The sequence below is a fragment of the Oryza glaberrima genome, chromosome 8 (genome assembly GCF_000147395.1).
Source record: "Oryza glaberrima chromosome 8, OglaRS2, whole genome shotgun sequence".
NCBI lineage: Eukaryota > Viridiplantae > Streptophyta > Magnoliopsida > Poales > Poaceae > Oryza > Oryza glaberrima.
The window spans coordinates 5,527,231-5,671,409 of record NC_068333.1 but is presented as its reverse complement, the minus strand read 5'-3'; the positions used below and the strand labels follow the sequence as shown (position 1 = coordinate 5,671,409).

At 41.5% G+C, this 144,179-nt stretch overlaps 7 protein-coding genes and 2 long non-coding RNA genes across 11 annotated transcripts; 3 read left to right on the top strand and 6 right to left on the bottom strand.

The window, feature by feature from the left end:
* Positions 1 to 386: 386 nt before the first annotated feature.
* On the bottom strand, positions 387 to 2,198 carry LOC127782592 (uncharacterized). The gene is made up of 3 exons (XR_008019209.1): positions 2,110 to 2,198; positions 1,763 to 2,041; positions 387 to 688 (listed from the first exon to the last, which is right to left on the bottom strand). It is a non-coding gene; the product is annotated as an uncharacterized LOC127782592 (long non-coding RNA).
* Positions 2,199 to 82,574: 80,376 nt separating this feature from the next.
* On the top strand, positions 82,575 to 83,772 carry LOC127783211 (uncharacterized). Its single transcript, XM_052310445.1, has 3 exons — positions 82,575 to 82,682; positions 82,989 to 83,109; positions 83,253 to 83,772. Exons 2-3 carry the CDS (start codon positions 82,998 to 83,000, stop codon positions 83,669 to 83,671), a joined length of 531 nt encoding a protein of 176 aa, XP_052166405.1. The 5' UTR covers positions 82,575 to 82,682; positions 82,989 to 82,997; the 3' UTR covers positions 83,672 to 83,772.
* A 5,529-nt stretch (positions 83,773 to 89,301) lies between these two features.
* On the bottom strand, positions 89,302 to 94,092 carry LOC127781265 (GTP-binding protein ERG). The gene is made up of 9 exons (XM_052308200.1): positions 93,507 to 94,092; positions 92,044 to 92,133; positions 91,355 to 91,500; positions 91,073 to 91,231; positions 90,925 to 90,991; positions 90,704 to 90,811; positions 90,473 to 90,612; positions 90,168 to 90,286; positions 89,302 to 89,982 (listed from the first exon to the last, which is right to left on the bottom strand). Exons 1-8 carry the CDS (start codon positions 94,008 to 94,010, stop codon positions 90,187 to 90,189), a joined length of 1,314 nt encoding a protein of 437 aa, XP_052164160.1. The 5' UTR covers positions 94,011 to 94,092; the 3' UTR covers positions 89,302 to 89,982; positions 90,168 to 90,186.
* A 4,540-nt stretch (positions 94,093 to 98,632) lies between these two features.
* On the bottom strand, positions 98,633 to 101,217 carry LOC127782764 (zinc transporter 4). The gene is made up of 3 exons (XM_052310035.1): positions 100,454 to 101,217; positions 99,778 to 99,927; positions 98,633 to 98,938 (listed from the first exon to the last, which is right to left on the bottom strand). The coding sequence occupies exons 1-3, from the start codon at positions 101,192 to 101,194 to the stop codon at positions 98,633 to 98,635; spliced, it is 1,197 nt and encodes a 398-aa protein (XP_052165995.1). The 5' UTR covers positions 101,195 to 101,217.
* An 8,257-nt stretch (positions 101,218 to 109,474) lies between these two features.
* On the bottom strand, positions 109,475 to 113,301 carry LOC127782677 (uncharacterized). 3 transcript variants are annotated; one of them, XR_008019220.1, is made up of 4 exons: positions 112,824 to 113,301; positions 112,670 to 112,709; positions 112,424 to 112,576; positions 109,475 to 109,854 (listed from the first exon to the last, which is right to left on the bottom strand). It is a non-coding gene; the product is annotated as an uncharacterized LOC127782677 (long non-coding RNA). The 3 variants fall into 3 exon arrangements; XR_008019218.1 differs by lacking the exon at positions 109,475 to 109,854 and adding an exon at positions 110,570 to 112,016; XR_008019219.1 differs by lacking the exon at positions 109,475 to 109,854 and adding an exon at positions 110,570 to 112,016 and having other exon boundaries at positions 112,424 to 112,552.
* Positions 113,302 to 121,903: 8,602 nt separating this feature from the next.
* LOC127781952 (40S ribosomal protein S11-like) lies at positions 121,904 to 124,954 on the top strand. The gene is made up of 6 exons (XM_052309022.1): positions 121,904 to 122,003; positions 122,872 to 122,912; positions 122,995 to 123,095; positions 123,684 to 123,828; positions 123,915 to 124,004; positions 124,624 to 124,954. Exons 1-6 carry the CDS (start codon positions 121,992 to 121,994, stop codon positions 124,712 to 124,714), a joined length of 480 nt encoding a protein of 159 aa, XP_052164982.1. The 5' UTR covers positions 121,904 to 121,991; the 3' UTR covers positions 124,715 to 124,954.
* A 225-nt stretch (positions 124,955 to 125,179) lies between these two features.
* On the top strand, positions 125,180 to 127,387 carry LOC127781951 (probable pectinesterase 8). Its single transcript, XM_052309021.1, has 5 exons — positions 125,180 to 125,705; positions 125,810 to 125,981; positions 126,072 to 126,278; positions 126,361 to 126,620; positions 126,710 to 127,387. The coding sequence occupies exons 1-5, from the start codon at positions 125,332 to 125,334 to the stop codon at positions 126,879 to 126,881; spliced, it is 1,185 nt and encodes a 394-aa protein (XP_052164981.1). The 5' UTR covers positions 125,180 to 125,331; the 3' UTR covers positions 126,882 to 127,387.
* Positions 127,007 to 131,589, bottom strand: LOC127781950 (UDP-N-acetylglucosamine diphosphorylase 1-like). The gene is made up of 15 exons (XM_052309020.1): positions 131,313 to 131,589; positions 130,746 to 130,800; positions 130,506 to 130,657; positions 130,365 to 130,404; positions 129,903 to 129,992; positions 129,712 to 129,815; positions 129,517 to 129,591; positions 129,295 to 129,334; positions 129,123 to 129,205; positions 128,936 to 129,013; positions 128,689 to 128,832; positions 128,540 to 128,607; positions 127,753 to 127,867; positions 127,497 to 127,653; positions 127,007 to 127,387 (listed from the first exon to the last, which is right to left on the bottom strand). The coding sequence occupies exons 1-15, from the start codon at positions 131,481 to 131,483 to the stop codon at positions 127,290 to 127,292; spliced, it is 1,470 nt and encodes a 489-aa protein (XP_052164980.1). The 5' UTR covers positions 131,484 to 131,589; the 3' UTR covers positions 127,007 to 127,289.
* A 3,106-nt stretch (positions 131,590 to 134,695) lies between these two features.
* LOC127781912 (uncharacterized) lies at positions 134,696 to 142,479 on the bottom strand. Its single transcript, XM_052308981.1, has 8 exons — positions 142,136 to 142,479; positions 140,246 to 140,954; positions 140,052 to 140,150; positions 139,873 to 139,968; positions 139,642 to 139,740; positions 139,463 to 139,561; positions 137,836 to 137,982; positions 134,696 to 137,317 (listed from the first exon to the last, which is right to left on the bottom strand). The coding sequence occupies exons 2-8, from the start codon at positions 140,879 to 140,881 to the stop codon at positions 135,161 to 135,163; spliced, it is 3,333 nt and encodes a 1,110-aa protein (XP_052164941.1). The 5' UTR covers positions 140,882 to 140,954; positions 142,136 to 142,479; the 3' UTR covers positions 134,696 to 135,160.
* Between the last annotated feature and the right edge of the window lie 1,700 nt (positions 142,480 to 144,179).

Here is a 144,179-nt window from a genome sequence, read left to right as displayed (position 1 = left end):
CACGGCTATGTGCTACTATATCCATAAAAAGGTGTTACTGAGATCTGTAGTAACACAAAATTTATGTGTTCTTATTGCCCATGTTACAGGCGTATAGTCTAGTAGCACATAATTAGTGTTCCAGCATATGAAAATAGGTGTTACAACCATTTCGCTAGTAGCACATGACTAGTGTTACAACATAAAAAAAAGATGTTACAATCATTTCGTTGTAACACATATTACAGCCTCATATTGCACGGTGCAACACCTTGGCATAGGCCCTGTAACATATATTTTAGCCTAGTAACACAGTTTCTCTGTTTTTAACTACACTTTTTTTATTACCAATAACGGTCTAATTACCAATTTATTCTTGAATTGGATGCCTTTTGCATTTCCCATAATATAGAAAAACATATATTTATAACAATCACTTGTCTCAAATAACACAGATCAGCACGCATGAAACAAAATAAGTGTTATTTACATCAAGCCATATAACAAGTCTTAATAGTAAGTACCGTTTCTACATACAATATTAAAATGTGCATCTATTTCTCTATTCTTTGTAAAATTATTTGCCGTAGATCCATTGATGAGATAAACATCTGAATAATCATCATTTTTGCTCTAAGTTGAACTTGGTCATCTACTGCATGCGTATACACTTGCATTGTATAGTACAAGTCTTGAATGTGTGCAGTACCTGCAGTTCATCAAGATGAAGATATCTCTATTAGCCCATAAAATTCACATGAATTTTATATATGAATCATTCTCTTAAGAAAAAAATGTATATATGGAGCATTGGAGCATCAAACAAGGACCTCGCTACACATTGAGTTATGGAAGTATTGACATACACTCCTGTTGTGTTGGCTCAAAAGTTAAATCTCAAATAGGCTCCATTCTTTTATTTCTTATTCTAGCCAAAACAAGGGTAAGTCTAGAAAATATGTCTCCATTATTGCCCCAGGGAGAACAGCTAAAGAAAACTGCAATTTTACTGCTATGACAAGCCTCTTTTCCCCCTAGGAATAAGACCTTAAAGCCATGATGTCGTACAATTGAGAAAGAACATAAAAGGCAACATTTTCAAATAGGAGACAATTTAACTACAGCGCAACAAGCTAGTAAAATGCTGGATGAAAAAAATTGAATCAAACTTTCCCATGATCAACATATGAATAGCACTAAGCATTTGGCATTCATGTTGTATATGTAGATCAGATCAGCATTTGAATTGACTTTTTATTTACCTGAACCTCTAAACTAGTCGTGAAGCTGTTACAAATAAAGATCATTAAGTTTTAACTATATTTGTTCCCATTCCTCTACAGTTAGAAGAAAAATAGAATGATGAGTTAGAAATAATTGGAAAAGCCACAAGTACTAGTACTACCATAACAGATATCAGTCTAGTAAAGCAAACAACATTGTTATGATCCAGCATAAGGCAAGCTGGCAGCATTCAACCCAACTTATCAAATCACTTCAAATACTCTAAATAATAGTGCATATCATACCTAGTAGCTGTTGCTTACATATGTTAGCTCATAGAAATGTACAGATAATAATTTATTGGACAGAAACCGGATCAGAGTTACTATTCTCAGAAATTTCACTATGCACATTTACCCTACCACTTAAACATTTCTTCAGTCACTAGGCAGAGCTACCAGAGTAACTGAACTTATTCAAATAGGATGGAATAAATATACCTATGTAATCGGAAAGTCAATGAAAGATGGATATAGGAATCGGAAAGACAGTCACAGACCGGCATGTTAGGGACTTGGCGCCTTCCTCCTCAATGCCCGCCGCAAGCAGCATCCCCGCCGCCGCAACTGCCACAGCCGTCGAGTTTGCCCGCTGCCTCCACGGCTCCGCGCTGCAAGCCGACGAGGAAGGCCACGGCCGCCCTCCGTCTCGCCACCACTCGTGGATGTGGCGATGTGATGTACTGATATGCCCTCCACTGCCTCAGCCGCTACTCTCTGCATCGCCATTTTTCACCTTGAGCCACAGAGCACGCCCAGGAAGATAGCCGAACTGCAGACTGCAGCAGAGAAAGGAAAAAGGATGAGGAGAGAAGAAGATGAGTGCTTCCTCTTGCCTGCTTCTCACCAGTTCAGACTGCAGCAGCGTGGATCTGGTGGGAGCAGCCGAGCAGGAGACGAGGAGTCTCACGAGGGGGGAAAAGTTCAGAGGAGAATTTTGAGATCTGATCTGGAAGACTAGAAGACGAGTTAGTTATAGGTCCTCTAATTGAGGTTTTGAGGGAGTTGGAGGGAAATTTTCGCGGTCACTACAAATATTTACGCGCCCAAAATTATTTGGGCACAACTTTGTGCTCCAACAAAAATTACGTGTTTATGTTTACTGTAATAAGCAAACACACATTAAAAATTACAATGGTTTCAAGGTATAACCTCAATCAATAATTTTATAGAGTATTGATTATAAATAGAAGCTTATCAAATTTACTCTGAAATTTAATTTATTTTTTACGAAATCTCTACTATTATAAAAGTTGAACATGTTTTTGCCGGTATTTTGGTACGTCATCCATGTATGAGTCAGTTTTTATATTCGTTTACTTTTGAAAATACATATCCGTATTTACTTCTAACCGCAGCTCATGATTTTCTAAAAAAATATATATATACAAGCGAACTCCTGTAGCTCATTGTTGTTAAGTTCATCGCACTTAACGCAACAACTTTGACTTTGCCTTATCCCACCAATGCATGCCCACATAATGATTGCAACTGCCCAATGGCAAATCCACGTGAAAAACTAGATGTCACAACCCACCGATCATTCGTCGAGTAGCTACTTGCTAGTCAAACCCTCTCTCCACATAGAATTCCATATGATCAGAAGGAAGTTGGCTTAGAGGAAGAGGAGTTCCATGAAAGAGGAAAGTTTAGCGGGCAAAAATGGGTCAACGTCCCATCAACACCTTCCTCTACCCTTGTGCCTAGGTGCTAACACCAAACAAACCACTACTCCCTCCGTCCTTAAAAAAAGGCAAACCCTGGGTTTCCGTGTCCAACGTTTGACTGTCCGTCTTATATGAAATTTTTTTATAATTAGTATTTTTATTATTGTTAAATAATAAAACATGATTAATACTTAATGCGTGACTTGTCTTTTTAATTTTTTCAAATAAGACACACGGTCAAACGTTGGACACGTAAACCCATGGTTTGTCTTTTTTTTTGGGACGGAGGGAGTAAGTGGGCAGGTCAGGCCCACTCCGCGTACACCTTTGGATGCCACGCTTTTGAGCGCTCAATTGCCTCGTCGCAACTATCGCCCACCATCACTACCTTGGGGTTATCGCTAGATGTAACGACGTGGCCCCATCCATCGGTCATATCAAGTAGCATTGCCACTAGCGATAAGAGGCATCGCCTAGATGACACTAAACCTGAGGAACTCATTGAGAGAGTTAAGTTTAGCTCTTGTGGTGCATCAAGGGTGGATGCGATGTCGGCAACCGGTGGCGGTGAAGGAGGATGATGAGCAGCGATGGGGGCAGCGAGAGAAGAGCTAAACTACCGGACGTGCGGACGGGTTTAGGGCGCGCACTGTCGGCGTCCCATTCCCCCCCCCCCCCCCCCTAGCACATGCCGCCATCCTCCCTCGGCGACGATGACGTCTTCTTGTCCCCGCTGCTCGCCACGGCCACCTACGAGTCGGTGAGCACCTGAAAGTTGAAAGTTGTCAAATCTTGACTTGAATTTTTTTAAATTTGAACTGAAAGTTTTGAAATCCAAGTTTAAAGTTCCAAATCTGGATTTGAAAGTTTTCAAATCTAAGTTGAAAACTTTTAATATCTAAGTTGAAAGTTTTTCAAATTTAGAGTTAAAAAGTTTTCAAATCTAGGTTAAAAAGTTTCTAAATCTTGATAAAATCTGATTTGAAAGTCTGTTTCAGTCAGCTTAAAAAAAAAGGAGAAAAACACTTGCATAAAGAATTTTTATCCCTAAAGAAAAATGAAAAAAAAGAAACACACATGGTTTTTATTTTTTATTTTTTGTCGTGATACTTGTTCCTTTATAGTCCACCCTGTGCCCGCGACTTATTCTGAAAAACCAAATGTCCCTTCTGTATCGGTGGCGCCAAATCCACCTCCTGGCGGCAATTTACCCGCGCCAATTTTCATTGACGCGCGAAATCTTGGCACCGCGCCGAATGCCGAATCCCTCTCGTGGCGCGCCCAATCTCTCATCAAATATCTCCTAGTGCCAATGATCTCCCCCACCCCTTCACCTCCCCTGAATCCACGCAAGTAATAGGCAGAGGATTGAGGAACCAGTACAGAACTCCAGGGCCAAGCCAGCGCCCGCCGCCTAGGAGAGCGTCGAGCCGGGTGGCCGGCAGGAGGGCGGGGCGCCTGCAGCAGCACGGCCGTGAGGCATGGAGCCCCCGGCAGCCGGCGGGAGCGGCGCTGCTCCAGGGCGGCCGACTGGACAACGGGGCACGGTGGCTGCGGCCGCGAGGCATAGAGCAGGCTGCTCCGCGGCAGCCGATCCGACAGGAGTCTGGACAACGGCTTGGTGAGTGAATCAGTGAATGAAATCAATGAAATCCTATTTTCCAACCCATACGTAGTGTCACCATAAGCCTTAATGTTTGATCCCCTTCCTGTTGCAGGGCGAAGCCAGCCATGGAGCGACCTGGCTGGATTTCTCGGCAGAGCTGGAGACCTGGGGGGCAGCGGTAAGCAGGCAGGATGTTAGGACTACCTCGATGGCCAATGGTGGGAAGCACAGCAGGCGGTAGTAAGCGGTGATTTTTTGTTTCCTTCTGTGTCGATCTGTTGCACATAAATCAAATTTCACACTTTTCTGGTTGCTTAAACTTACTGTATGAATCTGCAACTATTAATGTTATGAAAATTTATTTATTATTTGTTTGAAACATTCCTTAAATGTTGATTTTGTAGGTTAAGACTTTATCTCACCGATACGAAATTCTTGAATTTTTACCTGACCAATGTCTCTTGAACTGAATGTTATGATGGACTATAGACTATAAATATTTTCTGACATGTTGGACATATCCAATATATGCATAATACTGTACTAAGTACTGAATATGCCCAAAGTATATAAAATTGAATGGTTACATGGACATAACGACTGGCAGTATTTACTAAGCACAGACATATCGAGGTCTGAATGAGCATATTTATCTAGTGTCCATGTTTCACCTTCGTAATTGGGATCTTTTTAATATTCACTTTGTTCTAAAGTATGTCAATGTGAGGACATATATTTCCTTGCATACATGTATCCTTACTGATGATTAATTTATGACTTCATCAGCAGGGAAAATATATGGTTGCTAGTTTTCTAAGCAGTCACTGTTGTGCTTGTTCTTAAGTATGCTGTTACAGTAGTCTACAGAACTATTTGGTGATGATTCCACTCCTTATGCGCATACTATACATGTAAACTTTTGATGGTCATGCCTTGTCTTAAAAGGTAGATATTTGTCATGGAAGCACTTGTTTCATCTTTTCTACGGCATTGGTGTGTTTGTTCTGTTTGCAGATTTTTTTAGTAATGAAAACCACTGTGGATGTTGTTAGTTTAATTTTAAACACTAATCTTGAGATCACCCTTCTCTCTGAAGATGTTGATTTTGTTTGCAGGCATCAGAAGTGAGCCTAAATTTATGTTTCTGTCTGGAGGCATGTTCTTGATAAGAACAAACACATTGATGGTTTTTGTGTTTTTCATACTATTTTTCAATCTATTGCTATATAGTATATGAATCCATATTTTCTAGCATTACAGATATCCATATTTTCTCAAAAGCTCTGTTATGTTTCCTAAAAATTGTTTTTTATTGCGATATCTATATCCATGTCAACTGAACAATAACTAGGTTTTCATTCAGGACTAAATATATATACTAGTTTGTTGCATACTATTTTGTAGCTAGATATAATAGCTGCACTGGCATTGTTGAAATAATATCTGTTAAAATAATTAGTTTTTTATTTCAGTATTGGGTATATATTTGGGGCAAGGCACCTTGCAAGTGCATCATTGCTCGTTCATGTAAATTGTTGTTTTAGATTTGTAAAAAAATAGTACTTTTTAGTGAGTCACAAAAGAATTTATTTGTATTATTATCCAACATTCGGTATTATATTCTAAAACATATATTTTAATGCATTGTTGGTTCACTTTAACTTTTTAGTACAAATTTAAGTGCGCAGAAGATCCAATTCAACATAATCAATGGTTGAAATAACATTCTAAAATTTGAATTATTATTCAGTGTAACATTATGGAGTTGCAAGGATTCAAGGATCTCTGTCATGAAGTTATTTTGCAATATTTGTCAAGTGTCATGCTCAGCTTTGTATCTGTTGTGAAGTCACATAATTTCTTTTCACTTGTCCAAAGCAGTTAATGGCTTAAAAATTGTAATAGTTAGTTGTGTTGCAGATTGCCTATTTTTGTGTTACATGCATGTGTTACAGCATCAAGCTCTGTCCACGCCTACTAATGATGTGTTACACGCATGTCTGCAACACATGGAGTGGTGTTACTAGTCATTTCTCTGGAACACATGTTCTTGTGTTGCAGGCTTATGATACAATAGCTCGGTTCTGTAGTAGTTATATCTCTTCTAAAACTATGGAATATGTTTCAGAACAATAATCTAGAACGGTGTAGCCAATTTGAGGAATGTGATCCTAGTTTGACTCCCTAGATTTTGCTCCTTTTTATTTCTTTCGATCCACAACAAATAGTGCGATAGCAGATGGCTCGATGTGACGACTGGATATTAATTTCATCCCAAAATGACACCACCCTAGATGATAAGAAATGCATGCACAATCAGAATATAAGTATAAGTGAATATAAACAACCAAGTGAACATATATAAATAACGGCTAGTAAGTCTAGCAAATAGAGAGTTAGTTCACCTAAGGATTATACTAAAAGCATTTCAGTAGGTCCATGCTAACCGTATTGGAAAATAGAGCATATACGACCATATATAATTGTGGCAAATAGAGTTTTATGAATTTAATTAGGTAATAATAGTAACACTTTATTTAACCAAAAGTGCAAGCGGCTACCCGAGGCTAAAATTAGAACTGACATCTTTTTGTGAAACTTTTGTCCTAAATGCAATGTTGTATGTATAGACATTCATCTCTATTAGTATATAAACCTTTCACTAATGCAGTTTAATGTTCACTTGTGTCACAAGATTTTCTAAACTTGAAAAGAAAAAGGAACTTGAAGAAAGCAAGGATTATACCATGGAAGTGACAGAACAAACCATGTGATTATATCCAATACCGACTCAATAGAAGCCCAGATATACTTAGAAGAGTACACAGTTACGTGTCGAAATATGCTTCTGACTCTTTGAAATCTCGAAAAAAAAAAACATAACTTGTATGCCTGCAGTACGCAAAGACATGAGTAACACTGCTGGAGAAACCATCTGTACTCCTGATTGGTAACCCACTTTAGTCCCGGGTTTTTAACCGGGAGCAGTAATCCATGACTATAAATGATGTCTCGGTTGATAACACCAATCGGGACTAAAATGGGTAGACCACGTGGTGGGTTAGCCATCTTTAGTCCCAGATGGTGTTACCAACCGGGGCTAAAGATATATTTTTTTCTTGATACTGCCTGCTGCATGCATGCAAACTCTCTATATTTCATGCATATATTCATATATGTCCCACTACATATATATATATATGCATATTATTTATATATTATGTATAGATATATATGTATTTATACATATATGTATGCATGCAACAGATCCTCTCTCTCTCTCTCTCTCTCTCTCTCTATATATATATATATATATATATATATATATATAACTCCCAAACACCCCCACCCTGCTGTGCTTCACCTATGATAATAATTTTTTTACTTCCAACCCATCAATCATCGATCCGCAATTGACGGCAGTAATTTGTTTTAGTGTGTATCCCGTGCACCTTTTTATATTTCACACTGCTATCCAATTCCTCATTTTCCTCTCCTTGCTCCCGAATTTTCTGGATCTGACAGCACAACCAGAGAGCGGCAACGGCGGTAGAGAGCCATCCTCCGATGACAGCTGACCTTGCAACGACGAGCTTGACAGGGGACAGTGCTTCAGGAGACCTCGTCTCCACCATCTGCTTCGACTGCACCTGCGGATTTGCAGGGCACTGAATCAGACGACCACCCTCTCCGACGAAGGTGTGACGCGGGCATGGTGGCGATCCCAGACGGGCAGACGGTGACCCAGCGTGTGGACAGGTCCGGCCATCGTCGCCCCATATCAGCGATCCCGTCGGCACGGTGGCGAGGAGGCGCGCCAACAACCTCCAACCAGCTGTAGGGCGATGGATGGATCTGGAGAGGTCTCGTCGCCGGAAGACGTCCACCACGCCGGTGCCGATGGATGGCTTCCAAGCCACGGACCGACGAACGTGCGGCTTTGATGGCAACGGGTTTTGTTCGCCAGCGTCTTCTAACCATCATTCTCAGAAGGTTGGTAGCTCACGCAAGTAAGGCAGACCAGACCAGATGCGATCTGCAAAGTTTGGTTGGAACACGTCTTCTCTGATGCATTTGTGTTCTTTGCTCTTCAGAGAAAATTGTTCTTTGTTTTTGTGGGGCTAGATTTGATCTATTTTATTTCATGTATTTCGAGCTCTCAATTCGTTATATAAGCCAGCATCCTGATGATATTTGGTTTGATAGGCTAGTAGGTTCTGCGCTTCTGTAAACAGCGTTCAATTGAGCAGTTGTCATCCTGTTTCATCCTGTAATTTTTTATACATCTCTTGTTGTGATCCTTTTAATTTGATTTCAAAATTGAGAACATAAACCATAGTGGCACATTATTTTCTCGATAGACATCCGATGTTTCTTACTACATATGCTCAGCAGCTCAGGTGTCACACAACCATCGCCGCCTGGATCCTGGTGGTTTGCCGCGGTTCGCGCACAAATTTAGCCGCCACTTGGACGACTGGGGCTCGTCGGCCGCGGGAAATTATATGGTGGAAACATACAATATATAGATTGAAACTTGAAAACTATCATTAGATCGAAAAATAAACGTCTAAGATTTATCCATATTATCACGAGTAAAAATTTTACTCACAGATTCACTCATGAGTAAAATTTTTACTCATGGTGACGTGGACGAATCTCGAACGTCCATTTTTCGATCCAACGATAGTTTCTAAGTTTCTATTACATACGTGGTTTGCGCTATATATTTTCCCGTCAACCGCTAGTATCAACATCTGTGCCTCCACTTGTCCGGCCGTGTCCTCACGGGACATTATAGGGTGAAAACTATATATGTTGTAAAAACCTAAAAATTACCGTTGAATAAAAAATGGACATATGAGATTTGTCCACATCATCACGACTAAAAATTTTACTCGTAGATTTACTCGTGAGTAAAGTAAAATTTTTATTTATGGTGATGTGGACGAATATCAAACGTCTATTTTTTTATATAATAATAGTTTTCAGATTTGCACTGCATATTTTCAATTGTCCTCACCGCTAGCGAACAAACCGGCATAGATAGATGCCAACGACCTACTAAATCTTGCCTTACTTTTTTTTTTTTGCTGATTGTAAAATTTTGTAACTACCATGTAAAAAGTAATTTTTTTACTCAGATTGATTTAATACAACAATACAAATGGTAAAAAAATTATTCATGCAGTAATTATTCATGCAACTACAAAATTTTTACATGAGAAAAATTTACTACTTTTTACTCCGATACTTTCAGTAATTTTTTTACTCAGATTGATTTTTTTTCGGTGGAAGGACCAGACATGGATAGCATGAATCGATGCCATAGATGCAGTCGGGAAGAGCGGAGATGGATTGCAATTGATGAGAACGGAAAAAGCGGGAGAGTAATTTTTTCACTCGGGAACCAGGGGACCAGACGGGTGCATACGTGGGGAGGGGAGATGAAAACGAGAAAAACGGAGGCAAGGAGGGCGACGCGCCCTGTTACTCGCGTTAGGAAAGCTAGATGGCGCGTAGGATTCTGTGTGTGGCTTCACGTAGTGGAACCGCGTGTGTCTATATATATATAAACCCATATGGAACTTTATGATGCCCGGGCTCCAATGTATAAAACACATAAATTCTCTCAAATTTTTAAAAGTTTTCAAATTGTGAGTATATAACTAGGTATATGATTTTGATTCATACTAATACCTAAAAGCAAAATAACTAAAACTCAACTTTATTTCACAATTCATTATTACATACCTAACGAATTATATGTTTGGATGTTATATACCTAGAACCAAAATATAACAAAAAAAAAGTACAAACTCAGTTCAAACTTGTTTGAACTTGTTAGTAAAGAAGTTAATGTTCATACCTAAACATTTTAAAAAAATTCATACTCATTCAAATTGGGTATATACTCAATTTGAATCTTGGAACCCATACTCCATGTAGCACCAGTTACTTTACCTATATATATATATATAGTATGAGTGTCCTATATATATATATATATACATATATATACGTACATACGGTGGCGCTACACAGCGCCACCCACAGGCGCTGCGTGCCACGAAACAAAATGGCGCCAGACACAAACAAGGAGAGGTCAGCCCACCACCGACAAAATCCCACCAACGAGGCATCCAACCCACGCGCGGAGTTAAAATTTAACTTAGATACAGTTGGTGGTGGTGGTGGTGCGGTTATATCGTTGAGGAGTTAATATTATGCGATGATTCAGTTAGTCTGAGTTAAAGTTTAACTTAGATACAATTGGGTGGTGGGGTAAAACCAGCGGAGTTAAATTTTAACTTAGATACAGTTAGGTGGCGGGTGCGATGATGTCGTTGAGGAGTTAATATTATACATGGTTTCAGTTGATAGGAGTTAAAGTTTATCTTACGTATAATTGGGTGGTGGGATGCAATGACATGGTTTTGGAGTTAAAAAAATTACTTGTTGTTGTTCAATTCTGGATGATATGTGATTGAGTCTGGTCGCTGCTGAGTTAAAAATTAACTCGCGATACAAAACTGCAGGACATCGTAATAGAGTTAATTCAGTTTGTATGAGTTAAATTTTAACTTGTGTACAACAAGATTTTAACTCAGCATATACATCCTCACAATCTATAAGCGTAAGTAAAATTTTTGTCGGCACTTGCTCCGAACATCAACGGCGGAGCATCATGGAGGTGTTCGCCGCTACTCCTCCATGTCCTTCGGTGTTTGAACTCGCTGCCGCGGAGGTCGCCGCCGTGTGCGTGGGGCGCGGAGCGGCGGCCCGATCCGCTACCGCCTCGGCTGTCGCCCGCAGTCGCCCATCACGGGATCCGCCGTCAAGCCGCCTGCATCCACGCCTGACACGCACCACCACAGCCGTATCCGTGTACGTGGGGTGCGGAGCGGCGGCCGGATGCGCCGCCCCCTCGCCTCGCCATGCCATGTTAGATCCGCCGATGCCGCGCCTTCCCGTGCAGGATTATCCCCGTATCCGTCATCGCGCCGGATACGCCCTACCATGGCCGGATCAACGCGCGTGGGGCACAGATCGGCGGCCGGGTGCACCGCATCGTCGCCTCCTACACGCCGTCGACCGTCGCCGCCACGCCTGCAGCCGTGCCGTATTGGATCCGCCGACGTCGCGCCCGCCGCCGCTCGGCGGTGGAGGTGGCGCTCGACGTCGCGCCGCCAGCCGTGCCGTGCCGGATCCGCCCAATGCCGCCACCGCCCGCCGCCACGCCCGCTCGCCGCTCTCATCTCCAAAAAAATAGGATCTGGATATGTGGTTGGTTACGGGGTGGATGTACAACACGGGTATATATATATATATACTAAAAGTTGAGTAACATCAAGTTAAAATTTAACTTGGATTATGGGCGTGGGGAAGGGGCGCAGATGTGGGGTGACGTGAGTTAAATTTTAACTCAAATACGTGGTGGTGGGTGGGGGGAAGGTGGGACAGGGTGGTGGTGCGGCTGTGTCAGGCACCATCTAATATATATATATATATATATATATATATGTGTGTGTGTGTGTGTGTGTATGTGTGGATGCGCTAAACCATATCTAGAGTGTGTAATAACTAAAACGCTCCTCACACATTACCCCCTCCCCCACGCCCCCAACCCCCACACCACGTTGTTCTTTTTTTCCCCAACCGTCCGTACTCCCTCCCCTCTCTCCTTTTTTTCGCTTTTTCTTCTTTTTTCCAACCGCTTGTATTCCTTTCGCTCCCTCCTTTTTTTTGTTTTTTTTTCTCATGCGCATCTGCTATTTTCCTTCCATCGCGGTACCATCGGTAAAAAAATTACAAACAGATTAATTCTGCACCCAACCAACCTTCATTTAGTAAATAAATTATTGGCTTTTAGTCACGTTAGATCATTTGTTAGTAAATCACTTACTCGCGAATATATCATTAGATTCATTACTATTAGTAGATTAGTTCCTTATTATTACTATTGATATAAGTAGATTAGTTCCTTATTATTAGTAATGATTTTACTATCTATTTAAATAAACCCTCCTACAGTCACCGTTAATAATATCTTTGTCTTTTTAGTTATTTTCAGTAGCTCAGTGCCTTATTTGTGGTAGTAGTATTTTTACTGCCAAGTGTTTCTTATTTTTAATGCTATGTATCGATGTATTAGTATTTTTTTTTACTAACACTTATTAGCACATAGTAAATGTTTTACTTGATGACAATATATGAGAAGAGGTTTTTTTTTTCAAATTATCCTGTACAACATGAATACAATATTACGGCATATGGGAAATAGACATACACATATTCATTTTGATAAAAAAAATCAAAAAAATTGTAACCAATGACTACTCCATCCGACGCAATATATAGCAATTTAGAATAAGATTAGACTAATCTTATAACGGAGAAGGTTGCTACATATTAAGATGAAGGTAAAGGGAGTACATCCCAACTCGCCAAATACCACCACCAGCGCCGGTGCCGAAGACTCGTATCGATGCCAAGACTAATATGGTGACACATATCAGGGCTGACGTTGGGGATCAATGCCTACATGAATACAGTGAGTAGGACTGACACCAACGTTACAAACCCACGTCGAGCCGATGTACAGATTCCCTTGTCTTCCAAGCCAACAGATATCCATCGCTGACGGCCAGCTAGATGTACAGGAGCCTACATAAAGAACGAACTAATTGCTTTCCTACAGACCAAGGAAGGAAAAAGTTAGTCCAATAGAATTCAAATGTCATGCATCTGTGCTGTTCAGAGGAAACTACTTGAAGTGCTATGTTCAACCAAAAAAATTCAGAACATTAAGGCAGTTGTTTAGTTCCTTTAAACTTTCAAAAATTCCGTTACATCAAATGTTTAAACACATACATGGATCATTAAATGTGGACGAAAAACCAATTGCACAGTTTGCATATAAATTGCGATACGAATCTTTTGAGCCTAATTACTCCATGATTTGACAATGTGATGCTACAGTAAATATTTACTAATGATGGATTAATTAGGCTTAATAAATTTATCTCACAATTTACAGGGTGAATATACAATTTATTTTGTTATTAGTCTACGTTTAATACTTTAAATGTGTATCCGTATACTTAAAAAAAATTTGGCACACGAACTAAACACGGCCTAAGTATTCTTGAACAGAAAATTCCTATTTTAAAAAGTAGACAGCTTTATTAGTTAATCAAAGCATTGACTGGCTAGCCATGTCAAGAACACAAAAACGAGAAATTGTAAATGCTTGTCTGAAATTTGTTTCATCTGTAGAATTTAGTAGGCAACAAAAAAAATATCACTCAACAGGACACATGACACATGAATGTATAATGTACTTCTATATGGTTGCTAACCAACACATGGATTCCAAGACAACAAAAAGAAGTACTGCAAAAAAATAAGAATGCAGTTGACTGAAACATGTAGAATTGGTAATTGGGATGCTTCAGGCTACGGATGATGTGCTTCCTGGTCTCGTTCTTGTCCTAGCTGAAATTCAGATGGGAGCAGGAAAAGGGTGCTAATTAATTCATCAGAAAAACGACACACCAGCAACAGGCCTGCTCACGACTGATTCACGGTTTCGTCAGCTACAAAAACAGAAAAGCATGAAAAAGGAAAGAAAAAACTAGCTGAGAAAGAGGAGCAGATCGGCGTGGCAAAGCATGATTAGCAAATTAATTTGGCGATGGAAGCATGATTAAGCATAGCAAATTAATTAGTTCTCTACCTTGCATGATTAGCAAGAACCCCTTCGATGCCTTTGCCGCATCCCCTGCTCTCTCGCCGGTCAACGACGTGCATGAGGGAGCACAGAACCATCCGGCGGCAGCTCCAGTGGAGAAGCAGAAGCGACGAAGAGGGCTCCTACGCCTAGATCCGGCAGTGGCTAGCGCGCCCACCACCAGCGACACCAGAACGCGAGTAACAACGCTCTCACGTCGGCTGTCGCTCCTTGGTCACCGCCGCCTTCGACGATTGGGATCCAGTCGCCACCATCGCCGGTCTTCGAGTCTTCGTTCCGTTCGCCGTTCGCCGTCCGCCCCCAGTCATCGGGACCACACCACTGTCACCTGCGAAAATGGATTCAGGACGTCAACTCATCTGTCAAGGTCGCCACCACCGCTCCCTGACACCGCCGACGACGTCGCCGTGTGCCGCTAGTCCGCCTCTCACACACCACCTCCTGCCTCTCCAGATCCCGAAAAAAAGGGTTAGTGGTTGGGTAGTTGCTCACGGTGTGGGGATCGTTATGTATATTAGATCAGTGTGTTGTTCAGTAAATGAATTACTCGAAGGAGGGAAGTTGACAGTAGGTGCGGTGGGGTAGGGGGGGGGGGGTACGTGCTGCATGGGTGGGGTGGGGGAGGGGGGGGGGGGTAGGGTGTGAGGGGGAGCGTTTTAGTTATTACACACAGGCGCTACGTGCCACGGGGACTGTGGAGTTAAAAAATAACATGCGGAAAACGTGGCGAAATGTGAAGCCGAATGTGAAGTTAAATTTTAACTAATACTATGTTGGGTGATGTGCTGTGGTGATTTTGTTGTTGAGTTAAAATTTTACCTATGTTCTGGCTGTATGAATGAGTCGTCATTAACTTAAATTACGGGTTGGTGGTTACACTGGTGGAGAAACCCTTTGTAGTCCCGGTTTGTAACCCCCTTTAGTCCCGGTTTTCAAACCGGGAGTACCAATCCGGGACTAAAGATCGCTATCTTTAGTCCCGAGTGAAATAACCGGACTGAGCCATCTTTAGTCCCGGTTGGTAAGCTGACCTTTTCTTTTTTTGCATGGCCCTGTTGCTGCATGGTTCATATATATATATATATATATATATATATATATATATATATATTATATGTATATATGGTTCATTACATATGTACATGCATAATATATATGTATTTATACATATATATGTTATGCAAATGCATATGTATATAGATATATATATGACCAAAATATATTTACATTATAGAAAATGTGTACACATGCATATAGAAACATATGTAGTCATGTATTAATTACAATCCATTATATGTCCTAGCTAGCTACGATTTCGACGTAGTAGTAGTCGCTGCTAGCTCAGAAGCTAAGGACCGGTGAATTGTGTTTCCGTCGTAGTAGAATTCACCCTTGGGATCAAGGATTTCTTCGTTGATGAATCCCATGAGTTGTTCTTGAACCGCCGCGATAAATTCCTTTTGTGTGGTCAGGTTATCCCTCATGCGAATAAACTATATGAATGTATGAAATTGATTAGTAATTAAACAAGAAATCGTTACGTAATGAAAATTTGAATTTATTTGTATGTACATCGAGCTCTCTTGTGGTGATGATTTGGTCTGCAAAGCAGTGGCAATACTCACACACGTAGTAGCCGCACAAGTTAGTTCCCTGCTTTTGCTTTGCGCACTACAAATAAATGACAAATTAACGGCGTGAGATCTAATTAATATACACTTGTATGTATTAATTTGAATCGGAGAAATATAAATGTAGATCATGTGTACTCACAGGAAATTTGAACCTCCGCCTAAGTCTTTCTCTCCAGTTGCCGCGGACCAAATGACGGAACCGATACCAAGCCCTACATGGAGTTTAAAGATATGATTCGTAGTAGAAATAATTAACATAACAAGAATTTCTTAATTAACAGAGGAACTTATGCCAGTACCTGTCTATAAGTTCGAAAACCTTGTCAAACGTAGACTCTTTTTTATCCATTGAGTCATATACGTTGACGGTGCAGGCCGACAGGTCGAAGAGTAAAAGCACCCAGTGGAATCTGCAATGTGCGTGGGATGCATTACATATGAAACACTTAGCAAGTTCGTACGAGAATGAAATTTGGTATGTAGGAAGACAGTAAAATTAAACTAACTCTGTGTTGTACGGCAACAGTATGAACGTCTTGTAATGCTGCGCCTTCAGGAGATGGACGAGATTGTCCTCTGTTTCCTGCGGATATTGGTCGAGCATTGCGACGTTTACTCTCCGAGGGTCGATGAATCTAGTATCGAAAACCCTCCGCTATCGGGCCCTTTGAATCTCCATTCTACAACGATAAAATGGAGTATTTTATTTTATATAGTCTACTTATATACAAGGACCTAATTAATTAAAGGAGACGTAGTAATTAAGAATTATAATTGAACGATATACTTACAAAATCCAGCAACTCATAATAGAGATGTCGAGGGCGTCCAGCTGGTATACTTCGTAGATTCCCTTGAAATTGATCCAGAGAATATCATCTCCTTGCAAGAAGTCCGGGTCCCTGATCCTCGCTCCGATCATCTCTCTACCGGTGGCGCTCATCTCCATGTACAGCTGATGGAACTTGTACATTTGTGTGGGTAGGGACTGCACCAGCTCGGGCTTGACAAGCGGTTTACGGAGTTCGTACATGTATTTCAATTCCGCCTTTTCTATTGGTTCAACTCCTAGCAATTGATCCGTAGTTAGACCGGTGTCAATAATAAATTCTTCTATTGTCATGTCTTCCCCGGTCACCAACGGCTCAATCTCCTGGTTTGGTTGCTCTCCAAGCTGAGGGACTGGTTTGGACTTTCCGGAAGATGCTTTCTTCAGCATTCGCTCATAGTCCGATAGCTTGATGGCCTCCTTGACAGGTGCAGACATACCCCTGAAGAAGTTCCTGACACTGGGGTCTATAGGAATCTTCTTTTCTGGACTTCGAGGCTTGAATTGTCTCTTGACTTCTGATGCAACGTAAGCGTCAAGCTCCTCTTACGTGCAATCGTACCCCGGGTCCTTGTTCTTGGCGGCGTCAACTTTCACCTTCTTCGTTGCCCTTGTGTGGGCAGGCGGTGGAGCTGGGGGGCCCTTGACTTTGAAGGTGCCGGAAGAGGAGCTTGCGGAGGAGTAGGTGTAGGAGCCCGAGGAGGAGTCGGTGCAGGATCCTGAGGAGGAGTCGGTGCTGGAGCCTGAGGTGGAGACGGTGCTGGCGGAGCATGAGGAGGAGACGGTGCAGGATCCTGAGGAGGAGATGGCGGAGCCGGAGAAGATGGTGCCCGAGGCGCCGCTTGTCGCCCAGGGAGGATGATGTACCGCCTGCGCCATAGAATAATGGCATGGCTTGTGTCTCGTAGATGCGTCTCACCGTCTCCTTCAGGGTAATCCAGCTCGAGGTCCTCGTACGCGCCTTTGACCAACTCAACTTTGACCTTCGAGTATCCTGCTGGAATCAGCCTGTAGTGGTAAGTACCTGAAGGGTCCGTTGGGATGGCCATGCCCGACGCCACCTTCATGTTGTGAGAGATTATTTATTAGTAATCAACATATATAAGCAGCAACTAGCGGAATGGCTAAATCTAAAATATATAAACTACGAGCTTACCTTTATTGATAAGTTCTTGAAAAGAATATGCAGCTCACATGGTGTCCGCTGAGTGATGTCATTAACGGGACAGGTCGATTCGTCCTGTGTTTGCATGGCGTCCATGCTCTGTGATCCTACCTGCCTCGTTGAGGCGCAGCTGCTACGGTTTCCTGACGGGCTCACCATTGCAGGAGGAATGGTCGGCTGGGGATCATGGGACCGATGTGCGGCCATGCGTTCATCAACCTTCCTTGCCACCTCCTCTTGCATGTTGAGTTCATAGCTCGATACCCGGAACTCTAGATCTGCAATCTTCGCCTCGGTATCTCTCTTGCTCCTCATCCGACTCCTGTACGTGTGAATGTCCTCCTTGAAACCAATGTTCCAAGGAATCACCCCTTTCCCTCGTGTTCGTCCTGGATGCTCTGGAGTCTGCAGGGCGAGTGTCAGCTCGTCCCTATCTCTGTCCGGTCGGAACGTGCCCTGAGAGGAGGCTTCCACTGCATCTGTTAGTCGTCGCGCAGCCTCTCGTATCTGATCGCCGAAGACCAGTGAGCCATCAGCTGGGTTGAGCGTTCCACCGTGAGCATAGTACCAGAACTTCGATCGTTCCGGCCAATTGGCGGTTGCCGGTTCGATACCCCTCCCAATCAAGCTAGCCTCCATCTCCTCCCACTTCGGCATCGCGACGCTATAGCCTCCTGACCCCAAGTGGTGATGGTACTTCTTCTTGGCGGCATTTTCTTTGTTTCTTTCCATCATCGCCTGCCCTTGTTCACCTGTCTTATATGCAACGAACTCGTCCCAGTGATCCCTTAGCTTTGGGAATGTGTCGAAGTTCGGTGTCTGCCCCTTCAGGATATACTTCTGGTATAGATCTCCCTTGAAGCTCTGAAACTGTTCTGCCATTTTCTTCAGAGTCCACCTTTTCACTTTGTCCTCTGTACCTGCAGGAAGGGTGAATGTCTCGAGCATTGTGGTCCACAGCATCTCTTTCTCCGAATCTGGGACAAAGCTCTCATGATCTCCACGTGCCCTTGTTCTTCGCCAGTACACCGTACTGACAGGCACGTTATCCCGCACAACCCAACCGCTGTGACGTACATAGTTCTTGGTGGCTTCAGCCGGGGCACTAGGACGTCCATCTTCTTCCACTTCCATTATGATGTGCCGACCCTCAAGCTTCTTCGCTGCACCTCGTTGCCCGCGTGCCCTCTTGTGTCCAACGGAGGGTTGACTACCACTAGCCTCCTCCTCCTGGTTCCCCTCCACATCCCTTTCCACGTGCCCCTGCTGGTTCCCCTCCGCATCCCTCTCCACGTTCCCTTCCTCGTTCAAGTACTGGTTTGGATCCTCGTTCCCCTCTTCTTCATTCCAGTACTGGCTGCTTCCCTCCGCGATTGTATCGTACAATATCTGTTCCTCATCGCGGTCAGCCATCTGTTGATACAAGAAACATCTACTAAGTCACGAGACATTTATGTTTTAACAATCTAAGTCATGTATGCTAAGTGTAAATGTCGTACATTAGAACCCTACACAACCTTACATGCTAAGTCTAATTACAAATCGTGATATAAGCTAAGTCTAGGTGACGTATATTATACAACCCTAGCTAGTAAATAATTATATACTAAGTCTAATTACAAATAAAATAATTTTATATTAAAACTCAAATAATATTACATGCTAAGACTAAAATAGTCATGTATATGCTAAGTGTTTCGTGTGTATATGCTAAGTCTAATTAAGACTACAATAGTCAATTGCTACTTGTCGCACCAATTCCGTAGTCAATAATTACATACTAAGTCTAATTACAAATAAAGTAATCTTATATTAAAACTCAAATAATATTACATGCTAAGACTGAAAGAGTCATGTATGCTAAGTGTAACTGTCGTATATGCTAAGTCTAATTAAGACTAAAATTGTTAATTGCTAGGAGTCGCACCAATTCCGTAGTCAATAATTATATAGTAAGTCTAATTACAAATAAAATAATCTTATATTAAAACTCAAATAATATTACATGCTAAGACTAAAATAGTCATGTATGCTAAGTGTTTCGTGCGTATATGCTAAGTCTAATTAAGACTACAATAGTCAATTGCTAAGAGTCGCACCAATTCCGTAGTCAATAATTACATACTAAGTCTAATTTGCAATAAAATAATCTTATATTAAAACTCAAATAATGTTAGAACGCTACACAATCTTATATGCTAAGTCTAATTACAGGTCTAATAATCTTAATTGCATTACAAATATAACAATCATTTATATTATTACGTCACTTGCCTGCACGAATTCCTTCTAGGGCTAGCTCTTCCACTCCGGCTTGACGGACGACTCCGACAACATGTCTTTTCTGCAAGATACACAAAGATGTATTAGGATAAATGCGAAGTAACATATATATATTGCATTTCACGTTCATGTTCGTTCACGTTCGTTCGCTCGTTCACGTTCCCTAGCTCGTTCACGTTCGTTCGCTCGTTCTCATTCACGTTCGTTCCCTCGTTCTCGCTTGTCTTCATTCGATCGTTCTCATTCACATTCGTTCCCTCGTTCTGGTTCACGTTCACTTTCGTTCCCTCGTTCTCGTTAATTCGCTCGTTCGCGTTCAAGCTAGTTCGTTCACTCGTTCACGTTCTCGTTCACGTTCGTTCTCGTTCACGTTCGTTGTCGTTCTCGTTCACGTTAATTCGTTCGATTGTTCTCGTTCTTGCTCTCGTTCGTTCGATCGTTCTCGTTCGTTAACGGCGGTGTGGCGGCATCGGGCCGGCGCTTGGCGCGGCGGCGTGGCGACGGCGGCGGCGGCGGCATGGCGTTGGCATGCGGCGGCGGCGTTGCGCGGCGGTGAAGGCGGCGGCGTGGCGTGGCGGCGGCGGCATTGCACGCGCGGTGGCAAAGGCGGTGGCGTGGCGTGCCGGCGGCGGCGTGGCGCGGCGTCGGTGTGGCGTGTCGTCGTCGTGGCGCGGCGTCTCGTGGCGGGCGGTGCGACGGAGAGAGATCGAGATCGGAGAGATCGATGAAGGGAGAGGCGGCGGCGGCTCTCACCCCAGAGATGATGCGGCGGCAGAGGAGGCGGAGGCGGCGGTGAGGACGACGAGCTCGAGACGACGGCGAGATATGGCGGCATCGTCGCGGGGATTTGCCCTAGGCAGTGGCGGCAAAGGAGAGAGGCCGAGAGAGATCGATCGGCCAAAAACGTCTAAGTGTTGGTGAAGAAGACGAGGGCGCACCGGGAATATATATACCCCCGGATCTTTACTCCCGGTTGTTCTCAACAACCGGGACTAAAGATATCTTTAGTCCCGGTTGTTGAGTAAAGATCTTTTCCCGCTATTTCCAAATTTTTTTTAAACCTGGTTAGGGTTAAGAATCGGGACTAAAGATTATAGCACTGCATATTATTTTCTCTTACATATGTGTTTATAAAATAGAAGTTAATGTATTAACATTATTTAAAGTACAAAGATTAATGACAATTACTTCGAAAAATTATTTTTGTCTGTAATAAATTAAGTGGATAAATCGTAATAAGCAAATTTATGACTTAAAATTATTAAAAATTCCAATAATCATATATACTTAGCATATGAATGATATTATTAAATTGGTAAAAACTCTAATTAAGATATGTATGTACATACTGCATGATTTAAAATTAATAAAAATTGTAATCATCATATATACTTAGCGTAGGAATTCTATTAAATTAAATGTTAAAAACTCTAATTAACATATGTAAATGCCACATGCATGATTTAAACCTTTTAAAAATTCGAATAGTCATATATATTAAAATTCGAATAGTCATATATAAGTAGCATATGAAAGATAGTAAATTAAATTGTGAAAAACTCTAATTAACATCTGTAAATGCCACATGAATGATTTAATACTTTTAAAAATTCTCCAGTCAATTATAATTGGCATATGAATGATAGTAAATTAAATGTTAAAAACTCTAATTAACATATGAAATTGCCACTTGCGTGATTTAAAACTTTTAAAAATCCTCTAGTCAATTATAATTAGCATATGAATGATAGTAAATTAAATGTTAAAAACTCTAATTAACATATATATGAAATTGCCACCTGTGTGATTTAAAACTTTTAAAAATTGTAAGTATCACATATAACTAGCATATACATGATTTAAACTTGTTGAAACCTCTAATAATCGTGCGTAATTAACATATGCCATACATCAATTGATTTATATGGATAATCAATACATCCAAAATAGTTTACATAGTGTACACAATAATTACGGCATTACATCGGCGGTGACGGTTGACCGCACGTACTTTCTCCTCACTATTGTTCCCTCCTTGTGATCGCTGCGTGAGTAAGGGGTGTCTTCATTTGATAGGAGGATGCTAGGGTCAATCGTCACCGTGAAAGGGGGTTGCCCATCCAACTGATCGTAATCCTCGTCTATCTTGTCCTCAACTCCGACGATTTTTCTTTTGCCTGGGAGAACCACTTGACGCTTAGGCTCGTCAGGCCCTCTGCCCTTCTTTCCTTTGCTAGACATGTCCTTCACGAAAAAGACTTGCGTTACATCATTGGCAAGGACAAAAGGTTCATCCGAGTATCCAACCTTGTTAAGGTCAACAGTTGTCATCCCACTGTCATCAATTATTACGCCTCCACCAATCAACCTAACCCATTGGCACCGGAACAGAGGAACCTTGAGAGGACCATAGTCAAGTTCCCATATGTCCTTGATGGCACTGTAATACGTGGCAGTTGTTCCATCGTGTCCCATGGCATCGACACGAACAGCGCTGTTTTGGTGCGTGCTTTTCATGTCTTGGGCTCTCGTGTAGAATGTGTACCCATTGATCTCATATCCCTGGAATGTCGCGATCGACCCAGACGGTCCCCTCGCCAAGAAGGCAAGTTGTTGGTTGATCGACTCGTTACCCATGAGATGTTGTCGTAGCCACGCAGGGAAAGTATCAATGTGATGCCGTGTAATTCATGCATCGGACTTACCGATGTTCCTGGCACGAACTAGAGCCAAGTGCTCCTCGATGTAAGGAGCTACCAATGAAGAGTGTTGCAGAACAGTGAAATGGGCTTTACGGAATAAATTGTTGTCTACTGTCATTATTGCTTTCCTTCCGAGAGTTCCCTTTCCCCGTAGTCTCCCTTCATGGCGTGATTCAGGTATCCCGATTGGGTGAAGGTCTTCGATAAATTCTACGCAAAATTCGATGACCTCCTTTGTTCCATAACCCTTGGCGATGCTTGCCTCTGGACGAGCACGGTTACGAACATACTTCTTCAGAACGCCCATGTACCTCTCAAAAGGAAACATGTTGTGTAGGTACACAGGCCCGAGAATACGGATCTCTTTCACAAGGTGACAAAGCAGATGCGTCATTATATTGAAAAATGAAGGTGGAAATATCAACTCAAAACTGACGAGACATTGCACCACTTCATTCTGAAGGGCTTCTAATCTATCCGGATCGATGACCTTCTGCGAAATTGCGTTCATGAATGCACATAGCTTTGTTATTGTTGCCTGGACATTGTCTGGAAGGATACCCATTATTACAACTGGTAGCAGTTGTGTCATCAACACGTGACAGTCATGAGACTTTAGGTTTGTGAACTTCTTCTCCTTCGTGCTTATTATTCGCTTGATATTCGTGGAGTATCCAGACAGTACCTTTATGCTCTCCAAGCATTCAAACATACTTTCCTTCTCTGCCTTGCTAAGAGTGTAGCTGGCTGGACTCAAGTAATGGCTTCCTTTCTCCTTTGGTTCCGGGTGAAGGTCGCCGTGTTGTTCCATATGCTTCAGATCATTATGTGCTTCCAGTGTATCTTTCGACTTTCCGTATACACCTAGGAAGCCAAGAAGGTTTACGCAAAGGTTCTTAGTGAGGTGCATCACGTCGATTGCGTGGCGTACGTCCAAGAATTCCCAATATGGTAACTCCCAAAATATAGAGTTCTTTTTCCACATCGCCGCGTGACCATCTTCGCTCTCTATAGGCTGGCTTCCAGGCCCCTTTTCGAACACTACTTTAAGATCTTTAACCATAGCAAACACTGTTTTCCCGCTGCGATGTTTAGGCTTCGTACGGTGGTCGGCCTTATGTTCGAAGTGCTTGCCTTTCTTCCGTACTGGGTGGTTTGCTGCAAGGAATCGACGATGACCCATGTATACAACCTTCCTACAGTGCTTAAGATACGTACTTTCTGTTTTATCCATACAGTGAGTGCAAGCCTTGTACCCCTTGTTGGACTGTCCGGATAGGTTGCTAAGTGCAGGCCAATCGTTGATGGTTATGAACAGCAGCGCTCGTAGGTTAAACTCCTCCTGTTTGTCCTCGTACCACACGGGGACACATTCCTTCTTCCACAACTGTTTAAGATCTTCGACCAGTGGTCTTAGGTACACATCGATGTCGTTACCAGGTTGCTTGGGGCCTTGAATAATAATCGGCATCATTATGTACTTCCTCTTCATTCATAGCCAGGGGGGGAGGTTGTAGATACACATCGTAACGGGCCAAGTGCTATGGCCGCTGCTCATCTCTCCAAAAGGATTCATGCCATCCGTACTCAAACCAAACCGTATGTTTCGTGCGTCCTTTCCAAATTCTTTAAATTTTCTGTCGATGTTTCGCCACTGCGAACCATCGGCGGGGTGTCTCAGCATCCCGTCCTGTTGACGCTATTCAGCGTGCCATCGCAACATTCTAGCATTCCCCTTGTTCCTGAACAAACGCCTTAGCCGTAGTATAATAGGAAAATACCACATCACCTTAGCAGGAATTCTCTTCTTTGTTAGCTGCCCGTCAACTTCTCCTGGATCGTCTCGTCTAATCTTGTATCGTAGTGCTTTGCAAACAGGGCATGCTTCTAGGTTCTCATACTCCTCACTGCGATATAGGATACAATCGTTCGGACATGCGTGAATCTTATGAACTTCCAGTCCTAACGGGCAGACTATCTTCTTAGCCTCGTATGTTGTCTCGGGCAATTTGTTTCCCCCCGGAAGAATGTTCTTGATGAGTTTCAATAAATCGCCAAATACCTTGTCACTAACCTCATTTTTTGCCTTCCATTGCAAGAACTCCAGAGTGGTATCCAACTTTTTGTGCCCCTGCTCGCAACCTGGGTACAACGAAGTTCTGTGGTCCTCCAACATCTTGTCCAATTTATGAGCCTCCTTTTCACTTTCGCAGTCCTTCCTGGCGTCCTGCAACATCTGACCAAGATCATGCGCAACGTCGTTACCATCAGCAGCTATTTCCTCCTCGCTCGTTTGATTTCCTTCAAATCCAACATACTAAGCAAAGTCCGGAATATTGTCGTCTTCCACTTCATCTTCTTCCATTTCAACACCTTGCTCTCCGTGGGATGTCCAACAATTATAGCTTGGCATGAACCCCGACTCAAACAAGTGGAAATGAATAGTCCTGGATGCAGAATACTCCTTCTGATTCTTACACTTATTGCATGGACAACAAATAAAACCCCTTTGCCTGTTAGCTTCGGCCACTCTCAAAAAATAGTGCACGCCGTCAATAAACTCTTTGGACCGCCGGTCAGCGTACATCCATTGCCGATCCATCTACATGAGTCAAAAAAACCGTACACAAATAATTATTCTTACAATAATGACAGTCATACAATAATTATAAGATATCTTTATTCATACAAAAATCATAAAATATTACACCAAATAATCCTTAAAAACTATTTGTAAAGTTTTAAACTAATTTTAATGTGTTTTACTTCTTTTAATTTTCATTTTAGTTTGTTTTCTATTATTTAAGATTAACTTTCACTAGAGTTTTCCTTCTCAACTATTTTATAAAACCTTGTTTAGCAAATGAACTAAATTTCTATATATTCTTTCTTCCCCACACACATTTTCTCTCTCATCAACTTACAACTAAATTTTGGAGACAACAAAAGTGTGCAAATCATAGGTGCAAATGTAGTATGACAAAAAAAAACATTGGAGGATGAAGTTGCAAACCTTTTAGGCACCTCCGATTTGTATGTAATCACCAAAATAAATTCAATAGAAATTTTGGCATGACCTCCCCTCTTTTTTGAAGAAATTTTGAAGCTTGCTCGGGTAGCTGGAGGAGGAAGAAGACATATATATAGGGGTGGGACTTTAGTCCCGGTTGGTACCATGGGGGCCTGACATGCCCTGACAGCATTCGAATCGGGACTAAAAATGATCTTTAGTCCCGGTTGGTGTTACCAATCGGGACTAAAGATCAAATATGCCCGTTACCCTTTTGAACCGGGACTAAAGGTCATCTTTAGCCCCGGTTTTTATTGCATCCGGGACTATTATGGAAATCGGCCGACCGACGAAAGATTGTTTCTCCACCAGTGTTATGTAGTTAAAAATTTAGTGGTAGACGATGATCACTGATGAAAAATAACACAGTTATTTTGCAGATTCTTTTTTTATGGATGTGTGTTGTTTCTGATGACAAGGAATGTGAGTTAAATAATAACTTATCCTAAACTGGTATGAGTAGATGAAAAACTTTGAGACATTTGGCGGTGGTGGCTATGTGTGACGTAATTCACACTTTATTATTAGAAATTTATTGTTTTGATGCACATCTCCCCGGAAATTACATCGATGGAAATTAACTGATGATTAATTCACCGAATAGAAATCAACTCCATGTCGCCGGATCCGCCGGTCCAGAAATTGTGAAATCCTCGCGTGCATTGATTTGGTGTTAATTCGATAAGTTGTTAGAGGAGGCCCCGGAATAAGAGGAATTTTTTTCATGCGATACATCCTGTTGTTGTGGACAATGAACAGAGTACTAGATCCGAAAATAATGCTTGTACACCTAAATTTAGTTTTCTCTTCACAGGGAACGGAATTTCTGTTTCTTTTAGGTATGGTCAGATTCAACCCTCGTACATCATTTAGTTACTTTTACTGACAAATTGCAAATAGTAAATATTTTACTCCAAACATTACATATAGTAATTTTTTAATTGTCAATATACTGATATGTAGATTGCAATTTTTTTGCAAGATATCCGGATGCATCTAATCATATAGGAATCACATGTATTAGAAATTAATTACACACAAATAATGCAATAACACATCGGTGAGATCAAATAGCAGGACAACGTCCAACCAAAATCAGGAAAAATAATTGATTGATGGTGTTGTTGATCCTGGCAGCTTTCTTCTCCTTCTGGATCCGTCGAATGGAAAAAAGGTGGTTCTCGGTGGTTTCCAGATTGAGAACGGAAACAACGGGTGGTGGCCGCTCCTTCCGCTGGTGAATTAGATGAAAATGGAAAACTCGGAGAGAGGCATGCCCGGTGCTACCGTCTCCATGGATGCCCGCCGCTGCTCCATGGATGCCGAAGGACAAGCTCACCGCCGCGAAGGTCGCCGCCGTCTCGCCTCCTGCCCATAGCCTTCACCCATGCAGGATCCACGCAGAAGGAAGGGGGCACCGGATCTGCGAACGCGTTGCCCGCAACCATGCCGGATCCGCGCCGCCGTAGCTGGATCCGTGCGCATGGGGCACATAGCAATGGCTGGATCCGCCGCCGCATCGCCTCCCGCCCACAGTCACCCATCGACGCCGCACATGCCAGCATCGCGCCCATCCACGCACCTCGGCACCACCGGATCCGCCGCTCCTCCTCTTCGTCACTCCTCCTGATCCCCGAACCGCCACCGCCGCTCCTCCTCGACGCCGGTCCTCCTCATCCCCGAACTGCCGCCGCTTCTCCTCATCGCCAAGCCATCACCGGAACCGCCTCGCCGCCACTCCTCATCCCCTAATCGCCATCGCCGTTCCTCCTCTCTGCACAAGGAACCACAAGTCGTCGTTGATCTGTAAAATGCGGAGAGGAAGAGGAAAGAGTGGGTGGACGGTTTCTACGATGGGAATCTGTAATATATATACCAGATAGTCACTATGTCGAGTTAAAATTTAACTATGTGGTATGCATCAGATCGAGTGCGCGTGGGGGTGGGTAGCTGAGTTAAAATTTAACTGTGTGGTATGCACCAGATCGAGTGCGCGTGGGGGACGGGTTGTGTTGTGGGTCGCTAAGTTAAAATTTAACTTGCGCGTGGGGGTGGGTGGTTGAGTTAACAGTTAACTGTGTAGCTTGCACCAGATCGAGTTCACGTGGGGGTGGCGGGGTGGTGGGTCGCTAAGTTAAAAATTAACTACGTGGTCTATTTAAATTGAATGTGCGTGGGGTGGGGCAGGGGGTGGGGCAGGGGGGTTGATTGTGTCAGGCGCCATCTAATACGTGGCGCCTGTAGTGCCATATAGTAATATATATACAGATACATATATACATATATATATATACGTATATATATATATATACATATACATGTATACATATATATATACATATATATATATATATACATATACATATATATATATATACATATACATATATACATATATACATATATATATACATACATATATATATATATGTATATATACATACATATATACATATATATGTATATATACATACATATGCTAAACCGCACCCAGGGTGTATAATAACTAAAATGCTCCCCTCACAATCTACCCCCACCCTCACCCCCACCCCCTCCCCCCACCCCACCCCTCACCATGCTCCCCCACGCACCCACCACCATCCGCCAAAAAAAACGCATCGCTCCCCTTATCTTTTTTTGTTCGCCCCCTTTTTTTTTTTCTGTTCGCCCGTTTCTTTTTCTTTTCGTTTTTTCTTTCCTTTTGCTTCCTCCATTGGCCTATGAGTAAAATTATTACTCAGCAGTATTCGTGCTTCGTAGTAAACTTTTATTATAGTAAAACATTTACTTCTTATCAAATTGTTTGTGTGTACACTCCCTGGATAGGTTCATCTTTTATAAATATTTAACGATCCCATATCTATCTATTATATTATTAGATAGTTTTGAAAGGAGGTACCACGTTCGCCGTGGGGGCTAGAAATTCCTACATTAATCGGAGAAAAAGAAAAAAAATAGAAAAGAAGAGTCCAAGTAGAAATACAATCTAAAAATAGCTCAAATTCGGAATTAAAATCTTACCCGTTAGATTATAGTGGGTCCGAATTATAATGGTATAGATTAATTGATATAGTTGTATACAAGATACAATTATATCTACATAAATAGAAGTTAAGAGTTGTATGTCTATTAAACAAATACACTTCTACATATAAGGTTCCTATAAAAATAAAATTTTTCAGAGGCACGCAGCCTTGCGGAATTGAAATCAAACATGATATAGGATCTATACGGATGTACGGACTCAATATAAATTATTGTCTGATTTCTGTTACCCAAAAGAAGTTCCGTATGAATTAGATTATACATATATACTTCTACAAATCAAGCACGTATCACAATATTCAGGCTTTGATATGGATGGAAACACATCAACAAATATTAGGGGGACGAAAGCTGCAGCAGCAGGTGAAGCAACGTTAAAAAAAGATTTCTGTAAAAAAAAGGAAAAAATAGTGCGAACAAAATTTTAGGAATTGCTAACTAGCGCTAAAAAAAAGCGCGAAATTTTTTAAGATTTCTGTACGGTAAAAAAACAAGCTCTAAAAATTTTAGGAATTGCTAACTAGCAGCCTCCGATAAAAAAAAGTGCGAAAAACGGGTTTCCGCCTTCCGTAATAAAAGAAAAAAAATAGTGCGAACAAAATATTCTGTCCGATTCTAAAAAAAATCCCGTCCTCCGTGCCAATAAAAAACAAGCGCGAAATTTTTTTTTCTATCCGATTAAAAAAAAGTGTGTTCCCGTTTTCCTTAAAAAGGAAAACGTAGTGAGAAAAAAAGATTTCTGTCCAATTCTTAAAAAAAAAATAGTACGTATAAACCGGTCCTCCTGGAAAACCTCCGTGCCCGAAAAAAAAAACAAGCGCGAACAAAGGTATCCGTTTTCCTTAAAAAAAGAAAATAATAGTCAGAAAAAAGGTTAATGGAAGAAAAAGATTTCGTGAAATGTTAAAAAAATATCTGATTCCATAAAAACCAATGCTTTTCCAAAAATTCCTAAAAAAAGAGGTTGATGGGAAAAAACGAAGAGTCCATAAAAAATCCAATACGAGATTAGTAAAAGTTAGGAATAAAAAAAATAAAAAAAATCAAAATTAGAAAAAAAGAAAAGAAAAGAAGAGTTAAGTAGAATACAATTTAAAATTAAATATAATCAGTATTGAAATAAGAGTACAAGAACCAATAGTAGATGAATTAAATTCGGAATAAAAAATAAAATAAAATTTAAATCAGGCAAATGAAAAAGAGATTTAAAGTAGGAATACAATTTTGAAACAGCTGATGAAAACAAAAAATAGAAATAACAAAAGAACACAATAAGAGAAATAAAATACATTCTGAAATTGGTGATAAAAAAGTAAAGACTATTGAAAAAAGACCATCTAAAACACATGACGAGATTAATTAAGTAACAGGCCTATAGAGGAGCAGAGTGGTGGCGGTTGATGGGACATCTAAAAACTATTAATAAATCACCAAATAAAATCCTAATGACGATTACAAGGAAGGACGATGGGCATATCGTGAAGTAATCGGTCAAGGCGGTTGGCCGGACTTCTAGAAAGTAAAAATATAAACCCCAATGAAAATCATATTTGATTTTTAAAATATCAATTACAAAAATAATGAGAGGCAGCGGACAGGTCATATAAGAGTACAATGGCAGAGCCGCTGATTGTTGGTGGGTCTTCTAGAAAGTAAAAAAATAAATTCCAATGATAGTTATGTTCGATTTTACAATCCCAATGAGAATAAAGAGTATGCGGCGGACGGGTCGTAGAGGAGTATAGTGGCACCGTTTGACGGGATTTCTATAAATCCTATCTTACTATAAAGTTATCCCCCACTAACTCCTTAAGCTTAACATGCAAAGATGCCACATCATCATTCACTAACAAGATGCCACATCATCATCCAGTAATTAACAAAATGCCACATCATCATCCACTAACAATGACCACATTTAAATATCATGCAAATATGCTATATCTTTATAGTCTTTATAATTTAAGAGCTTTTCAAATACAAACATGTTAAATTATCATCCAACATAATTCACATAATGTTTCAATGAATATCTTTATTATGTTTTTTGATATCCTATATACTTATATAGTTCATCCTATATACTTAGTTAGTGCTTAAATGATTAATCTATGGTCTAAATTATCTTTCTCCTTTTTTTCTCTAATTAAGTCATATCACATCAATTGTTTTTAGCCTTGAGATGAATAATCTACGGTCATAAAGTCATACCACCTTACTTTTTACATTTGAATCACCATTCTACATACTATTTAAATTTAAATTATCATAAACCACATTAATTTACTTAATATGATGTTATCTAGCTAACTTACACATTATTTTTTTATTGTTATCATACTAAATTCCCGCAGCAATGCGCGGGGTTTCACCTAATTATAAGAAAAAATGAAACCCAACGAGACAATAAACTCTAAAAAGTATAAGGTCCAATTTTTAAAGGTTTGGGCTTCTAAAAAGTAAAAAAAAAACCCTAATGATAATCATGTTTGATTTTATAATTTCAATGACAATAAAGAAGGGCGGCAGCGGGCGAGCCGCGGAGGAGTACAGTGACAAAGTTGCTGACGTTTTGGCGGAATTCTAGAATGTAAAAAAATAAACCTAAACGATAATTATGTTTGATTTTTAAAATAATACTCCCTCCATCCCATTTTAAATGCAGCCATAGTTTTCCGCACCTAATTTTGACCGTCTATCTTATTTGACAATTTTTTAAAAAATAATTAAAAACATTAGTCACGAGTAAAGTACTATTCATATTTTATCATCACATAACAACAAAAATACTAATTATAAAAAATTCAAATAATGGACGATCAAAGTTGGGTGCGAAAACTTATGGTTGCAATTAAAATGAGACGGAGGGAGTAATGACAATAAAGAGAAGATGTAGTGGACGGTCATAGAGGAGTATAATTAAAGCGTTTGACGGGACTTCTAAAAATTACAAAAAAGAAGCCCAACTGGACAATAAACTCTAAAAACTATAATTTTTTAATCCAATTTTTAAAGGTTTCAAGGAGAATGAATAGAAACAATGGTGCATCGAGCAAGCTAATAAAGAATAATATGACATAAGTAAGCGGTAGCAACTGGTGTGACTTTTAAAAGCTATAAAATTATAAACACGAGGATGATAAGGTTTGGTCTTTCAAAATCTTAAGGCAACGAGATAACTATTTAAGAAATTTTAAGTAAAATCATGTTAAAAAATATAATTTTATATGGGTGCTAGCCGCGCAATTGTGCGGGCCACCCAGCTAGTTATTCTTTAAGTGAACATTTTATTTCTATTTTCTTATATAAAGGCAGTATTTTTTAAAGCATACCTAGGAGTAAATAAATTACTTAACATGGTGATACAGTCCGATAGATAGACAGTAAATATTTTATTACATGACAAAATGCGTATGACTTACTATTAGTTATGATTTAATTGCCTAGTTATATAGATCCACATACTGTCAGTAACATTTTTATTATATCAGTTACTGGTGATAATATCTTTATTTCTTAGTCATTTCCAGTAGCTCCATGCCTTATTGGTGATAGTAGTATTTTTACTATCAGGTGCTTTCGAAACTTTAATTCAATATTACACTGTGAGTAAACATTTTTACTCCATGACAGTTGTATGTTAGTTTTGTCACATGATCAATAGAAATTACACATGGAAGACAAGCATATATATATTTTTGGTGATCTTAAAAGAAGGAAAATTACAACCAATGACTACATCCCAACTCGCCAAACACCACCACCAGCCCCGGTGCCAGAGACTCATGGCCGACACCAAATCCCCATGCCAGCTGCTTCCGCGTCGGAGTCCGTCTCATCGGCTTGGTCCACTGTGGATCCGGTCGCCTCACCTGGAAATCAGGAAAATGCCAGGATATATGATCACAAAATCAATTTTACATGTAGCACCTAGTCTAGAGGGTAAAAACATCATCATCATATCCATTCCTTGACTATTCTAGCTTGTTATAATGGTCCTGATGTCTTCTTACCATTCATCTGAACTTCTGAATATAAGAATAGATTACTGAACATTAAATCATGCAGTACAAAACCAAGATAACATCTGGAAATCAGGAAAATGCCAAGATATATTTACAGAATGGTATATCTATTACATCTCCATAATGACATTTGAGAAAAAAAAGGCACATGAGCTAGGATTTTCACACTGGATCCATCAATTTTATCTCTGAAGTAAACAAATGCACATTAGCTATGATTTTCACAAACAGTCAAACAATTTTATCTAAAAAATATAGCAAGGTCGGAAACTAGTTCACTTGCTCTAAATTCCTGCTCGTTAGCAAGCATGCATTTTTGAGATAAAATTGTTGGACTCCTGCTCGTTTGCACAATTGACCAATCGTAAATCAAAAAATCAAGAATAACAGCTCGCTTGCTCCAGATCCCTGCTCGTTAGCAAGCTGGCTAAGCCTCACGCAGCAAGCAGGCACACAGCCACCGCCCGCCACACGGCTTGGCTGCCTTGACACGCATTCTTGCCGTCGGCGGTCACAACACTGCATAATGCGCCTGCGCCTGTGGCACACGGAGAAGACGCATGGTCGCACTTCCTCTCTCGGATTCGTCGCGCGGGCCGAGGATGTTAGCGCTGGGTAGGGGGATACCCAGGCCGCGATGGACGCGGTGCGACGGATGCGGCGGGGCCTCCGCTGCATGAAGCAGATCCAGCCATCGAATCAGCACGCCGTCTCCGCCGCTGAACCGGGTGGAGGGGATCAACAGCCGGCGCAGAGGCGACGTGAAAGGACTTGGCTTCCACCAAATCCATGGGGGAGGGGGAGGCAGCCATGGAGGGCCACTCGAGGTGGTGGACAAGCCTCCCGATCTGCTCGTCGTCGAGCTCGCCGCCGCCGGGAACAGGCTGTCTCCGTCGTCGAACCACCGGGAGCCCTGGATGCCACCGCCTCTGCCATCTCCTACCCGCATCTCCACTCCAGATAGTAAAAAAAGGGAAAAAGGTTGGAGGGAGGGGCAACGATTATGGCTGCACACCTCTGCGCGGCAGATTTCACAGCGGTGGGGGGTATGAACGACGGTCGTGGAAGGGGACGGGGTGGACAACGACGGGAGTCGGGGAGGCGATGGCTGCGGCGCTGTATGGACGGATGAGGTGGCAGCGTTGAGGAGGTGCCGATCGGAATAAGGTCGGCGTGGAGAAGACGAACGGTGCTCACCTCTGCCTGACGCCGCTGTTGGAATCACTCCCTCTCTTCTGTAGTGTTTATCACAAACACTTACGTATTTTTCACTTGAGTCACACACACACGAATGAACAGATGGCACAAACTGGAAAGCCTTTTTTTCTGTTGATGCAGCCAACTAGCTCACATCGTTTTCTTGTTTATATAGACTCAGTACATGCCAAGAGATTACAACAGCCAAACCCACTCAGCCACAACTCACGCCATGCACACAGACGTGGGATGCCATGCAACTAAGTAACTAACTAATCCTACTTATCTGCCAAGAAATCACTTCACATGATTACCACTAATCACAACACATGCGGCTAAATGCTTATCTACTACTGGAACCGATTCACTCGGCAACATGGGACCTCGCCTTGCCTGCGATCCGGCTACTTCGCGCAGCACTTCCACTTGCAGTTAGGCTTAGTTTTCTGACTTATTCACACAAGTCGCTAGCTCCACTTATACCACCGCATCGCACGGCGCTTCGGCATCTCGCCCATGAGTGCAGTATGCACGTATCTCACGTACACACATCTTCTAGCATGTGACTTATGCAAACACTTATTACATGCAAACAAAAATAACCATGCAAATACTCTAATGACAAGATTAAACTCTAACAGCCGCATCGTCCTCACAACTCGCCGGCGATAGCTTCGTCGCCGGCCGTTGCCTCTCCTCCTCGTCACCACTGTGCGCCTGTGCCGCTTGATCCGTAAAATGTGGAGGAAGGGGAAAGTGGGTTGACAGTTTGTACAATCGAAAATGCTATACATACAACCAAAGCGTCCGACCCTTGTACGTCTAAGACGTCCGCCGTCCGTGTCTCCACATCTGCATAGATCGCTAATTCAGTTGGGCCTTACAAAAGCCCAATTCAATAATCTGGCCGCACGTCCGCGCATCGTTTCATCTAGCCGATAATATTGCCTCAACGTGACTTTCCATCTCCTTCTATCCTAAACCCCACGGTCTAATTCCTTTGTCTTCCATCTCTAATCAATTGCTTGAGTTCAATAAGATGTAATTTGGCCGCACGGCCACGTTGTTTTATCTAGCCAATAGTATTCACTGATCACATCACACAAGGTATGTGAAAGCTGCTGATTTATTTATGCCTACTCCAAATTTTCATCTAAAAAATCATAGACATGAGACAAAATATCGTTGTGCGGCTAAAAGGACATGATGTGTCCTTATAAGTTTAGGCTTGAAATAATATATGGCCTTTGATGTGGATTATGTTACGTGGGACAGTTGGAGCAGCAGCCCATCTGACCAAGTCAGCGCTGCTTCACGCCGTGTAATTTGCCGTTGAGTTGTACGCCAGTCGAACGCGCTAGTCAGACGTATAGCAGCGTTATTGTACAATAGGAGAGGGAGAGGGAGGGAGTAATATAAATGGGAAGAAAATTCTCTGCGGCAGTGCCGCACAGGACCGCCTGTGCAACATCACGCGCGCGAGTGACGCGTGTCCAATCACCAACTGCAGTCTGAGACCATCTTCGGAGCCGAGCCAATCTCGCCGAGCCATATCCATCGACAGCACGTTCTTTCGAGCCGAGCCAGACTCATCAATTTTAACAGGGTTCTTTTGATATAAGATACTTTCATTTTTAATAAATAACACCCTTAACTTTTAGACACTACATATTATGTTATGTAGTGGAAATTTAGAAACTACCATTAATCGAAAAATAATCATATGAGATTCATCCACGTCATCACCACATATTTTTCCTATTTAACCACTCATCTTATTTGAATTTTTTCATAAATATTATTTATTTTGTTCGGTGATTTTCACAGGCCTTTGCCTATAGGCGGACCGGCTTCCATCTGAAAAGATTGTTTTCGGCCGTTTGCAAAAATGTTTTTTCTAGTACTGAAAGGGCTCGGAAATTACAATTTGATGACATAAAAATCACAGTTTGAAAAGGGATCAGAAATTACATATTGTTAACATAGAAATCACGAAACATTTAAGGAGTAATCGTGCTTTGATAATCACGGAACGTTCTGGTAATTGTTTAGATATGGGTGTAGGAGATAGGCTCGGCTCTGAAGATTGTCTCAGGATGTTGCAGCAAGAGATCAGACACGCGTCACTCGCGCGCGTGGTGTTGCACATGGCGGTCCTGTGCGGCACTGCCGCAGAGAATTTTTTTCCATATAAATGGCTGGGATTGGGATGGGTTGCCAGGGGTGGAGGCCTGGAGGGTGCGGTGGCTGGGGGTAAGGAGGGGGTAGGGGTGGGTAGGGTGTGAGGGGGAGCGTTTTAGTTAGTACGCACCCCGGGTGCAGTGTATATATATATATATTTCACACATATATATGAAAGCACTTAATTAATTAAGTTAAATAATATATAATCAAAATATATATTTACACACGTAAGTAAATATCTATATATATATATATATATATATAAATATAGAACTACTATATGGCACCTTAAGGTGCTATGTATTAAACGGCACCTGACACAATGAACAGACCCACCCACTGCCCATCACCCCACTCCCCTCCCAACTCCACCCACTTTGATTCACGAGTTAAATTTTTACTACTACATAGCCCACCATATATATTCACGTTTAGTCAGTTAAATTTTAACTATATGTGATTCAGCAATTATAATAAACGTTACTCCCTCCGTCCCAAAATAAATGCAGTTTTGCACTATTCATGTTCAACGTTTGACCGTCCGTCTTATTTGAAAATTTTTTATGATTAGTATTTTTATTGCTATTAGATGATAAAACATGAATAGTACTTTATGTGTAACTAAATGTTTTTAATTTTTTCACAAATTTTTCAAATAAGATGGACGGTCAAACGTTGAACGTGAATAGTGCAAAACTGCACTTATTTTGGGACGGAGGTAGTACTTAGCATATTGAGTTATTTATTAACTAAAGGAAACTTTTTTTTTTGCTCATGCCTTAATTTTTCTTGTTATTATTTTTTTTCTTTTGTTTCATTATGTTTTTGTAAAATTTAAATGTCTATGACTTTTTTTTACGAATAAAATGTTCTTTTTTTACTTACATTGAACAAGTCAGTTAATTTTTAACTATATGTAGTAATTTTTTTACTCCCCTATAAGCACCAACCGATGAGCCCATGACCCATCCTGCTCGTCCTCTCATCAGTAATTATTTTACTGTGGTATCTATCTCTATTTATATTAGCTGCGGAATCACAGCCAGACACATCATCTCCTATTCTCTCATTCCAGATCCTAATATTTCGGATCGGCAATGTCACCGATGAGAGGAGCGGCACCGACGAGGTCGACACGGATGGTGATGTGGTTCCTCCCGTGCGGTTTGCTTGTCAGGGCGATGGCGTGGAGGTGGAGATCCGAGTGGTGGTGAGGAGGTCCGTCGGTAAGGGGCGGCAGCATCCATCGCAACCCACCATTTTATGGCTTTTCAAATTATTTTCTCCCCTTTTTTATCTACATGATGGTCTCCATGCAGCCACGGCGACGGGTAATTGGCATTTGCGAGACGAGATGCCGACAATGGTGCCCTGCATCCAGCGGCAACCTCGACGACGGCGTGCACGGCCAAGCAGCAGAAGCAGCATCCACGAGGAGGCCGATTCACAGCGGCGCGAGCAAACTGTCATCCATGTCGATGCTGACAACGAGATGGTCGGTGATGAGGCTCCACCGTACAAGGAGGTCAGGCGTGAGGGAGGACTGCATCCACTGGGATCTACACTGTGACTGACGGCCTGCGGCTCGATACGGCGGCGTGGTGGCCACCTTGAGTATGGCGGCGACCGATTCCGTCGTTGACGCAATAGCATGCTCATCTACGCCTTCGTGTTGCCAGATTGGATCGAGAGTCATTGCATGCATCTGATCTTCGTCTTCCTTGTGTCTCAAAGCTGTTGTCGACAGCTGGTTTATTGTGTCATGTATATCCTTCTCCTTTTCTTCTTTTTCGCCGGTCAGAGTCAGATGATTCTGCTCTCGCTGTGTGTAATTTTCTACCAACTAAAACTTTCATATATGTATAATCTCTCACTAAGATTTCACATATGCATCATAAAATAATTATTATCCACACGTTTGTGATTGTTGAAATTTTTTTACTGCCAATTTTATTCGGTGAAATAAAAATATCACTAAAAATTTCACGTTTCTGGACCCTTACGATTTTCATTTTTAACCTCCCAATTACTATGACATGGAGTTGATTTCTATCCGATGAATTAAACATCAGTTAATTTACATCGACATAATCGTCATCAAGTATCATTCTTAAGTTAACATTTCACTCATCACTTGGCCCCAACGTAATAAACTTTTTTTTTGAAAAATACCCCTGCACATATGATGGATCCTGTAATTTCATTCACGATGATTCAACAGTTACAATTTAACTCACGGAGAGATGGGTTTATCATGCCTATCATGCCACGATGACCTATACAACCACAATAAGTTAATTTTTAACTCAATATCCTCAACACCAGATCCCACATACCAACTGTGCGTAAGTCAAATATTAACTCCCGATAACTCCTTCACAACTGAACATCTATTTGTACGAAAGTTAAACTATAACTCTTAAATAGCTGCATCGGAACCCACCACCAATGTATATAAGTTAACTTTAACTCTGTTATCGGCTGGTTGTCATGGTGGTGGGTTTTTCTTCCTGTGAGTCGTGCCACCAAACTTCCTGACGCGCAGTGCCTGTGCGTAGCGTCATGTAGCGCTACCGTATATAAATATATACATATATTACAATTTCTTTGGACATTGAATATAATGTTTGTATTTCAGCGCACTTATGCTAGCTAGCTACGAATCGTCAACATCGCCTCAGAGGAAGAAGGACTGACGCTATGAACTGTATTCCCGTCCTAATAGAATTCAACCGTGGGATATCTAGGATCTGTTCGTTGATAAATCCCATCAGTTGTTCTTGAACAGTCTTAATCCAAATCGAGTGGTCGACTTGTTCCTTAAGTAAATGAACTATCATTTCAAAAAAATGATATGTAAATATATGAAATAAACAAGAAATCGATCCAAAGTAAGTAATGTATTATTGATTTTTACGTACTTCGAGTTCCTTGGTGCTGTGGATTTGGTTTGCTAGGCAGTGCATATACTCGTAGTTGTAGTAGCCGCACAAGTTAGTCCCCTGTTCCTGCTTTGCACACTAAAGGAGAAACGGCGATAGATTTAAAGTTCAATGTTAGAGCAAATTAATATTGATTCAATATAATTTTGGGGGCATCTACTCGCTGGAAAATTAAATCTTTGGCCAAGTTTTTCTTTCCAATTTTCCTCTAACCAAAGCACAGAATTGATCCCAAGCCCTATGTACAGTTGCACTGCGATTGATTAATCTCCGAGATCTACATAGTAGCAATAGCAAAATTCGTAATTACTTTGCAATAGATGATAGTACCTGTCTATCAATGCAAAAATATCGTCAAAAACTTTCTCTTCTTTATCCATTGAGTCATAGACATGGACTCTGCATGAGTCCAAGTTGAAAAGCAGGAGGACCTAATGGAATCTGCAAATTGCGTGAGATGACATATATGAAACTGTATATATATGTACATGTCAGAGAAGGAATTTGGTACGAAAGGCAGTAAAAACTCACTTAGTGTTGTACGACAGAAGTATGTACGTCTTATAATGTTGCTGCACTAGAAAATGTACAAGATTCTCCTCTGTTTGTTGAGGGAACTTGTCAAGCAGTTTGACGTTAACTCGACAGGGGTCGATGAAGCAAGTACTTTGTTTTCCCTGCTTTCGACACCTTTGAACCTCCATTCTACAACCGATAAAAGAAATTTGTATGAGCTACGATAAAAGGAATTTGTATGAGCTACATACAAGGAGCTAAGGAACGAAATAAATCTAACTATGAGCAATACTTATAATGTCCATATGGCCATAATAGATACATCGAGGGCATCCAGATGGTATAGGTCGCATACGTCCTCGAAGTCGATCCACAGGACATCATTTGACGAGCCGAATAAGTCAGAGCTTGGTACTTTCGCTCCAAACATCTCTCTACCGCCGGGTGATTTGTCCATGTACCATTGATGGAATCGGTACATCTGTGTCGTGAGGGTCTTCACTTGATTAGGCTTGACAAACGGTTCACCGAGTTTGAACTTATGTCTCACCTCCGCTTTTGGGATTGGTGCACCTCCAAGCAATTGTTCCCTCCCCAGTCCAGTATCTTTCATAAAAGTCCTGATCCCTTGTTCTCTAGGTGACAGCAATGGCTCAACCTCTTGTTGTGATTGCTCGCCGAGTTGAGCGACTTTTTTGGACTTCTTGTGATGAGAATGCTTCTTCAGTGCTCGGTCATAGTCCGATACTGGTACTTTCTCCTTCGCCGGTTGTCCCATCTTTAGAAAGAAGTCCTTCACAGCCGGATCTATAGGAATCTTCTTTTCTGGACTCCTCTTCCTGAAGTGTGACTTCACGTACTCTTGAACCGATTTATCAGCCTCCTCTTGAGTGCAGAGGTATGGCTGAGTCACGGGATTGGGGCACCGTGAGTCCTCCACTTTTGCCTTCTTCGTTGTCCTTGACTTGCTAGGTGCTGGAGGAGGAGACCTTGACCTGGCAAGCGGAGCTTGGCGAGACCGGGACTTGGCAGTACGAGGAGGTGGAGGAGGTTGAGGAGCCATAGGAGCCGGTGCAAGCGTAGGAGCTTGACGAGCCGAAGGAGACGGTGCAGGCGGAGGGGCTGGAGGAGACGGTGCAGGCGGAGGGGCCGGAGGAGACGGTTCAAGCGGAGGAGATGGATGATCGGACGTCGCTTCTCGCCCGGGAAACACGATGTAGCGCTTGGCCCATAGAGTAATGCCCTGTCTTGTTTCTCCTAGTTTCATCTCCCCGTCTCCTCCAGGGATCTCCAACTCGAGATCCTCTTACATGGCTTCCACGAGCTCAACTACCACCCTTGAGTACCTAGGTGGAATCGCCCTGCATGGGATGGCCATGCCCGACGCCACCTTCACGAGAATCGAGGTTATTAATTAGTAATCAAACTATGTGTGCAACGACTTTTGAATGTACATGTCATAAAAGTATGAGCAAACCTTGATGGATAAGTTCCTGAAGGGAATAGGCAGCTCGCATGATGTTCGTTGCGTGATTCCATCAATGGGCCAGCAGGGGGTTTCTTCCTGAGCTGGCACTGCTTGCATGCTATCCAAGCTAACCTATCCTGTTGAGGCGTAGCTGCTGCGATTGCCTGAGGGGCTTACCGTGGTAGGCGGAATGTAGGGCTGGGGCTCCTGGCTCCGCTGTGACGCAAGTCGTTCGTCCACCCTTCTTGCCACCTCCTCATGCATCCTCACTTCATTCATCGATACCCTATATTCAAGGTCAGCAATCTTCGACTCGGTATCTCTCTTACTCCTCATCCGACTCTTGTAAGTGTGGATGTCCTCTTTGAATCCTATCTTCCATGGAACCACACCTCTTCCTCTCGTTCTTCCTGGATGCTCGGGATTCTGTAGTGCGAGTGTAAGCTCGTCCTTCTCTCTATCCGGCCTGAACGTTCCCTGAGAAGAGGCCTCCACTGCGTCTGTCAGCCGATGGGCAGCTTCGCGTATCTCATCGCCGAATATTAGGGAGCCATCCACGGGATTGAGTGATCCACCGTGTGCATAGAACCAGAGCTTTGATCCACTTGTGATTTCACTTATAATGAACTGTTCGTCATCGCGATCAGCCATATGTTCGTATGTTAATTATAAATGATTATTACAAGTGAAAACAGTATGAAATCGACTATATGGTAATTAATAATAAATGAAAATTACAAGTGAAAACAATTTTATATCGTCGTATGTTAATTATAAATGATTAGGACAAGTGAAAACAGTATTAAATCGGGCACATATGAATATTACAAGTGAAATCAATATTAAATCGGGCACATATGTATACTTGTAGATGTAAGATTTTTTAGTGGCAAGATGTGATTGGGCCACATATATTCTAACATGGGAAAAAAATATTAACTTACATTAGTTTTTCCTTCGGAGGCTTGCAACCACTCAAGACTGATCAACGGCGGCGGTTAGGGATGGACCAGGTATATTCTGACATGGGAAAAATATTAGTTAAAAAATGTCCAATATCAATATTATAAGTCTAAATTCTCAATGAATATATAAATCGGGCACTTCGTTCGGTAGTTCTATCGTTCACGTTCGTTCTATCGTTCTCGTTCGTTCTATCGATCACGCTTGTTCTATCGTTCTCAGTCATTCACGTTCGTTCTATCATTCGTTCACGTTCGTTCGTCTATCGTTTGTTCTTGTTCGTTCTATCGTTTCCTATCGTTCGTCCTTTCGTTCTATACGTTCTATGTTCTATACATTCATCCGTTCGTTATATCGTTCTCGTCCGTTCGTTCTAACATTAGGGTCGTTCATTCGTTCAATTTGTTACGGTCGGTCATTCGTTCTAACGTTATGGTCGTTCGTTCGTTCTAACGTTAGGGTTGTTCGTTCGTTCGTTCCATTCGTTAGGGTCGTTCGTTCATTTGTTCGCTAACGTTTTTAGCGTCGGCCGTGAATAGGTGCCAGTGACGGTGGTGGCAGTGAGGACAGCACAACGGCATGGCGGAGTCGTCCATGGCGACGGCGCGGCGTCGGCCATGGGGCGGCGACCTCGGCCATGGCAGCTTGGCGAGGACGACAACGGCGCTGGTAACGGTAGATGGCATGGCGGCAGTAGCTGCTGCGGCGGCGGAGTGCGGCGGCGTCGTCGGGAGCGGCGGCGGCATGGCGAGGATGATGATGGCGCTGGTAGTCGCGACGGCATGGCGGTAGTTGTAACAGCCCTAGCATAATTACCAGGTATTTGGATGCGCACTATTGTCTTTTAGGTCGCATAATTAATATTTTTGCATTAGCCTCTGTATTCAATTATTTATTTTTTTGAGCAAATTAAAACCGTAATCGGCAAATCAAAACATCATCTACTTGTGCTCTAAGTTGAACATAAGGATATAGCTATCATAATTTATTCAAATACTAGATTATTTATCATGAGTTAATATAATTTTTTCTAGAATTTTTGCACTTCATTTTGACCTCATTAAAATTCAATTTAGTTCTCAGCAAAACCCTTTTCACCTTTTTGCCAGAATTAAAATATTTTGAATTTTAGAGTGAAGCTTTGAAAACTGGAAACTTGGTAACTCAATGTATCTCCACACCAGAACATATTTTTTTTGGGGGCACTCTTGTAGCTTTCAAGCTATTTTTGCATAGAAGGAGAAGGAAAATAAGCTGAAAATCCTGATTTTGGAGTTCTCCTTCGTTTCCTACCCATCCCTCTCATGCCACGGGGCCCTAGCTCGCCTTGGCCCCACTATTCAGTGACCTGGGCACCCCTGCAAGCCTCAAACCAACTTATGGTCATCCTTCCCCTACCTCTTATGCTTAAACAGCAGGGAAAAACCCCTGCATCTCCCTACCATTCTTTTTCCTCTGTTGCTGTTTTCTGTTCTTCCATGAGCTGAGCTCCCTCCTCATTTCCCCCTCCCCAAATCTTCATAAAAGTGCAAGAATCAAGCCCTGCATGTCACGCCACTAGATCCCCACGATTCTAAGCTTTCCATCCATCCAAATAGCTTGCACATGCATAGATTGCTGAGGGAGATCGAGAAGAAAAGAGAAGAAGCTTGCTGCTTGGTGCAGTGGCAGTAAGACTTTGTTTTCCTCCACTTGGTGAGCTTTCTTCCCCATCCATAGCTTCTCTCTTAGGTTCCCCAACGTGCTGAGCATTCCTAGCCTCCTCCACAGGTCGCCGGTTCAAGATTTCAAGGCTAGGAGTAGGCTACAAGTTATTTTCTCTTCTTTGGTGACAACAGCTCAGTGTCTTCTTTGCTTCCCTGTTTTGCTGAGGTTTCAGCCCTTCACCTCAAGCTAAAAAGTGTCTTCTTAGCAGTAGGATCAAGTCCTTAATGTATGTTTTTCTTGCATGTGATGTTCTTGGCATGCATGCAATAGATCGAGCCACCCACAGTGCTGCATCGTTACATGCATGGCGTCCCGAGCGCTGCCACTCGCAGCCGCTGCCTGCGTTTGTCCTGTTAGCAGATAAACCTTGTGTGTTTGCATGTTTCTCTTTCTGTTTTGCATGCGCGCGAGCCTCGGTTTGTGGAAGCCGTGCGAATAGATGTCATGGCGCGAGAATAGCTCGGCGTGGCGCAGGCGACGGGGGCGTGCACGCGTTCTGCAGATCCGTGGGGATGGACACGATCAAATCCGCGACGTGGGAACGTTTCTGAAGCACACGTTTCCTTTCTTTGCATGCTTGTATTTGATATAAATAAGGAGAAGAAAAACCAAAAAAAGCTGCAAGCAGTTCGCAGCACCAAACTCCTCTGTTTGCTCTGTTCTTCGCGTTTTCAGACGGTGTACAGTGCTCCACAAAGGTGTTCGTCCAAAGTGTCGTGTGTGTTCGGCTCGCCGATTGGTTGGGTGATTCCTGACATGTCCAGCCACCACTGGCTGGGTAGAGTATAGGAATGGAATCCTAAAGACTTGTTGTACATGTTCTCTTTTGACCTTGCCCCTATTAGAGCCGCCGTTTGCTGCCGGCGAGCTTGAGATCGAGCTCAGCCATGGCTGTCTATGCTTCTTGCTCGATTGGAGAAGAAGCTGGACCTTGTTGCATGTTTTAGAAATTCCAAGGTTCGATTTGCGAAAATACAGTCCAAAAGAGTATATGAAAACATTTGAGGATTAGGCAAAGTCCAAAAATCCATATGTAATTCTTTTCATTTCATTTATGAGTGAACCAAATTTCTATGTATTCATAATCTTGTAGACCTTATGTTTATAAAATAAAACTTTACAACTTGTGTCCAGAATATGTCAGATTTTCAAATGACTTAAGGTAGTTCATATGTAATTACAGAAAAGCCATTTTCAGTGTATATGGCTTGTTATTTTTTTATATCTCTCAAACCATAAATGTAAATGAGATGATTCTTTTTTCTAAAATCTGTTTATCATACTCTCTACCTACTGTAATTAGGCCATGTTTTACTAAAGCATGTTGCATATGCATGTTTATTTGAATCTTATTCGCATATTGCTTCTTTTCGATAGATTCAGAGATTCCGGAGAGCGCTGAAGCGGAACCAGAGCCTGAGTGTGGCTACCCTCAGCAGGAAGGCGAGCACCTAAGCATCTAGCACCCATGTTTTACTTAAACTCCATTGGTTGCGAATCTATTTATATATATATCTTCATTTGCTTAGTTAATAGTTTTGGGTGACATGGTAGATAATTAATTGGTGCATTTACCTTAGTTATATATAGCTGCCATATACCTATTACTCTCCTGGTTGGGAATAGTTGGGATGTTTTATTCATTATGCTTAGTTTTGCTTAGTGGGAATACAACTATATGGCTGGACAGTTTTGTTAATTATGGGATATGGACTACTTGGTTAATGGGCTAAAACTGGAGCACTTACATTAAATAATGGTTGATGAAATATGATTGACTTGGACGGGTGGTAGGGCGATGATGGAAGGTATGTTTCCCCTGATGCAGTAGCTCCGTCTAGGTCGTTAAGGACCGGACATTTTGACGTCTATTCAAGCACCGTACGTACTTACCACACGCCGTATCATGGGACCGGCTTGTTTGATTACTAAACCTACTATGATCATTTACCCCTATCGGAAAAACGTGAGGATTTGGGATTCGCAGAGTGCCCGGTTGGCCGAGGTACGGCAGGGGGTATCTCCCGCGTGGTGAGCCCGCCTTAGTCACATCACACGCACGTGATTGAGTCGGCGGGGCCCCCAGTGTGGTTTAAATGGTTGAGGTGGGGCTTGGAAAGGACATGTGATGAGCTTGAATCACTTGTAGGTCGCACCTGTGTGGTGGGCGGCATTTGATCCTTGTTCATCTCGTGTGGGTACAGTTGTACACCTCTGATCAGAGTATAATATATTCGAATAGCCGTGTCCACAGTTATGGACAATGCTTGATGTGTGCCTCAGTTATGTTAGCATCAAACTTGGGTTATTCTGGTGGGTTTATATTTGATGGTGATGTTGGCAGGCTGTGCCATGATGATATGGACTTTGGTAGTTCCATGGTGGATGTTGTGAACGCCGTTTGGGCTCATTTACTCATACCTTTCAGATTAATTTGCTTGCTATCCAGAATTTTATATTGTTGCTAATCAGTTTATTGTGTTATCACTTTCACTTATATCTGCTCAATAAAATTGGCTTTATGCAAATGTTGAACTTAGGTTGCTCTAGGTTAAGGTAAACATTCATACTTCTCTCTCCCCTTACATATATTTTTATAGGTAAGACTCGCGAGTACAATCTTGTACTTAACCCGGCTCCGCTGCTTTTCAGGTGAGGACTCCGACGTAGAATTATGCTTCCTGTGTGGTCACTATTCTGTCAGGGGCGGCGAGGGCAGTGATTGATCTTCTGCTACCTTTAGCTCGGCTCTTGCCCGGTTGGTTTACCCTTGTGGGGTTGTGGCACCACCGGTTTTTGTTTTGTGCTTCTGGTTTTTGTTTGAATCTTCTGCTGCTACTTGTGTGCTGTTAGATGGGACCTTGGACCCTATTATGTACCAGATACTTGTTGTACTTAACCCCTTTTTATGCACTTGTGATGATGTTCCAATTGCTTGCGATGAATGTGTGAGGCTAGTCGCATTCCTGGGGACTAGTTGAGCACAAGTAATGGGTTTTGATCGCTTGAGATAATTGGGGATAGCGCTTTGGATCGAGGCACTCGGGTATGCCTTGTTTTCTAGTCGCCGCCTTCGTGTGGTTGACGGGCATATGACGGAGTAGCCTGGCAAGTTATCTTATGGTTATCTCTTGCGATCACTACTCGGCATTCCGGTTATTATAGTAGAAGGTGTCAACCGTGATCATGGACACATTGAGAACGAGTGGCTTTTTATGCGTGTTTAGATCCCACTCCTCCAACAGTATGTGGTGCTTGCGTTGGACACTGGATGGTATAATACTCGGGGTGTCCACAGCAGTGGCGGCGAGTGTGGTGGCGGCACCGGGAGCGGCGGCGGCCGTGGCGGCTTGCAGCAGCCACCCCTTCGTCGGTGGCGGCGGCGACGATGAGAAGGTAGCGGCCGAGAAGATCGAGAGAGAGAGATATATCGGGATCGATCAGATTGGATCTGGGGTCGACGGCTCACCTCTTCTTGAAGAATGTGGCCGGCGATGATGGCAGCGGCGGTGACGGTGACGATGATGGCGAGACGACGGAGAGACGAGGATGGCAACGGCGCCCTAGTGATGAAGTCGAGACGTGTTGGTGGAGAAGAAGAGAGATCGGCGGAGAAAAACACTATGTGTTGGTGGAAAAGAAGATGGGCGCTCGGCTATTTATAGTCGTGATCTTTAGTCCCGGTTGGTGGTCTTTAGTCCCGGTTCTAGCCACCAACCGGGACTAAAGATGTTTTCCCGCTATTTCTAAAATTTCTTTACTCCCGGTTAGGGTTAACATCCGGGACTAAAAATATAATCTTATATAATTGACATAGGCTTGATTTAAAAAGGTTATAAATTGCAATAATCATATATAATTGACATATGCCAGATTTAAAAATGTTTTAAATTGTAATAATCATATATAATTGACATATGCTCGATTTAAAAATGTTTTAAATTCTAATAATCCTATATATTTGACATAGGCTCGATTTAAAAATGTTTTAAATTGTAATAATCATATATAGTTCACATATGAAAGATTTAAAAATGTTTTAAATTGTAATAATCATATATAATTGACATATGCCCGATTTAAAAATGTTTTAAATTGTAATAATCATATATAATTGACATATGCCCGATTTAAAAATGTTTTAAATTCTAATAATCTTATATACTTGACATAGGCTCGATTTAAAAATGTTTTAAATTGTAATAATTATATATAATTGACATATGCCCGATTTAAAAATGATTTAAATTGTAATAATCATATATAATTGACATATGCCCGATTTAAAAATGATTTAAATTGTAATAATCATATATAATTGACATATGCCCAATTTTAAAATGATTGAAATTCTTATTATCAAATATAATTGACATATGCCGGATTTAAAAATGATTTAAATTCTAATTATCATATATAATTGACAAATGCCCATACAACAATTGAATGAGTTGGATCTTCAATACATCTAAAAACAAATATACATCATCCATACAACAATCTAGGGCAATACTTCGGTTTTCCTCACGTACTTTCTTCTCACTAATGTTCCCTCCTTATGATCGTCCCATGAGTAAGGGGTGTCTTCATGTGATAAGAGGATGTTCGGGTCAATCGTAGCCGTGAACGAGGATGCCCGTCGAACTGATCATAATCTTCGTCAGTCTTATCTTCGACTCCGACGATTTTTCTTTTGCCTGGGAGAACCACGTGGCGCTTAGGCTCGTCGGGTCCTTTCCCCCTTCTTTGCTTTGCTAGCCATGTCCTTCACGTAGAAAACTTGCGTTACTTCATTGACTAGGACGAAGGGTTCGTCTGAGTATCCAACCTTGCTAAGGTCAACCGTTGTCATCCCACTGTCATCGATCGATACGCCTCCACCAGTCGACCTAACCCATTGGCACCGGAATAGAGGGATCTTGAGAGGTCCATAGTCAAGTTCCCAAATGTCATTGATGGCACCCTAATACGTCCTCGTTGTACCATCGTGTATCATGGCATTGATACGAACAGCACTGTTCTGGTTCATGCCCTTGCTGTCTTGGGCTCTTGTGTAAAATGTATACTCATTGATCTCATAACCTTGCCATGTCGTGATCGAGATAGATGGTCCCCTCGCCAAGAAGGCTAGTTGTTGGTTAATCGTCTCGTTACCCATGAGATGTCGTTGTAGCCACGCGGGGAAAGTATCAATGTGATGTCGTGTAATCCAGGCATCAGACTTACCGATGTTTTCAGAGCGAACAATCACCATGTGCTCCTCGATGTAAGGAGCCACCAACGAAGATTGTTGCAAAACCGTGAAATGTGCTTTACGGAATAAATTGATGTCTATAGTCATAATTGCTTTCCTTCCTAGAGTCCCCTTTCCCCGTAGTCTCCCTTCATACCGTGATTCGGCCACCCCGATTGGACGAAGGTCTTCAATAAATTCCACGCAAAACTCAATGACCTTCTCTGTTCCATACCCCTTGGCGATGCTTGCTTCCGGACGAGATCGGTTACGAACGTACTTCTTTAGAACACCCATCTATCTCTCGAAAGGAAACATGTTGTGTAGGTACATGGGCCCGAGAATACTAATCTCTTTCACAAGGTGACTTAGAAGATGCGTCATTATGTTGAAGAAGGAAGGTGGAAAGATCAACTCAAAGCTGACAAGACATTGCACCACATCATTCTGAAGGTCTTCTAATCTGTCTGGATCGATGACCCTGTACGAAATTGCGTTCATGAAAGCACATAGATTTATTATTGTTGCCTGGACATTGTCAGGGAGAATACCTTGAATTATAACAGGAAGCAGCTGTGTCATCAACACATGACAGTCATGAGACTTTAGATTTGTGAACTTCTTATACTTCGTGCTTATAATTCTCTTTATATTAGAGGAGTATCCAGACGGTACCTTGATGCTCTCCAAGCATTCAAACATTCTTTCCTTCTCTGCCTTGCTCAGAGTGTAGCTGGCTGGACTCAAGTACTGGCTTCCATCCTCTTTTGGTTCCAGGTGGAGGTCGTCGCGCTATTTCATATGTTTGAGATCATTATGCACTTCAAGTGTATCTTTTGACATCCCATATACACCTAGAAAGCCCAGCAAGTTGATACAGAGGTTCTTGGAGAGGTGCATCACGTCGACTGCGTGACGGAAGTCCAAGACTTCCCAATATTCTAACTCCCAAAATATAGATTTCTTCTTCCACATCGCCGCGTGACCATCTTCGCTTGCTATAGGTTGGCTGCTAGGTCCCTTTCCAAATACTACTTTAAGATCTTTCACCATAGCAAACACGGCTTTACTGTTTTGATGCCTTGGCTTACTACGGTGGTCCGCCTTCTGTTCAAAATGCTTGCCTTTCTTCCGGACAGGGTGGTTTGCAACAAGAAATCAACGATGGCCCATGTACACAACCTTCTTGCAATGCGTCAGATACGTACTTTTAGTGTCTTCCATACAATGGGTGCAAGCCATGTACCCCTTGTTTGACTGTCCGGATAGGTTGCTAAGTGCAGGCCAACCGTTATGGTTACGAACAGAAGGGCTCATAGGTTAAATTGCTCATGTTTGTCCTCATCCCACACATGGACTCCTTTCTTCCACAACAGTTTCAGATTGTTGACCAGTGTTCTTAGGTACACATCAATTTCATTACTAGGTTGCTTTTGGCCTTGAATAATAATCGGCATCATGATTTACTTACTCTTCATACATAGCCAGGGGGGAGGTTGTAGATACACATTGTAACAGGCTAAGTGCTATGGCTGCTGCTCATCTCTCCAAATGGATTCATGCCATCCATACTTAAACTGAACCTTACGTTTCGTGCATCCTCTCCAAAGTCTTGAAATGTTCTGTCGATGTTTCGCCACCGCGACCCGTCGGCGGGGTGTCTCAGCATGCTGTCTTGTTGATGTTCTTCTGTGTGCCATCGCATCATTCTTGCATGCTCTTTGTTCCTGAACAAACGTCTGAGCCGTGGCATTATAGGGAAATATCAACCTTAGCAGGAACTCTCTTCTTCACAGGTTGTCCGTCAACTTCACCTGGATCATCTCGTCTGATCTTGTATCATAGTGCTTAACAAACCGGGCATGCTTCTAGGTTCTCGTACTCCTCACAGCGATAGAGGATACAATCGTTCGGACAGGTGTGTATCTTCTGAACCTCCAGTCCTAGAGGGCAGACTATCTTCTTAGCTTCGTACGTTGTTTCAGGCAACTTGTTTTCCTCTGGAAGAATTTTCTTTACTAGTTTCAATAAGTCGCCAAATGCCTTGTCACTCAGACCATTTTTTGCCTTCCATTGCAAGAATTCCATAGTGTTACCCAACTTTTTATGCCCCTACTCGCAACCTGGGTATAACGGTGTCCTGTGGTCTGCTAACATACGCTCCAATTTTTGGACCTCCATTTCAATTTCACAGTCCTCCTTGATGTCCTGCAGCATCTGACCAAGATCATCTACAGCGTCACTATCTTCAACAGCCCCGTCCACCTCGCCCGCTGTATTTCCTTCAAATCCACCGTATTGAGCCCAGTCCGGAATGTTCTCGTCTTCTGCTTCATCTTCATCCATTTGAACCCCTAGCTCCCCATGTGAGGTCCAAACATTATAGCTCGGCATGAAGCCCGTCTCAAACAAATGAATATGAATAGTTCTTACTCCAAAATACTCCCTCTGGCTTTGCACTTAGTGCACGGACAATGGATAAAACCATTATTCTGCTTGTTAGCCTCGGCCACTCTCAAAAAATAATGCATGCCTTCAATAAACTCTTTTGACCGTCGGTCCACGTGCATCCATTGCCAATAAACTCTACATAAAATGCACAAAATAACGTGAAAAATAAACCACGAAAGTCAAACCAATTAAACATTTATACAATAGTTATATATAATTATTCATACAATATTTACCAAATAATACCACATATTATTCATGTTTTAATTACATTTAAAGTTGCAAACAAATATTTAATGTGTTGTACTTATATTAATTTTAATTAACTTAGTTTTCTATTCTTTTAAATTATTTTTCTATCACAAGTTTTTATAAAATTCTAAAAAAAACCTACTTTCTATATACTTTCTCTCTCATCATCTTCCACTCAATTCTAGAGGCAAAAATGTGTAGAAAACATATATCTAAATATAAATGCTAAGCAAAAAAATAGAAGAGGATCAAGTTGCTAACCTTTTGGACACCTCAAAATTGTGTATTATCACCAAACCAAATTCACAAAAAAAATTGAGCAGCACCTTCCCTCCTCCTCTTCAAAAAATGAAACCCTGCTCAGGCTGGAGGAGTAAGAAGAACATATACGGGCATGCTAACTTTAGTCCCAGTTGGTGCTACCAACCGGGTATAAAGATCAAACTGATCTTTATACCCGGTTGGTAGCACCAACTGGGACTAAAGTTCCCCGGGAGCCTGACAGACTCTAACAATCGGCGAACTTATAAATACTAAAGATTACAGTCCCGTTGCACTTATAAACCAGGACTAAAGATCGTATTTAGTCCCGGTTTTTTAGTGAACTGGCATTATTGTGAAATTTGGCCGATCGACCAAAGATCGTTTCTCTAGTAGTGAAAAGAACCTATCACAAAAATGTGTTTGTCACTGCAGAAGAACAAGGGAGCCATAATAAAAAGAGAATTTAGGGTCTGCCCAGCAATATTTTAGGCAAACACTGAGGAATTTGGTTTATTGAAACAAAGTGTATAAATACTCTGCCTCAAAATAAAGGCAAAAATATGTTAAAAACATGATTATTCAGGAGCCTAATAATTGATAAGGACTATGAACGTAAACAAAAATAATAGAACAGTTTCTTACCTGGAATCTGTGAATCAGTAACCTTGGTATTTCTCAAGGTAAAAAGAAGTTATGTAGCTTCTCATGAGGGACTACACCAAGATCTATTCCCTCCTGAAGATCCTGGAATATTTCAGCGCAAGAGTTCCATTAGCCAAACTTCTACCAAGAAATGGTGCTTAATTACTATAGTATATAAGCATTTTGGCCACAGAAGAAAGGTCATGCTTCGGCACATGAAAATTTTTTACTAACGAGAAAAAATGTAGCCACATGAAAAAAAAATATTGCACCTGGCATATTTACCAATGTGATGTTTTCGTTTGCTGCGTTGTGTTGTAGGTAGGGTTCAGAAAATGATGAAAGCTTAGCTCTCATTGTGCGACATGCACTGCTCTAGGCGTGGGCAAAAAAATCCCGAAGACTGAAAACCGAGCCAAACCGAACCGAACAGAAGAGGCGGTTTTTGGGTCATCGGTTGATTGTCCGGTTTTTATATTTTCCTGTGCATCAAGCCCAACTTTCACTGTGGCCAAAAAAATACATGACAGCTAACAGATCCACCAAATACTATTCCCTCTCTCCAAATCAAGAACAGGCCCTCGGACAGAGCTGGGCAGGCCGTGCGTACTGATCTTTCTCGGTAAAACTGACCCTTAAAAAACCGAACCGATCTTCTTCGGTTTATTTTGCTCGGTTGATATTTTTCTAGAACTTCCTTCGGTTTACATTTTACGAAAACTAAATTCCAGGCAACCTGAAATAACCAATCTGATTAAACCGAGGAAACCGAATGCCCACCTGTACACTGCTCTGTGACTCATTTGTGGAATAATTGGCTTGAAAACCAAAATTACGCAATACAAACCAATATAAAATAGTTAGGTAGTCTGAAGGCCTCTTGCAAATCATGGCCAGTATTACTGATTCATTTTTTTTTCTATTGAAAATAGTAAGGTAGCAATATCTAATAGAGCTTGTCTATGACTACTTTCTTAAATACATGATTTTACAAATGCTACTCAAAACTTTCATCACAACATGAAGGTAACAAGCAATTAGCTAAAATGAAGATCAAGCAGTAAATCTGAGGCAAAGCTTCAGGTCTCCTACCCAGCTTTCATAACTCATGCAATTTCAGCATAGTCAAAGCGGTTTCTACTGAAGGTTTTAGCTGCTGACTACCACATAAGAAGTCAGCAACCGGGATTTCACTATTTCACCTTCCCTTCCTATGCCTTGTATCTCAAGATCAAGTAGCACCAAAACTTGTTCTTTCTTTGGCATATTTTTAGATACTCTGGCAGGAGACCAATTCCTCGTGACCCATAAATAACATGGATTGCACCCATTACAACAATTGGCATCCTTGAAATATCAGCAACATTGAGATATTTCAGAAAATAATTTGGGAAATGATATAATCATCAGCCACTGTCGCCTATGCTGATAAATATGTTGTAGGACAAAAGGAGATCTGTGAGCTGATGAAATCTTGTCTATTAATGACCACCAAGAGATAGATGAAAAGCCAGAGATGAAGCCTAAGCGTAATGGAGGAGCATATCACTGCCACAAAACATCAGATACAAGTCGGCACTATAGGTGTCGAAGTCGGTAAATCAACACATATAGTGCTTTTCCTGCCCACCCACTTTTTTTTAAAAAAATGGCATCTATAATATATTATAGATGTCGGTTTTTAGGTAACTGATACATATAATATATTATAGATGTTGGTTTTAGAAAAACCGACAAAAAAAACAAGCCGAGCCAGGAGCACCTTTTTAGCGCAAAGGCTTAGGCGTGCGCAAAAAAATCCCAAAGACCGAAAACCGCACCGAACCGAACCGAAGAGGCGGTTTTTTGGTCATCGGTTGATTGTCTGGTTTTTATTTTCCTGTAGTTCGGTGTTGGGCTTTTGCTTCGGTTTCCATCTCATGAACCGACGAGACAGAAGAAATTGATGAGTGTTTGGCCAATCCAAAATGCTCGAGGCCCACTAACGTGTGAATCAAGATCACTTTCACTATGGCCCAAAAAATACATGACAGCTAACAGATCCACCAAATCCTATTCCCTGTCTCCAAATCAAGCACAGGCTCAAGCACAGGCCCTCGGACAAAGCTGGGCAGGGCGTGCGTACTTGCGGGAAATCGACCGTGGTGTGCGGCATAGATCTTTCTCGGTAAAACTCAACCCCGAAAAAACTGAATCGATCTTCTTCGGTTTATTTTGCTCGGTTAATATTTTTCTAGAACTTCCTTTGGCTTACATTTTACGAAAACCGAATTCCAAGCAACCCAAAAAACCGATCCAACTAAACCGAGGAAACCGAACTCCCACCCCTACAAGGGCTAAGGGGCTTATCACTCGCCTCCTCTTCCCCTCTCAGCCTCTCAGCCTCTCAACCGGTCAGCCCTCCACTCCACCTCTCCAAGGCTTCCTCTCCTCCCCTCTCCCCTCCACTTCCCCTCTCCAGTGTCGGCGGCGGTCGGGCAGTGGCTCCCAGCACGGATCTAGCGTCAGTGGCAGGTAGGGTGGGGTCTACAGTGGATCTGGCGTTGGTGGCGTGCATGGCAGCGTCGGCGGTGACTCCGACGTCGTTGGCGTGTGGGGTGGCGTTGGTGTGGTGGGTGGGGTGGCTGTTCCCGCGATGGATCTGGCGTCGTTCATGTGGTGTGGCAAGAAATTTGAGTTGTAAATAATAGAATCTAGTTTCAACATCCAAGACACATGTATTGAGCACCTTGCATGACTGCTAGAGAGCATTTGCTTCACACATGCCACTGAATTCATGATTTCACTAAAGATTATTTTAAGTACATTTTGAAATCTGCATGGTGATATTCAAGTTTAACAATTGAATAATATGAAAAAAAAAAGTTGTTACTATATTTGGCACTCCAAATTGCTTCAAAGAAGGAGATACAAAGAATGATGACACTGCTATGCCGAAGTCTTAAAGTATCAAATATGCCATGAAAATATCGATACAATCATACAATTCGCACAAATAAAATCAATGATTTAGTATATATGTTCAAAAGTCAAATTAATGTATTAGTAGAACAATAGAGCATACGTCTTCACGCTCAATGAAACCAATTTGCCTTGAATCATATAATTTGAATGCAAGTGGTAAAAGAATTAAAAAAGAAGAAGAATTAATGGTGGATATATAGCTTAACATGTGAAGAAGTTCCTTATTATGTCCAAGTTTAAGCACACTTACAATCAACTTTGTCTTCAAGAGGAGCACATTGCATGGATATACTCTTCAAATTCAATAACATAATTTTTCTTTTCATCAAACAAAAATAAAAACCGGAATGGAGAAGAAAAATCAGAAACTAAAACTGTTTTAATCAGAACATGTATGCATTACCACACAACATTGAATAAGAGGTAATAACAACAATAGATCATGCTAACACTTGTTATAAATCTTATATATATGTTCAAAGCAAGTGATATGATACCTTTGTTAGCAAACGACTAAATCCCGGATCTTGCGGGGGAAAATAGTACAATATTTAATGAAAAGAATCGGCCAGTCGGCGGAAAACATAACGAAGACGGCGACAAGCTCATTGGGGGGTAGGCGGAGAGTCACCAATATGCTCCCTAACACTATGGAGGTGGCTCAGGGCATGGTCAGAAGCAGCTTCCCCTTTGTTGTCCTCTTGGATCCTAAACCCTGCACAACAACCATATCATCAGGAACATCATAAAAGCAGCAGATTTCTTCTGCATCTTAGTAACACAAGCACTTCCAGAAAATGAACTCCTTAAGCCTAAAAAACCCAACAAAAAATGATACCTTTGACAAACACCGAAAGAAAAATTGCATCTTCTCATAAGAATGTAGAAGAACACAACAAAAAATATTTTATTGAGTGTTTCTTGCAACATCTTGTAAGCATGTAGAAGTAACCAACCAAAATTTCTTGATTATTTTTTCCATATACTGGGACTCGATGACTGCGTTAGGCGTGTCACCTGGTGTCGCCGCCATCACGTTCCCAGCAGTGGCGGGCAGCCAGCAGTGAACTTGGTGTTCTCCCTGGAAAATAAGTTCATTGTCAAGATCAGGTCAGTCACATGCTCACATTCACATCAACATAGAGGCAAGAATATGGAAGAAGGGGCAAGAACGGAAAAAGAGATTTGGGTGGGGGGGGGGGGGGGTGCTTACTTCTCCCACAAGTGGAGGTTGAGCAGCTTGACCTTGTCTCCACGCCACCTATCAACTTGAACTTGAAACTCACTGAGGCCTTGTGTACAGCCAGCGACTCCATTGCCACGCCGACTCGAACTGACGTGACACAGAGATTCAATTCAGCAAGAAATAGGACACGAACAACTACTATACATGATCTACCAAAAATGACGATGTTCTTTCATGTATCATGGACAGATGCTAGAGGAGAATTGATTGGATTGAATTGGTTCCTACCTGGATGGCAGCGACTTTGGTAGGGAAGCCATAGATACAGAGCACCATCTTGCATTTGGTCTACCATGCGCCACACTGGCTCTCGACGTTGTGATGCCGGACCTGCCGCCGTGGGTCACCATGAAGCTGCAGCCTGTGACCAATCCACCTCATTAATCACAAGAAACCGTGGCAGAATCACGCGGTTCGCGAGACGAGACGAGATGAGGCAAGATGGCGTGGGTAGAGGGAGTGGGACCGGTAGCATAAGAAGAACTCCCACCTCCTCTAGCTCCTCCACCACGGCCAGCTTTCACCGGCAGCATTTAGGCGTCCACGGGAGAAGGAAACGAGGAGAGAGGGGTGCTGCTTTCTTTCTTTCCATGGGAGAAAAAAACATACCACTCAGTTGTACAACTCATGTACAACTAGAGACATGCAGCCATAGATCAATTAAAGGAGAGTATATTTAGATGCACTACAGTCGTTTACAATTGTACATGAGTCGGATAATTGGATTGTATGCAAAGCAATTTCCGAGAAGAAAATAGGCAGCCTGCCTTAGGTAACGTGGGAGTGGACGCAATTTCCTTGCCTCGAGCCACAAGACGCCTTTTCCACTTCCACACCAGCATAACGAAATAGTAACGAGGAAGCTTCCTATGCTACAACCGACTTGTGGGACCTTTGCCTGACCGTAATTGTTCTTTTTCATTGACCGGGGTGAGCCCGAGACGTAGTGGGTGGACTCGAGAAGTAACACCCATCGCTCACTGCTTCTCATCCAACCAGAGTTGCGCACGTATTCACGCAGCAACAGTACACGTCACTGTTATAATAATCCGATGTGGACAACGCGAGGAGCGCCCCCTAGCCATCGCCTTAAATAGGTTCGATTTCAAACGGGAGCAGCTCTGCGTTGTGTGGTCACTATTACCATCTCTCTTTCAAGTGTTTTATCAATATATTCAACATCTGTATCAATATTTTTTTTAATAATAGAATGAGTAACATCCTGGCCTTTGCTCCAAAGAGTTACAACCATTATTACAATCTAGCATTTTAGAAGAGTGTAATCCAAAATTAAGCGTGTCGACGTTTGATGTCGCGATTCCGGTATTTGCATAGTATGGGGATCGTTAGTACCAGGGTATATGCGAGATTGTGGTAAAGAAGATGGAGACGGGGATTTTTATATAGGTTCGGGCCCCTGAATTGTCAGGTAATAACCCTACTCCTGTTGGCCGAAGCCGGTCGTTGCTCTTATTCACCATAATCACACCAATACAATATATGGGGTAGCCTATCTAACTATTGTCGACTTGACGGTCTGAAGTGCTGACTCGTAGTCGACAACAGTGTAGGCTTCCTCCTCGAATCCGTATCCGGCGAGATTAAAGATAGCGCTATGTCTCTCCTAATAGTATCTGTGGACACCATAGGGGACTACCATGCTTATCTCTGAAGTCGATATCCGACGTCTTGTCTTGGCGCATGTTCGCTTGTATGTTGATCTTGTGTCTTGATCTATTGTTCCGTGTCCCCTCTCCTGCTAGGGGGCCTTGTATTTATACCCATAGGTGTCCCCTTGTCCAAGTAGAACTAGGGAAACCAATATGGATACAATCCGAGTAGTCCTTGTCGTTTCCATGTAGAACTTTAGTTGTCTTTCCTTATGCGGAACTCCTCCTATATCCGAAGGTTGTTTCCGTATAAGATATGGTATGTGGTGGGTCCTGCCGAGATTTAGTCAACTGCTATTAGGTATGTGGTATCCATAACCCTGACAGTAGCCCCCGACTTTAATGCAAATGAACGAATTCATATTCTCAATCCGAAGACCTTGGAATAACTATTATCGAGGTCACGTGACCATTCTCGGTGAGTTCAGAGATAACGTTAGACTTCCCTTATTAGCCTCGTGCGGGCACCATATATGGTTTATCTGAGTCAATCTCTGACGTCAACTAAGAAAGTACAGAGCATACGACTAAGTCTCTCGTCTTGCTGTAATCGAGAATTTGGATTGAAGTCAAGAAATTTTATCTTGGCGGGTACACCATCTCTTCATTCCGTATTCCTTGTCGAGATCCACCAGCCGTTCTCGAGTGATCGAGAAGATGCAGAGTCTACGACGGAGCCTTGTCAACATTTGTCTTACTCGCCTTAGTCGATCTTGGTATAGAACCATAGCGACATGGAGTCTTCGACAATGTCGAATAGAATTTTCCTGAAATCAATACTTAGAAAAGAATATTAGATAGAAATAGCTCCTGAGCAAATGCTCAAAGGGTGACATGTTATAATGTGTATGGAAAACTGAAAATGAATTAAATTTACAGACCAATGTTTTGTATATGAGCGTCTTCTCTTTTACCGACTTCTATCAGTCAGTTTGTTGAGTCATACACTCTCCCTAGCCCCCAGCCTTGTCGTCGGAGAATCGTTCTCGAAGAATAAGGCTCTTGGACCCTTGACCTACCTTGGTTGAAAAAGCGCTTACCCTAGCTCCCAGCCGTGAAGTTGGAAAACCCAATTTCCGATTACACGGCTTGGTTAATACGCACGGTGAGAACTCTTACATGACCAGATCATACATGGTCGTTCGTCTATGCATTACCTGACAAGGCCTTATCCGCTCTGGGCGTCCCCAGCCGAAGTTCCCTTAGGTTCCTCGGAGGCCTTGCCAGGGCGGCGTAAAGGGACAGTAGGATTGGTTTCAACTCGAGGTGTTATCGTAGTAAGGGATCTGTCACGACCGGAATTAACCCAGCGGGCGTTCCTTACGTGCGTGTATTATTCCTTGTCCCAGGAGGCAAGGTACACCAAAAGTTGATACAATACAGAGTTTATCAAGCGGAAGCGTAAATAGTTACTTTATTACATGGGCGGCGAAGGCCCAGCACACACAAAGACAAACAGGAAACAGCGGAAGACTAGGGCGACGACCACAGGCGCTTGACGGCAGGCACGAGCTAGACACCAAAGCCTTCATCATCCAGGGGCTCCTCTTCTGGGTTTGGGAAAAATTGAGCAAGACTGAGTACAACCACCGTACTCAACAAGACACACCCATAAATGCAGAATAAATGCAAGGGAGTACAAGGGGGTTATAATATAAGGGGTTAGGGTTTGCAGTAAACAGCATTAAAAGACACTTAGTTGCTCAAAGCTATTTTGTAAATACGATCCTAGAGCTATACAATATTATTAATCAAGGCCGTGAACCCACACGAACCTGCCTTAACCCAAGGCCTACGATGATTCAGACCGAACTGGCAACCCGACCCTGGGTCCCAGCTCATCCCAAGCCAACCCAGGCCAACCATTCCACATTTTAGTTGTTAAGCAGGTTTTAAGAATTAAAACACTAACTTGGGTACATTGCTCGGCTTGCCCATAACCGAGGGCGCGGCTATTCGAACAGGTTATACTCTGATCAGAGGTGTACATCTTTACCCACAAGACACATCTTCCTCACGTGTACCCACGTGCCACATACCACCGCGGTATACGGACGAAAGACGTGACATAGTTTCCAACCCATCCTAGCCATAGACAAGAGTACCGACCCAACCCCACCTACGACCGGGACCTCCGGGACAGGTAGGCAGGACTGAGCCCCTAGCAGCAGGACACCGGCCCTGTGCCATGACATCTCGACTACCGGGCCACAGCTCGTGTAGCCTTCATTTGCCCTAGAGATGTCCATCGACCCCCGACTTCGTCCATCTCCATCCGTGTACTTTTGTTTATAACCAGACTAAGCCACAAACTAAGCCTTACCCACTAGACATGTGGAAGTACGGTAGTGCTTTGCAACAGAGGCCCGAAGACCGGTCCTTATACGGCCGAGGTGCTACTATCAAAACCATGCACCCCGAGCCCAGCCTAAAACCATTTTGAGGATTTTGAATAGAGGGGGAGGTGTGAATCCAATTCCACAATAATCCAACCATTCCATAGTGTCCAGGTGATGAGAATATTCCCAAAGTCTAGAGTTGTAAAACCACCTAATGTTGCCTAATTAACCAGCGAAGCATCTACCTAAATTCATACTAGTGGTACCATAAATAGAGTACCCACTAGTTGGGGTTTTGTTTATTCTAGGGTGAACAAGGTATTAATAACAATAACAACAATAATAAGGTCATAACAGAGGTAAATAGGCATGGCTAAATAAAACAGTGATAACGCGGGAATTTAAATAAAGCGATAATGCATTAATTTAAATCGAAATAATTTTTTAAACTGGGATTCAATATGTTCAAGGATGATGTGACTTGCCTTGCTCGCTTTCCCAAACGTCAGCTTCAACCTCCACGAAGAGCGGATCTTCCGAAGCTGTAGCGTCTACACGACCAATGGAAAAGAAAAGGGCTTTTACTCTAATAAACTCCACATAACAAGCAGGAACGAAGCACAAAAATGGGTTCTTGACTTCTTAAGGAAAAATTAGAGACTTGAACGGTCCAATTCCGAGTTCAAATGGCCAAGTTATGGCCATTTGAAGTTTATATGCTCTTTAAATGAATATTTGCGATTTTCTTCATTTAAAATTTAATTTAAAAAGGGTTTATTGCGTCAGCCGAGGAGGAGGGGCGCGCAGACCGGATCCACGGGAGTGGGGCCCACGCGGCAGCCTCACGGTCCACAGTGGACCGGGTGCACCCGGGCTCACACCGGCCGGCGCCGTAGGCCCCACACGTCAGCCGCACCCGAGGGCGCGGGTTGCTGATGGCCGGGCCCCACACGGCAGCCACTCGGCGCGCCCGAGGGCGGCCATGCCGGCACGGTCGGCGGGAGGCGGCACGCCCACGCCCCGATGGTCGCCACCGGTGACCATCGGCGCGGCGGAGCAGCAGCCGAGAGAGGGGAGGGAAGGGGGAAAGGAGGCGATGGTCCACGGCTCACCCCGGGGCGACGGCGGCGACGGAGAAGGCGGCCGGAGCGGAGGGAGGCGGTGGCGCGGCTCGGGTCGACGGGGTCGGCGGCGCTCCGGCGGTCGGCGACCGAAACAGAGGGGTGGACGAGTTCGGCGAGGATGCGGCGAAGCCGAAGGAGGTGGCGCCGAGGTGGGAGGCGGTCCGGGGCGACGACGGCGGCGGACCGGAGCTCGGTGGCGACGGCGGAGAGAGAGAGCGACGTCGCGAGCTCGAATCCGGCGAGAAGGAAGGGCGGCGCGAGGCGGAAACGGTCGGAGGAAGTGCGGGGAGGGTTTAAATAGGGTTGGAAGGGGGAGAGGGCGGCCGGGGAGGAAGGAAACCGGCGCGGGAGGTCCGGCCGCCATCAATGGCGCCGGCGAGATTTGCGGGGGCAAATCCGCCCGTTTGAACGCGAGAGAGAGAGGGAAAAATGGGGGGAAAGGGAGAGGGGATCACGGGGAATGATTCCCCCCCACTTTATTGCACGCGGGGACGACGGGAGGCGGCGGGATTCGCGGCGGCGGCGGCGCTAGGCGCGGGCGAGGCGGCGGGAGCGGCGGGAGGACGGGGATGATGGGTGGGCCCCACCCGTCAGCGAGGGTGGCGGGCGGGCCCGCCCGTCAGCGGCGCGCGCGGGGAGGGAGGCTGAATGGGCCGCGGGAGAGAGGAGAGAGAGAGGGGGGAAAGATGGGCCGGGCCGGCCCAAGGGAGGGAAGGGGGACCTTTTAGGGTGTTTCTTTTTATAAAACTTTTTCAACTTTGTTTATTTCTTAATAATTATTATTTGTGCTCTGAAAATTCCACTAAAATTTATTTACACATTTTAGGCTTTTAGGAAATATACAAAAATCCTCTAAGCCTTATTTGACTTTTACTTTGCACATTTTAATTTTTGGAGGATTTCACAAGGATTTTAATTATTCTAGGCATAATTTTAAAGGATATATTTTAGGGTCGTTTTGGGACGTGACAGGATCTCTAGGCAAAACACTTGGCGATATTATGTACCTGATATCAACTTTGTTGGAGTAGAGGTAGTGGAAGAATCGCTACGCCGCTGGTCGAGAAGCAGGGGTAGTCATAACTCGACCACTAGAAGTGGATGTAGTGGGAAAATCGCTACACCGCTGGTCGAGAACCAGGTGTAGCTTTAACTCGACCACTATAAATAAAGGTAGTGGGAGTATCGCTACACCGCTGGTGGAAAACCAGGTGTAGCCTTAACTCGACCACCTGAAGTGGATGTAGTGGTAGAATCTCTACACCGCTGGTCGAGAACCAGGTGTAGCCTTAACTCGACCACTAGAAGTAAAGGTAGTGGGAGTATCGCTACACCGCTGGTCGAGAACCAGGTGTAGCCTTAACTCGACCGCTGGAAGTAAAGGTAGTGGGAGTATCGCTACACCGCTGGTCGAGAACCAGGTGTAGCCTTAACTCGACCGCTGGAAGTAAAGGTAGTGGGAGTATCGCTACACCGCTGGTCGAGAACCAGGTGTAGCCTTAACTCGGCCAATCAAGTGTAGCCTTAACTCGACCACTCGAAGTAAAGATAGTGGGAGTATCGCTACACCACTGGTCGAGGACCAGGTAGTAGTCGTAACTCGACCACTTAAAGTGGAAATAGTGGGAGAATCGCTACACCGCTGGTCGAGGACCAGGTAGTAGTCGTAACTCGACTATTAGAAGTAAAGGTATGAGAGATCACTACGATCTACTGGTTCAAAGACCAGGAGTAGGAGTCTCTCGACCATTTGAAGTCGTGGTGCGAGGACCGCTACGCTATCGCCGTAGTCGTACCTCGACCATCTGAAGTCGTGGTGCGAGGACCGCTACGCTATCGCCGTAGTCGTACCTCGACCATCTGAAGTTGCGGTGCGAGAGATTGCTACGATTTACCGGTTCGAGAACCAGCGAGTAGAGTTATCTCTCGAACACCAATAGAAGTTGCAGTGCGAGAGATTTCTATGATTTACCGGTTCGAGAACCAGCGAGTAGAGTTATCTCTCGAACACCAATTGAAGTTGCGGTGCGAGAGATTGCTATGATTTACCGGTTCGAGAACCAGCGAGTAGAATTATCTCTCGAGCACCAATGGAAATTGCTAGAGTTGGTTTGTTACATGTGCATCTCATGTGGCTAGCATGACTCACATACCCAACTTATAGCATATCTGGATGTCTGCTCGCAGTCATATCGGGTGATCAAGCCAACAACGTTCACGAGGAATTATCCGTTAACAACCTTTTCTCGAATAGCCCAGCTATGGCCGGTGCTATGAGATAGGTCATCGGTCTTCGTTGGTAGGTTGGGTGTGACAACTCCACATTTATCGAGAACGTTCTCGATAATGTGTGTGTGTTTGACCACAACCTACTCGACTGCTCAATTGTTCCTGAAAAATATTTTCTAGAAGGCAAGACATATAGTAGATAATATCGAGTATGTACTCAAAAAGCTGCATGGATCTTCTAGTATTATCAGGATATAACAAGCAGATTAAATACCAAGGATCATGTAAATGGTAAACAAGCATGATTTATACAGAAGAAAATAGAGCGAACCCCTAGCGTTAGACCGTAGTTTGCCTATCATCGGAAGCACTCGCACAATAGATATTGTATAAAAAACATGCTCTAGGTAAACATAATAAATTATTGATCTAACAATGCTGTATGATCTGAATAGGTACGATAAATTGTATATAAAACATTGTGTACCTTTGTAGATACATGCCGGATGTATCTACGAAATTACTAGATCAATTTGAAAAACCAATCTACCAATAAACTTATTGCGTACTCGTTCGACATCATATGATCTGACATCTTTTGGTACGCCGCGTATCTTGAGGCTTGGGTGATCTCGATAAACCAAGTTGTCGATGACGATGATGGTTCTAATCTTGTCAGGGCACGTACTCTGGTTGGGTTTGACTTCCCAGATCCAAAGTAGTTGAAGTATCCCTCGTCAAAAAATCCATAGTGATGATGACTTGGCAAAGCTTGACGAAGATCCCGATCCGCCGGAGAACGTACTTCGTTCGGGTCATATCACCCAGCATACGAAGTCGTTGAGTAGTTTGTTGAAGAATCCATCTCTTGAACCCATCTCGTCGAAATCCTGAAGCACCAAAATGACCCTTCCTGGCGCGCCACTGTCAACGTTTGATGTTGCAATTCCGGTATTTGCATAGTATGGGGATCGTTGGTACTAAGGTATATGCGAGATTGAGGTAAAGGAGATGGAGACGGGGATTTTTATACAGGTTCGGGCCCCTGAATTGTCAGGTAATAACCCTACTCCTATTGGCCGAAGCCGGTCGTTGCTCTTATTCACCATAATCACACCAATACAATATATGGGGTAGCCTATCTAACTGTTGTCGACTTGGCGGTCTGAAGTGCTGACTCATAGTCGACAACAGGGTAGCCTTCCTCCTCGAATCCGCATCCGTCGAGATCAAAAATAGCGCTATGTCTCTCCTGACAGTATCCGTAGACATCATAGGGGACTACCATGCTTATCTCTGAAGTTGATATCCGGCGTCTTGTCTTGGCGCATGTTCGCTTGTATGTTGATCTTGTGTCTTGATCTATTGTTCCGTATCCCCTCTCCTCCTAGGGGGCGTTGTATTTATACCCATAGGTGTCCCATTGTCCAAGTAGAACTAGGAAAACCAATATGGATACAATCCGAGTAGTCCTTGTTGTTTCCATGTAGAACTCTAGTTGTCTTTCCTTATGTGGAATCTTCCTATATCCGAAGGTTGTTTCCGTATAAGACATGGTATGTGGTGGGTCCTACTAAGATTTAGTCAACTACTATTACGTATGTGGTATCCATAACCCTGACAAAGCGAATCACACCAAACCAAATTAAAGGGAAACCAAACAGGACAAAGCGAACATTATTCCAGTCTATTGGTGAATCTCCATATGTAATTGGAAAAAGTTGCATAACCGTCGTCTCAAGCTTACGACATGCAACAAACAAAAACTCTCCATATTCATCACACTTTTGTAATAGAGCTCACTGCCGGAGCCAATATGTTGTCCTGAAAATTACCCGTATATAGTAAACAGATGGTGATTTATCAAAAACCCTGTTATTTCTACTCAACCATAGAGTCCAACATAAGGTTGAGGCTCCAACAAATATCAGTATAGAAAGGGAGTAGCTATATAAAGGGAGTATCAGTATATGTATCAATATATAAGGAGAGTAGCTATATTTATGGCGCTATATGTTTTAAAAAAAATAGTCATTATGTATTTACATTGTAAGTCCCTAAATTATATATGTAATTTTAGTGTAGTTACAATGTAAATCTTAAAATTACATTTACAATTAGTATGTAATTATTGTGTAAGTATAATGTAATTATGGTGAAACTAACATGCATACTAATTACTGATATATTGTAATTAGTATATAATTAAAAGTTAAAAGGTAATCTGCCGCCAAGCAGAAAAAAAATCAGACGGACCAAAACAGACAAACAACTAAAGATCTGTTTTGATCTGTTTTAACATATCAGGAATTTCACCTAGGAAAAATTTTTTAGAAAATTTATAACTTTTTTAATCCTAAGATTTTTGTGAACATAGAAGCCACGACTAGAACTTAGTTCTGTAGAATAAAATAAAACACGTAGTTTTCTTGCACATGGTCAGAGTTCACCCAAAATAAAATTTATAAAACCTTGTGATAACAATTTTCAAGTCAAACAAAACAAATTTTGATCTTAGTTTAAAACCATAATCATCTCATAATTTCATCTTAACTTAACCAACATACTTAGGTTAAATACAAAGTAATGGAAATATTGGTTTTAAACTATGCAAATCTAAATGGTAAACAAAATAAACATGGTTGCATGTGCATATTGTTATTTTAGGTTGGTTTTTGGATCTTCTAGGTGCATCGCATGTCATGGCTAGAGAAAACTCTAAAAAATAAATTAAGGAACAATAAATCCCACCAAAAATTCTCATAAGTACTAGTACACAACACCCTAAAGCTCCCAGTTATTTTAGTTTGAATTTATCACTCGATGATACCCCAAATAATTCCTACAACTCATCTAAAAATCTGGAAAACAGGATATCACTTAGCCTATTTTGCACCTTCACCACAATTAAACCACAATTAATCTAGAAAAACCCTTTGGTCAGCATGTTAAACACATTGTTCTCTACTAACTGGTGCAATGTCTTAATCAAATTCGTAAATGTAACCACATGAAGTGAGGACCACTAGTTAGTTAAATGATATCTCGACTGCAGTCAACAAGCCACCTAGTCAACTTTACCAAATTACCAAAGTAAATCTAAAAATACTTAAATCTTGGGACTTGGCACTTTGAGCCATCACATCCTCGTTGACCTTGAAGCAACCTTGTCTCCCCCAAAATTCTAAATTATGGAGTAAGTGGAAAGGAGGAGAGGGATTAAAACCACATGTTGAATAGTTTAAACAATTAGAATATTTGAAGCTTCTAGGCCTCACCCTCCATATCTCTCTTACATGTGGGACCAAATCCTTATGGGACCCATGTGTCATCCAATCACAGCCAACATACCATCTACTCATCTCTCTTTTAATCTTTCTTTTATTTCTCAAAAGGTGAGATAAGGGTTAAAATACAATTCTCACCATATAATTTACATTACTACTCACACATGCCTAGAGTACATCTTCATGGGCTCTTTAGTAATTCACATGCAACCAATCAACATTAGTTAATCACCCCTTGAATCTATCTTTTTTTTTTTTACAAATGGAGGAAAGAAAGAGAGAAGGGTTAAAGTCAACTTTCACCAAAATTCATACTATCTCTATAGTCCTTCTAGGAAGCATCTATATGGGCCCATTTTCTATCCATTCATCATCCATACTACCTTGGTGAATCACCTCTTAAATCTATAAATTTTTTATTTGTCAAAGAGGGAGAGAATGAAAGAATGGTTTAAAACCAAATTCCATCATGCTCCTCACCTTACCTCACTAAGGGTGTGTTTGAGGATAAGGGGATTGAGGAGATTGGAAAGATACGCAAAACGAGGTGAGCTATTAGCTCATGATTAATTGAGTATTAACTATTTTAAATTTTAAAAATGGATTAATATGATTTTTTTAAAGCAACTTTCCTATAGGAAATTTTTACAAAAAACACACCGTTTAGTAATTTGGAAAACGTGCGCGCGGAAAACGAAACAAACCAACTCACTCACCCTCTCAAACGCTGCCTAATTCTTCTAGGGAACATCCACAAGGGATCACTTGGCAGCCTCACATACTAAACCATGGGTAGAATTCAAGTAGAAGCATAGCCCTTTAGCTCCCAATCCCCTGAAATCGTGTCTAAGCCATATCATGACACCTAGCAAACCACTGCCTGCATACAGTTCAGTTCGTTTGATCTTGTATGTGTATATATGCAGTGTTATGCAATATTAAATCCATGTGTTGGATATTTACTACAGAGTGACATCTAGCTACACTTTCAGAAAATCTGCTTCAAGTTCAGGATTCAACATTGACATTAAACACCTTTCTTAGTGAGCACATGAACCATAATTACTTCAACTCTTCAAGCCATTATGCCTCCATCAATGTTTTTCCGTAAGCTATGAAGACTATTGCTCAAGACGCACCATACAAAAAGATAAGGCAGCCAATAGTCTAACAACAATTATAGTTGTAAAGCCATGGTTTGCTAAAAAGCATAATAATACCAACTATCCTTGTGAAGCCAATAATTGAACATCAGCATAATGTCAAGCTATCCTTGTGAAACACAGAATTAGCACGTCACAACATATTTCACTTGATCCAAGGTGTGTTTACATAACTTAAAAAGGTTCCGACTTTACATCCTTGCATTCAAATAGAAACATTTGGACCATATTTTGGTGGTGAATTAAGCTTAAAGTATCATAGCTAAAGCAGCCAAAAAGATGTTTTTGTCTAAGTCTCAAAAGTTCTTGCATCGATGGATTGAGGAAGTGGACCGAGAGGGGGTATATCTCTTCTAAAACTATGGAATATGTTTCAGAACAATAATCTAGAACGGTATAACCGATTTGAGGAATGTGATCCTAGTTTGACTCCCTAGATTTTGATCCTTTTTATTTTTTTTCCATCCACAACCGATAGTGCGATAGCAGATGGCTCGATGCGACAACAGGATACTTCGTCCCAAAATGACACCACCCTACATAATAAGAAATGCATTCACAATCAGAATATAAGTGAATATAAACAACCAAGTGAACATATATAAATAACGGCCAGTTAGTCTAGCAAATAGAGAGTTAGTTTACCTAAGGATTATACTAAGAGCACTTCAGTAGGACCATGCTAACCGTATTGGACAACAGAGTATACCACCATATATAATTGTGGAAAATAGAGTTTTATGAATTTAATTAGGTACTAATAGCAACACTTTATTTAACCAAAAGTGCAAGCGGCTACCCGAAGCTAAAATTAGAACTGACATCTTTATGTGAAATTTTTGTCCTAAACGCAAAGTGGTACTTATAGACATTCATCTCTATTAGTATATAAACCTTTCACTAATGCAGTTTAATGTTCACTTGAGTCACAAGATTTTCTAAACATGAAAAAAAGGAACTTGAAGAAAACAAGGATTATACCATGAAAGTGACATAACAAACCATGTGATTATATCCAATACTGACTCAATAGAAGCCCAGATATACTTAGAAGAGTACACAGTTATGTGTAGAAATATGCTTCTGACTCTTTGAAATCTCGAAAAAAAACAGAACCTGTATGCCTGCAGTATGCAAAGCCATGAGCAAAATAACCTGTTAGTATATAATTAAAAGTTAAAAGGTAATCTGCCACCACGCAGAAACAAATTGAATGGACCAAAACAGACAAACAACTAAAGATCTGTTTTGACATACCAAGAATTTCACCTAGGAAAAAATTGTGGAAAATTTAAAATCAAATTCCACCATGCTCCTCACCTTTCCTATCTAATTCTTCTAGGAAACATCCACAAGGGACCACTTGGCAGCCTCACTTACTAACCATGGGTAGAGTTCAAGTAGAAGCTAGCATAGCCCCTTTAGCTCCCAACACCCTAAGCCATATCATGACACCTAGCAAACCACTGCCAGCACGACCTCCATCATTTGAGTAGCCACTTCGCTACTCTCATCTTCATTCTTTCCTTGTTACGTTCCACAATGAAACTACTCCCTCCGTTTCGTTTTCTTTGACACCGTTGACTTTTTAGCACATGTTTGACCGTTCGTCTTATTAAAAAAATTAAGTTTCCTATCATTTGATTCATTGTTAAATATACTTTTATGTATATATATAGTTTTACATATTTCACAAAAATTTTTGAATAAGACGAACGGTCAAACATGAGCTAAAAAGTTAACGGTGTCAAATAAAACGAAACGGAAGGAGTACCAAAAACACCATCGGAATCTCCAAGAACATCCACTACAAACTCTGAGACGAAGATGTTTAATCTGTCGTAGATCTTGACTAGTGGGTTTCTCCGCACTTCATCTACGGAAACACGATCTCCTTTCCATGCCGGATCTATCCATGTCTTTTTTATTTCCTTTTGGCACAGGTCGAGCACATGGTGTTGCGTCCATCGTTGTTCTCGGCATCTGGAGCACCGCCGCTCGTCGCTTCGCCGTTCCCGTCGATCCAATGCAAGTCCAGCCGAGCTGTTGCGCCGGGGTAATGTCCAAGTTTCTAGAAGCAAGATGGCCAATGGAACGAACCAGGTCGCCATCATCGAGGAGATCCCCTCCTCCTTCTCCAAGTCTGGCCACCGGCTCTCCTCTTCGATTCCTCACCCCCAGGTGAGCTTCGGCGCGATTCTTTGCACCGGTAGAGTCCTAAGGTGATCTCTGATCCATTCCTCTCCATGTCTTGGCAGGCCAAAGCCCGGGAGACACCATCGTCGTCGACCTGCCATTAACACCGCCGCCGAAGCATTCCTCGGTTCCCCGTCGTTTTCCGAGCATCGTCGGCGCATGCGTGACCTCAAGTTGGAACCCAGGAAACCCAAAGTCACACATGCATGCACTAGAATACACTAAGGGCTCCTTTGGGAGCTGAGGGAAAGAAACCCAGGGAAATAATCCCCCAAGGGGATTTTCCCTGTGACATATGAACTCCCTCCCTTCCCTAGGGAAGTTGCTCTGCATTCATTTGGAAAGGAATCCCACGAGGGGAAATTCCACTCTCCTTTCCTTTGAAAATGCTAGCTGCTAGGGTTTAAAATGCGTAGCGTGATAAAAAATGAAACTCACAATAACTAATGAGCAGGAAAAGAAAATCAGGGTAACAAAATAAATTCAAAAAATTCATAAAGAATTCGGAATATCCACAGAAAATTCCAAAAATTCAGACATTCATATAGAAAAGGCATAGAAAAACTGGTGAAAATTCAGAAAATTCACAAATAATTTGAAAAATTCAACATTCAGCTAATACAAAATATGAAAAATTACAAAAATTGAACCTTGGTTGATTGGAATATTTTACATAGGCATACATTAAAATGACAGATAAAGTAAGCTAAAACATCAGTGTAATGTCTTTTCGACAACTAATGTGCAATCATTAACAGTTGACACAAATAGACATACATGTAAGCAAAGGTTAAGTGGAAGCCATTTTGCGGCAAGCTTGCAAATGTAATCCTTGGAAGTATCAAATAATCATCTCGGTGGAACTAGACTTAATCTTTACTCTTGTCACTTGTAAATCCCCAAAACAGCAATTTCATAAGGGATAATCTGTCAAATTTTTTTCTCAATTAATGGTTGCAAATCAAAATGTCTAAGCCGCAGCTAAAACAACTTCAAGAGAATGTAAATTGCTTGTATTGTTCTATTTCAAGTCCAGATACAAAAGGACACACAATATAGAAACAAACATGTATTAAAACTCATCTTCTTTCTGCAGTTATTAATGCTCCATGCAGAAACAAGTTTCAAAGAAACAAATAAAGAAAGTTTCTACAACTTTGGTCGCATTCTTCTACATTCCATTGACACAATATAGTGGTAAAAGTTTCACCTTTGGTCCATACACATATAATTTTCATCACTACCATTGAATCCCATCAAAAAGCTTTCTGCTTTGAAAAAAAATAATTCAACCATTTTGTTTAATTAGGTTCATGGGTAAAAATTAGAACACAAGTTAACACCAGCAAGTTGGTTCAATTCTAAACACAATGGCATGTGTATTCTGACTACAACTCTGTAAAATTGAATGACAAAAAATATGATATTACAGTGCGAGCAACTCTTCTAAAGTGATTAATTATTCTATACATGCAGGGTCCATGAAACATCACTGCTGCTTCCTTTGGTACAGCAGCAAACAAACAATCTTCCTTTGGTACAGCAGCAAACAAACAATTGTATTCATTTGTTCTTTCTAGAAAAAAGAAGTTCTGATGAATACAGCAATGACTACAAAATGAATCACAAAATTTATGCACTGAAACTTGAACTAAAAAAATATGAAGTTATGTATCCTGCAATATTTACTCGAATTATCCCATCAAGATGCAGTTCAAGTAGAAAATAGTAAATCAAAGAGACTGTTAATCAGGGTACTACAAAAGGGCTCTCAGAACTTCTCAACTTGTGCTGCTAAAGATCTATTATAAGTCCACATGCTTAACTTTTTATTTTTTTTATAGAGGTAGAGTGCTTCCACTAGCTCCAAGACACAAAGAAATATATGTCCCACTTGTGACCTAGCAGTATTAAGCAAAGAACATTCAGAGCTATACAACCTTTTCAGTATTAATGTGCAATGTTTCAGATGGATCGTGGCCATCTCCAGCTAGCTATTTCTCAGGTGGTCAGATGCAGTGTGTATTAGAATTCAGACATAGAGGCAAGAACCTACCACCCATGTCGAGGATGATATACTGCGTTCCCATCTCACCCTTCTTGCACTGAGCTTCCTTGCCATAAATCCTCCGCGAGATCCTGCGGATCACAAACACAAATCGATCATGGTAAGAGACCCAAATTCATGGTAACTGACGATTCTTGTAGTTGTTCTATCGAAGCAGTGGATGCATCATCTTCCCTTCTTAATCAACGTTTTTCAAATTCTCCTTGGTTGTCTTGCTGCAGATGTACATTCCAAATTAAGGGTTGGTTTGGTTTGTGACCTAAATAGGCCTTACCAAATTTTGTCAATGCCAAATTTTGGCAAGTTTTGACATGACTAATTTTGGTAAGGCAAAGTTGTGTTTGGATTGAAGCCAAAATAGCCTAAGTTGACTATTGAAATGGCCTATTTTCTTAGGCATGCCAAAATTTGGCTTCAAACCAAATAGACACTAAACACTATTGAAATTGATAAATATTGGTAAGCCTAATTTAGGCCTCAAACCAAACCAGCCCTAAATTGAGTATCCCACATATAGTCCAACTCCTCTCTGAATTTAATTGTGTATAGCAACTCCAGTGTATACATGTATAACTAGATCTACTCCTTTCTGAGTCTAGACATGTGTACAAATAAACAACATAACAAGTCTTTGCAAAGATCATTCACACAAGAATCACCGTGGTTTCTCTCATAAGTTTCAGATTTACACAAGATGCAAAAACTAATTTATAGTCGAACCAAACCGAATCGTAAACAGTCACAACACAGATTTTGGATCAAGGACATGAACCTGACGAGATCAGCCTCGAACTTAGTCGCCGTGCTGGCCGTGCTTAGGGATGGCCGACGAGGTCACTGTCGAGGTTGACCACTCCACAAGTCTTCTTTTGGCCACTCCACCTAGACACCTAGATCGCAGCCGCTGCTCTGTTCCCCCTCACCCCGTGTCACTGACGTGCGGGCCCTATTTTTTTAGGCGCCAGGAATTAAGGGCCTGTTTGGCATAGCTCCAGCTTCACCCCTCCTAGAGCTGGAGCTCAGCCAAACAGTTTCAGCTCCACCAAAACTAGGAGTGGAGTTGGGTGGAGCTCTCTCACAAAATGTACTAGAGTTGTGGAGCTGGGTTTAGGCAGCTCCACAACTCCACTACAGACTCAACTCCTGGAGCAATATTTAGAAGTTGGAGCTGTACTAAACAGGCCCTAAATTAGTGAGAGATTAAAACATGTAAGGTTCTTTTTGTAAAGAGGCTGAGTATGACATGTGGACCCAAGGATTTAGCTGCTAATAAGCGAAAACTAAGGTACTCTTTATGAAAATAATTTAAACATGTGCTAAGGATCTTGGGTTTAATCCTTAGAAGTCTTGGGAGTTATCTGCAAATGTTCTCTCACTGGCCAGTGGGCCCCATCACTTTAAAAATCTGGAAAATACTCAAGTCAATATTTGCACAGCAGAAAAATAGGAGAAGTTGTAAAATTCATATAAAATCCATTTTAGCTCCATTTGAGTTGAAACAAATTTCTGTGGATTCAAAAAGTTATAAAATTTAATGGAAAGGTAAATTTTGGCGCTTACAGTAGAATAAATGCCCCTGAAAATTCACATATGGAATATTAGACATAAAGCATACACTAATTTGTAAAATCTATAGCAAATTCAAAATGACTCATTTTGAGGTGAAATAAATGTTAGAGTACTCTATGAATCATGCTATTAATTTTCATGAACGAAAACTACACTCTTTCAGTAATAAAAACTTCACCAAATATTTATTTAGTAAAATAACTACTTTAGGGCAAACTACAAACTATAAAATCCATAAGTAATTCATTTTAGCTCCAAATGAGAGAAACTAAAATTTTTTGGATTCATAAAAATATGTACGTCAGTTCTTTAGACTAATCTTTGAAAGAAATCATATCCAAAAAAATCACCAAAATTGGATAATGAATAAATGCTTAGAAACTTCTAAAATTCGTGCAAGATTAATTCCAACTCCAAATGAAGTGATCTCAGATTTGTTAGGTTGGTAAACTAATGAACCTAATTACTGTAAAATAAAATGAGGCACTTACAGTATCCAAAACATATCAAAAAATCGGTATAGCTAATAAAGCCTATAACATGGCATACAACTTATAAAAATTCATAATAAAAACATGCCGACTCTAAAAATTATGGAACCAATTTTATTGGACCCCCTGGGAACATATCCTTCACTGCAGCAACCCAACACTTCACAAAACTTGGACCTAAAATGAACCAAAGGATTACTAGTGCTTAATTAGCCTAGTGCTAGTATTAAACTTTGAAAATTAATAACTCACAAATGCAAAGTGCTAAAATAGAAATTACTTCACCACAAATCTTATCCACACAGCCCTATCTACAGTAATTAACTCGTGTATTTTAGCGCATTTTAGATTTGTACATGTTTTGGTATTTATTTGTTACCTAAATTTCTTTTAGTGGACAAATTTATATCGGTGAGGAGATTAGTATTATAGCTGATCCCAGGGAGGTCATATATCAATCAAGGCAAGTTTTGCCCTTCCTTTGAACATTGAATCCCATGTTTTCGAGCTAAATTTTTTTATTGTAAATTTGCAAGCATAATTCAAACAATCGGTATCTCCAAAATGACAAATCATAGTTATATCCTAAACATGCATGAATTCCTTTTAAAAATCCATCACTTTGCTGATTTGAACCTTAGGAATATTTAGAGTGCTTTATTTGTGCTTATATGAATATAAACATGATTTTTGACAAATGCAAATGCTTAGCCATGCCTAGAATCAAATGTATCATGGTCATGGATGACTTACTATGCTATTTAGACATTTTTAAACATTATGGACAAAGGTGATGTTCTGTGTATTTGTGAAATAAAATGGTGTTAAAGTGAATTTTAGGCTTGGACGGCAAGTGATATGCATATGGTAGTAGTTGCATACCGATAGGGAGAGTGTTCATCCAAGTTAATTAAGGACCAAACTTCATATCACCCACTCATATTTACCGTACATCCACATGTGCTATTTATGGGGTGGCCTTGGCCAATTAAGTTATTTAATGTGTTGACGTTTGATGTCGCGATTCCGGTATTTGCATAGTATGGGGATCGTTGGTACTAGGATATATGCGAGATTGTAATAAAAGAGATGGGGACAAGGATTTTTATATAGGTTCGGGCCCCTTATCTTACAGGTAATAGCTCTACATCCTGTTGGCCGAAGCCGGTCGTTGCTCTTATTCACCATAATCACACCAATACAATATTTGGGGTAGCCTATCTAACTGTTGTCGACTTGGCGGTCTGAAGTGCTGACTCATAGTCGACAACAGGGTAGCCTTACTCCTCGAATCCGCATCCGGCGAGATCAAAGACAACGCTATGTCTCTCCTGACAGTATCCGTAGACACCGTAGGGGACTAGCCATGCTTATCTCTGAAGTCGATATCCGGCGTCTTGTCTTGGCGCATGTTGGCTTATATGTTGTTCCGTGTCCCCTCTCCTCCTAGGGGACCTTGTATTTTATACTCATAGGTGTCCTCTTGTCCAAGTAGAACTAGGGAAACCAATATGGATACAATCTGAGTAGTCTTTGTCGTTTCCATGTAGAACTCTATCTTTCCTTCCTTATCCAGAATTCCTCCCATATCCGAAGGCTGTTTCCGTATAAGACATGGTATGTGGTGGGTCCTGTTGAGATTTAGTCAACTACTATTGTGTATGTGGTATCCATAACCCTGACATAATGTCTAGCCTTACATATAGAGGCCGTAGTAGAATGAATTAGTCTTAGCGATGATTCATAGGAACTACCCATAGTGTGTGGGTGATGATTATTTGTAGAACGACTTCCCTACATGTGTGTGTGATCCGTGAGGGGACGAGTTCCGCCTCACGGTATGGGCGTCTAAATCTATCCAATTCAACGGTATAGCGTCTCGTAGGGGAACGAATGTGTTCGCTGCCACGGTGTTAGGTTTAAGGCGTGGGCCTACCACCTAATGATTCTAGGTCATATGCCTAGGATGGAGTCACACTTGCCTTCACTGATGCAAGGCTAGGCATTAGATAATGTAAAGGCTTCATTGTGACCTGTAGACCGTACTCAACATGTAGGGTGGTGGTGGTACCGACAGGTACCAGACAAACTAGAGCGACTCACATCTCATGGTTAACGTTGTACAAACTCTGCAGAGTTCTGAAAACTAATCGATTAGCCGTGCTCACGGTCATGAGCAACATAGTGTCGTGATGTAGGTATACTTTTATGTTTTACAAATGCTTTTGGAAATGAATGATTTGAAATGACAATGATATGTGTGAGTTGTGGCCTTGCTACCGGTTGGGTAGTAAGGATTTATAATTATCTATATTGATCTCCATGCCATGTTATATAAATATGCTTTACTCTTTGCAAATGTTTTCCTTAAATACGTTGCAAAATATTTGTGAACCGAAATTGGCTTTATGCTGAAAATTGAGACAACAAATAGCCTTCCTTGACTTAGAGCTTTTCATGTATGTAGATTTCATAGTGCTCTTGACAGTACTTTAATTTTGTTTAATGTATTTGTCAGTGATATGAGCCCGGGGGAATCACGTCTAGAGGGAGGAGGCCGCCATCAAACCCACGTGACTCCTCCCGAGGGGGATCAAGCCCGGGGTGGAGCGGCGGCTGCCCCCTCCCGGCTAGAGGGAGGAGGCCGCCCTCAAACCCACGTGGCTCCCCCCGAGGGGGGTCGAGCCCAGGGTGTCGCGGCGGCTGCCCCCTCCCAGCTTGGGGTCAGGCCGCCCCAAGCTCACGTGGCTCCCCCCGAGGGGGGTCGAGCCTGGGGTGTTGCGGCGGCTGCCCTCTCCCAGCTTGGGGTCGGGCCGCGCCCAAACCCACGTGGCTCCCCCCGAGGGGGGTCGAGCCCAGGGTGGAGCGGCGGCTGCCCCCAAATCCACGTGGCTCCCCCCGAGGGCGGTCGAGCCCAGGGTGAAGCGGCGGCTGCCTCCTCCCAGCTTGGGGTCGAGTTGCCCCGACCCCCTCCACGTATCAGCTGACGTGTACAGGGTTAGGTGGGCGCGCCTAACGCCCATTTATCTGCATTTAAAGTGGTCTATGCAGCCATGCCACGCCGCTTTTAATGTGGCGTGCTACATATCTGACCGGTCTGTAACCGGTCAAATGACCGATGGGACGACGACTGTGTGCCCCCGCCCTGTCAGTGTGTCAGGCGGCGAGCGGCGTGCTCCGTCCCGTCCCATCATAATGATGAGGGGCTTCATAGCCTCTTACCCCGGTCAGAGCTGGTCCAACCACTCTGAACTGACCCGGGGTCTCGTTTTCTGGTGTGAACGAGAACCCGGAAGTCCTCATCCATTAAATGGCGAATGATAAGGGCGCCTCACATGATCTGATGGACCCCACGCAGCAGCCGACGTGTAGATAGCTTCTGGGCTAAGGCACAAGACATGTAATTAATATAGAGAATATTTTCCCTTCTCCCGAGAGAGCACTCGCAGCATATGTGGTATCCCCTTAGAATATAAAAGGAGGACCATGCCTAGCAGGAGGGGGAGGAGGAACTTCTCAGCGGACTCATACTTGGGTCTCGCAACCTCAAGCACTTGGGTTCTACACACAATCAACCAAGCACAGGAGTAGGGTATTACGCTTCTTAGCAGCCCGAACCTGTATAAACCCCTTTTATCTCATGGTCTTGGAGGGGCCTGACCCCCTTAAGATCACACAGTTTCGCTCACCGAATCCTCGAATCTCACCCGCTGCCCCCGGTCGAACCAAAAAAGGGGGGCCTCACGGTTCCCTGGTGGAGTTCACCCTCCGACAATATTTATTCTTGTTGTACTGGAATATCCATTTTTGCACGTTGTATACTTAGTCTAAGTTGAGTGATGCGTGTTATTCGACCACTTCTTCTAGGACTTGGTTCAAAAGATGACAATCCCCTAGTTGGTTTGCTTGTGTTTTGGGTAGCCAAGTTTCCGCATATCTCTAATTATTTGGCCGGTCGGTCTATGTATAATTAAAGTAGTTGTAATCTGAATTTTAATTATCTTAGTTGTATTTTCTTCTATGTATCATTGCGTAAGTTGAAAGTGTGAAGCTAGTGCACATCCTAAGAACTAGCTTCACATGAGTAAGAGTTTAGGATATTTGGGATGTCGTAGAACTTTAGCTGTTATGTCAAGTGTCCTGAATGTGTAACACATCTGGTCGCCGCCTTCATGTGGTTTGACGGGCACATCTCAGACTGAAGTTGACTGGCAAGCTAAAGACCCGGCAATGTCCCCAATATCCTTTACTTGAGGTTTTGGATTCTATATTATGCTTGCTACTTGATTTGAATTGTTCACTTTAATTGACAAATATAATGTTAAGTTCGGATGTCTTTCACATCTATATCTGTAAGTGTCAGGGTTATGGAACCACATACCCAATAGTAGTTGACTAAATCTCAGCAGGACCCACCACATACCATGTCTTATACGGAAACTGACCTCGGGTATGGAGGGAGTTCCGGATAAGGAAGGACAACTAGAGTTCTACATGGAAACGACAAGGACTACTCGGATTGTATCCATATTGGTTTCCCTAGTTCTACTTGGACAAGGGGACACCTATGGGTATAAATACAAGACCCCCTAGGAGGAGAGGGGACACACCCACCTTGGACGGGACAATGGACGGGACAACAGAAGCCACAACATACGCCAAGACAAGCCGCCGGATATCAACATCAGAGATATGCCTAGAAGGACCCTATCCGGTACCTATGGAAGCCAGCTGTAGGGATCTAGCGCTGTCTCTGATCTCGCCGGGCACGGATTCGAGGAGGAAGACTACCTATTGTCGACTACGAGTCAGCACTTCAGACCACCACATCGACAACAGTTAGATAGGCTACCCCAAATATTGTACTGGTGTAATTATGGTGAATAAGAGCAACGACCGGCTTTGGCCAACAGGATGTAGGGTTATTACCTGACAATTCAGGGGCCCAAACGTGTATAAAAATCCTCATCACCATCTTTTACTACAATCTCGCATATATCCTAGTATAACGATCCCCATACTATGCAAATACCGGAATTGCGACATCAAACGTCGACAGTAAGTGGAGCAATCAAACGGACAGAAACTAACTGAGATTAACAAAAAAATGTGTCGACATCTTTGTAGCAAATCCATATATAAATATGTAAGAAGTATTTGAGACATCCCTTCTTTCTATAAAACTAATACCCAATAAACAACTAAAACTCAATATGCAAGTATAGTATTTATTAGCACTCCTAGTATACATGTATACATGCCACATCAACCCATTAAGCACACAAAACTCAACATGCAAACATATAGTAATTATATCTATAATTTATTTCATTCTAAAACTAAACGTACACATGCTAAATCATCATTCTCAAATCATTTTCATAATATTTTAATCCAAATCATTTCATTATTTCTCCAATATATAACATATATCCCACAGCAAAGCGCGGGGCATCATCTAGTTTGAAGAATAAATCATTTAATAGACAACCAATAAAAGAAATCTATAAGACCCAAGAATCCACAAGGCCGATTCCACCGGCCTCTTTGCCTTCCTCCTCGGTAGACTTTGTCCATGTCACACCCAAATTACGGTTTGAGAGATAAATAAACTATTTCTAGAATTTATTATAAAGTGCAATAAATGTACCAAGTGTAGTAAATATGAGAAATAAAATTTTACTTCATACATTGTGTATTGGTGTTTTTTTTAAAAAAAATTCTCCATGGTTAATCATACCCTCTAAAATTTTTTTCAGAGTTTTGAGAGCTTAATTGCTAATCTTATCTTACTATGATGTCCACTAACTTCTAAAACTCAACATGTAACCATACCACATCATCATCCACTAGCAATAATTATGTATTTAACCTCATGCAAGCATACAACATCATCTATAATTTATTTAAATCTACAAATCAACATGCAAGTATATCTAATCATCACCCCTCACATCATTTTCAATATTTTAACAAATATATCTATCATTTTTATAATATTTAACATATACTTATCAATACGTTCCACATTAAATCATTTGTTTGATGATAAGTACTGATAAACCCTCATGTTTCATTATTTTCTTCTTTTAACTACTATCTAAATTGTCGAAAATAGTATACTGAAAATTGCTTATTAATTCCTATAGCAAAGCGTGGGGAATCACCTAGTTTTAATAATAAGAAAGATCATTTCAGTGATTATTTAAATAAAAGCAATTAAAATCCCTCCCACAACTTCGGGCCGAATCTGGCCCTCCTCCTCTCTTTCCTCCTGACGGGCCGTTCTCTCTCTCTCTCTCTCGCCCTTAATCCCCAAAGCCATCTACTCTCGCAACCAGCTAGCCACTCCCACTGACCCATCGGTCCCACGCGTCAGGTGTGTCTCCCACCTCTAACCGTTGTTGCGCCGCCGCAGCAGTCCCGCCAAATCCGGCCTCCCCTTTGCATACTTTTCCAAATTTGTCGAGGTCTTTTGATTCTTAATTGCTAGGTGATTCCCCGTGCTTTGCTGCGGGAATTACTAAGTAATTTCTAATATCTATATCTTTCAACAATCAAGCAAGGAGTAAGTACGATGTTAATTATTAACAACAAATAAAATTGATTTGTCAAGCCATATTTGAAGAGAAATAAATTTAATAGACTTTGTAGAGGACTGTAGATGAAATTTATGTTGTTAGCCAAGATTTGTATCGGAAGAAGCGAAAGATAGGGAAAAAAGAAATGAAAAGGTAGGATTTATTAGTAGTAAACATGAAACAAACTAAATAATATCTTCGCTTTGATACGGAATATATGGATGAATGCACGTTAAGTATGAAATATTATGGAAATGATGAGAGATGTGATGATTTGTAGAATTAAATAAATTATGGATGATATTAGATGTTTGCATGAGTTATTTAATAAGTAGTTATTGTTAGTTGATGATGAGTTGGCATATTTGTATGTTGAGGTGGCTTTAACTTTATAGAAAGCATAGATTACTCCATCTGTCTCTAAATATTCGACACTATTGACTTTTTTAGCACATGTTTAACCGTAAGTCCTATTAAAAAGTTCTGTGAAATATGTAAAACTATATATATATATATATATAAAAGTATATTTAACGATGAATCAAATGACAGGAAAAAAATTAATTATTACTTAAATTTTTTTAATAAGACGAGCAATCAAACGTGTTTTAAAAAATCAACAGTGTCCAATATTTAGCGACTGAGGGAGTGTATCTTTCCTCTACCTTTTCCCTCAGGAATCGGAGCGAATTAATCCGCGTCGTCTGCCGCTCGAGCCCGCGAAGCTCGGGATAATCCTAGGGTTTCCGCCGCCTGTAGCTGACGTTCCCTCTCGTCGTGATCTTTGGCCTATAAATAGAGTCATCTCTGCTGATCGAGCGCCGAGGCAAACCCCGGCCGCCCATCGAGCTTGGACCTCGCCGCCGGCTGCCGTCCGTCGTCGTGTTTGTGCTGGTAAGGATCGATCGCCGTCACACGCTCGTCGCGTGGTGCCCTCCATTTCCGCCACTAAGCCGCTGTTCCCGGGCTCGCCGCGCCGGTCTCGTCGCTTAATTAATTACACTTTTTTATAATAAGTGCACAAATTAATTTAATTGCTTCCCGTTTATTGTTAAGTTGGATCCGATCGGATCGCGCGTTTACATGCAGATCTTAGCAACCAAGCAAATTACAAGCCTTATTAGTTGTTCATAAATAAATTACAAGCAAATTACCTCCTCACGTACTAATTAAGATCGACACGTACACATATATATGCAGCTAGCGGCCATGCAACGCCGCTGTCTATCCCTCTACGTTGCCGTTCTCATGCTCGTCTGGCTCTTCTTCGCGCCGCTCTCCGTCGTCGCCGGCAGCCTTATCGCCATCCCCAGCGCACTCGGTAAGTACACACGCCTTCAATAATTTAAATCTCAGCCATAATTAATTATAGTCTTTATTCTACTAAGTCTTATTATTAGAATGAAATTTCGACTGGTATTTAATGTTTGTTCATATATATGTTCTTCTTATTTAATTCACCAGACGGTTGCCGCACCTCTCACCGTCGCCCTATTGAAAATCCACGGTTCAACGTGACGCTCTGGGAGAAAAACGAGATCAATACTAGACCTAAGGCGTCCCATGGATTTGACGATGGTGACGAAGTCTCCTACACCGTGGCCATGCCCTTCATAGAGAAGCTTAGGCGGCGATGCGCCGTGGCCACCGGCGGTAGCCATCGTCGCTGCGATGCCACAGCGATCAGGCAGTTTGAGGAGGATGTGGCTCCCTGCCTGCTAGAGAGGTTGAAGGTGAACAGGGAGTTCAGCCACACATTGTCTAATTTGGATTATAGTAGATGGCTGGGCCCCTATTATCTGGATTTGGCCGTGCAGCAAAGGTCCCAAATGATGAACTTGTTTTGCATGAACAAACCCAATGTTTTAGCGTGCTTATGCTAGCTTTAAAATGATCAATTAATGCTTTCCACATAAAATGCGCAATGGTATTTCTCATATCTATATATTTGTTTTTGGTCCTTTACTACATTTGTTTCACTTAAGCTCCGATCGATTGATAAATTGATTGCTTCATGGATTATTTATATTAGTAATATGCTCATGCATGCTACCATTATGCGGTTGTCAGGGTTACGGATGAGGTATACCCTCTACCCTTGGATGTGCGTTGTATATTGATACGGTATACCCGCTCGTATACGGATAGTTCCCATATACGTTACGGAAATCTATCACATGATAGGGATGATATCTACGGATGGAAGGAGTTCTATTCGGACAAGACTGGGTCTTTACCATATCGTGAGGGGTCCGATATCTCCGAGTCCTACTTGGAGATCAACGGACCTGCGGTATATAAGGGACCCCCTGGGCAGGACTAAGGCATCGAATTTCACCGCCAATACACTCACCACAGCCTACGGAGCCGGAGCCTGCAGGAGCTAAGTTGCTGGGAGATCTAGTCGAACCAACTCGACTACGGTCTCGTCAGTATCATCGAGTTCTGCTATTCCCTTTGTAATCTGTAGTTTCCATCGTATAGTCCCATATCAACTGGAGTATGGCTATTACCTGTCAAGGGGCCCGAACCAGTATAATCCTTGTCTTTTGTTTCCTTGATGTTGTACTACGTAGATCCTCGTACCAACGGACCCAAATACCCTCTATATCCGGTCTACGGGTATCCACCGTCGACAGCAGTGATATCCAATAAATGTGGACATGGAATCCATGCATGTTGCTAAAAAGATATTTTATTCAATTCATAATTGAAGGCCCACGTTCATTTTAAAATATTATGTGTATTTCAAACGTGAGCAGCTCTCAGTTGTGTAGTCAATCTTGCATAAACAAATATTAATTAATGCTCTTTCCAGTGTTTTATCAATAAAATCAACATTTTGTATCAATTTATAAAATGTAGAAGAAGTATTTGACACATTTGAAGAAAAAAAAATCATTTAATAGACAACCACTAAAAGAAATACACCCACCACAGCCTATGGAGCCGGAGCCTACAGGAGCTAAGTCGCCGGGAGATCTAGTCGAACCAACTCGACTACAGTCTCGTCGGTGTCATTGAGTTCTACTATTCCCTTTGTAATCTGTGGTTTCTATTGGCGGTATGTCATGGGACCCTTCGACCAGGCCTGCCGAAACCGTGCGACCAGTCAGGATTCAGGCTCAAGGTGTTAAGTTCATCGCGGCGAAGCCCCATGGCGAAGGCGACGAAGCCAAATGGCAAAGACAGTGGAGCGAGGACGGCAAAAGATGGAGCCCCATGGCGAAGACTGTACACCCTGGACGAAGGGTGCCTGCCGAAGGAGGGTGACTTCGCCATCCCGACCGCTCTGGCCGACCTTCGGGCCGGCATTCGCCCACCAGGCCCATTAGAGGCCCATGTATGCAAATGACACTATATACCCATGTAAATGTCCCTTTCATAAGGGCAACCATGTAAATTCCCATGTAAAACCTAAACCCTAATAGGGGATCTGTAATAGGGTTATAAATAGACCCCTAGGGCCATGTAAAGGGGGGATCCCCAAAAAAATTCTCAATTTAATACACTTTACCGTTTTCCAACCACTGTTGAGTAACCACGTCTTTCAACGTATGCGGTTGTCGTTTCGACAACAGCTGGCGCCGACCGTGGGGACCTCCGAGCGAAACCACTGAGAGCGAAGAGGGTCGTGAAGGAGAAAGTTGCAAAGCGCAAGGAGAGTGAAGCAGGAGAGGCGATGGCAGCCGAGGAGGGAGCAGAGCCTTCGGCACCCATCGCCGAAGATGGGGGAGTACCATCGGCTTCGGCACCCGTGCTGCAACCGCCATCTTCGGCCCCAGCCGCTCCGTCGGGGCAGGTGCCGAACATGGTCGACGCGGCGAAGGCAGCCGCGGCGGCAAGGGCGCTTCAAACCATAATTTCGACTAAATCTCAGCCATAATTAATTATAGTCTTTATTCTACTAAATCTTATTATTAGAATGAAATTTCGACTGGTATTTAATGTTTGTTCATATATATGTTCTTCTTATTTAATTCACCAGACGGTAGCCGCACCTCTCACCGTCGCCCTATTGAAAATCCACGGTTCAACGTGACGCTCTAGGAGAAAAACGAGATCAATACTAGACCTAAGGCGTCCCATGGATTCGACGATGGTTAGGACGAAGTCTCCTACACCGTGGCCATGCCCTTCATAGAGAAGCTTAGGCGGCGATGCGCCGTGGCCACCAGCGGTAGCCATCGTCGTCAACGCTGCGATGCCACAGCGATCAGGCAGTTCGAGGAGGATGTGGCTCCCTGCCTGCTACAGAGGTTGAAGGTGAACAGGGAGCTCAGCCACACATTGCCTAATTTGGATTATAGTAGATGGCTGGGCCCCTATTATCTGGATTTGGCCCTGCAGCAAAGGTCCCAAATGATGAACTTGTTTTGCATGAACAAACCCAATGTTTTAGCCTGCTCATGCTAGCTAGCTTTAAAATGATCAGTGCTTTCCACATAAAATGCGCAATGGCATTTTTCTTCATATATCTCTATATTTATTTTTGGTTCTTTACTACGTACATTTGTTTCACTTAAGCTCCGATCGATTGATAAATTGATTGGGTTTATATTAGTAATATGCTCATGCATGCTAGCTAGCATTATGCGGTGATATCCAATAAGTGTGCACATGGAATCCATGTTGCTAAAAGGATATTTTATTCAATTCATAATTGAAGGCCCACGTTCATTTTAAAATATTATGTGTATTTCAAACGTGAGCAGCTCTCAGTCGTTGTGTAGTCACTATATTATACCATGCTTATGTAAATACTTTTAGATACAATGGTTCTTAGTATTTCGCTACTTGCATAAACAAATATTAATTAATGCTCTTTCTAGTGTTTTATCAATAAAATCAACATTTTGTATCAATTTATAAAATGTAGAAGAAATATTTGACACATTTGAAGAAAAAAAATCATTTAATAGACAACCACCAAAAGAAATCTATAAGACTAAGAATCCTCCAGTCCGAGTCCACCGGCCTCTTTGCCTTCCTCCTCAGTAGACTCTGTCCATGTCACACCCTAATTTTTGTTTGAGGGATTAATAAACTATTTCTATAATTTATATTAAAGTACAAAATATGCAACAATTGAAGTAAATATGGAAAATAAACTTTCTATAATAAATTGTATCTTGGTGTATATTTTTTAAATTATTCACAATTAAATATCTATACTACTTTTTAAAAGACAGTGGTGGTGATGGTGAGTCTGCCAACCACCACTACCACTGACATGTGGGCCATAATATACTTCTTTAAAAGACCCCGACAGTGGTGGTTAGTGGTAAATCTACCACCACCCACCACCACGTGATGTGGGTCCCTCAAATAGTGAGATATGTGGACTTTTAACCCTTTCCAACCAAAAGGCATCAAAACAAGAAAAGTATATTTTAAAGTGAAGTGTAAAATGATGAAAAAGTAATCTTAAGGTTTTACAATGAGAATAATTTTATTTTAAAATTTGAGGCTTAAAAGTTTTTTTATTAATTTCCTTTGCAAAGCACGGGCATTCGGCTAGTGAGTTATAACTTATGATTGCTCTGTCAGCTTTTCCTATACTGGGGTGGAGTAGTTGTGTACGTAGGAGTAGTGTTTTGCTGCTCTTCTCTACAAGACAGTTCTTAATTTCCTATTAATTTGCTTCTTGCAATCTTGATTATAAAAACTTTTAAACTTTTTAGGTTTTTATTGTAGTTTAAAATGAGATAGACAACACAATTTATAGATGATAACACATTTTACAGTCATATGAAAAAGGCATTTTGGTAACACAGATGGAGTCATCATTCTGAACTAAAAACTAACTATGGCATTTTTCTTTTTGTCTTTTAAGACGAAGAATCTTATTTCAACCAAGAATATTTTAGGCTATTTTTGAATAACCATCACAACACACAGATGTTTGGCTAGTATTCTCTAGACTTTTCTTGGAGTTTCGACAACTCAATTGAGGACTGTATAAAAATCTTGTCCCCTGCTCTCTTATTGCATACCTTGGTATCAACAGTGTCCTATTTTTGCCCCTGCTCTCTTATTAATACTACTCTGTCGGAAAAAAAGACAAGGTTTAAAGCTAGAATTAGACTTTTTTAGGGACGAAGGATACCTTGGTATCAGCAGCATTCTATGTACCTAAAATACCTTGGTCAAGTATAACCTGTCGACATACTCATATTGGAATTATTCCTTTCAACTGCATTCCTCTTTTTTTCCTCCAAAAGTCCTCTAATTTAAAGTATCCGAAACTTATGGGTGGCAAAATATAAAAGCTACAGGTATGTCCATTTAGATGGAGTACAGGAAATACATATGAATCAAAAAGAGAGATACACAGGAAAAATTTTCTAATAGGTTAAACCTCATGTGAAAAATCCTACAAAATTTCACTGATTTAAGGCACTAGTAAGCAATTTCGAAGTATTCTGAAAGAGCGGTTCCTTTGTTCCAAATAACCATATAGAAATTATTCTCTAAAATAGATAAACATCCTTTGTGGAGGAAATATAAGTAACTAGAAAATCAACGTGCCTAAAGGCGCGCTTGTGTTATAACACCATAAATATTTTCGCAATTCCTTGGTTGTCACATGCTGTCAAGCTATATTAATGTTTCAGAATTTGTGTTGAAATTTGTCCTTATATTCGAAGTTTGCACGAAAGATAATCAATTCAGTACTAATTTAACTATTTGGCTCCTTTGTTGGTAATTAGTGACTTACTGGGAACATATACATTTGTCTATTTGACAAAAAAAATACTCAGTTGTGCGGTTCATCAATACTGATGTTCTCTTTCCAAATTTTCGAAGTGGTGATACAGAGAAACAACAGAGCTTTGACCATTCATCATATATAGGATTTAGAATTTTCAGCCATACTGTATCAAGTGGTTTTTTTTTCTCATATTGGAATGTAACATTTTCTTATGTTTCGCAAATGTCAAAGCACTGACAGCTTCAATATAAGATTCTTACTTAACTGCTTCAATATTTAACGACCTTATTTGGATCTCTTCTATGTTCACAAGCAGCGTAGCACTTGTCTACTGCTAGTTGCCTATAAGAACCGAAGAAACTATTTATCTACGCACCATGGTAGTTAGAGGAACCCTTTTAAAATTATTTAAAAGGGGAATATCAAGTGGTATATAATACACGCGCGCGCACACTCAGAGGAACAATATCGGTTTGTTTACATGCAGCAATCAAATAAAATCATGATTGTTTGTAACTCCTTCCATTAGGATATTCCCAACCCAATAATTAGGATAGTCTCCATAGCATTAAATAAGCTGTCACCTAGGATGAAAAATGATGTGGCAAGTTAATAAATGAGGAAAAGAAACCATGTCTTACATGAGACATGGTTTCTACACAACATCCAAGACATTATGTGAGAGCAGGTACAATAGCAGGCTAATAGCCAGCTCTAAACATATCTTAATGAGATAAACGATGAGAGAGAAGAGAAGCGGGCTGCAGATCTATAGCCAGCTGCAGCACGGACTCCAAGACACACTGTGTGTATGACAGGTGGGACCATATATTAATAGTATAGCAATCAACTATTGTATGAATTAACTATTTGATTGGCTATAGATGAATTGGAGCTAGTAGTGGGCTGTACTATTAGACTTGCTCTGAGATAAGTAGCATTAAATTTAAGTATAGAATAATAAAGTTTAAGGAAACTATGTCTAGTGTTTTGGGTTGGGAATGGCCTTAGAAATTCTGTGATTATCTTGAGGCAACATTCTGGAGAAGACAATGCTTATAATAGTATTTCTTTGTTAGTTGCTATTAGATTGCAATAGTGCATCATTCATCTTTAAGGATACAGGCTAAGACATAACTTATTTAAACAAAAAGAAAATAACGATATCATCAGTAGTCTAGTACAGATATACAACATATCCGGGTGTAGCTCACAACATTTGAGAAGCCATTTCCTTACAACCGAAACATTGCAAAAAAAAATTTACTAAGCAGTTCATCATCCAAAATCACTGCTCATCCTTCGAACGCTTGGGCATTTTTAGCCTCTTGATTCAGCGAAGGCGCTGTCAATTCAAAATAGTCATCGAACACGCCGTATCCAGGCACTGCCAGATTAATACTGTCGCATGAATGAGCATTCTGCATGCGCTGCATGCCTGCAGTTGAGTTCCCAAATTGGGAAAAGGTTGTCTATACACTGCATCACAAAATATAATGGTTTATTAAAAGTCAAGAAGAACACAAACTATCAGAATGGTCACAATCTAAGCTGTAGTTCAGTAACCATGTTACGATGAAAGATAGCTGGCAATTTTCAAATATTAGTTTTCTAGCCTTTCAAGCAACGCTAACATCTTAATAGCTGAAAACATGAGATTGTACCAAATGCAATGCAATCTGTTCATGCACTCCTCTTTTTAGCAACTCTAACTTGGAGGATCAGATGGACGTCTCGCTTGAATATGGACCTCAATTCTTCATTGGCTTCAATACCAATTCTCCTGAAATTGAGAATAACACATTTATAGTTTATCAATCATGCACAAGAATAACTGTCGGAATGAATTTGATTGGAGAAGTGAACTGCAAATGCACTCTATAAAAGGCACCTGGCCATCTGCCACAGTGACCAGTTTTTTTTATTTTAAGATGGTGGAGAGCAGTTTCTTCATAAGAGAATGTGTTACCCGATTTTGGAGCCATTTTTTCCAACAAGAATCTGTCGTTGGCTTTGCTTTGGTGCAATGAAGTGTTGTTCCACCCTAAGAGAACCGTCTTTTAGCTCCTTCCAGTCCATCAGACGATGGTCAATTACATAAGGAATTTCCTGCATACATTTATACAAACATACCTTAGCAGACAATTCCATCAGAATCAAATAGTATCAATTACACAGTAGCAATATGTCCAAGAATTACTTGGTGAATGTGATCCAGCATCTTCTCCCGCACCACCTCCAATGAGATGGTTTTCATGACCTCTTCAGTCATTGTAGTTGGTTCCTCGTCCCATGGTCTTCTCACTGCCTACATAGCATAGACGTGATTTCAGTATTGATCATAAGAACCAAGTTCCACGTCACAGCACGCAATTGAATAATTTACAACGGTTAAAAACCGCTGGGTATAAACTAAAATACCTGTTCCATCAAGAACTGTACAAGGTCTTTGACCCCTTTGCCTTTTAGTCCAGATACCATGAAGTACCTAACAATCCATGAAATTGTTTTATGAGGCAGATGAAATGGTAGGAAGGCAATGCAAGTACTCCTGCAGACTAAGGGGAACCTTTCATATGCAGGAAGATCTTCAAATTCCTTTGAAACTTTAAGCAAGTCTTTTTTGTCTTCCACGAGGTCAACCTTATTCATGCATAATATACGCTTCTGATTTGGGTTTACCTCAGCACCCAACCGTTTGATTAACTTGACGACTCGTGTGTCAGGGCTGTACAAACGAAGAAATTGATTAGAGGTGTGCTTATCATGGTCTCATAAGAACTGCATTTCAATGATTGACAGACAATACTGAAGAAAGGAAGGATAAAAATAAATATTTGCCAAGGCTTACGTTTTAAGATGCCTGTTGACATCAAACATGACTATTAACAAATCATAAAGGTTAATTGAGCTCCAGGCACTCTCTACACGAACAGTCACATCCCTATGAGGTAATCCATGGTGGCCTAACATGAGCCCTGGGGTATCAAAAAAGCACTGCAGTGCAGATAATATTATCAGTGAAAACAACTAAAAGTTAAAGAAAAGTTTGTAGACGACACCCATAGACATCCATTTTTGTAGCAGCTCCTTAACTACGAGTCATGCATTTGACAATGTTTACAGACAAAACCAATCAGCACAGTTTTTTAATACAAAGTCCATTACTTTGAGTTAGATATCTATGAAATAGATACAATCAGGCCATGGGGCACAAATGTGCTTGCAATGACTGATTTGAACATATCTCTTAATGTAATCAGCAATGGTAGAAATAAATCACAATGTACTCTGTTTTATGATATGTAATATATTCATCATCTTTACTCCTTTAAACATTTCTTGTGGTGGTCTCAGCGCCACCACCCACTGACATTTGGGCCCCACATATCTAGTTGTCCATAATTCAATATTTGCAAATGAAATACAGACAAGCATTGTTAGACAGGATTTTTAGAAATCCATAATGGTACCATCAAAAATTGAAAACATGAATTCACTTCATACTAGCACGAGCAGATATTGGGTAACAGAACATACTATTTGAGTTTTCCCTTTTGTCAGCACGCCCAAAATTTCATGAGTTGTAGTATTTGTCTTGCGGGACACTGCAGCCACTTTTGTTCCAACCTGTAGCAAAAATATAAATATGGAACATTAGGCTCCACTACAACCAGTTCTTTTTTTTTTGTTAAGAAATGGCAGGCTTGCCATTTGATTTAGTTAATGAGAGGAAAGGTTCCAAAATTACAAGGAAAAGGACCAGGGCCTAAACAAAAAGCACAGTTTACATTTGTCGTCTTTGCTACTATTAACTATTTAGTCTCTACAATGATGCTTAGCCAGAAGCACATAACAGCCATCTGGTAAGTCTACCCGCTTACTAAACTATACTTAACACAAAGAAGCCACTACATCAACAGAATTCCAAAAAAAGAATTCCAATCAGACCGAGAAAATGGTATACTTATTGATGTTTAGGTATTGTAGTAATAAAAACCCAAATCTGCAATTGGGCAACTGCACGCTTCCGTTAAACTTTTCATACAGAACAGGATACTACCATTGAGGCAACGATTTGCAACAACTCATGGCCATGCCCTTCTAAAATAATTCAACATCAAACTAGAGGAACACCGGTAGCCTCAGGGAACAGAATCAAAATTCCTTATTATTTAAGCCTTACTGGAAACAGTCTCTATAAAATGGTTCGGGTTATATTAACTGCCTCGCTAATCTTAACCTCGGCAGGTTAGCTTACCCAGTTTTTATTGTATCTGACAACATATCTGGTTGACCTAAACTACAGCTTGATTAGATCAGGAGCATTTGTATTTGTAGTAGAGAAAGAGAGAGCTCAGGATGGTCGCTCCTATTCTCTGTTGATTAGTCTAAACCTAAGTTTAACGAAGTTAGAATTTTTCACCCGGATAAATTAACCAAATATCCAAGGTTGCAGGGATCAGTGAGAGAATGTGGGATTGATAGGAATGTCCAGAAATTAATTAGCACCACTAATTTACAAAAACAACACAACTTCTGTAAGCATTTTAGCAAAAAACCATGACATTCTCTTGCAAGGACGAAAACTATATAATACAAACACAAACTAGGTAATGGCATGTTTCAAACTATATGCACGTCGTAATGGAACTAGCCCAAATAAGTGAATTGTAATGGTATTTTTTAAAACCGTCAAATTTATAATGGCATGTATCCAGTTAAACCTACAAAGAAATATAGATTGTACAAAGTACCTGTAATTTTGTGATAAACGGAGACACTAAATCTGCAGTTTTATGAAACAAACTCTTAAATCTGTAGTTTTGTGATAAATTGTGCAAAATACATGTAGTTTTGTGAAATTTACTCATAAAGTGTCAAAACACACAACTGCACTTCAAACTCCTAATGCTCTCCTCTAAGAAATGTTACAACGAGCTAAACCAAACCATTTCCATGTCACACGATTTTTTTTTCTTTCAATGCGTGAACACACGTACCATGGTGTTTGTGAGCGAGGACTTGCCGGCGTTGGGGGCGCCGACGATGCCGACGGACAGCGACATCTGGTCCTCCTCCCTGACCTCGCCGGGGCCCAAGTCGTCGTCGGGCGGCTCGAGCGCGGCCTCGAGCAGGGCCAGCGCCACCTCCCGCGACCGCTCCTCCTCCACCGCATCGTCCACCCCACCCCTCTCCTTCCCGAACAGCGCCTCGTCGGCGCGCGCGCGGAGGGAGGGGTCGAACCGGAGCTTCCGGAGCGCGGAGACCGGGTTGCGCGCCTGCTGCGGCGGCGGCGGCGGCGTCGGCCCCGAGGGCGGCAGCGCGAACTCCGAGCTGTCGAAGTCGGCGTCCGGGGCGGCGGCGGAGTCGGAGTCCGACGAGGAGGCGGCGGCGGAGGCGGAGGAAGAGGAGGCCGAGGCGGTGGAGAGGACGCGGAGCGGCGTCGGGATGGGGCTGAGGGTTTGGGTGCGGAGCGGGCGGAGGGCCCCGACGAAGCGGCGCATGGCGGCGACCAGCTGCGGCCGGCGGCGGCGGCGGCGGCGGAGGGTTTAAGGCGGGGGGGTATTTTGGGGAGAGAAATGCGGAGAGGGAGGAAGCGAGGAGGTTTCCAGGCGTGTGAAAGGGGGAGGAGGCCTTTTTGGGCCGTCCGGCCCTCCAAGTTGGCCCGGTTGGTCTGTTGACTAGTATGGGCCCATGAATGGTTGCCTCTACATGTACTAGTAGCTTGTTAGTTTTCAAGAACACAAAAGGCACACCCTATTTCGTGGATGTGACTCCTTTGTAATAACGAACAAATTTGACATATATTTTTGGATGGATAAATTGAAGTCATTTATATGAAAATCATACAAATTATTGTGTTCCATATCTGGAGTTGTCATGTATATTTGTCGACAAATTTTCTCCTAGAAATTTGAACTCCTAGAAATTTAACAGATGTAATTATAGTACAAGCGTGATGTAATTATACTGTAATTTACATATAACTTGTATGTAACTTTCAAAAATCTCTAACTAAGATGCTATTTCGGTGAAATGGAGGTCGTGGGAACGAATCATCTCACATATGTGCGCGAAATGACTTTTTTCCTTCACTTGCACAAATCTTGAAACAATTTAATGGTTCAAAATTATGTGCAAGTTACATTGTAGTTACATTCAAGTTACAGTGTAATTACACTACGATTATACTATAATTACATCTGTCAAATTTTTAGAAGAAAATTTGTCGACAAATATATAGCAAAATTGTTTAGTCCCAACAAAATTATATCAGTTTTAGATTTGGAGCCCTGCCAAAAACCTCCTAAATGTCCATAAGTTAGTATCCGTGTTCACCAATTGTAGGAGTACACTGTGAAAAAACCGCGTGAACGATTTTTCCTTGTATCTTTCAGTAGATCATGTTCATGCACCGCCGAGGATACCTATGCGTGTGTGGTAGTGTGTGTGCGTTTCCGCATCCTCCTCTACAAGAGAGGAAAAGAAAACAGAGAAGCATCCTGTTCTGTCCTGCAACCCATTGGACGGTGCAGGGCCGCAGGGGCCTCATGTCATGGTTGCGTTCTCCTCATGCTTTCGTTCTCTGCATCTTTGCCTTTTGATCTCAGCATGGTCCAGTTTAATCCCTTTTGCATATATTCTCTGCCAGTTAAACAATTCTGCAGGGAAGAACAACGCGGCAAATCAAAAGAATGTTTCTGTTACTTCAGCATTGTTCTGTTTAAAACAGAGAATCAAATCAAACCATATATTCAGTGGCAACAGTTTAAACTATCAGTGTCAGGTTTCAGAGGTTTCTGGAATAAAATTCAGGTTTCAGGTGAGCCACACAAGCGGTATATATTTCTGAAACAAATTGCAGATTTCATCAGGAATAAGAAGCTACAGTTTTGCATTTCTGAAAGACTAGAGAAAAAGGAGACAACGCTGGGGATTATTTGATTCTTCACTGAACAAGTGAACAAACTTCACAGAGCTCTTGTCATACAAAAAGGATTTACCCTAGCTGAGAATCTGTACATTGACATTGACTCCAAAAGGAGGTCATCATTTTTATACAAAGCTTTTGGACTTGAAGAGAAAATCTGTTCAAGGACCACTACCTCGACTAACCCATTTGATTCTTGTTCACTTCATTTGGTGCTATACTGGTGGAAGCACACCATTTGCCCAAGAATCAGATTTGTCCTGAACTTTTGACTTGTGTACTCATGTCAGTAAACTCTAAACTTTCGGTCGTATTCAGGCCATCTTTTTCTCCAATTCTTTTTTTTTTACATGAAAGAGAGAGCTTTATTAATGATTAAAAGAGGGGTTACATTCCTGGTTTAGCAGGTCCAGGATTCTTGCAAGAGCACACAATCTCCATTCCATACAAGATCTTGAACTCATAGCCATATTAGCAAGTAAATGAGCAACCCTATTAGCCTCTCTCTTTATGTTGTGCACATGCACAGATTGGAAGCATTGCATTGCATTCCTAGCTTCATCTGTCGTCGCCGCCCACGACGATCTGACGGGAGTCCTCTCCTTCAACGCCTTTGCAACCTTAGCATTGTTAGTTTCCATAATTAGGGGCATATGTATCCATTCCATCGCCGTTTTGAGGCCCTCCAAGCAGGCCAACGCCTCTGCTTGCACAGCCGAATTGCAGCGATGCAGAGTTTTGTGCGCAGCCAGCAGTACGAGCCCCCGACAATCTCTGACGATAATCTCTGCACTTGACAATCCTGATTCCTCCAAAAAAGCAGCATCCACATTCATTTTTGCAAAACCTTCTGGTGGACATTCCCATTTGCAGGTCTGTTTTTCCTTAATCTATTCTTCTCCCCTTCTGTCAGCAAACATCTTTCCCTTTCCTTTCGTATCATCAGAGGTTTGCCAGACTGGTAACAGTGTGTTCTCACAATTGACAAGGAACAAAGCTGAATCATATACTTTGGCTGCTCCCACCCCGTGAATCGAATCATTCCGCAGGAACCAAGCTCTCCACAACAAATACATAACATGAGCTTTGTCATTGCTGTTTAAAGATTCTAACAGCACCAGCAACCAGTCTGGCCCAGACATAACAAACTCCTTCTCATCCGGCAATGACCAAAATTTCCTCAAGGTATCTCTCAGAGCTTTTGATTTGGTGCATTCCACAGTTGCATGAAAACCACTCTCTTCCACTTGGCCACATATGAGACATGTGCCTCTTACCTCTATCTGCCTTTTTCTCTTATTCTCCCAGGTAGGTAGTCTATTTTGAGCAAGTTTCCATGCAAACACTTTCACCTTCGGCTGGACATCTGCCTTCCATATGTTCTGCCATAACTTCCTCTCTCCATCCGTAGAAGTGCTAGAAGAGCTTGACACAACATTGTTCATAGTCCAAGCTAGCTTATAAGCACTCCTCACCGAAAATAACCCTGTTTTTTCAAAGTGCCAAGCAGGGTAGTCGGTTGTTTCATTCGCTGGTATCCTGGTTTTTAGAATTTCCAAAGCATCATCCTCCTTCATCACTAACCTGATTAATGGCTCATTCCACTCCTTTGTTCCTGGAATCATAAGCTCACGTACATATGTGAGCCTATTCCAGGTTTTCTTTTTCAGGGGTTCAAGCCTGTTGCCATGCGCTATCCAGTGATGTCGCCAGATTTTGGTTATCTGTCCATCTCCTATCCTCCAAATTAATCCCATCTTTAGCAGATCCAGACCATGTACAATCCCTTTCCAAGATGGGGAGGACACCTGGGGAAACGAAGTATCAGTTAACATACCATTTGGATAGTACTTAGCTTTTAAAACACGTGCACATAGGCTCTCCGGGACAGTAAGCAGCCTCCATGCCTGTCTAGCAAGCAAAGCCTGGTTAAAGCAATTCATATCCCTGAAGCCAAGTCCCCCATGGGATTTTGGACTTGTCAGTTTGTCCCAACTTATCCAGTGAACTTTCCTCTCATCACTGGAGTGACCCCACCAGAAATTTCTAACCATCTGAGCATAATCATCACAAAACTGCTGAGGTAATTTAAACACACCCATTGTATATGTCGGGAGAGCTTGTGCCACGCTTTTCACTAGCACCTCCTTTGCTGTAGCCGACATATGTTTTTCACTCCAACCTGTCATTCTCTTTGCTAATCTTTCTTTCATCGATTGGAATTTCTCTGATTTCATTCTTCCCTCAGGGGTCGGCAAACCCAAGTATTTTTCTTCAAATGTAGTGTGCACAATTTGCAAAGCCCGCCTAATTTCCTCCTGTCTTGCATCTTGACAAAAGGCACTAAACAGTAAGGAGCACTTTGTCGGATTTATAAGCTGTCCCGTACTTCTTTCGTACAGATTTAGTGCTTCCTTAATTCTCAACGCCTGCTCCACCTCTGCCTTGAAAAACAAGAGACTGTCATCAGCGAACAGTAGATGTGAGACCCCAGGTGCTCCTCGGCAGACTTTTAACGGTTGGATTAACCCATCCGTCTTGCACTTTTCTAGAATATTCGACAAACCATCAGCAATAAACAGAAAGAGGTAAGGACTAAGAGGATCTCCCTGTCTCAGCCCTCTGGATGGTTTGAAAGGTTCAAGTAGATTACCGTTGAAGCGCACACTATATCGAACAGAAGTCACACATGACATTATCCATTTCCTCCATTTCTCAGCAAAACCCAGCCGCAAAAGGACCCCCTCCAGGAAGTCCCAATCCACTCTGTCATACGCTTTGGACAGATCAAGTTTCAACGCACAAAAATTTTGACTTTCCCTATTACACTTCTGTATATAGTGGAAGCATTCAAAAGCAATTAGCGCGTTATCAGTGATCATGTGCCCTGGTACAAAAGCGCTTTGATTCTCTGAAATAAGGTCATGCAAGAGCGGCCTCAACCTATTCACCAGGCACTTTGCCACAACCTTATACACCACATTACACAGACTAATTGGTCTGTAGTCCTTCATTTCCTCTGGGTTGTTCTTCTTTGGTATCTTTTTCTCCAATTCTGGTTGATGGAGATTCTACAAAAGCTGGTTGCAGTAATGCTATGACAACATCAAACCCTGTCAGCTACAAACTAAGCTCAGGGTGTCTTTTTCAGAGACAATATTCAAAAATTTGCAGCTCTTGGTTGCTCTGAAGATCTCATGCCCATATGGCAAGCAGAGACATCATCCCAGCGCCGAGGAAGAGGGCGAGGTATACTGCCAGCTGAAGCTTTGTGTTTGTTTGAAGCTTGGGGTTGTTGAAATCTGCAGCGAGGAGATCAACCAGGGACATGTAGATCAGTATCCCTGCTGCAGCAGAGTTGAAGACTCCCTCGACGACAAGTGCGGTCGAGCTATGCTTGCTATAGCTGGATGAGATTGCGATCCCCAGTGCGATGCCCACCGGAGCAGTGAGGGAGAAGAAAGTCGCCATGATCACTGTTGCTTTCGCCTTAAAACTTGCCTGTGTAAGAAAATGTGACACAAAGTATGTCAAATTATTGTCTCATGCGAGAAACTTTAAAGTCTGTCCCTTTTTCATTTTTATGGAAAGTAACTTATGGTGGAATGGATTTTCACCTAATTGAATGAACTAAAGTAAACTGTTGAAATTGTGGTTCTTCTCAGACATAGTAATATCTGCGTGGATATTGATCAGCACTGGATAGTGGATACAGTATACTGATAACAATTGAAAATGGTTGAGAATCCTGGCCAGTGTTACATGACAAACCAGTCTCAACCCATTTCTGAAAACGCGGTATTTTTAGGTATATGCTAAATCTGAAATCCAGTTTTAAAAGCATCTGGGAAAACGGAAGGGCGAAAAATGACGCAGCAATTCCTGTTTGTGTATCCTGAAAAAAGAAATGGCATTGAGAAGCTGGGAGCTTGTTTTAGCTTGTCAGTTAGTGAAGGATTTCTGAACCATAGTGGAACGGAATCAATTATTGATGGTCCTACTTCAAGTTTGCTTTGTACAGTATAGACGTGTAGCTAGTGATAAGTTCTATCATTTGAGCTATAAATATCTCTGTCTATACTCTATATGTCGTTTTTCGCACGCTTTTGCTAATGGAGCATGCCCTTCTGTTTCTGTCATGAGCCCAGGTGCCTTTTACCTGATTTTCACGTGTAGATATTTTATCAATTTGCCATGTAACAATGTAGGTAAAGGTAAACAAGCGCACAGCTACAGTTTCAACCCTTCTATGTTGAATTGTCGATTATCTTATACCGTGATATGAATGTAATGTAAGATGTTCATGTTAATCGTGGCTGTAAAATGTAATTGTGATATACCTGAACAATGCAGCCACCAAGGCCAATGCCTTCAAAGAACTGGTGGAAGCTGAGGGCTCCGACGAGTGGCCTGATTGTCGACGGCCTCAGCGATGCGCCTAGCGAAACCCCGATGATCACCGAGTGCACCAGGATTCCCAGCTCCAGAACCTGCACAATCACAATTCGTTTGTCAGTTGTTCTTTGAAGAGTAGCACCAAAGCTTGGTTCATTCAGACATTACAACATTTGCAATGTTGGGTGCAGAATCTGCAAAGGGGGTTCAGTTGTGAGGCTGAGCAGAGAAGATTTATCCCCAATTGCAGAGTGGGCAGACACATCAGATGGTTACAATACAAAGGATTGATCTTCTTGTCAGTATTTGAATTATCTCTTATAAAAGAGAAAGAGACATGCCTTTCTCCATCAAAAATCAGCTAATTTGTGTAGTGTAGAATACCACTATGCATCTCTATCTATGTTCCCTTGTGATTGTTGCATAAAGGAGAGGGACATTTGAAATGGATGGTGGCAAAGTAAAGCAATTGGTAGTACACTAGTACCAGTCATCTTTATAAAGTATCCCAAATTGGAACTTTCATTTGAACCGCCCAAATTTTTTATTTTTGATTTTTACTGTATTTTGTTTTGTGATGTGCGTAACGAGATTGAGCTTGACGGTTGGTGATGAGCTCACCTGGGAGACAACCCTGTGCCGGATTGTTTCGGCGACGGAGGCATCCTCCGGCGAGGTGGCGGCCGCCGGCGCGCTGCCGTGGCTGTGGCCGTGGCCGTGGCCGTGCGAGTGCACGTGGCCATGGGCGTGGCCGTGCGTGGCGTGCGTGTGCACGTGGACGTGGCCGGCGTGCTCGGCGCCGCCCTCCTCGACCCCGGCGGCGCGCGCGGCGTCGGCGGGGTCGTCGACGGGGCGCGGCTTCTTGAAGTGGGACCGGCGGTAGTACCCGGCGGCGACGGAGTCGATCATCATGGTGGCCATGGCCGCGGCCATGGCGACGAGCCCGGCGAACGGGAACCCGCCTCCGCCGCCCCTGCCTCCGCCGCACGGCGAGGCGAGCGCGTCGAACGCGGCGGGGAGGATGTGCACCATGCCGGTGGCGAGGATGACGCCCGCCGCGAACGCCTTGACGGCGAAGAACACGTCGCCGTCGGGCCGGAGCGCGGCGAACGACCTCCCCAGCACGGGCACCAGCACCCCCGCCGCGCCCGCCGCCAGGATGGACGCGATGGCGACGAGCTTGAGCCGCAACGCCCCGCGCACGTCCTCCCCCGCCACCGCCACCGCCGCCGCATTACCGCACTCGCACCCCACCGCCGCCGTTGCAGCCGCCGCAGCCGCGCCCGGCGGCGCCACAGCCAGCATCAGCACGGCGCACAGGAGCAGCATGGCCCGCGGCGTGCTCTGCCTCATGGCGTCCATGGCGCGCGTGCGGGTGGCGTGTGGGGAGGAGGGGGAGGGAGGCGGCGCGGGGCGCGCGGGCGTTTTATAGGTGGCGCGCGCGCGCGCGGCATCGCGGGTGTGCCATCGTGTGCTCATCTTTTTGTCGCCTCCGCTGCTTCGCTGCTTTAAATTCGGGTGCTTTAAATTCGGGTGAATTTAACTATTTACCACTTTTAGATTTGGCAATTATTCAAATACCTCTCTTAAGTTTGCGCTTAATAATTTACCATTAGAGAGAGATGATTTCTTAACTATTTGTCACTTTTACCTACGTGGCGTGCCATCGTGGCATGCCTAAGAGGAAAACAACATGGACCCCACCCGTCAGCCCCTCCCCTCTCCTTCTTCTCCTTCTCCGGCCATCACAGCCTCCTCCTCCAGATCTTGGCGGTGGAATCAGGCCAGCGACGCGGCGGCGTCAACAGCGGCATCGGGGCATCGGAGACGGACCTTGCGTAGGGATTAAAAAAAAAGAAAAGGAGAAAAAGGTGAGACCAACCCGATGATGGCCACGGCTTCGACAAGACCACCCTGCGTCAGTGTTGAGGTTCAGCTGGTGGTGTTGAGGTCGACGGTGGTGTCGGTGTTAACCTCTCCTGTGCCTTCGCTGACGCTGAGCGAACGCGAGGCCGCCCTGCACGCCGCCGCAACAAGGGAGGACGCGGCGACGAGGACAAACACTAGGACAACGCAGCGCACCGTCGCCGCCATGGATCGGGTCCTTGCTCACCTCGCCAAAAGCTACTCTTCCTCGTGCACCTCCTCGCCGTCGAGAGCTGCACGAGATCCGCCTCCGACAGCGCCGCCGATGCCAGCCTGCTTCCGCTACCAAGATCTGGAGGAGGATGAGGCTTGACGGCCAGAGGAGTAGCAGAATGAGGGGGAAGGGGCTAACGGGTGGGTCAACGTTGTTTTCCATGTGGGCACGCCACGATGGCACGTCACGTAGACAAAAGTGACAAAAGTGACAAATAGTTAAGAAATCATCTCTTTGCAGTGGCAAATTATTAAACGCGAATCAAAGATGGGCATTTGGATAATTACAAAATCTAAAAGTGACAAATAGTTAAATTCCCCTTAAATTTGGGCTTCTGCTGCTTGCATCCTCTGCCGCTAGTGGTGCAACTGGACCGTATGCGGTGGTGGATCTCAGCCGTCAGATGCTGCATTGACAGTTGGATTGAGCAGCGGCGGAGCCACTCCCCTTGCGGGTCGGGCTCCGCCTCTACCGTTTCCTCCATCCATCAACAATTTATAAAAATTAGTTGATCATCTGAAAATGCTATTAGTGGCTCGGGCTTAACAATGTTGCTCGCTTCGCTGCTGCTAGGATTGAGTGACAAAGTGGATGTTCCGTCCTCCTGTGGTCACTGGTCACGAACGGTGAAAAGTTCAGTGTGTGGTTACTCATAGTACTGAGTTGTTGTATACATGCACTGGCTAGTTTTAAAAATATTTAAACTGAAATTTATTCGGTTATTATGATACATAAGTTACATGCACGAGCTAATTCGCTTGAAGATATTGAGTTACGGAGAAAAATAAAATCTATTACTCTTACTAGCTCTGCCAAACAGGCTTTTAGTAGGAAGTAGAGTGGCATCGTGTTTGATGCAGAGCAGCAGAGGTCGAGCTTCCAAAAGACAGAAAAAAAATTCAAGTGAATAAAATTGAAATTTCTGATTTGATCTATAAAATGTGGAGTAGTAGATACGACCTTTCAATTCGGGAAACATCAAATTAAAATTGCTAAGTTTGGAGCATTCGCATCTACAATCTTTTTACCTTTCATCATTGAGACACGAATCAACTATAGCAATTCCGATGTAGACGGCCAAGCCACAACAAACAAGAACACGCTCTAATTCATTGGGGGCGATAGTGATTAGTCAAAGTTGTTTCAACGATTACGATGTTAAACTTTGAAAGAGAAACCCCATTTGTTATCGTACACACCATACTCAAGATAGTACTCCCTCTATATTTTATATTTTAATGTATAACGTCGTTAACTTTTTTATAACGTTTGACCATTCGTCTTATTAAAAAAATTATGCAATTATCACTTTATTTTATTGTGACTTGATTCATCATCAAATGTTTTTTAAGCATGACATAAATATTTTTATATTTTACAAAATTTTTGAATAAAACGAATGGTCAGTCAAAAAGTTAACAGCGTTATACATACGGAAGGAATATAAGGTTTGTTTCAACGATTACGATGGACTACGGACGCAGTGCCATGATCTGATCGATAATTCGTCTTTTACAGGTTAAAATGTAAGAGAAAAAAAATAGAATACCATCCTATAATAGACGATTAACGATACGATAAGACCACTATATATAATTAGGCCCATATCGATCGAATAAAGCCGAAAACAAAAGTTATTGATCACACGAAGCCGAAAACAAGATGTCAACCAAATGAATCCGAAAACAAGAGTAACACAAAGATACCTTCCTGGTGATCAGGAGAACAACAAAGAGATACCTTGAGAATGAGAAAGACCAAAAGGATAAACTGAAATGTTGCCAAAGCAGCAAATCCTACCTAGCAATTAGCAAGATCGGTTGGGTTTTGCCAGATGTGCATTGGCCAGAAGGGAACGGAATGGCTTTGCTGGCTAGTAGTGAACTCCTACGCCGGAATATATAAACCGAGTATATATTTGCTACCTCCATCTTAAAATATAAACACTTTTAAAGTTAGACACGTATATTAAGAAAATAGATTTAATTAAATAGATAAATAGGGTGTGTGGTTATAATTTGTTAAGAAGATAATATAGAAAATAATTTATACGAATTGAGTGTAATTTAACTGGTTAGGTTTCTTATGGTGGAATCAGTGTACTTGGGTTTAATTTCTAGATTTAACACAGTGTTTATATTTACGACTAATTCTTCTTTCAGGGGTAGGTTTCAAATTCTATATTTGGTACGGGTGCTCGCATTTACGGCTAATTATTCTTTTAATGATGAGCGACGTATCCATCGACAGCGAAATACCCGTGATGATTTTATCAATCTCAAAAAAAATATCGGCTCGGTCTTCGACCCTTTTTACCGAAGGTGTTTATAGGCCCTGTTTAGATCCTCCAAAATGGCAAAAGTTTTACCATTTTATAGCACTTTTTGCCATTTTGGATCTAAACACTGTTAGCAAAAGTTGGCAATTTGGCATTTGGCATTTGCTAGTCCATAGTAGCAAATTGTGCCAAAAAATACTTTGGGACCACTCCCTCTCTCTTTCTCTCTCTCAGTTTAGTGCTAGAATGACAAAATTTTAGCATGCATCTAAATACCACTAGTACTTTTGCAATGCCAAAACTTTTGCCACCAAAACTTTTGCCATTTGCCATTTGTCATTCTAAATGGATCTAAACATGCCCATAGTTTGTAAGGTGTGCGTGTGTACGTTTCTACAGTTTATCATATTGTAAAAACGGAAAACTAGTGACATATGCCGTCACCTTTTTTTTTGGCTGAGCTAGAGAGAGCTCTCTCGAGTAGGCGTGTTGACACCATGTTGCCATCCTCTCCTGCACCATGATGTGGTCATCATTGCCGCTCGTGGCTCGCTGACGCCCCGGGCCCACGTCTGGGTTAGCCTTTCTGCCTGCCTGTTGGCTGTTGCGACCGGCCACCTGGGGCTCTTCACTCTTCAGTCTGGGCAGCCAGTGACGCGTGTAACTGCCTGCTGGTTTTAGTGAGAGTTAGGTACACCAACGTGGTGGTTGTTGGCTACTGCTGCTGCCAGAGGCAAAGGGAGCATGCATGTCATGTTTGGCCTAAGCTCTTTAGCTTCCAATGGTCAATGATGTGTTTGTATTTATATATAGTGAATATTTGGTCTGGCTATAGGGCCCTGTTTTTGAGTCATTTCTGTTCTTTTTCTGAATTAATTTAATTAGAGGCTTCTTTTCAACTTGTTACAAGTCTTGACTTTTAGGCTGCTAACAGCAAAATTGTAGAAGTCTTGTCCAAAAAATCGCCACCTCCTTCTCTAAATGTTGACACTAGTTAATTCAAATTTGAGCAAACAAATGTTAAAAAAAATAGAGATAATGGAGGGAGTACCTTTATTATGTTAGTTATGTGTCTTTGGCTTTTAAGCCGTCGAAAAAATTTTCTTCTAAACGTATTCTTAATTTATGTATGCATGTGCGAGCTAATAATCGGTACAACCTATACGGTAAGTTATTGGAAAAGCATGCACCAAAACTATAAGTACACGCATAACTTAATTTATGAGAGCTTAGATATTAGTGTCTAACTACATGCACATTTTTATAGAAACTATTTATTTTCTGAGTTTATCCTTTGGGGTTTCTTTGACATTGGACGTACACGTATTCACAATTATATGCGTGTCGTGTACATATATATAAGTAATGAGATATATGTAGATGCACATCTTCTATGTAAGAAAAATAAGCATTAATTCCTGCAAATATTTTTGATCGCGTTATATATCCAATAATATTGACTGAAAGTAGTGAAAAATAAACAAGATGGCGTTGGGACTTCGCTTGCATCGTAAGTGCTTGGCTGACTAACAACAACTAATTAAACTCTACGAGCTGACATGGTTTGTCCTCGCTGAAGAGGTTTTACCTAATTAATCAGCTGTTGTTTTTGGAACAACATGACCCTTGTTTGCAACAATAATTGCCATGGCGCTACTATATATATGTCATCTTCCAACTTGTTTGGAAGTTGGGATGGTACAGTACTAAAATAACTAATATGATTTCACCTATCCACTGAAATTAAAATATATATGTGGGTGGATAATTTCAAGACCTTTAATTTGTTTGGATTTGGATTCCCCTAATATCGATTAATTTCAATCCATACGTACCGTGCTATACTAGCTGTGCTTAACTAGGAGTATAATATTAATATTCTCTCAACTTGGTTGGACCAAATGGCAACCATCCGAAATAGAATATGCATAAAGGTATTATGACGACATCCGACAAAGTTATTTTCAACTAGCTGAATGAGCAAGACACGCTTTCGTGAACTTAAAGATATTTATTACCCGGGTAAATTAACTTGTTTGGATTACTAACAAATAATCGAAACTTTGTATATATCATAGAAAAATATGGAAAAAATTTATATTAGGGGAAGCTAAATTGAACAGGGTTTTGCCTCTCCTAAATTCATCATTGTCCGCACGTTTGTCAAATGCTAGATGGGAAAAAGGCACGCCCATCTCCTCTCTCAATTAAAGTAAGTTTAATTAGTTCTCAAAAAATTAAAGTAATTAAGTTTGAGACAGTGATGAATCCCGTATGTAAATTGAGCGAGTGCTCTAGACTAAACAAAATAGAGATATATCACCTTAATATTTTTATATGAGACCTAAATACACATACGATCAAAAGAAAATACATTGCTTTCTCTATTTTGATTTTCAACTATATTAATATATCTACACAAATCTATAGGAATAAATTCCCAAATGGGTATGATCTACCCAGAGAGTAGATTGGATACTTGCAGCTTTGAGCGCCCAGCACTTCACGTAGCATGTGGCATCCTTGCCGTATGCATGGCCAGTAGAGTCACTAGTACTCGCTCCGTTTCGTGTTATAAGTCGTTTATTTTTTCTTCTAATCAAACTTCTTTAAGTTTACTAAATTTATAGAAAAATACAGTAGTATTTTCAGCACAAAGCAAACATATATATTATCAAACTATATTCAATGCTAGATTTAATGAAACTAATTTTATATTTTAGATGTTGTTAAACTTTGTTATAAACTTGATCAAATTTAATAAAGTTTGACTAGAAAAAAAAAGTTAAATGGTTCAAAATATGAAACAAAGAGAGTAGAGAGTAGTGAATTATAAGCTGAGGTTGAAGGTTGGGCTTGCGCACCAACAAACCCCACCGATGGATCTGTCACTGGTTTGAGACAAGTTAAAACTAACTCTTTAAAGCAGGCTTGTTACTCCTTCCATTTCTTCTTTTTAGCATTTAATTTTTTTCTCAAAATATTTTTTTTTACGTAAAACAGTAGGAGAGGCTCCTACTGCGCTATATTAAATAATATAATATAGAAGATTTACAAGGTTACGAGAATTTACAAAAGACAAATTAATTAAAAATGTCTAACCATGATTGTCACCTAGGTTCGTCCATCTCTTTTGCTCTATGCATATGCAAGGCAAACTCCCTCAGAAAATCAGCCTTCCATTTATCAAAACTGAGAGCAACATTGTTAAAAATGAGGTCACTCATTCTGCACCAGATGTGCCAGCAGCCGATTGTCAAAACTTCAAAGAAGAAAGTGTGCTGAAAAGAGATCTGAGCTGAAGTGATCATGTTCATAAATTCCAAGGCCAAATTCCAGTGAATACCAATGTGTTGCCAGACATTGTTGTGCTAATGGACAGGAGAAAAACAAATGTGCCATGCTTTCTGTGGTCATGGAGGTTCACATCAAACAGTTTGTGCCATCTTATATGTTGAATTGCTTTTTATGTAACATTTCCTTTGTGTTGAGTCGATTCATTAGCATGAGCCAAAGAAAAACTTTAAGCTTCATTGTGCATTTGCTTTTCCAGAGTATTGATAGATGCCTGGCAACTTGAAGATGTTCAAAAAACATTGAGTAAACTTTCTTGGGTTGGTATTGATCTGAGTTCCATAAACATGACCATTTGTCAGGCTCATTGTTAATCTGTAAGCTTTGCAATCTGTCATTTAAATAATGTCATTAGTATATTCCAAAGCATTTATAGATATATCTTTCCCTTCCTCTATTATGGGAATTTGAATGCTTGTTTTGTGAAAAAGATAATCAGGACTTAATTAATGAGAGTAGCAATATAATTTGTCACACTTTCTAGTTTAGTGTGAAATTTACTGTAATGAAAAGTTAATTTGAAATGGTACCTATAATTTAATTTTATTTACATCCTCTAGTCATCAATTAGGAACTTAACTAACATATATATACTCCGTACATAACATTAACTTTTAGTGCCTTGGGCCAAAATAAACTACAACAATATTTTTTTTATTTGTATTACCCTATATTTCCTCTCTTTTTTGAACCAGTACACATTGCTGCCTCTTACAGTATATGAGGAACACTCCTCTTTGAGTCTCTAGCTCCTCAGCCTCATTGTCTAGCACTTGAGATATCACTAGTTCTTACTGAAAAGCTGAGCCAAACCAAACCAGGGAAAATCAATTCATTTTTATTCAAACTGAATAATTTTAATTCTAAAATAAAAAAATGGGAATGCCAGACAATTTCGATATATCCAAGACATCCTAAAAGCGTCTTTTTTTCACACTTCATATATTTTTCGACTTGGTTTTTATTTTTTTTAAGAACTTTGGGCTTGTATTCTAGAGGATGATTTATGTCCTAGGGATGGAAAAGGAATCCATGCATCCTGACCCTTGTCACTACATCCAAACGACACACTGATATTTGTGTAGACTTTATGGATCTCTAGCAAGATGCGACGTGTATGTTATAGAAATACTATACATGAATAGTGTGGGGAGGTTTAAATATATGTGATTTTATTATTTGCAAACCGCTAGTGGTGCAATCTCATAAAACCTTTGGGAATAAATTTAGCTCTATTTGGATCCGGGGACTAGTCCCTGTCACATCGGATATTTAATACTAATTAGAAGTATTAAACGTAGACTAATGACAAAACTCATTCCATAACCTGGACTAATTCGCAAGATGAATCTATTGAGCCTAATTAATCTATGATTAGCATATGTGATGCTATAGTAAACATGTGCTAATTATGGATTAATTATGTTTAAAATTTGTCTCACAAATTAGCTCTCATATATGTAATTAGTTTTATTATTAGTATATGTTTAATACTTCTAATTAGTGTCTAAATATCCGATGTGATAGGAACTAAAATTTAATCCCTATATCCAAACACCACCTAAGGCTTATCACATGGTGTCCAACGACTCTCCGTAACTGTTTGGCACGTACTTCGGATTCGTTTTTTTCTTGCTTAAATTATAGCCATTTAAAACTTCACATATCATCCTCCATCGTTTTAAAGCTTCTATGCAAAATTATATAGTACTCTAAAATGCACGGTACTTACTAGTTTTTTTTTTTTTGCTAGGCCATCGAAGAGAAGCTGGCCAAGAATTGTTAATATTGTGCAAAAAATTGTATTATACACTACTGCTGAACCAGCTATCACTGGCGGTTAAAAACCACACTACCGCTATCACCACATAATTAACTCAGCAACAAGGTCACCAGTATTAGTTTCAAACTCTCAATCTTGATTTTTTTTTTCAAATTGAAATTTCACTCAACAAAACCGAACCATTCTGGCCGGTGTTGAAAGCCGGCTAATGTTCAGGCGAAATTCCTGATCCTTACAAGCAAATGAAATATAAATATGGCACCGACGTTTCTGGTGCTTCAATCAACAACGTGCTTGTGTGGTGATGAATGCTCAAGAAGCTATCAATCATCAGTGATCACTAAATTGTCCACGTTTATGTCCTCTTTCTGTTGTCTTTACTTTGGTCACATCACCATTTTGCATACAGTAGATACTGCTCTTCCATATATAAGCTTGTCAGTTGTCACACACGCACAATAAGAAAGCTGACATGAGAGAAAGCAAATTAGGAAGGAATTAAGACACATGTGAAGAGGCTTATATATGAGATTAACTGAATTCTAATTTGAAAAGAGATATGCTGCGCTAACTGTTACTCTATGCATTCATCAATATAACGAATTTTGGGTTTCAATTTTATCCACAAATTATAAGAAATTCGAAAATATTATTTTACTTAAATTTCACATGAGCTTATCTCCAACCACCTCCCATTTGATGAGGGGGTATCCTATTTTTTTTCCCTTCAATATTAATCCTCAAAAAATCTAGAATAGATTATATTTATGAACTGAGAGAGTATATGGTATTTTACTTGCTGTACTAATATAATTTTTTATAAAATATAAGTGAATCATCTTATCAATTTATATGCACCACTTTTTTTTTAAGATAGTGGATTTAAAACCGGGCCTCTAAGTCTAAGCATGGATTTTCACAGTCAGTGTACCTGACTTTTTCTCACATATTTGACTATTCGTTTTATTCAAAAAAATTTATACAAATGTATAAGATATAAATCACACTTAAAGTACCATGAGTGATAAACAACTCATAACAAAATAAATTATAATTACGTAAATTTTTTAATAAGACGAACGGTCAAATATGTGAGAAAAAATCAACGGCGTCATCTATTGAAAAACGGAGGTAGTATTAATTTATACATACCACTTCATATGTTCATGAGTGCATATTTTCATGGGATACTGTATATAGCAGCATGTCTTTTTTTTTTACTGGCAAGTGCAGACTTTCATCTGTAGCCAGTGAAAAGGATCACCGACATCAACACATGCATACAACCATATATTGATATATACAATTGAGATCCTCTGCAGTACTGCATGCTCTGCTCAATGCCTGAATGCAACTTTCATTTATAGCCAGTGAATAAGGATGATGTTGCCATCTTCCACTTGAACTCCATCTAGTCTAGGACGTCTAGGAGTATATAAACTAGCTAGGTGATGACTAATCCAATCAAGGATTCTGCAGCTTCCACATACATCAGTTCAGATATATAGCATCAACCAAGTGTATCCTTGGAGCGTCTTAGCCATCCATTTTTTATTTTCCATATGAATTGAACTTTTTGCATTGGTGTTCATCATGGGCTCTGCAGATTTCTGCCGTGTTTTTAGCATTATAAAAGTGAAATGGACATGATCGGAATACTGCAGCCTTATCTTTCTTTTTGTTCTGTGATGAAGTCTGCAGCTACAACGATGTAATATCAGAATATATAGATCTTCAGATATTAGTGTATCTTTATATGATTGACCCCTGACAAAGATGGCACCTGAATGCATGGCGTGCTTTTCTCCCTGTTTCAAACAGATTTTTGCGTTCTAAAAAAAAGATTTTTGCATCAATTATTGAGGCAAATTGTTTACTCGATTAGCACGATAAAATATAAGTAAACTTTACATCTGGCTTACAATAAGTGGTAAATTAATAATGCAGTAGATGATATTGATTTTTAGAAATCGTATTTTTAAAAGCGTGGAGCAAGTAATCTATGGCAAAAATCTGAAAATGATAAAAGCTAAAAGGAAGAGGGCAATATATACGATGTCTGAACTCTGAAGGGTTCATTATTAGAAGGATCATGTTCATGGTCCTGGAGTCCTGGACTCTTGTACTACCAGTGATGAATAGAAAGGTTGACAATGATCTCCTGTATTTCCTCTGTTGTCAACACTCTATTGTATTATTAGACTCTTGATTGGCATAAACGGCGATATTTCAAGGTTAGCTGCAATGCGTTCATACTATAAATAGTGGCTTGCTATTGGCATTCATTACGCGTGTGCAACACTCAAATTATTGGTCTTGTATTCATGCAGACAATAATCTGTCTGGTACTATACAGGAATTGGGATGTTTTCGTTGATTGAACACCGAAATCTTATCTACAATAAAACACGGCTTCGCATTCTTAATAATATTTATCTCACTACTAAAAATCCCCATGTTCCCTACCGTTTAATATTTTCCTACTAGTGTGTGTGGAGACAAGGAAAATAAAAATACCCATATCGAACCATTCTAGGAACATAGGGAAATTTTTTGTTTCATACAGTTTTACAGTATTAAGAGGGAACAAACAACTGAAACGTCCACCATGCTGGCCGGTCATGTTTCCCTGCGATATGATTAAAAACTAGGTGATTCCCCGCGCTTTAATGCGAGAATTATTAAGTAATTATTAATTTTTTTGACAGCAAGTTAGGAGTAAAAAAGAAAAAAATAATAATGAAACATCAGGGTTTATCAATCAAATAATACCATGCTTCAATGTGAAACATATTGATAAGTATATGTTAAATATTGTAAAAGTGATAGATAGATTTGTTAAAATATCGTGCAAATGATATGAGGGGTGATGATTCAAGGTTTCAAACATGCTGAACATGCTGCTACCCAGTCAAGTGAAATGTCCATGCATGTTTGGTTTTCACCTTAATATTGCTATGTTGTAGGAAGCAAACTTATTTAGCAAACTGTAAGTTTTTATTATACTATGCAACAGGTAGGAAATAATAAGAATACCTGGTGATCAGAGATCTTGACAGGCACCAGGAAGAAGTCATTGTCCACCTCCATAGCATCCTTTCCCCCAGCCACCACCTCTTTCCGCATCTTGGACAGGCGGGGATCGTCTTTGTCCCTAATCTTCGTCTGCAGCACACCATCCTTGAATAGCTTCACACAAAGTAGCGAAAGAGAGAGATAATGCCAGAATAGATTGCTAGTGTTGCCCAGCAGAAAAAGGAAAGTCTGTAAATTCATTCTCACCTAAGATGAACAACAGAGGTCTGCCCCCAATTCTGTGTGTCTGCAAAAATCAACCAAGAAACAATGAGGATAATGAGCAGCACAACCGAATTAGCCAAGGAGGAAGATTTCCTCTTGTTGGCCAAACGAAAGAAAAAAAAGGGCACTAATTAACCTGCAGCTGTAGAGTGGGCGAGCTTCCAAGAGAGAGGAACCAATGATAGCAGCACGAGCAACAGAAGCAAAGGCGCTGCTGCCCTTGTCCGTGGCCGCCGTCGTCGTCACTATCGCCGCCCTCGACCACTGCCACCGCCCTCATCCGTGTCCGCCGCCGCCACCGTCGAGTACAGCTGCCTCGTCCTCGTCCACAGCCGCCCTCGACCGCTGCCGCCTCCCTCTTCCGCGTCCGCCACAGCCGCCCTCGTCCGCGTCCAATTCCGCCGCAGTCGCCGCGCTCGTCCGCGACCGCCGCCACCGTCGCTGTCACCATCGACAGAGTCCGTCACCGCCGTAGTCGCTGTTGCTGGGGGAGGCGATACGGTGCGGGAGGCGATGCGGTGGGGAGCGAAGGGACCGAGGGCATGCTCCAAAACGCAATGAGGACCACTGAGATGTAATCCAACGGTCGATAATTAAATGATGACGTGGCTTCACCAAATCTCAGCTTTGGATCTTAACTTTATAGAAAGAAGGGATTATATGGGACTAACTCTAAAGAATTTAGCTCCAGAAAAATTTGCCTGTCCTCATTTTCTTTAAAAAAAAATTGCCTGTCCCTGCTAGTTTTATAGTTTCCCTCCAGTCCCTACATCTCTGTCCCACCTCGTCCACATAGAAAAGCCCTAGCCGCCTCCACCAAAATATCTCCCTTCTTCGGTGAAATCAGCGGCCATGCTCTAGTGTCATGCCATCATCTAAGGTCATTCTTGCTTCCCGCAGCTCTCCTGCATCGAATCCCTAAACTTTCCACCCAAAAAACACGCTCTGTGGCCCTAAATCCTCTATTCGTCATCCCCCATTACCTTTCTATCCATTAAACGCGCATGACCACCTTTTAAAAAACTGACACCTTTTAAAAACTGAGCAGTGAGCTTATGAGCGGATAAGGGAAGGAGAGTGCGCGGTGAGAAGCGGATAAGACCGAGAGTCTCTCTCTCGGCCTCCCCTCCGCCAGATTCGGTGGGAGGAGAGGCATCGATGATGGTGGTGGCAGGCTCCGGATCTCACGGGCGGTGGGCTCCAGATCTCACGGGCAACGGCGTCCATGGGCGACGGTAGCCTCTCCATCCGCCTCCCCTCCCCTGGCCTGCCTTGGCCTCTCCTCTCCATCCGGCCAGCAACGGTGGCCAACGGTGTCCTGCTACTTTCGGCTCCAGTGAGCACCCATGTCGACTTGAATCCTCTTTCTCTCTCCATCCATCTCTTCAGCCTTCGGTGAGCACCACCATTTCTCTTTGCCTTAACCCTATCTTCATTTCTAGATCTGGAGCAAGCTTTTCTCCGGTGGATGCAGCCAACAGCGACTTTTTATGATGCTTGATTCTATGATGTGAACTTGTCGATGAACATTTGATCGTGTGATCCATGAACTTGTTGATTGTCTGATGTGTACTTTTTTATATATATTTTTGGATTTATTTTTGGTGACTTTGAAGCATCGGCTTAGCTCAAATTGAGCTAAGCTAGAGGTTTTTTTTTTTTTTTTTTTTTTTTTTTTTTTTTTTTTTTTTTTGCAAATCGTATACCTCTAATAGACTTCGTGGTGTCAGTTGGGAAATCCAGCACCTATGAAAGTTTCCCAACCAACACCAATAGCCTTTTCTACAATAGTGATATAGGGTATGTTCAGCAGTCAGTCACATGCTACCACCACCACTTTGGTTGAACCTTTCTAAGGTTTGGTTGTTAAAATCTTTGCTACGGCTTAGGAGCTGTTTGGATGGGAGGACTGATTTTTAGCCTCTGTCACATCGGATGTTTGGACACTAATTAGAAGTATTAAACGTAGACTAATGACAAACTCATTCCATAACCCTGGACTAATTCGCGAAATGAATCTATTAAACCTAATTAATCCATGATTAGTCTATGTGATGCTACAGTAAACATGTGCTAATTATAGATTAATTAGACTTAAAAACTTTGTCTCGCGAATTAGCTCTCATTTATACAATTAGTTTTGTAAGTAATCTATGTTTAATACTTCATATTAATGTCCAAACATCCGATATGACAGGGACTATACAAAGTTAGTAACTGAATTCAAACACCACCTTAATAACGGGATCCAAATACCACCTTAGTAAGCTTAAGAGAGAATCGTGTCATATTTTTCTTAATCACTTACACCCGAGCCCTAGTTTGTTAGAAGTACTAATCTTGCTACAACTGTCTAAATAGTTGATCAAATTTATCTAATCTAAACGTTGCAAAAATATGATAAGTTATGGCCGACAACTAAACGGGGCTTATAATATCTTCCGTTATATTTGAAGAAAACACGACCCAGTTAGCTCAGTACTAATACTTATGTGCAAACAGTACGTTACACAGTACAATGTCGGTCTTTTGTAGTACTACCTCCGTTTCAATATATAAATATTGTTGTGGTTTTCCATATCCAACGTTCTTATTTAAAAATTTTATGATTTTTTTAAAATAGTTACACATAAAATATTATTCATGTTTTATCATATAATAATAATAAAATACTAATCATATTTTTTTAAATAAGGCAGATAGTTAAACGTTAGACACGAAAACTCACACTTGCACTGATGTAGATAGTAATTAGGGTGTGTTTAGTTCACGCTAAAATTAGAAGTTTGATTGAAATTATAACGATGTGATGGAAAGGTTGGAAGTTTGTGTGTAGGAAAATTTTAATGTGATGGAAAAGTTGAAAATTTGAAGAAAAAGTTAGGAAGTAAACCAGACCTTAATTTTTTTGTCTATGAAAAAGAGGGAGAGGGAGGTACGTACGAGCTAGAAACTGCAGAGTGTGAATGCATTCCCAAACACCATGGACAGATATGATATGGAGTAGATAGGAGTGAAAAGGGTCGGAAACGATCGGAATTGATATCGTCTCTTTAAAAACGATGCTCGATCAGCCAATAATTGACCATATTTATCATTTAAGCTACTCAGTATCGACATTAATACGATGTAGAAAAAATTGTGAAAAAAAATTTAAAATAGCAAAAAACGATACGGTCGGAAACGGTACTCTTTATACGGAAACGACACTCGGTCGATCGGGAATTTCTGTGACCATTTTCACCCCTATGAGTAGATATGTGATCAATCCCGCAGTCTGCGCTGCGTTGTTTGGTTACATGTTTTCCGAACTACTGAATGGTAATATTTTTTCTAAAAACCTTTATATATAAAAGTCGCTTTAAAAACCATACAAATCTATTTATTTTAAATTTAAAATAAATAATACTCAACTAATTATATATTAATAGCTCATCTCGTTTTACGTATCTTCCTAATTTACTTCTTTTCTCTTCTCTCGAACTCCCAGCTAGCTCAAAAGCAAACCCCAGAAAAATCCACCGGCTGCCACAAGCAGCCACCGTCAGACCATCACATATACACATCGCCATTAGCAGTCGAGCTGTCGAGGTCAGGGAGCCGGCTAATTTAGCCCATGCATGATAGCTCCAATTCCTCCATCCTATAAAATAATTTCGTATCTTTTACCTCTACCATTCTTTTCAAAATGACATCGCTTCTTTCACTTTATTTATATCTAATCCATAAATTAATTAGTTTTATTTTGTTGATATTTCTTATCCACTTAGAACAAGTTTTATAGTAAAGATGATGATCACCTCTAATTTATCTTCATATTACTTGCCTTAGATATATACCCGCGCTAATATACCATAATAATATATTTTACTATATTACTATATTAGTTTCTTTCTCTCCTCCCGTAGAAGTGTGTGTAGAGATTGCTTCTTGCATGACATGAGAGGTGGTTTCTCCTCTCTCTCCTTTGTTTTCCTTTTCCATCTCATCATGTGATCCTATTATCCTACAAATACGAGCGTTTGGATGTCCGTAGTACTTGCTCTCATCAATATATAATATTATTTTTTCTTTTAAGGAGAGACACTTTGGTAGTATATTTTTACTTCATATCAATTTGTGTTATGATGATAAAAGATGAAGTTATTTTTGGAACGCATGTAGTACTATAGCTGGTGCATGAGGCTGCGGTGCAGTGCCACCAGCAGCTAGAGATGAATTGATCGGCTGCACAAGAGGAGGGCGGCTAAGGCCTCTCAGAGCACAAGCACCGGTTGCCGGATCCTAGCCCAAAAATTACCCCAAAGACACTCCTCCCCACAGTACAAGAATCCTATTCTGTGTGGCTTAATTGAATGAAGGTACTATGGAAGGAAACCGAGCCCACAGTGGGCGGAACCCCAAGCGCGTGGACACGGGTAGTGCGGAACAAATCTATTCCTCACCTACCCTCGAGCGGTCCGTCCACTGACTTATCTACTTTTCCTCATTGTCCTCTTCTTCTGCCTCACTTCTCGAATGCGGCCGCCGCTCCTGATCCTTCCCTCTGCCGCCGAGCCATCACAACGGCGGCGGTGGCGGCGAGGTGGAAGCGCGACGCTGGCCTCGTGCAGCGGCGGAGGAGGAGGGGAAAGGCTCGAGCGGGGCACGCCTCCATCGTGGCGACCTTGCCGAGGGGGGCCTCGAGCAGCGCCGCCGGACCCCGGGGAGTGGCGGAGCCGCACGGCACAGGCCGCCGCCGCGAGGAGGAGGAGCAGAAGCAGGAGCCGCCGTTCTTTTCTTGCACTGTCTAGATCTGTTGGTTCAGGGTGATTTGAGTTGACTTGAGTTGATTTCAGCGGTTTGGTCCGCATCTGTGGTGGTTTGGGGTGGAATTCGCTGTGTGTTTGGGTTGATTTCATCAGTTCAGCGATGATTCCGTTGGAGGGTGATTTGGGGTTTTCTGCAGGCTTGTTCGGCGCGAGGGCACGGGACCATATATGAATATTCAGTATGAGCTTCTGCTAGCTGCCTCCACGCGCTCCAAGGAACTGATGAATCTCCATTCTCCAAATAATCCTCCGGCTGCTTGCCCATGCAAACGGCATAGGATATAGGATATTGATAGTCATAGCTAGGGATCACATGCAGGGGTATCCCTTTTTTTAAAAAAAAATTAACTTTATTAACTTTAGAAGCATAGTACCTATGTTACCCTGATATGGAGATACGGATACCGATACGCGATACGGGGATACGAGGATACATCACTTTTAAAAAAACACCGATACGGGGATACGTCTATATATACTTATTAATTAAAAAAATTACTAAATCCCTGTAAAAAAACAATAACACTTTCTTGTAGCTAAAGAGATTAGCCTGAAATAATGAACTTTCTGACTGGATTATATTATCTCCACCAAAGCCCAGATAACAGAGGACCAAGAATAATGTATAAATTAGTGTAAGACTGTAAGCAGTGCCGAAATAAAAACAAGTTGATGTTTTTTCCTTGCTGGTGGTCCAGTCAGCCTTGATGAAACTCCAGCCGAACTAGGCACTAGGAACGATAGATGCAGTACTCTGAACTTGCAAATCCAAAACCCATCAGACATATGAAACAAGATGCATTAGTTCTTAGAAAAAAATAAGGGGGTAGAACGTACACAAAACAGATCCATCAACGGTTCCTTCAGTGGGAACGAAGGACCCATATTGCTCAGTGCGGTGGCTCTGTGCCCGGCGATGGCGGCCATCGGCGGCGCTGCGCCCCGGCAGTGAAGGTGGTACACGTCTGGCACGGCGGTGGTCCGTTCGACTTATGGCCGCCGCGGCTCTCCTTTTGCCGTCGTTGGCGGCAGCGGATTTGCGGAGGCGGCGCAGCCGCGCGCCCACGCGTAGATGCGGCGATTGACAGTACTCCCTCCGTTTCAGATTGTAAGATTTTCTAGCATTTCTCATATTCATTTAAAAGTTAATGAATCGATGCATATATATACCTAGATTCATTAACATCAATATAAATATCGGTAATGCTAGAAAGTCTTACATTATGAAACGGAGGAAGTATTTGTTAGGGTTGAGACTTGGGACTATCCAGGATGCGCAGAGCCGTATCCAAGAAGTATCCGAATTATCTTTATTTATTTGGAAATCAGAAAAATTGAGGATACGTATGGGATATGTATCGGAGCGTATCCGATGGAGTATCCGATACGGATACGCTGACTGTTAGCCGTATCAGTGCTTCGTAGCATAGTGCATCAACCAATGATACATTCTCCATAAGAGGAGAGGATTCCAAAGCTTCCTTAGGCCTTTAACGGTGCTCCACCCTGGACCGGTGCTATGGGGCGCCACGGAGGATTTTGTTCGACATGGAACGAGCGCCCGTGACCAAGTTAGGCTCTTCGCGTCCATACTGAGCAACGCAGAACCTTGTTTGCTCGAGTCTACGCACGGCCAAAAAAACGAAAGGAGCCTGCGCTGTGGGCTTCGGTTCTTCGCCGCACCGTGACCTCGCGCCGCATCCAGTGGAGAAATTCCCGATTCGCCCACAAAAATCCCCATCCCGCCCAGCGATTTCCCCTCCCACCACATCCATTTTTCCTCCCGCCATCGAATCAAGAAAAGGCAAGAAAATCGAAGAACCGAAGATAAGAACATGACAAGCAAGTATAGATAGGAGTAGGATCCCTCTGGGTCTTAAAACACCACAGGAACAAACATCACAAGAACTGAATATAAGAACATAACAAGCAAAGATAAAAACAGGAGAGCAGTTCTTGATTTTTCTCATCAAGAACTGGAGAACAGAACATGCAAAGATATTAAGAACAATGATTCGCTTCTTGATTTCTTGACGGAGCTGACCGCGGCGGCGCCGGCAGGGTCAGGATTGGCGGTGGGCAGCGGTGAGGCCGGTGGTGGTGGCCGACCGCCGGATCTACTCCCCCACCTCCTACTCCTCCTCCTCACCGCCACCGCGTGCAGTGGGTGGCGACGCCTTCTTGCTCCCTCCGCCCCGCGGCGTGGGAGGCGAGTAGGCGCGGCGGACCAGGAGGAGGAGCGGCGGCGCGGGCGGTGATGGCCGACGCCGCCGCGGCAGCCGGGACACCTCCCGCCGCCAAGAACTGGTGGCCGCTCGCGCGGCCGACAAGAACCGCCGGCCCTCCACCTCGCCGCCCGCCGGATCTACTCCCCCACCACCTCCTCCTCCTCCTCCCCCTCGCCCTTGCTGGTTGGCGAGGTGGCGCGATCGACGGGAGACGAGGCGGCGCGGCCGACCGGGACGAGGCGGCACGGCCTACCGGGACAGGCGGCGCCGTCGACGGGAGAAGAGGCGGGGGGTTGACGGCGAGGCGAGGCGGCCGGAGCGGAGCGCCGGTGGACGAGGAGGAGAAGCGGCGGGTGCAGCGGATTGGGAGGAGGCGAAGGGCTGGGAGAGGAGTCGCTGGAAGGGTAGGTTAGGAAAATTAATTCGTTCCGCTCCCTGTGACCACGCGACTCGGGTAACGCCCACTGTGGGCTGGGTTTCTTTCTATATTACCTTCATCCCATTTAGCCACACACATATAGGTGCTTGTACTGTGGGGTGGATGTCTTTGAGCTATGACTTTGGACTAGGGGTATGGGCCCCATAGCTTGCACTGCTATTGCCCTTAGTGTGTGTTCGTCACCCCTTTTTCCCAACCCATCTCCCTCTTTTTCACGTGCACGCTTTTCAAACTGCTAAACAGTGTGTTTTTTGCAAAAAGTTTCTATACGAAAGTTGCTTAAAAAAATCAAATTAATCTATTTTTTAAAAAAAATAGCTAATACTTAATTAATCACGCGCTAATGGACCACTCCGTTTTTCATGCGTACTACTCCGGTTGGGAACCGGGAATGGCGAACACAGCCTTAGTAGTTAGTAGGGCAGCTGGAATGAGAACATAAGCCCTTGTTTAGTTTCCAACTTTTTCTTCAAACTTCCAACTTTTTCATCACATCAAAACTTTCCTACACATATAAACTTCCAACATTTTTCTTTAAACTTCCAATTTTAGTCAAAATTCCAATTTGGTGTGGAACTAAACACACCCTAAGTGGGAAATGTTCTGACAAACTATTTGATTTTGTGTTTGACCAATTTTTCCCCTAGCTTGCTTGGCAAGGAAGATGCAGGGGTATCCTCAAAGATATATATGGATATGAGGACGTACGTACGATATGGCTAAGATATATCTGATCGAATATTGATTTCGGCATCAGTCTTCGGTCTGGTCATCAAATACTTAAGACTGAGTTATAGTATAAAATAGTCGAGATCAATCAATTCAATCTCAATCGTCATAAACCAATTGTATGCTAAATGGTAAGTCTGTTGGTCAATGTCCTCCTAAAGTCCTGGCCCTCGACCTCAGCCTCACGTTGAGATATCTAAATCAACCAAATGTATTGTCATTGTGCACTGAATTTAGATCAAAGGACTAGATTAGAGTATAGGCATAGGCGCTTGCAATGAATTTACAGTTGTAGTTGCCGTCAAGTCTCTAGGGCTTACTTAAATTGATGTTCTTCAACATTTACTTATTGAGTTTATTGGGCCAATTTTCACCAATATGGTTAACCGAAGGTGGTGGTCGAATTGACCAAAAAATTAAATTTAGTCATTTAGCAGTTGATCTCTTACCTAGAGAAGACCTATTAATTCGTGAGATTAGGAGAGAATTGGACTCGAAAACCAAACAACAAATGGGGACTAAAAATGTAACTCCCATAACCAATTCCACCATCAACTTCCTCCTTCAAACTCCCATTCCTCTTCCCTTCTCTTGCCAAACATGCCATTAATATTATGGGACAGGAGTAGTCAGTGAGGCTGTGTTCTTTCTCATGGGTTCCCAACTCATCTCCCTTGTTTTCTGTGTGCACGTTTGTCAAACTGCTAAACGATACACGCTTTGCAAAAAGTTGATATAGGAAAAGTTACCTATTTTTCAAGTTCTTTATAGATAATACTTAATTAATCACGTATTAATCTATCGCTCCGTTTTTCGTGCGGAGGAGAGGGTTCCCAACCCATCCAAAAGAACACAGCCTTTAGGGTCCTTTCAGCAAAATCTCATTTTCATTTCACAATGTGACTACTAAGCACAAATTCCAAAAAAATCAGGGTCCTTTCAGCAAAACCTCCACATTGAATGAGCTCCTAAAAAACCCCCTCCCCATTCTGTATATAAGATCATCACACCTTTCTCGTTAGGGTTTCCGCCGCCCGCCGCCGCATCGCCGCTGCAGCCTCCTTCCCCCTTCGCCGCCGTACACCCTCCAGCCAGCCATGGCGGAGCAGGTAAGCGCCCGCGCCACCCACCCCGCGTGATCTCTCTCTCCGTCGATGCGCTGTTTCTCGCATCCCCTCCCATTCCTCTCGTTTAGGATTTAGGACCAGTTATTAATTGGCGCGTCTAGGGTGTTCGAGCCATCTACTGGTCTGATCTGATCTGATCCAGTGTAGTGTGATGACCGATGCGAAGTTTGAATCTTACGGTAGTGAGGCTTGGATCTGTGGGCATCTCCTGAGGATATAATTAGGAAATGGCGGCATATTTTTGTTGAATTTTTTTAAAGATTCTGTTTAAGAATCCACGATGTACTATGGTTTCGCGATGGGGATGTGAATTCAGAGCTCGCAAGCTGAGACACAAATGCTTTGTACATTTTGAGACTCGATGACATTAATGTAGTTTGGGTTGTCGCATTGGCGCTCCCCAAGACTCCACCTGTTTATTTATTTCAACCCAAGGTTCATTGGTTATCTCTGTATACTGTGATTTTCATTGACAAAAAATCGATGATGTGTTTGGGGGTGGGAATGATGGTTAGATTGGGTTCAGATATGTGAAGGAAGCTGTATAGTGTATAGTACAAAGTAAAGTTGCATAAAGGGTAAAGGAAATGTCTTCTCTATTAAGTAAAAACTAACTAGAGTTGTCATGATGGCTAGATGCTTATAAAATGTTTTATTTGGGTGATGCTCAATTGTTTGTGTTCTGATAAAACCTTTGTCATGTTTCACCATAGCAGAGTTATGTTGCATTTACCGTGGTACATGTCGATGTCGTGCTTACAATTTGTTGACTATTCTATTGCACACTTTAGAATGTAGTCATTATACGGTGCCAGTAGTTTTGACGTATGTCATTCTTTGTTTTGTTCAGACTGAGAGAGCTTTCCTGAAGCAGCCCAAGGTCTTCCTTTGGTGAGGGTTCTGCTTCTACCTGTAATTTTTGCGGTTCATTAAATACATCATTTGTATCTAATAATTAGGTGCTTGATTTCAGCCCAAAGAAATCTGGCAAAGGGAAGAAGCCTGGCAAGGGAGGTAACCGCTTCTGGAAGAATATTGGCCTTGGCTTCAAGACACCCCGGGAAGCAATTGAAGGTAATAAATAAATTCTTCCCTGTAACTATGCAAATCATGCACCCTGTAATTTGGCATATAATTTAGTTTCTGAAGTGTGCACTGCCATTTCTTTATACTTTGGTATTCTTTCTTTTACATCCTACATCATGAACTACATTTGCCCTATGTCGAAACAGGTTATCTCTTTGTGAATACCTAGATAAGTTATTGGTTCCAACATAGTCTTGATGGTATTACATTCCCTGCTCAAAGTAATTTAACTTGGCAGTGATTCTTTTTAGATAAAAGTTTTTAGTTATCAAATTTATTCCTCAGTTTTTTTTAGTGATCAGTGATTTCTTAGTGATACCAGTTCTTTTAAAAAAGAGCTTGATGAAAGCAAACATTGTTCCTTGGTTCCTTACCAGATACCAATTTGTATGCGCTGTTCGTTGGGCTACAGGAAGAAAAATGCTTACCTTGAATTTTTCTTTTTGCTACAGTTGATATTTATTTTGCAATGCATGTAACAATTGTTCTGTTGATGATATACTTAGGAATACCTAGGGAAACTTGCTACTTTCTCTCATCATAATGTAATCAAATTGTTAACTAATTCTGTTTCAGGGACCTACATCGATAAGAAATGCCCATTCACTGGAACTGTTTCTATCAGAGGTAGAATTATTGCTGGAACATGCCACAGTGCCAAGATGAATAGGACAATCATCGTACGCAGAAACTACCTCCATTTTGTGAAGAAATATCAGCGGTAAGTAAAGCAATGGAGGACTATGAACTTACATTTCTTATCTGTGATGGCATCTTATTTAGAAGGTGAACTTGTTCATCTTGTAGATATGAAAAGAGGCACTCCAACATTCCAGCTCACATTTCTCCATGCTTCCGTGTTAAGGAAGGAGACCATGTCATCATTGGCCAGTGCAGGTAATGTTCTCTAGCTGATGCTGTACTTAGTACATGTTTTCTGTTTTGTTCTGCATACCTGAATATTGGGATTACATGACTTGAAAGTTCCACTGAATTATCTGTTTTCTTTAAAATGTTCTTGAAAATTAAGAAACTAATTTATATTTTCATCTGCTCTGTCATTCCTCTTGTATTACATTGTTGATGCCATAACTCAGAACCAAGCATCATATTGTTTTGGATGAGGCTGTTCTATTGTCTTAACCAGGTTAAGGGCCTGTTTGGCACAGCTCCAGCTCCAGCTCCACCCCTCCTGGAGCTGGAGCTCAGCCAAATAGTTTCAGCTCCACCAAAACTGGGAGTGGAGTTGGGTGGAGCTCTCTCACAAAATATACTAGAGTTGTGGAGCTGGGTTTAGGTAGCTCCACAACTCCACTCCAGACTCAACTCCTAGAGCAATATTTAGAAGTTGGAGCTGTACCAAACAGGCCCTAAATTGCAAAAATGTTTAGTTCATGTGATTATTATTTTTTTGTTCTGTCATGCAATTTATTCTGGTTATGAACAAAAATGCATTTCCAGCCCCTGAGTTTATATTTACTTCTGAATTTTCTTTGCCCTGTATGTGGTTGTGCAGGCCTTTATCAAAAACTGTGAGGTTCAACGTTATTAAAGTCATCCCAGCTGGTTCCACAGGTGGTGGGAAGAAAGCATTCATTGCAGCTTGAGCTTATCGAAAATGCCTAATCAATCACTAGTTAAATATACAAGTGTTCACTTAGAATTCTTCTAGCTTGCTGTTTTGACCTTCTGTCTAGGTCCCTGGAGCATTTGCCACTCATCTGAAATGTATCCGTGCAAGTTTTGTTTAGATCTCTGGTCATGCAAATTGTGGTTGCTGTTGCCCTGTCGTTGGGCCATGTTCCTTCTTTGAAGCAATAGCATCAACAGCCTGTTTGTTTCAGTCTTATGATGGTGATGTGCGTTATCGTTGTTTTTTTTAAGCTGGAAATTGTTCACCATGTCACTGACATTTCAAAAGATGTCTCTATTTCACATGAACTAAAAGATCTTGTGATGTTTGCTATTGTGAAATTGTTGCTGCCTGATAAGATCATCTCTAAGATTCTGACGGTGACTTGATAATTTTTGCACGCATTAAATAAACATCTTAGCCTCCTAGTAGCTGTTGTAGTTGTAGGCTGCGTCTCAAGCTTGAAGAAAGGAGATCGGTTGTTTGCAAGGCATGCAATTTAAGCTTCTTCTTAAAGTGCATTTCACCATGTTAAAACCCCAAATCCATCCCAGATTCTCCAAGAAATAGTGAATCAATTCAGTCATACAAATGAGCACCAAATTTATCGTTCCTCTCTCTTGCTGCATATCTGCACTTGTGCTGCTCTCATCACATCTCCATAGTCCAGCCATTTCTTCATTCCTTGGAATCCTTCTTGATCTTGCAGCACCTTCCCTTCCATTCTATCTGCTAACATCTGGCACTACAAATTCTACTGGAAATCATCGGTATCGCGACGAATATAATCCGTTATGCGATGATTTCCCACCGGAATTTCCACCGCCAGATACCGCGGCAATTTCAATCTTCTGTGTCGATCCCAATGGCTGCTGCAACTTCACAACGGTGCAGGCAGCGGTCAATGCTGTTCCAAGCTTCAGCAAGAAGAGGAATGTTGTATGGATCAACAAGGGAATCTACTAGTAAGCATCAGTGTTTCTTACCTTCTTCAGATTTGTAGTGCTCTTTCCAAAGTGCACTGTTGGCTGTTGCGAAGTGTGCTGTTACTGAAGCTGAATTGTTGCAGTGAGAAGGTGACAGTCCCAGCAACCAAGCCCAACATCACATTTCAGGGCCAGGGATTCGATCTGACGGCAATTTCTTGGAACGACACTGCCAACTCATCGCATGGAACGTTCTACAGCGGTTCAGTGTCCGTTTTCGCAACAGGCTTTGTTGCGAAAAACATCAGCTTCATTGTAAACACAGAGTACACAGCAATTTCAGCTTAAGTCACAGACTGCACCTTAGGTAGCAATCCTTGATAACTCTGAATTATTTGAAACCAGAATGTGGCACCAATCCCAAGACCCGGTGATGTCGGTGCTCAGGCGGTAGCACTGAGGATCGGCGGTGACCAGGCGGCATTCTGGGGTTGCGGTTTCTTTGGTGCGCAAGATACGCTTCACGATGATCGTGGCCGGCATTACTTCAAGGAATGCTTCATCCAGGGTTCCATTGACTTTATCTTTGGAGATGCCAGGTCACTCTATGAAGTGAGTAAAACCATAATCCAAAGATTGGAAGACAACAAAAATACACTTTGTCACTGACTGCTTCCACCTGTGCACTTCCCAGAATTGCAGGGTGATTTCCATAGCAGATCCTGTTCCTGCAGGGGTGAGAACCATCACAGGTTCAGTCACTGCGCATGCCCGGGAATCTGTAGACGACAACACTGGCTACTCTTTTGTCAATTGCAGCATTGGCGGCACCGGCAGGATATGGCTGGGGAGAGCATGGAGACCATATTCCACAGTCGTCTTCGCCTACACTTCAATGTCAGACATCATTGCCTCTGAAGGATGGAATGACTGGAATGATCCTTCAAGAGACCAGTATGCATCCTCTCTCTATTCAGTGTCAATTGTTACCTGCATGACAAAAAGGTAAATTAGCATTAATATTGTAATGTTTGAATTGTCAGGACTGTGTTCTATGGAGAGTACAGGTGCACGGGTGATGGTGCAAACTTATCAGATAGAGTGCCATATGCTCAGAAGCTTAGTGATGTGCAGGTTTTGCCTTACCTGAACACTTCTTTTATTGACGGAGACAGATGGCTAAAGCCATACTGTGATTCACTGATATCTGCTTGAAGCAACCAAACATAGGCATTAATTGTATTGCAAACTTGAAAAAGGAAAATGTGTACTCCATTCTTTGTTTTCTTTTTCTTCTCACTTTAGAGCACGTTGAATTAACAATTGTGCATAGACCAGTCTTACAGAGATGTATTATTTTTTACAGAAGATTTAGCCATTGTTTGATCATCTACATTTGAGCAGCACAAAAATGGTACATGGAAAGGGAGCCAACTCCAATTGTTGAATTACAATTACTGGCATTACAACAAGCTGACTAATATCAACATTCTAACTGCAAGAGCTCAAGTCCAACTATCTCATCTCATGTCCTAATGAAAATTGAGGGATCCTGCCATTCTCTTCTTGAGACAGATGCTTTTTAGCTGGGTCTGAGACTGTTGCTTTCGACAGACACTATTCCTAAAATGAAATCTCACTCGGTGCATGGAATGTCCGTCCACGGCATATGGCTTCCAGGTTCTCTCCCGCATAAGAGCTAAGTGGAGAAACTTCAACACCTGAAGTACAAGTAAAGTTATGCGATAATCGACTCACAAATTTCCATCTAAAAAAATTTCAGCTGGTGACGGTCTTCAAAAGTTTCTAGATATACATACAAAACGTTACCTGTCATATACAAGGGCACGGAATGAGTCAAAAAGCCACCTGCAGCTACCACCCATCGGCTGTGAAGGCGGAGCAGCATTAATCTGGCACTATCAGGAGTATCATAAGTTGCACCATTAGCATTCTTTACTGGTGCAAATTCCTCCTCCCTCAAAATCTGAAACATTAGGTGCCAACAATACCAATGAGATCTTTCCAATAAATGTTTGCTTTCAGTAATTAAATAGAACTAGTAATAGTGAATTTGAAGTCAAACCTCAAAAAGAGCTGTTGATGGAGAATAGGTGAACACGTCAAATATAAACTGTTCAAGCTTTAAGCCTGCCGTGTACCCATGGATTGAAGGAATCTTCTTCTCTGCTAAATGGTAACTGGGCACAGGATTTTAAAATTAAGCACAAAATATGGAAAGAGTAAGTTGACACTGAAGTGGTATTGCTGTGTAATATCCAACAATCACATTGCAGGAAGAAGAAAAATTAAAAAAAAAAAAGAGGTTGTATAACGAAAAACTAGTCACAAGTGATTTATTATATTAATTGATATAATAATGTCTGTTCTATTATTAAAACAAGGTTAAAAGAAGCCTCTTAATTCACTCTCAAGGGCTAGAAATTACCACATAAATCAGTAAAAGAGACAATTATCAGGTCGATTGTGGTGGTACAGATTATAACTGTGTTGATCGATCTGAAAGAGTTATATAAGAATATTTTATATTTACCACTAGGCAAAACAGTTATATGCAAAATAAAACTTCTAAAATAAAAATGCATTGAAATACAGCCACACAATTGTCCTTTTCTTTAAAGTTTAGTAAGTTAGCTATATAGTACTAAATAAGTAATAAAATAATTGGGCGAAGTCATTTACAAGAAGTTTTCTATTATTCGAGCCTACAATAAGAACATAGCTCTAAATACTATGGCAATTACCTATGCTTAAACCACAACTTTTGATACGGAAATAAATGTTGGAACGAAATGAAACATCATGAATCATAATGCTCAAGAACAAAATAGTTCTTCAGTAACAATACTTACATGCTGTCCTTTTCAAGACTATTTGTTACTTGATTAAGAAAATCCAAAGTAAACATATGCAGGCATACCTGACAGAAAGAAAGTAAAATGATTATCAACACTTATAAAGGATGGACAGTGGAGGGGAAAGGGAATAAGAAGAGACATACATTACTCCAACAATAACGAAGGCGCCCTGTGCCTTGATTTATTTCAGTAGTCATAGCTGCATCCATTTCACTGTACTCAACTACAGAAAGAGGCCCACCCCTGCCACGCTGAACAAACACTCCAACTTTCTCCTGTGGATATGCCTTTAACAGCAAAGCATAATAATGAAAAACAAAAATGAGGTGCATAATTGAAGTTGAAGAATACTTCTCATTCTGCTAGGGATTGGATAATGCACTGGCATACCTTCCTTACGACCTTTGCAGCAGCAGACACGCCCTTGTCAATGAAATATCCTAGGAATGTTGGATCAGCAACACGGACCTGTATCAAAGAGATTGATTATTCTGGTAAAAAAGGAGATCAATTAAACAGATGGGGAGAGAGAGGCCCCATTACAATATATATTTTTTTTAAAAAAAAGTGTACTCACCAATACATTGTCAACTCCATAGCAATCTACATATTTCACACCTCTTCCAGCCATATCGTCCAGCAACCTTTGAGATTTTAGAGCTGTGGCACAGTAAAAAGAGGAAATAAACAACATAATTGTGGCTAACATCGATAATATATAATTGTTGTATTCTGATATAAGGAATTACCAGCATACACTCCACCATTGCCATCAGGAGCCCTTGCTACCTAGTTTTCAACAGAATGTTGCAAAAGATGTCATTAACCCCAGAAGGCAAGCACCATTCAAGCAAGTTTATTATCACAATACTTGTATTTTGATTAGATAGTCCAATGCTGGTTCACTTGCAACGGAATGATGGAAGAATGGGAGATGAAATAAAAAAATATAAATAAAGCAAGGTAAAAACCTTGTATGGTGTTTCCATAATAAACCTTCCATCAGCTGAGACACATGGGATAGTACCTTGCTGGAAAAATGTTACCTACGAATAAAGAATCAAGTCAAACATAATTCTTAGAAGTTTCATAGGGCAATAGGAGGCCACATGTTGAACTTCACTGGAATTTCCGTTCATAATAAAGAATAAAGTAGTGATCCTTACTTGGTCAGGCTCTAAGCCAAAATATCTGTGGCTTTCAAAAAATTTTCGAGTCGCTTCATCAGTAAAGGGGCTAGTCATTATATACCAGTGTATTTGTGGAGTACCTGGGGTTGCACAAAGTTAACATGTTGAACATGTGATTTTTTAAGAAAGAGTAAAGAAACCATTAATGGCATGCTTGACTAAATTACCATCAGTGGACTGAGCAGTCAGCTTCTGTATGCACAAAATTCGTTCAGCTTGAAGTTGGAAAAGTGACTTTCCAGATGGAAGCCCGATGCCTGAGCAGAAATCAGAGGAAAAGAACACCATGAATCTTAAGATCAATGAAGACTGAAAGCAGACTAAAACGTAGGATATTACTCCAAAAATACTCTATAATCATCAACACAACAGAATGAAAAACAATTGCAGTATAGAATACCAGCAAAGGTTTTTCTCATGAGTAAAAAAGTTTATTTTTATATTGACCATAGGACAATAAGGAGAACATGGAAAAGTTAACACTGAAACTTCCTGTTGAAATATACAATGAGAAAATAATTCTAAAAAATAGTAGGGTACCAAAAAGAGCATCTATCTGTAGTTAAAAATAAATAACATTAATGGCACAGTGGAAGTAGCATGCAACAAGATAAAGTATGACAACTTACTGAAGCATCCCTTAGGATCAGAACTGCCAAGCCTTGTTCCCTGTCCGAAATTGGAGAGAAAGAGGATATGTGAGATTTCATTTCCTGCTATGCGATTCATAGATCTTTTTCAATCATACTTTTCAGGAGTTTTGAGAGTACCTGACCACCAGCCAAAAGGACAACAGCCAATTTCCCCTCTGAAATGGCTTTCAAGCCCCTCTTCCACCACCTCTGCTTGTCCTCAGGAGTTCTATCTTCGACGGTCGAGACACTCGACTCCGGCACAGGCTCGACGGCTGGCAAAGGAACACCTGTGCTCCCGAGCACCATCACATGATCAGAATTCAGAAAATTGCACACGTTACATGGGAAAATGCCTATGGATGGATGATCTCACACCTTGTGATCTGAGCGAGCATCGGACGATCCGGTCAATCCTAGCAAGATCTAGGCTCTGAAAATGCAGTTCACGAAGTTGAGTAAGCCAAGGTCAATATCTCACGATACACAAAAATGCATTGCTGTCAATTCACCTTGTGCATGAGATCACAATTAAGCTCAATGTACAAAGGCAGCAACAGTGGGCTGTGTACATCCATTGTGGATGTAGAGGCCGGATTTTAATCCATTTTCTAAAAAAAAAAAACAAAGGCAGCAACAGATGATGAACTACGAATACATACAAGGATCAAGCTAAAGCTAACCAGTAACTATTTCAACTAGGAATTTCTCCATCTCCATGAGATCAGCTGCGCATCTGAATTGCGCCACAATCGCAACGCAAAAAAAACAAAAAAAAAATCTTTACCAAACATTCGATCAACAAACAGACTAGTGTCCACTCAAAACGGAATCTTTACGCAGAAGTCTCAACTGAGCAACCGAATCTAAAACTCTAAAAAAGAAAACATCAAAACGCGAGGAGAAGCAGCAGCAGCAGCAGCAGCAGGAGCAAGGGATCTCGACCTCGATGTCCCGGACGAGGAAGTCGCGCTCCTCGGGGGCGAGCTCGTCCCAGAGCGCGAAGGCGCCCTCCTGGCCGTAGTCCTTGAGCCTCTCGACCAGCTCCTGCGGCGGCGCGGCGCCCCACCTCCCCGCCGGCGCCGGCGCCCGCGGCGCCACCACGATCTCCGCCATCTCCTCCTCGAGCGAGAGCTAGAGCGAGAGCGAGAGAGATCTGCGAGCGATGGCGGATGGGCGGAGACTATGATGAGATGAGAGTATGATCCAATCTTGGGGAGATTATTAGTAGGAGAGAGGCTGCTGCTGCTGATTGGGTCGTCATTAGCGTTTGTGCGTGCGTGTCAGCGTGAGATGAGGAGAGGAGCCCCACATGGCAATATTAGGGCCTTTTCACTTTGATGAAAAAAAACCTTACCAAGTTTTGGCATTATCAAAATTTTGGCAAGTTGCCAAAATTTGCATAGTTATTTAGCAACTTGCCAAAATTTTGGTAGGATTTCTTATATAGTTACCAAAATTTGGCAGCAAACTAAATGTAACCACTTTTTGATAACTTTACCAAAATTTGGTAAGGTTGAAAATGGCATCAAAGTAAACAGGCCCTTATTTCTCAGTTATTATTATTTTTCTATTAAATACAGTACAAACGCAGGAGCTCACAACGCGCACCCCATCCATAAATGACTGGGCCGGCATATCTTGAGATTGATGAAGTCACTAATAATTAGCCCTTTGAGAGCAAGTTTAATAGTATAGCCAACTAGTAACTCTAAATCACTTATAGTCAACTTAATAGTCAATTCATACAATGGTTACTTATAAACTGGGCATTTGTAAATTTGCCACCAGTTTTTTTAAATATTGAAGGATGTCATTCGAATAACAGTTCTAGTGGTATTTTTGTAATTTTCTAGTGGCAATTTTGCAATAACGATTCAAAGTAGTGGTAAATTTGCAATTGCCCTTGTAAACATATATTGCACTATTAATACATGGTCCCACCTTTTATACACATATTGTGTCTAGGAATCCGTGCTGCAGTTGGTTATAAATTGTAGTCCATTGTTCTTCTCTCTCCTCGATATGTGTTTATAGATGGGTTATAGTCTACTATTGTACCTGCTCTGAGCATATTTGGAAGATTGGGCTGGCATATCTTGATATTTACGAAGTCACCAATAATTAGCCCAAAATACGAGCATCAGTATCAAATTTAGGATTTGAATCCGGATGGACTGATTCTACTAGTGAAACCTACCCCTAGAAGACTGTCGGCATATCTTAAGATTGATGAAATCACACTAATTAGTCAAAAAATACGAGCATTCGTGTCAAATTTAGGATTTGAACCCGGTGAACTGGTTCAACAACAAAAAAAAACTTAATTAGCTGAAAATACAAGCATCTGTGTCAAATCTAAAATTTGAATCCGGGTGGACTGGTTCAACCACAAGAAATTTAACCAGCTCATGTGGTGGACTAGTTCAACCACCCGTGTCAAATCAACCACGAGGAACTTAATTAGGGTGTGTTTAGTTCCTGAAAAAAGTTGAAAGTTTGAAGAAAGTTGGGAGTTTGGAAAAAAAGTTGGAAGTTTATATGTGTAGGAAAATTTTTGATGTGATATGATGTGATGGAAAGTTGGGAATAGGGGGAAACTAAACACGGCCTTAGTTGAGCTATGCTTACTTCGTCAATTATTTAATACTCTCTCCATTTCATGTTATAAGACGTTCTAGCATCGCCTATATTCATATAGATGTTAATGAATCTAGGCACACATATATGTCTAGATTCATTAACATATATATGAATGTGGGCAATGTTAGAAAGTCTTATAAGACTGTGTTTAAATCTAGGGGTGTAAAGTTTTGGCGTGTCACATCAAATATACGGACACACATTTGAAGTATTAAACGTAGTCTAATAACAAAACAAATTACAGAATCCGTCTGTACACCGCGAGATGAATTTATTAAGCCTAATTAATCCGTCATTAGCAAATATTTACTGTAACACCACATTGTCAAATCATGTACACAATTTATGTAATTAGTTATTTTTTCGTCTATATTTAATACTCTATTCATGTATCCAAATGTTCGATGTAACAGGATGTAAAATTTTGCCAGGATTTAAACAGGGCCTAATATGAAATGTAGGAAGTATTTAGGGCCTGTTTAGTTCAAGAAAATTTTCCCCAAAAACATCACATTAAATGTTTAGACATATGCATGAAACATCAAATGTGGACAAAAAAGAAAAACTAATTGCATAGACCGACTGTAAATCGCGAGACGAATCTTTTGAGCCTAATTAGTCAATGATTAGCCATAAGTGCTACAGTAACCCACATGTGCTAATGACGGATTGATTAGGTTCAAAAGATTCGTCTCGTGGTTTCCAGGCGAGTTATGAAGTTAATTTTCTCATTCGTATCTGAAAACCCCTTCCGACATCTGGTCAAACGTCCGATATGACATCTGGTCAAAACCCCTTCCGACATCTGGTCAAACTTCCGCACAGATTTCAAGACATAACGTGTGTATGACAGATGTAAATAAATATTAATAATATAGTAAGCAACTATTGTATAAATTAGCTATTACATTGGCTATAGATGATTTAGAGCTATCAGTGGACTATACTATTAAACCTGCTCAGTGCAGGCAGTAGTGTCAGTGTTCCTCTGAAAAATATGTCAGTGGTTTCTTTCTTTTCACTGGTTAGTGTCAGTGTTTACTGTTTACTGGTGGTGGTTTCGTTTCATGTTGCAAATGCAGTGTTTGACTTGGCGAAAGTTCTAGGAACTTAAAATGAACTTTCACCAGAGTGGATGGTAAACTTATCCCAAGGATTAAAATCCTACTCTACTCCTATAAAAATATAAAGCGTATTTGAATTGCTTTCTACTATTTGTATACATAAATAGTGTGACACTAAAGTACAATAATAAGAAAATGTTTTTGAATATGAATCTAATAACATCAATTTTACAAAATAAAAAAATATGTTCTATAGATTAATTGCTAATCAAAGTATTGTCCTAAAGAAATAAAATATCTTATATTTTTATTCGTAGCTGTCATTTATAAGTCTTTAACAATTTTTTTCGTAGAAGCGTCGCAAGATTTTCAACAAGGTAGTTTCCCTATAACTTTCAGCTCAGAGAAAGAGGAAAAACAACTGAGGGGGCAATCGTTATCTTTTCCATCTACATTAGATAATAATAAAGAAATATATTTAGACATACCCTTCTTCAGGTATATAACCAAAAGTTGTTATATTTTGATAAGAGGAAGTAATAAAATAACTCTATACTATTGCAATCGCACCATTAATACATAATACAAGCTGCGAATCAGAATTGCATCAAAGATTCAGCATTGTTGCACTTGAATGCACTGGCACTTTTACTATCCCATCGAAACACAATTCAATACATGTTGGCCTTAAAAGCAAAATTAAAGGGCTCATCATCCGCATGGAAGAATTTATCTCAAATAATTAAGACACTCCATGTGATGGCACATCAGTGAGCTAGCTCTGACAGTAGATGGTATGAATATCCCAGCAACTGCACGCAACCAAAAAAAGACAGAAACAACATTGATCCCTCTACTCGACATTCTGTTCTTGAAGCTATGTTAACCCTACAAGGTAACTCTAGTCGGATGTACATTTTGTCTACAAGTTAGAGCAAGATACAATCATACAACAGTTTTACAGCATATACCAGATTAGATCATGAATTACAACATAGTTCTAACAATAAGTACCAGACTTGGGCTTTCCTCTTTAGCATCTTAGCAGGTACATCGTAGTGCTGCACATTTTTCCTTCTAGGGAAGTCACTTGGGAGGGAACCAACCACCATTGTATAGTTTATCTGACGGATTCGGTGCTGGGAGGCTGGCATGGTCGACTTGTGTAAAGTTTCTAGTATTGTCAAAAGAGGAACTAAAACAACTTGGTGAAGCAGAATAATCTGGTGATGGAGGTTTATTCAAGTCATGTTGAGGGAAGTATTGTTCAACAGCTGAAGTATCATCCAGAACAGGAATGTCACCTCTAAGGGTCTTGAAGGCAAACTCAATGCATGGATCTGACCAGGAATTCCCAAATAGAGATGGCACAGCCAGCCCAGACGGATAGGAGGCTGCTTCAGGATGTGGAGCTCGCGTTGGCTGAGCGGGTGCTGTGGCTGGCACATTTTGGTATTCAACATTTAACGCAGAGCTCACAACAGGTTTTCCATCTGTTTGCATGGAAACCGGTAACTCCTGATTTGCAACATTTCTCCAAAAGCTTGTGGCAGGTGCTTCTTCCGGCTCAGGAGTTAAAGAGAAACCAACTTGCATGATATTATTTTCAGCATAATTTGGCTGTAAGTAATTTGCAGTATTTTCCCCATTGGCCTGTATTTGATTCACAGTTAATGCTTGGATGAACCGTGGCTGATCAGTGGTGCTATCCTGCATAGTTTGTATTTTGTTGACTGTGTCAGCTCGTCTAAACTGGAACTGATTGGCAGTGTTATCCTGAATAACCTGTATATGATTCACAGTATCTGCTTGCCTTGACTGGAAGTGATTGACAACGTTTTCCCTATTGGCATGTATTTGATCCACAGTTAAAGCTTGGATGAGATGTGGCTGATCAGCGGTGCTATCCTGCATAGTTTGTATTCTGTTGACTGTGTCAGCTCGTCTCAACTGGAACTGATTGACAGTGTTATCCTGATTAAGCTGTATATGATTCACAGTATCTGCTTGCCTTGACTGGACGTGATTGGCAGTGTTTTCCCCATTGACCTGTATTTGATTCACAGTTAAAGCTTGGATGAGCTGTGGCTGATCAGTGGTGCTCTCCTGCATAGTTTGTATTCTGTTGACTGTGTCAGCTTGTCTCAAATGGAACTGATTGGCAGTGTTATCCTGATTAACCTGCATATGATCCACAATATCTGCTTGGCTTGACTGAGACTGGTTGGTAATGTATTCTTGTGTAGTCTCCATTTGAAATATGGCGTCTGCTTGGCTCGACGGCAACAGATCGACAGTGTTTCCTAGATCAATCTGTATTTGATTTGCATGGCTTACTTGTGACTCTGACTGTTCAGTAATGTATTCTTGTATAGTCTGTATTTCATTGAAAGAGTCCGCTTGGCTTGACTGTAACCGACTGGCAGAACTTTCCTGCTCTGTCTGTATTTGATCCAGAGAATCTGCTTGGCTAGACTGCAACTGACCTGACATGTTCCTTTGATTAGGCTCTATTTGATTCACAGTGGCAGCACGGCTCAACTGTGATTGTGAGTAATTGGTAACGTATTCTTGTCTAGGTCGTATTTGAACAAAATAATCTGTGTGGCTCGACTGTAATTGACTGACAGCATTTTCCTGATCTGTGAGTATTTGGTTCACAGTGTCAGCTTGTCTCAGCTGTGACGAATCTGTAGTGTCCCCCTCCATAACACGTATGTGATTCCCGGTGTCTGCTTGGCTTGACAGCAACTGATTGTCAGCCCTTTCCTGAACAGACGTCATTTCAGTGGAAATGCCTGCTTGGTTCAATCGTGACTTATCAGTAGGATTTTCTTTAGTAGACTGTACCTCATTGACAAGATTTACACTGATAGGTTCATCTTCGGGCTCAGTATTTAAATCATGAGTGATCTTCAGTGAAGCTAAGCGAGGTGATGCTCGGACAGGCATGGCAACCATTTTTGCAGGGACGATTTTATGCTTCTTGGGCTTCCCTCCTGCACTTGGCTGTTTTCTTTTTCTCGGAAAAGATTTCTTTTCCCTTGGAGCATCAACTTTGTAGGCATGTTTTTGAGATGCTATCATGCCCTCCAACTCGGGCATCTTTTTTGGGTTGTTGAGTTCTCTATATGGACTGAGCTGTTCCTCCCACGGCAGCATGAGACCTTCTGAAGTTAGCAATTCACATTGAATGGCCTTGTCGGCGGTACCTGGCCTTGTATGTTGCAACAATGTTGCTGTCTGATTTTCACAAAATGATCTAATAAGTACAAATTGTTGTGAAAAGGGGGCATACAAAAGGAAATTTTTGCCATCTTCAAAACACAACTTTGGCCACAAATTTCTATTTAAATATTTTGTTAGTAATTTTTAGGCAGATCTGCACACATGATTTCCATGTATCTAAACGACAATTATTCAAGACTGGAGGGAGTAGAGTCTATAGTAAAATTGAATTCAGAAGGAATCAGAGTTCTTTATCTGATGTAATAGTGCATGAAAACTCTGATTCTTTACGCACGCAAAGAGGGGCAACCAGGACAAGGAGCAGTTGACACTTCACATGTGGCTGATGTCTGAGCTACAAGAAACATATAATTACTAGGGCTGGACTCTATAAATTTTAACCAAAGCAAATATGTTCAATTTGAGGTGTGCATGGTAATTAAGATACCTAGTATTTTTGTTTATTTAATGTCCTGATAGAAGAAGCAAAATGCCCCAGTAACTCAAACCAAGAAGAACTGCAAGGAACTCACATGAGATTGGTTTTCAATAGTACAAGGATCTTGGATAGTTCTCTTTCTTGGCCTTACAATGCATTTATAGATGTCCCCTGATTTAAGAAAACGGTGCACATCCTTCAGAGAGCGAAATTCATATCCACTGACTGGATCAATGTAGTACTGCAGAGATTAAAACAAGGCAAAAATAAGTTTAAGACACAACATTCCTGGAATGCCCTGAAGGCTTTCATTATTAAAGGATCACAAGAGCTAGCAATGCAACATGCATTATAAAGTCAACAAGGGGAACAGTGCCCGCCTAGGCTGACAAACTGATTTTTCCTGCTTAGGCAGTCAGTAACTCGCCTTGGTGGCTGTTGGCGCTAGGTGCTGGCCTGCCATCATACCCGCACCTAGCACCAAAGGTAACACTGGGCACGCTAAAATGTAGGTTCAACTGACAGGAGCACAGGATATGCTCATATAAAAATGTTCATGCTATGAAATCATAATTGACATTTCAAACAAAGACATGCTTCAAATAATATCACAAGTAACACCAGCACCCACATGTGCCACGGAAGAGGATGACTAACAAATTTGGCCTCCTTGGAAATGTGGCGGTTCAGAACAAATGAGCTTATTGTAAAGATGGTAAGTTAACCTATGGATACGACAAAAGGGAACTTTTGCAAGAAACACACAGGCCCTATATTGCTTTTAACTGCTTTTCTTATTGAGATGGTCGCATACGACAGCATACATGCAGCACCTGTTGAATATATTTCTTGGGTGGCTACTCTACCTCAAAATAGAACCAAGATGCAAGTGGAACAATATTGCTGGTTGCAATTATATTAGGCATAGGGTATTGTTGCTGCACAATATTGAGATGAATATGGAGAGTTGAAACTCAGCTTAGAGTTCTTGAGATATTAAGTGCAAGTATCCATAGACATGCTAATGACTTTGGACCGATGCGGTGATTGTGCTGCAGTATGGAATCTGGTTCTTTACTGATTCTAGTAAGATTTAGTTGTCACGGCTCCAAAGAAATGAGTGTTTCAAACAACAATTACTCCCACCGTTCAAAAATATAGTGTGTATTAGGTTTCATTAGGACAAGGCTTTGACCAAAAATTACTCTGTTAGGATCTCATTTTTGTGATAAAAGGCATAATCATAATTCATAAGTACTTTTGAATACAAATCTAATAAATCATTTTTTTTTCATATAAATTATACTCCCTCCAGTTTGCACATACTTGCCGTTTCGGACAAGACAGATGTCAAACTTCTAAACATTGACTATGCCCTACTAAAATATTTACTTCAAAAATATGGACACCATATATATAAGATTAATCTTGAAAATTACCTCAATAAAATCATATATTGTTGATATTTGTACTTTTGTACATATATTGTAATAGAAAACAGAGGTCAAAATTGTTATTTGGAGACCATGTCCATGTGCAAAACAACAAGTATTTGCAAACTGGACATGTCAAAGCCTTGTCCTAACGAAACCTAAACACCTTATATTTTTTAACCGAGGGAGTAGTTCACAGTTAGAATCAAATAAGCGCTTTGAACCGAGCCTTAGATGTATTGTTTTAGGCAGAAATTAGCAAGAAAAAAGTAACACATTGCAGCATACCGGATCAGTCTTCAGATTTGATCCATTCTTCCTTGGTCTGTCCTCTTTCCACCATCCATCAGGAAGCCCATCAACAATTAGATCATCCTTTCTTTGAACCTAGCAATGAAATAATTAGAGCTAGTTAGATATATCTTTTTCAGATAAGGAGTAAGAGAAAATGGATCATTACAGCATACCAGCTCATTCTTGTGATTTGATACATTCTTTTCCGCACTGTTTTCTTTCCATTGTCCACCGGGAAGCCCATTGATGCATGCTTCACCCTTGGTTTGAACCTATAATGAAATAACAAGTATATTGGTTTAGACAGAAAGGCGCAAGAGAAAAGGGTCATGATAGCATGTTGTTTACTCGGTTTAGATAGAACTCAGCAAGAGAAAAAAGGGTCATGAATCATGACAGCATACCGGGTCACTCCTGTACTTTGACCCATTCTTTGTTAGCATGCCTTCTTTCCACCATCCATCAGGCCCCTTCATGACTGGTTTATCACTATTTTCAACCTAAGAATAAAATAATTATAATGACAAAGTGAAGTGTTTTAGATAGAAAAGGCAAGACAAAAACAAGGATCGTTACAGCATACCAGATTACTCTTGTGATTTGGTTCATTCTTTCCTGGACTGTCCTCTTTCAAACAGTCATCAGACAGCCCATTCATGGCAGCTTCATCCTTGACTTGAACCTAGCAACGAATATAGAGTGGTCATCATTGACATATATGTCATGTTGCACTTGGAACAAATGAAAAGGGGTAGATGAAGTTAGAAATCTGCATACCATAAAGGGCTTTCTTCTGACAAGCCCACTTCGAGTTCTAGAGCATGAACTGTCACTGTAATCCATCTGGATGCTTTCTCTGACAAGCCCACTTCGTGTTCTTGAACATGACCCCTCTTTGGAACCCACAATGATGTTTCCTCTAACAAACCTGCTTGGAGTTGCAGAATATGAACCATTACTGGCAGCCACAGTAGTGTTTCCCCTAACAAGCCCACTTCGTGTTTTAGAGGATGAACCTTCACTGAAATTCATAATGTCACCTCCCCTAACAAGCCCACTTCGTGTTTTAGAACATGATCCCTCATTGGAATCCAAAGTGGCATTTCTTCTAACAAGCCCACTTCGTGTTTTAGAACATAAATCTCCCACGTTGGAATCCACAACACCATTTGCCCCAGCAAGCTCACTTCGTGTTGTAGAATATGAACCTTCATTGGATCTCACATTGGTGTTTCCCCTAATAAGCCCACTTCTTGTTTTAGAAAGCGAAACCTCATTGGACTCTACAGTGCTGTTTATCCTAACAAGCCCACTTCTTGTTTTAGAAAACAGAACCTCATTGGACTCTATAGTGTTGTTTAACCTAACAAGCCCACTGCGTGTTCTAGAACATGAACTGTTGCTGTAATCCATAATGTTTTTCCCCTGACACTTGGTGTTCTAGAACATGTGAACTCCTGTGGAGGTTACTTCAGTTCACAAGGACCTGTTCAATCACAACAAAATATAAATAAATAAAATTTCCTGAAGCCACAGAAGAGAACAATAAATTCATTCCATAAAATCAAAATAGTCTGATGATGACGATGATGCCCGATTATTTGTCAGGCCCAATGTTTTCAATTTGTCCGACTAATCGCGATTAGTGTCCTGGCCGGTACTAAGGTGGCTTGATTCTAACCACGATTAGTTGGAAAGTCACTCGATTAGTTGTTATTAGTCACTATTAGTCATCCTAGTCAGTATTGAGGCGACTAGACTGTCTTTCCAATTTAAAAACATTGCTCAGAACTAATATTTGAAAAAAAAAAAGCTAAAAAGGTACTGTTACGAAAATACTTTGTTCATTAAGATTTGCAGAGATTAACGATGATGATAATGTTTCTGGATTACCACTCAAGTAGAGAGAAAATTAGACAAGCTATATGGTGCACAAATCATAATTTAGTACGACAGATAAGTAATTGAGGTGGTCGCATGTCTTAGCCTTCATAAGGACATTCTTTCCATCTTTCTGTGCCCAAATAAGGAAAACAGGCTTCCAAGAAATTGCAACCTTCTGCAGCCCCACTTAGCCTTATGTATCAAAAAAGGGAAGCCATACTATTAAAGAAACAAGTTATTCTCCTCGATCTCCCATAAGGTTAGAAATCCAGTGCCACTAGTCACTTAAAACTAGTAGTCCGCAATTCTTTTTTTTTTCCTGATGGGCGCATAAATCCCTACCTATTTTCCATTGGTTCATAGGAAAAAACTGTTCATAGCTTAAGAACAAGCCTCAACTCAAAAACCGTGTGGCACAAACTATTAAAAATAACAAAAATATAGCTAGTGGCGGACATAACGTGGGGATATTGGGTGGTGTGGGGCAAAGAGGGGAAGGCAATCGGATCCCCAATTTCTCTCTTTTCTTTTCTTGAGATGCCATGGAGGGTTAACACTATCACACTACGGCATAAGCTTGACAAATCCGCAATCAGGTTAAATGATTCACCGATTCAGTGGAGTAGAAAGCCTCTCAGCGTGCCACAACACAATTTCCCCCAAAATAAATTCAAACGAGCTAGGGATAATCACCATAAGAAAATCACAGAAATCAACAACGTCCGGGTGGATTCCCCCAACTTTACCCGCGACGACTACTCCGAGGCGGTCGAGAGGATATACCTTCGAGGAGGAGGAGTCAGCGGAAGAAGCAGGAGGAGGAGCACCCGCACAGGCACGCCCAGCGGAGGAACGGATCGACCCTCCCTCGCAGCAGCAGCGGGAGAGGAAAACCCTCGGAAGCAAACCGAGCGGCAGTCAACGAAGGGACGGACCGGAGAGAAGCGGATGAGGAGGAGGAGGAGGACGGGGTGGGGGGGCCTCGCCGTCGCTGGCCGCCGCGGCTAGTGGTCGGATGGTGGTGCGGCCATGGCTAGGGTTAGCGAGCGCGCGGGGGGGAGCGCGTGCGTGGAGAGGGGGTTGAAGAGAAGAAAAAGGAGGGAGACCTTTTTTTTTTTTTCTTTTTTGGCTTAGCGAAGAAGAAGACGAGGTGGGTGGTGGTGAGGTGAGGTGGTGACTTGGGTGAGTGAAGTGAACCAGTGAGGTGGTGTGGTGGGGCGCCACGTATGCAACGTTGAAGTGTATGCAGGCTCACTGTTACTCTGATGAACCCACTTACTGACAGTGTGCTTACCAGAAGTTTCTCAAACCACCGGGGCCGAGGTTATCGCGCTCGGCCCTAGCGGTAAGCACGGTTACTGTGTTAACCATGAAAAACCGTATAAAACCGTGTAAAATTTATCAAAAATTCAAATCATTTTAAATTTATTTGAATTTAAGAAGGTTATCACGGTTTTTCTATTACCGTACCGCGGTAAGGCCGGTAACCGCATGTTTGCCGACAGTAATGTAAACTCTGGTGCTTACTGGCTGACACGCCATGTTTAGTCGTCGTAGCAATACTTAGGCTTCCTTCGCCCAAGCAAAGTTCGAAACTTTCTTTCCTCTACGTTTACTACTGCGTTCGATTGTTGCTTTTTAGGCTGTGTTATTCTCCCTTTTTCAAACTCACCTCTCTTTTTTCCGCGCGTATGTTTTTTCAAACTGCTAACCAATATGTTTTATGTAAAAGTTTTCTATAGAAAATTTACTTTAAAAAAATCATATTAAACTATTTTTAAAGTTCTTTTAGGCTAATACTTAATTAATCACAAGTTAATAGGTAACCCGTTTTCTGTTCGGGAAGACTAAGCCATAGATGAGGTACAATAGCATACTATAAACCAGCTATAAACGCATATCGAGGAGATAAAAGAGGAAAGAAGAAGAGCGGTGTGTTACAGATTTGTAACTAGCTGCAGCATGGGCTGCATGAAGCAATGTGTGTATGACAGGTAGGACCAAATATCAATAGTGTAGTACCCCTCCGTCCTATAATATAACAACCTAAGGTTGTGTTCACTAGAGGCTGTTCCCAACTAGAACAGTGCGCACGAAAAACGGAACGGTCCATTAGCGCGTGATTAATTAAGTATTGGCTTTTTTTTCAAAAATGGATCAATGTGATTTTGTTAAGCAATTTTAGTATAGAAACTTTTTGCAAAAAAAACACCGTTTAGCATTTTGAAAAGCGTGCGCGTGGAAAACAAGAGAGATGAGTTGGGAAACCTGGGACAAGAACACAACCTAAAATTGGATGGGATATTTCATAGTGCAATAAATCTAGACATGAGGCATGTCTAGATTCGTTGTACTATGAAACATCCAATCATGTTCTAGGTTACTAAATTATGGAACGGAGGAAGTATATGTTTATAGATAAGTATTGTATGTATTGGCTATTAAATTAATTATAGATGATTTAGAGCTAATAATTGGTTGTACTATTAAACTTCTCTTAGAGGTCAGTTTTGCTGTCACGCGAAACAAGATAGACCATTATTAGCGTATGATTGACCAAGTATTGATTATTACGAACTTAAAAATGGACTTGTTTAACTTTTTTAAAGAACTTTTATATAGACAATTTTTGTAAAAAACACATTGTTCAGTAGTTTAGAAAACGTGTAAAAAAACGAGGAAGTTGTAGCTTAGATTAGGAGCTTTAGAGCAGGGAAAAATGATGCACTCGTTATCTTATACTCCCTCCGTCCTACTACAAGTATAATATAATACATATATGACATATATACTACGAATTTAGATAGGCAATTGTCCATATTCAAAT

What these genes read in the sequence shown, in the direction of transcription:
- LOC127783211 (XM_052310445.1), top strand. Translation starts at nt 82,998, where the DNA reads ATGCAACGCCGCTGTCTATCCCTCTACGTTGCCGTTCTCATGCTCGTC. An exon ending in CGCCATCCCCAGCGCACTCG is followed by an intron (nt 83,110 to 83,252) that starts GTAAGTACACAC and finishes TTAATTCACCAG; the next exon opens with ACGGTTGCCGCACCTCTCAC.
- LOC127781265 (XM_052308200.1), bottom strand. Translation starts at nt 94,010, where the DNA reads ATGCGCCGCTTCGTCGGGGCCCTCCGCCCGCTCCGCACCCAAACCCTC. An exon ending in GATCTTCCTGCATATGAAAG is followed by an intron (nt 90,992 to 91,072) that starts GTTCCCCTTAGT and finishes ATGGATTGTTAG; the next exon opens with GTACTTCATGGTATCTGGAC. An exon ending in AAAAATGGCTCCAAAATCGG is followed by an intron (nt 90,287 to 90,472) that starts GTAACACATTCT and finishes TCTCAATTTCAG; the next exon opens with GAGAATTGGTATTGAAGCCA.
- LOC127782764 (XM_052310035.1), bottom strand. Translation starts at nt 101,194, where the DNA reads ATGGACGCCATGAGGCAGAGCACGCCGCGGGCCATGCTGCTCCTGTGC. An exon ending in GGCACAGGGTTGTCTCCCAG is followed by an intron (nt 99,928 to 100,453) that starts GTGAGCTCATCA and finishes GTGATTGTGCAG; the next exon opens with GTTCTGGAGCTGGGAATCCT. An exon ending in TTGGTGGCTGCATTGTTCAG is followed by an intron (nt 98,939 to 99,777) that starts GTATATCACAAT and finishes TTTCTTACACAG; the next exon opens with GCAAGTTTTAAGGCGAAAGC.
- LOC127781952 (XM_052309022.1), top strand. An exon ending in TTTGTGAAGAAATATCAGCG is followed by an intron (nt 123,829 to 123,914) that starts GTAAGTAAAGCA and finishes TTCATCTTGTAG; the next exon opens with ATATGAAAAGAGGCACTCCA. An exon ending in GTCATCATTGGCCAGTGCAG is followed by an intron (nt 124,005 to 124,623) that starts GTAATGTTCTCT and finishes GTGGTTGTGCAG; the next exon opens with GCCTTTATCAAAAACTGTGA.
- LOC127781951 (XM_052309021.1), top strand. Translation starts at nt 125,332, where the DNA reads ATGAGCACCAAATTTATCGTTCCTCTCTCTTGCTGCATATCTGCACTT. An exon ending in CGAAAAACATCAGCTTCATT is followed by an intron (nt 125,982 to 126,071) that starts GTAAACACAGAG and finishes ATTTGAAACCAG; the next exon opens with AATGTGGCACCAATCCCAAG. An exon ending in ATGCCAGGTCACTCTATGAA is followed by an intron (nt 126,279 to 126,360) that starts GTGAGTAAAACC and finishes TGCACTTCCCAG; the next exon opens with AATTGCAGGGTGATTTCCAT.
- LOC127781950 (XM_052309020.1), bottom strand. Translation starts at nt 131,483, where the DNA reads ATGGCGGAGATCGTGGTGGCGCCGCGGGCGCCGGCGCCGGCGGGGAGG. An exon ending in TTATGGAAACACCATACAAG is followed by an intron (nt 129,335 to 129,516) that starts GTTTTTACCTTG and finishes GTTGAAAACTAG; the next exon opens with GTAGCAAGGGCTCCTGATGG. An exon ending in CTGCAAAGGTCGTAAGGAAG is followed by an intron (nt 128,833 to 128,935) that starts GTATGCCAGTGC and finishes TTGCTGTTAAAG; the next exon opens with GCATATCCACAGGAGAAAGT.
- LOC127781912 (XM_052308981.1), bottom strand. Translation starts at nt 140,881, where the DNA reads ATGGATTACAGCAACAGTTCATGTTCTAGAACACGCAGTGGGCTTGTT. An exon ending in TCAGAAGAAAGCCCTTTATG is followed by an intron (nt 140,151 to 140,245) that starts GTATGCAGATTT and finishes ATTCGTTGCTAG; the next exon opens with GTTCAAGTCAAGGATGAAGC. An exon ending in CAAATCACAAGAGTAATCTG is followed by an intron (nt 139,969 to 140,051) that starts GTATGCTGTAAC and finishes TTTTATTCTTAG; the next exon opens with GTTGAAAATAGTGATAAACC.